Genomic DNA, 144,179 nt, shown 5'->3' with positions numbered 1-144,179 from the left:
CACCTGCAGAGTCCCTTTGGCTGGGTGGGGATCCTCCCAGGAGTGTTAAAACATTTTGTTTCAACTCACTAGGGGCCAGCGGCCACCTCCCTCAAGCCTTCTGGTTACCAGATAACCAAAGAATCTCCAGACACTGCCAAATGTCCTCTGGTAGTAGACACCCCCAGCTCGCTAAGAATCTTGTTTCCCACAAGCCACAGAGAAGCAAACACAGCTCTGCCAAGGCTTCTTCAGATCACAGTGGGTCTTGCTGGTTCATCCCGTGCCCTCTTACCACAGCCACCATAACTTTATATTAAGTAAAGGTTCATTGAGTTACAGAGACAAAGTTCGGAGCAGAGCCTGAAGGAACGACCATCCAGAGACTGCCCCACTTGGGGATGCATCCCATAAACAACCACCAAACCCAGACATTAGGCAGATGCCAACAAGAGCCTGGGGATAGGAGCCTAATAGAGCTGTCTCCTGTGAGGCTCTGCCAGTGCCTGACAAATACAAAAGTGGATGCTCACAGTCATCCATTGGATGGAGCACAAGGTCCCCAGTGAAGGAGCTAGAGAAAGTCTCCAAGGAGCTAAAGGGGTTGTCTGCCCCATAGGAGGAACATCAGTATTAACTAACCAATACCCCCAGAACTCCTTGGAACTATATCACCAATCAAAGAAAACACATGGTGGGACTCATGGCTCTAGCTGCATATGTAGCTGAGGATGGCCTAGTCAGTCATCAATGGGAGGAGAGGTCCTTGGTCCTTTGAAGGTTCTATGCCCCAGTATAGGGGAATGCCAGAACCAGGAATGGGAGTGGGTGGGTTGGGGAACAGGGGGAGGGGGGGGGATAGGGGATTTTCAGAGGGGAAACTAGGAAAGGGGATAACATTTGAAATGTAAATAAAGAAAATATCAAAAAGAAAGAAAGAAAGAGAGAGAGAGAGAGAGAGAGAGGAAGGAAGGAAGGAAGGAAGGAAGGAAGGAAGGAAGGAAGGAAGGAAGGAAGGAAGAAAGAAAGAAAGAAAGAAAGAAAGAAAGAAAGAAAGAAAGAAAGAGAGGAAGGAAGGGAGGAAGGGAGGGAAGGAGGGAGGGAGGGAGGGAGGGAGGGAGGGAGGGAGGAAGGAAGGAAGGAAGGAAGGAAGGAAGGAAGAAAGGAAGAAAGGAAGAAAGGAAGAAAGGAAGAAAGAGGTAAAGGTTCAGTCTTCGACAGCCAGCAGAGGGCACCTCTAATGCCCAACTGTTTCTATTTTCTCCTGACTCCCCTGGAGGTAATGATAAGATAAAGGCATGGCTAGCTGCTTGACTTCAAAGCCCTGAGAGTTACAGGAGGGAAGTGTGGGCCAGAAGACAAGCCTGGGCCTAAGGGAATCTCTGAGGAGTCAGAAGGTAGGAGATCTGGGGAATCGGCAAGGTCAGTGGCCAAAGATGTAGGCCACTGACATGGAAATTAGTTCTAGAAACTGAAAAGGACCCTACCTGGAAAGGCTGACAAGGCGTGCACTGTGACATTTAAAACTCCTCTTCCTTTCATGTGATGCAATTAACCCAAGGAAGCATTACAGGAGCATCCTAAACAAGATTTAGCCACCCTTACTCATAGTTGTAGGAGGCTGAGGCAGGAGGCCTGCAAATTGAAGGCCACCCTGGTCTACACAGGGAGGCAGTGGCTCAGGAAAAAAAAAAAAAGGCCAAAAACAAAAATCAAAAGACACACAAACAAACAAACAAACAAAACACAAAACAACAACAAAACCAACAATAACAACCAAGGCCTGGGGGTGAAGCCCAGAGGCAAACACTTGCTCTAGTGCATAAGACTCTTGGCTGCATCCATCCCTGGTACTGCCCCAAACAACACTCTGAAAAAGCTTTTACAGTCCTTGCTTTTGTTCTTGACCTTATGCAGGAGCCCCAAAACCCTGCCACCATATTTTAAATTATAATGGCCATAGTATATTATGGCTTAGCAGTTTTTGTATCTACAACTTCGCAATGGCTTCCTTTGAACATGCGCTTCTAAAAGTCCAAAGAACCTACTGAGTGTTATGATCTTTGAAGTATACCCATTTGCTAGTTTTAAAACATATTCAATTCAGTCGAAACATCCCTGAAAAGACAATAAAATCTAAGAGCAGGTCATTGAGGCTGACACCTACACTTTACAGATACAAAAAGTGAAGACACAGAGACAGTAAAAGCCTGACCTAAGAAGCTAGTAGAGTTGACTCTGGACTGGAATTACAAAGTTTCCACCAAATTTCTGGAACAAACACAGGCAGGTTGGTCCTACAGCCTTTTACAGCAATCTTAATCCCATATACTTTTATGCTAATTTGTTAATGTCATTTGCTTTCACAGATGGCAAACTTTGGTAAATTACAAACTTTGGATCCTTTGAGGCAAAATGAACCTGTGTTTAAATGTTAACTCTGCCTAACTCTGAAAGTGAAAACGATAATGATGATCTTTGATCTAACACATCATTTTCTGCAGACGTGACTGAGACTGATGTAATGTTTCAGAAAGTATCAGATTTTCTTTAATCACTTTTTTTTTGGTAAGAATGATACAAAATACAGTTTTTTCTTTGGTAAATATGGTACAGAATGCTTAGTAGTAAATTAGTTATGCCTACAAGACAAAAAAACAAACAAACAAAAACAAAAAAACCTGAAGATAGATAGCATGGTAATCCAAGACCTGGGGACTCAAAGATACAAATGGAATATTTGCATCTTTTATTTACTGAGAATATTTATTTGTTGAGAGAAACATCGAGTAATACTTTATTAAAAGATTATGAAATACTCTGTGAATCTTCTCTGAGAGAGCTAAGCTGAGAGAATGAAATAACAACCAGACTGGAATTCATTCAGAAAAGGAACTGAAGCATTCTGGGCGGTTCTTGTCAAGATGGCCAAGTGTTTCATAACGGGTGGAGTTACCAAATTTCACGAATTGCGAAGAAGCCGGTCAAGATGAATAGAATGGCTAACTCTAAGATCACGGGTAATCCTGAACAAACTCACGTGGTGTTTAGGGAAGTTAACTCCGAAAGCACCTGCACAGAAACAGAACCAAGTATCTCCTTGAAACTTGTTCTCAAGATCTTCATCTGTTTTGCTGTTGATATTTGTATGACTGTTTCTCAGAAACTTTTCAAACCCAGAACTCAGATATATACAGTAGCAAGGCAGTGTAAATTTCCAGACGCTTTAAGCCACTACCAGAATCCAGCAACAGTAACAGCCGATGAGCTCTATAACAGTGATTTACACCTCTAAGGTGATTGCTCTATAGGGCAGGACCATTCCTCCCTTCCTTTGCCTCTCCAGACTTCACTCCCTGTTTCTGCTCCTAACATCCCAACCTGACCTCACTTTTTCAGCTGTATTATGGGCCAGGCAGTAATGATAAGAGTAACAGTATATTTAAAGGGAAAGTGATATGCTACCATCAGTCTGATACACGGTAGCTCTAAAGACCATTTGTACCATTAACTTATGGAACTTTAGGGTCATCTGAACACACAGAGTGAAGAATAGTTTAAACCATCTGCAACATAGTATTCTGTCCTTTTGTTTCAGTTCTTGCACTATAAGCAGATGTTCTTTTTATTCTGACTACTGCTAGTCTCAATGAAAATGGCCCCCCATAGGCTCACAGGGAGTGGCACTACTAAGAGATGTGGCCTTGTTGGAGGAAGTGTGTCACTGAGGGTGGGCCTTGAGGTTTCAGATGCTCAAGCCAGGACCAGTGTCACTCTCTCTTCCTGCTGCCTGCCAATCTGGATTTTTATTTGTTTAATTTTATTTTCTGATTGCTGCCCCCCTTCCCTGTTACCTTCTCCCACAATCCTTCCCTCATCCTCCCCACCTATTCCACCAACAGTGTTGGGGTTGGTATATGCAGACGTGTTGGGTCCCCAGGTGGGGCAGTCCCCGGTTGGCCCTTCCTTCAGTCTCTGTTCCATTTTTTGTCCCTGTTCTTCCTTTGGACAGGAACATTTCTGGGTTATAAACTTTGAGATAGGTGAGTGGCCCTATCCCTCGACTGGGGACCATGCCTATCTACTGGATGTGGTCTCTACAGGTTCTATCTCCCCCTTCTCTGCACTTTTCAGCTAAAGTCATCCCCATTGGGTCCTGGGAGGCTCATGTTTCTGTAACCCCATTGGAAGAACAACATAGGCTGGCCTGACCACCCAGTGCTCTCAGAGACTAGACCACCAACCAAGAAGTATACCTGGAGAGATCCACGACTCCAGATACACATGTAGCAGAGGATGGCCTTGCCTGATAGCAATGGGAGGAGAAGCCTTTGGTCCTGGGGAGGTTTGATGCCCCGTGTAGGAGGATGCTGCAGTGGTGGGGTGGGAAAGTGTGGGTGGGTGGGGGAGCACCCTCATAAAGGCAAAGAGGAGTAGGGAGGGCAGATGTGGAATGGGGGGATTGGTGGATGGGTAACAGGGAAGTGGGATATCATTTGAGATGTAAACGAATGGAATGATTAATAAAAAAAGAAAAAGAAAGAAAGAAAGAGAGAGAGAGAGAAAGAAAGAGAAAAGAGAGAAAGAATACCCCGACCTTTACATAGAGAGGTGATAAATTTACCAGACGTTCTTTCACAGCTAGACTCTAAGGGTTTCTGGATTTGGATCTAACTACTTAGGTTCAAATCCTGATTCTGCTTCTCATAGTGAAGATATAAAAGAAAAATAAAAACAAAACTACCTGCCTCTTAGCAAGGCTCAATCAGCTAACATGGACACTTGTGTGGAAGGCTTGCAATAGATAGCAATAGATATTTTAGCATCTCCAAGAACTAGCTAGGAGAGTTGCATTTGCCACTCAGATAAATACAACAAAGGAGTGTGCCCTAAGAAAAATCAGTTAAAGAAGCCAAAGAAAGAGGTTGGGACAGTGAAGCCTGGATTTCTCTGTTCCAGGTAACTCTAGAAGAGAAAATGGGGGTCAGTAATGCAACAATGGGGTGAAATGATGAATGAATTGGAAGCTGCAGCAGAAACGAAGGGTGATCATAACATCATTGTTTAGGGGCCCCAAATCAAATAGCAGGCTTCAGGGAATAGGAGAGGGTACACTCACCTGTGACACAGCTCAGTGTTCATGGCTGCGCTTTGACCTTGCTCTCCAAAGGTCGTGTGTTACAAAGTTAATCCCCAGGGCAACGGTGTCAGGAAGTGGTACTTTTAAGAGGTGATAAAGCCAGGAGGCTATGTCTTTCTGAACAGATTAGTGTCCTTATCACAAAAGTAAGTTTGTCCTCTCTTTCTTTCCCTCCCTGCCCCTGTGGATTTTTCTACTCCCCCTACCCACCCCCCAACTCTTCCCTTCTCCTCTAGCCGTGATGTCCTCCCCCACCTATAACACAGAAGAAAGCCCTCACTAGGTATATCCCTCCATCTTAGACAGCTCAGCCTCCAGAACCACAGACGACACATTTCTGTTCATTATTAATTACCCAGGTAAAGCAGAAGGAGGAGGAAGATGTCAAACTCCAGTAGATAAGGAAAGGTCATTACACTGTGCTTAGAAACAGATAAATGATTTGACTTACAAAACTTGAGGGCTTTGAATTGTGTAGAGGATACTCCTTGTGCTTCTTGCCATGGGCGGCCAGACTGTGCTAGTATGTTATGCACTGTTTTGTAGATGGGCTGAGTGTAGCTAGCATGCAGCCTATGCTGTATTCGTATACAGCCCATGCCATACCCAAGTCTGAATTCAACAACTCCTGAAGTCACTATTCTGTTCTAAAGAGTACACTCCTTTTGTACATAATGCCCTAGGAATAGCTCTTTTTAAATATGTTTCTAAATGCTCTCTTTAATTTTCTATGCTGATCTTGTGGCTAGGTGATAAAGAGTTCATAGGCCAACTCTGATGAATTCTAAGTAAGGCTTGAAAGCCATTATATAGTGAAGACAAACTAAGTTCATTCCTGTTTATGATTAACTCTGTTTCTCAAGGGCTGGGCTATGTCCCACTGTGGCATTAATTACAAATGGTTCTGTACTGCCTGTTCCAGGAAATGGCAACCATGTCTTTGTTTCAAAAACTTGTTATGACCATCTTGCCACTCTATCTTTATTTCAACCGGTTACAACGACCTGCTGTTACGACCACCTGTTGTAATGGCTACCTTGTTGTGACCACCTTGTTATGCTTATGTTCTGCTTCCATAGCCCTGCCCATTGACCTGTTAAACCCTCCATTTGGAAACCCTCTAACCCTGAGCTATAAAAACCTTGACCATGGTGATTTGAGCCAGTGGTCTTTCTACTGGTGTTTTTAGGATTAACAATACTAGTCTGTAGACTAAACTACAAATAACTACATCTATGGAGAGCTTTAAGGCAAATAAGTATTTCAGGCAGAGGAAATAGAAAAATCATGACATTTGGAGTATGCTGAGCTATACTATGGCTAACTAAACATTTGTTTATGTTAGAAAGGTATAGCATACAACATGGGCTTTTATTTTTAACCAGCCACATTCTTCAAAGATTTGAAACGTTATGTATTTCAAAATGTAGATTTTATTCACTTGACTTATTTCTGTTTATACTTCCTTCACAAAATGTCTTCTATTTGATTTAAAACAACAACAAATGGCCAACAAGATGGTTCAGTGGCTTCCTTTCTGGGAAGCCTGACATCCTTAATTTGATCCCAATAGAAGAAATGTTAATGGAAATGTAAAAACAACTCTAAAGCAAACAGAAAGGAAAGTGAATGTTTCCACAGACCTTGTGAGTCTCAGAGCACAGGGAATTGTAGGAGTCAAAGGAGCCAGAGGACACCAGGAGAATGAGACCTTCGAAAGCAAGTAAGCAGGGTGCATAGGCGTTCACAGAAACTGGAGCAGCAAGCACAAGGCTGACACAGGTCTGCACCAGACCCTCTGTGTGTATATCTATCTTTTAGCTCAGTACTTTTGTGGGACTCCTGAGTGTGAGAATGAGTGGGTCGCTAACTCTTGTGCCCGCTCTTGGGACTTTATTCCTTCTGTAGTGTCCAACTTCATGATGATAGGTTTGGCTTCATCTTATATTTTATTTTGTCATGTTTGGTTATTATCTTTTAGGAGCCTGTTCTTTTTTTAGGTGAGAGACAAAAAGAGAGTAGATCCTGAGGAAATGGGAGGTGTGGAGGAAATTGGATGAAAAGAAGAAAGAAAAAGGAGGAAATGATGACACCTAGGTGTGGCGGAGGAGGTTTATTGTAGATATGAAAGTGAAAACATACAGAGGCAGAGACATCTGGGAGAGTCCAGAGTGAACATGACTGAGCCAGGCCATGTGAGGGTAGAAAGGAGAACCAGGAGACCAAGAAGCCAAAATGGAAAAAGGGTAAAAGTCCCTGGACTGAAAAAGATTAGGGTAGGAGACTGGGTATGCCAGCTATAGTCTGTAACAGGTAGAGATTAAGGGGTACCAAGAGAATCTGGTGGCCATGTCTGCTTTGATATGCTAAATAGGTACCTCAATTAGCCATTTGTCCCAGGTTTGAGATACACACACACACACACACACACACACACACACACACATTAGTTTCTCCAAAGAACTCTAGAATGCCTCAAAATTAAACTAAGCAGATATGTGGCACCTCACTTTTGTGTGAAGCCAATTTCTTGGACAGAAAACTGAGACACTCACAAAAACCAGCACTGTACAATCGTACAACCTAGGTGTTCTGATATCTGCAGCTAAAACTCCTAATATACAAGAGGGAATAGCTATCAGATTCTCTTCTCTGCCAGTGATTGTGACTTTTATCCAAACTTAGATATGAGAGAGACTTTCTGAAGGTAGCTCACCAAAGAATGAGACATTGTCCCAGCAAAGCTGTGGTTAGCACCTCTACAGGGAGAGTAGCCTTTCCATCAGACGAATTCACACTCTCAACCCAAAAGAGACACACTCGGAGACACAGTGAGTACAGGAAGACACACTCACCCAGTGAGTACAGGGAAGTCATTAGAGAACTGTAAATTATTAAAATCACAACGAAATGCCACTTTACATAGGAGCTGCAACAGTGGTATGTAAACATAAATATATCTTTACAAGAAATAAGTATTGTGACGATATGCAGAAACCAGCATTGTGCATTGTTGGGGCTATAAAATAAAGAATCACTGGAAATCGGCAAGGGCATTCCATACGAAGTTAAACTCAGAATTACTCAGACTGAGATTCGGTTTTCTAAAAAGACTAGAATTGTGATACATGGTACACCATGGGTTAACAGTGAGAATATTACAATCTGTGAAATAATCCAGACACAAAAAGATAGATATTATGCTGTTGAACTGATAGGAGGCACTCAATGAGGAGATATCTTTAGAAACACAGAATTATAACAAAAGGTGCCAGCAGCTGGAAGACACTAAAGTTCAACGGGTATGGCATCTGTTAGAAATGGATTTTGACGATAATCACACAACATGGTGACTGTGAATGTTATCAAGCCATTGCACACTTAAAATGGTAGCTTTTCTTTTTATTACCATGCTGAAACAAACAAGCAAGCAAGCAGATATTGGAGCACGAGTCTTGCAGCCATTGTCATGAGAAGAGGGCTTTCTGACAGAATAACGGGAAACACTTTAGTTACACATGTGAGTACCACAGAGAAACTATAAATTATAATGAATAGCCCCAGAGATTTGGTTATGTCAAAGAACAAAATGGACTGAAGTGCCAATGAGTACATGGAAATCAACTCATCATTGCCAAAATTAAAAGCTCACTATTGATCTGAAGAACAAAGTGAAGATGGCTGAAGAGTGAACCAGGGAGCTGGCAAACTAAGCAAAGGAGTTTCCCAGGGAGCAACACAAAAAACAAGATGTAGAGGTATAGTGGGAAAGATTCAAGATGTGGCAGAAACATCCACAAGCCAGGCTGTTGGTATAGTAGGGGTAGACTAGAGAACAGGGAGACATTATCAAGGGAATTTCCTGAGTGGAGACTCAATTCTTTACATTAGAAGAAGGACACACAGAGTGCCTCTTATGAGGGAAAATACAATCAAACCCAGGAAAGGGACCTGAATTCTAAGAAAAAGAGAAATCTGAAAGTCTCCAGCAAGGGACTGGGAAAAGAACGAAAACAAAGTTAACACCAGGATTTTCATCTCAGATTAATGACAGAGGACAATGAAATGTTTTGACAGTGCTAAGAAAAATTATTTTGAGCCCATAATTCTATATTTATCTAACCACCATTCAAGCCTATGGGCAAAATTAAACTATATTTAGATAACTAGGGCCTTCAAAAGCTTACAGTAAGAACTTAGACTGAAATAATTGCCTGCAGACAAAAAGAAAAGGAATCCAAGAATAATTTATAAGTGTTCTAGTTACTTCTAAGTCATTGTTGATAATGTACTTGTAAAGTCTAATGTAGGTGCCTCTTAAGAAAAAATGGGTTCCCTTCAGAGTGGAGCCTTCAGCCTCCGGCCATCCGACATGCCTCAGGGGAAGATAACTTAGGGACATCTCTTTCTTTGGATGGTTTTCATCTAATACCTAGATACCTGAGGACAGGAAGCTGAATGTTTTTATTTTAGTCACTGTCCTGTTGTTGTGAAGAGACACCATGACCAAGGAAACTCTTATGAAAGAAAGCATTTAAAAGGGGCTTGCTTACAGCTTCAAAGGGTGAGTCCATTACCATCATGGCAGCAGAAAGCAGTCAGGCACGGTGTTGGGACTGGTAGCTGAGAGCTTTACATCACAATCCCCAGGCAGTGGGCAGACAGACAGACAGACAGACAGACAGACAGACAGACAGACAGACACAGGGTCTGCTGTGAGCTTCTGAAACCTCAGAGCCTACTCCCAGTGACACACCTCCTCCAACAAGGCTGTACTTGCTAATCCTTCCCAAACAGTACATCAATGGGGAGGGACTAAGCACACACACAGGTGAGCCTGTGGGGGGTCACTTTCATTCAACCCACTACACTTCCAGTTTGCCAGGTTCTGCAGATGGAAATCATAGAGAATGACTAAAGAGGGGAATCTGAGGCAAAGGTCTGTAAATGGGAAGAGAGAGGCTGTTACCCATTTGCAAGCCTACTCCTAATGTGCTAAACATATCTAAGTGTTTCCTGCGGCTAGATGTGGAGCTATTTTTGGAACATAAGTATGTGAATATTTAAATGCTAAACACTGACTTCCGGTTACACGTAAATCGAAAACAACTAAGCAAAATACAAGAAAAAGTCATCATAGCAACAAAGGAGTATTTGTACATGCTTGTGTGTATATACAGACACATACTACACACACCCACACATACACACACACCTCAGCACTAGGGTTACAGGAGATATAGGCAAAGAATAGGCATTAGAGACCAGCCTGGGCTTTAAAAAAGTCTTAAGTCTCTCAATTGCTTTTGATTACTGTTTCTTTTTTCAGTAACAGCTTGCCCCACCCGTTATTCTTTGTTTTCTAATGTGTAATTCAGTGGTTTTTACTATATTCATAGTTATGCAATTTTACCACCATTTTAGAACATTCTCGTCCCCACCCCAAAATAAATCCTATACCACAAAACCATCCCTGTTCGCTTGGTGGCTCTGATGTGGATTGATGAGCATGCTGCCGGGTGACGCAGAACTACAAGTATGTGACTTTTCTGTGGCTGTCACTCCCTCTGCATTATGGATGGGGTCACTTCATAAAAACTTTAATCACCAATTGTTTGGTTACCCTAAATTCAGTTTGAATAGACAAGGCAGGCTACTCCCTCCTCTGTGTGTGTGTGTTTCTCTTTTTCCTGTCCTACTCTTTTCATTTGAGACACTATCTCATGTAGACCAAATCAGCCCCCAGTTCTCTATGTGGCCGAGAGGTTGGCCTTGATTCCCAACCTCTGCCTCTTCCTCCCATGCTGGTATGACTGGTGAGGATCTGTAATCCCACTCATTAAAGATAAATTGGGACGGCTGATGGTACAGCAGTTGAAGATGCCACAAAACAAGGGACCCACGTGTTAAGAGAGAATAGACACCTGCAAATTGTCCTCTGACCTCCACATATGCCTTGTTAGCATGTCTTCTAGGCTCCACCCCACAGTTACCTGGCAACAGCCAGGTATGCCTGACTCACTATAAAAGGGGCTGCTTGCCCTCTCCTCTCTCTGTTACTCCTCTCTTGCTCTTACTCTCTTGCTCTTGCTCTGTCCTCTTGTCCCTTCTCCCCCATCTCCCTCCACATGCTCATGACCAGCCTCCTCTCTCTCTCTCTCTCTCTCTCTCTCTCTCTCTCTCTCTCTCTCTCTCTCTCTCTCTCTCTCCACATGGGTTCTGGGAACCAACCTGGGTCTTCTGCAAGAACAAGTACTCTTAACCACTGAGCCATCTCTCTAGCCCATGAATGAGGTTTTGAATCAAGAGGATCCATGTCAATTGAGGTCTATGCAATGTGAGATGTGCACCCACTCTCATTCATCTGCAGGTGGATAGCCTGGTCTGAGCCCTGCTTGCTGAACAGGCTTTTTTCCACTGTTGGCTTGTGTAGGTGGCATTTACTTGGAAGGGAGGATTGTGGTGTTTTTTTTTTTCTTTTTTAATTATTACAGAAGTGTGTTTTTCTGAATTTATATAGCTTTCTTTATTCCAAAGTTGGAAAAGTAGTTTCTAATATTAACATAATTTTGTTTCACTCCTATAACTGTGATTGTTTCAAAAAAAAAGTCAACATTGTTTAAAATAATGGCTACTTAATACAATTTAATATTGCTTTGTGGGCTTTTGCTCTGAGGACATAGTACCACTGGGGATGTTAACTCAAGATACAAGATATAGCATTTTAAAATCACTTTAAAGTGATTTTCTTTGTGTATTTTTTGGCATCAACTGGGAATACAATTATGGTCATTTGTTTTCAATTTTAAAAGATTTGTATTTAATTTTTAAAATTAATTAAATTAGTCTTGTATGCGAAACATTTATATAGCTCTAAGCCCAAACCATGTAACAAAATAATTTGATTGATGTCTCCTATCATCCCTACCTGTTTCCCTCAAACTTTTCACACTGACATAGGCACTCAATTTTATTAGGCTTGATTTATATTTCCTCTTCTTTGAAAGTATTAAGAATACACATCTGTGCCACCATCCTGCCAAGTGAAGATGCAGAAGTGTATCATGCTTTGTGTCTTTGTTCCCCCTGGGTTTTTTGAAACAGAGTTTCTCTGTGTAGCCCTGGCTGTCCCAGAACTCACTCTGTAGACCAAGCTGTCCCTCGAACTCAGATTTTTACCTGCCTCTGTGCCCGAATGCATGGGCACGTGCATACAGGCTCCTGCAGAGGCCAGAAGGAGGAGGTCAGATTGGCTAGAGCTGGAGCTAAGGGCAATCGTGAGCCATCTAACAAGGGAAGTGAGAAGCAAGCTTGGGTCCTCTGCAAGAGCAGCAAGTGCTCTAACTGCTGAGCCATCTCTCCAAGCCCTCCAATGCTTCTACTTAAAATATGTCAACAATAACTCAATACAATGTACAGAGATCCTCCTCAGTGCTTTTTCAACTGTATGGTTAAGAAAGGTTTTACCAAAGTATTTGTTAGGGTTTTATTGCTGTGAAGAGACATCGTGACCAAAGCAACTCTTACAAAGGAAAACATTTCATTGGTTCTGTCTTACAGGTTCAGAGGTTTAGTCCATCATCATCATGGTGGGAAGCATGACAGCAGTCCAGGCAGACATGATGCTGGAGAAGGATCTAGGAGTTCTATATCTTGATCTGCAGGCAGCAGAGACTGTGTGCCACGATGGGTATAGCTTCATCATAGGAGACCTCAAAGCCTGCCAACACACTTCCTCCAACACACTTCCTCCTACAAGACCACACCTGCTGCAATAAGGCCACACCTCCAAATAGTGCCACTACCCATGGACCAAGCATCCAAACACAAGAGTCTATGGGGGCCATACTTACTCAAACTATCACAACTAAAATAAATATTCAGAGTGTGGAAATGTGTCAGCTAGAATCTTTTAAATGCTTGAATTTGCAATAAAAGCTGAATTATGGGACTCAGAGTTCTCAGAGCCTTATCCTTATCCACTCCTTACTGAATATCATCTGATGTGGCACTGTGCTCCATAGGCCATTTTCATCCAAGTATATTCTGTACATTGAACATATCCCGCTACTCTACCATCCTCCCCTTCTTTGCCCCTCCCATTAGTCCCTTAGAGAGTTCTATTTCTACTTTCATGTCTATAGGTATATGGAATTTTACATAGAGTGGTGGTTTGAATAAAAATGGCTCCCTATGAAAGTGGTACTATTAGTAGATGTAGCCTTGTTGGAGGAAGTACATCACTAGAGAGTAGGATTCGAGGTCCCAGAAGCTCAAGCTAAGCCTAGTGTGTCTCAGTCTCTTCCTGCTGCCTGCTGTAGAACTCTCACTCCTCCTCCAGCATCATGAGTGCCTGCATGCCACCATGCTTCCTGCTATGATAATAATGGACTAAATGTTTGAACTGTACACCAGCCCCGATTAAATGTTTTCCTTTGTGAGAGTTGCCTTGATCATGATGTCTTTGCCCAGAAATAAAACCCTAACTAAGACACATAGCCTTATAAATCTAGGATCTGCAATGAGAGAAAATGTGGTTATTGTCTTTCTGAGGCTGGCTTAGCACTTTTAATATGATTGTCGCCAGCTGCGTCCATTTCCCTACAGATATATTTATGGATGAAAAAATCCATAGTTTATTCATGCCATGTTTTCTTTATCCATCCTTCATCACTGAGCATCTAGATTGGTTCCAGAAGTTTGCTATCGTGATGAGAGTTGCAATCAACAGAGTGCTGGTGTCTCTGTGCGACGTGTGCTTGAAGTGCATAAGGCTTTGTCTTCTCTGAACACGCTATGTGTGATGGCACAGGGGTGTGACACCAGTTGCTGGGGGAGGGCCACATAAAGAGGGATCTCTGGAGCTCAGTGGCTGCCAGCCTAGCTAAATCTGTGAGTTCCAGGTTCACCAGGAGACTTTGTCTCAGAAAATGATGTGGAGAGTGACTGAAAAAGGCACATGATATCAACCTCCGGCATCTCTAACAGATGTACACATGAACACGTGCACAGAGAAAGATGGCTGTAATAAAAGACACAGATAATATGTATTGGCAGAGATTTAAAAAGCTAACACCTGAGAACATTACTGGTGGAAACATAAACAGGTCAACATTTTGGAAAACACTTTGGTATTTCCTCAAAACATTAAACAGAATTACCAGATGATAGCAATTCTACACTCGGGTGCTGTGATAGTTGATTTTATGTCTCAGGTTGGCTGGGTCTCAGTGCTAAGATATTTGCTTAAAAATTATCCTAAACCTTTCTGTAAAGGTATTTTGTGGGTAAAATTAATAGTGATCAGCTGAGGCCATTGTTCTGAGCAGGATCCAAGGGCTGAGTAATATGACTTCCTGAAAACACTCTCTCCTAGTCTTCCTTTCCCTTCTTCCTCCTTTTTCTTCTTCCCATTTTCTTCCTTTATCCTCTTCCTCTCTTTCCCACTATCTCTCGCTCAACTCAGCTTTTCTCTCAGTTAAAACACACGTGTTAAGGGAACATGGCTGTCCCCATCTTGTAAAACCACATCTTGTAAGTTTACTAATCAAAGTGGAAAATGGAAAATATCCCCTTTATGTAACTTTCCCAATAGTTACATATTAATCCAAGGAAGGAGTCTCATTGTCCCTAGTTAGACCTAGTACCTGTCTTAGGGTTTCATTGCTATAAAGAGGTAACATGACCAAGGTAACTCACATAAAGGAAAATGTTTAATTGGGGCTGGCTTACAGTCTCAGAGGTTCAGTCCATTCAGTTATGGTGGGAAGCATGGCAGCGACCAGGCAGACATGGTACTAGAGGAATGGAGAGTTCTAGATATTGATCTGAAGGTAGCAGGAGGAGGCTGATTCATCAAAGTCTACTTACACAGTGATGTACTTCCTCCAACAAGGCCACACCTCCTACTAGTGCCATACTCTATGGTCAAGCATTAAAAAAACATGAAACTATGGGGGCCAAACCTATTCGCAGTACCACAGTACACATCCCTGCGGTGAGCACATTGTTTACCTTGGTCTTTCTGAGACCACTGGGAAATGTAAGCTACCTCCCAAAAAGCATAAAAGTCCCAAGCTAGTAAAAATTACTGATGTCTACTATAACTAAAATATGATTTGCCAAAATGACTTCTAAGAAAAACTGACTATACCACCAACCATAAATTAAATTTTAAAAGTTATCTATTATCCACTACAAGAGGCACAGGTCAAAGGTAGGTCTGGTGGCACGTACCTTTAATCCCAGTCCTCAAGCGACAAGGCAGGCAGATTTCTAAGTTTAAGGGTAGCCTGTCAACAAAGTAAGTTCCAGGATAGTCAACAAGACACAAAGAAAGCCTGCCTTGAAAAACCAGAGAAAAGGAAAAAAAAAAATAGGGGAAAGAAGCCATTCATTGTTGTCTGGGGGTAGGGGGACACACCTTTAATCCCAGGACTCAGGAGGCAGTGAGTTTAAGGCCAGCCTGCTATACAAAGCAAGTTTCAGGATAGCCAAGGCTGTTATACAAAGAACCTGGTCAAAAAAACAAACAAACAAAAAAGGCACAGCTCTGAACTGTTTTACATAGCTAACAAAGAATAAGTCACTCCTGAGTTATTACATCATTCCATCTCCATAAAAAGAGGAAGTACAGAATTGAACAAAATGTATACCAGTCTCCTACCAATGCCAGAGAAGAGTTAGAGAGGGAGAAAATCGCAGGCAAATTTAATTTGTGATTATAGATGCAAAAGTTCTTACGGAGACACTAGAAAGTCAAGTCTAGTAAGATACAAAAGGCCTAAAACAGAACAAGGCAGCACAACCCAGTGAGGTTTACCCTAACACATTACGGATGCATTTTACTATACTTGGCAGATTGGGGGGGGGGGGATATTTAGTCTTGTCAACAGATTCCATCATATTTTTATTTTTTTATTTTATTCTCTGCGCATGAGTATTGATTGCACTGTGGGTGTTGGTGCTGTGAGGGTGTGATGCTTACCGAAGGCAGAACAAGTGCAAAGCTGACAACACCACAAAATTCAAGATTGGCCACATGGAAAGAAATAGATTCCTTACACAACTAGAATACCCAAGGTCATCAATTCTTAGGAGTCAAGATTGCCACATTAAATTTTTTTATGTAAAATTAGTATTTGAGATGGAGGTATAAAAGTCTTTGTTCAAACGATACCACTACAAACGTCATTTCCCACCTGCCATGTGTTTCCATCAGAACCCATGATATTCCTTTCTTTCTTTCTTTCTTTTTTTTGAGTTTTTCGAGACAGGGTTTCTCTGTATAGCTCTGGCTGTCCTGGAACTCACTCTGTAGACCAGGCTGGCCTCGAACTCAGAAATCTGCCTGCCTCTGCCTCCTGAGTGCTGGGATTAAAGGCGTGCACCACCACACCCAGCTCGATATTCCTTTCTTAAATTTTCTTTTCTAAGGTGAGATTCTCTGACGAGACTCATTTGCTCTCATAGCCTTTGTATCCAACTTATAGTGTGTGTGCATTGCCTTTCCTCTACAGTAGTGGTTCTCCATGTTCCCTACTCTGTGACCCTTTAACACAGTTCCTTACATGGTGGTGACCCAACCAGAAAATTATTTTTGTTGCTACTTCATAACTGTAATTTTGCTACCGGTATGCGTTATAATGCAAAGATCTGTGTTTTCTAGTGGTCTTGGGTGACCCCTGTGAAAGGGCCATTCAACTCTCAAAGGGGGCCGAACCCACTGGTTGAGAACTGCTGCTGTTCCACAAGCTAAGCAAGGACCTCTTTGTACTGCACCCTTGTGTTAGCTCGCGCTCATTAGGAACACAGTGATTGTTCATGTTGATGTGGCAAAGAGACTATAGAACAGGTAAGAAGGTTAAAAATGAAAGCATAGAGGAAAGGGCTGGTGAAGACAAGAATAAGACCCTCTCCTTTAGGTGGGTTAGCCTACTTATCTTAACACCTTGTGTTACAACGTAGTTGAAAAAGCAAAAACACTAGATAGAGCAGAGCATTAAGTACTGGTCAACTTCCAGGTCAACTTCCAGGGAGCCAGGAAAATGCCCCTCCCCCTTATAAAACAAGGACACTGTGGGACTGTTGCTGGTATTTTCCAGGATTTTGGTTTGTATCTTTCTTTTTCCTCACTGTATCGGTTAATTTTAACTGTCAATTTGAGTTGACCATCCAGACCCGGTTAGCCTGCGGGCATATGCAGGGAGGACTAGTTGTTCCTTTACTCGGGAAGACCATTTCCTTTCCCTGTTGTTACTTTGCGTGGGAAGACCATTACCTTTCCCTGCAAAGAGTCCTGAACCGTATGAGAGAGGAGAAAGCTAGCTTCGCAAGCGAAGGGACAATTGGTGTCTCTGTTTGCTCTTGACTGTGAATGTGATTCGGCTAGCTTCTCAGGTCCCTGTCTTGGTTTCCTCAAAATAACGGAGTGTACCTTGTCACTGTAAGCCACACAAACGCTTTCCTGCCCTGTGTGGCTCTGTATCAGGGTATCTTATCTCAGCAACAGAAACAAAACCAGAACACACATCTGCCAGCAATTTCCCAAGGAATCTCTTGCTCTTCCTTTGGTCAGGTCCGTATTGTGGCCTTCCTTTTCTTCTGTTTCCCTTCCCTATAACCGGTGGTTCTCCTGGAAGGTACCAGCCAGAAGCCAAAAGGACTGAGAAGGCCTTAGACTTCACAGAACGCATTCCTGTCCTCTGTGGTACAGGGATAAAACAGAACAGGGGTTAAATTGCACTCTAAGTGTTTGAGCCCCACAGACTCATAAGGATGATAGGGACTGTAGTACCTGCTCCCACAGAGGGTTGCTGGATGGATGGCCTTGCCTGGCTCACAACAGGCACTTGACAAATAACGCTCACCAGGAAGCTATGAGAAGCCTAGAAGAGGCTAGAAAAGTTCTCTTCCAGCGTCCCTTTCCAAACCCTTGTCCCTGACTTATAATCAGAGGGGAAAGAAGAGACAGGTACAGGTGAGCAAAGCGACACTATGATTTCAACCACCTTTACTTCGTTCTGTGGTCCTTGGGATTTAACTTAGGGCTTCATACATGCTAAGTCAGCATTGTGCCTCTGAGCTACATACCTGTGCTCTGCAATATAAGGCTTCGATCTAGCTTAGCTAGCATGTTAAAAGACAGTGTAGAGCTTCCTCACTCACCCATGTAATGCCAGCACTAGAACGCCTGGGACAGTTCAAGGGCAGGCTGAACTATATAGCAAGATCCTCTTAAAAAAAAAATCAAGGACTCAAGAACAGGATAGCTTTTACTGCAGATGCCCGATTTTATAATTTATTACAGAAAAGGTATCTAAGCAATAACAATGCATTTTGGAATGAGGGGGGAAAAAACAAGGAAAATACTCAGGGACAATAACTTCCCCAACGCTGGTCTTCTCAGATTACCTACCCTCTTCTCAAAGGAAGAGGAAGCCTGCTAGTGCCATCTCTCTCTGAGCCCCAGTGTCATTGTATTTCCAGGGTCCCAGAAGCCAACAGAACCTCTTGTTTCTCAGACAATGTACAAACACAACAAACTCCCCAAGCTCAGGGGAGTTCTTTGGAAGAGGGCGTAGGAAGAGCTTTACCTAACAAGATAAGTTTCCAGATATCTTCTATCTGTCCTGCACAAAATACAGAAACAAGAATGCCCAGATAGCCACCCTAGTGATAAGGGGTTGGAAGCTATTGGGAAACGTCTTCAGAGCCAGTAAAACCCTTTGCAGAGGAACTTCCATCAGCATTGTTCATCAAAGGGGGGGAAATATGATTTTACCACAAAAATTCTTCACTTTTTTTTTTGTTGTTGTTGTCGCTGCTCAGCCCTGATTGTATCTGGTTCCGATGTAAGTGAATCTCAGTTTAAGTCATAAAGAGAAAACATTCCAGTTATCAGTGGAGATGTTTCATCTGCCTTCCTGTTAGTGTGAGTCATGGCAGAAAATCCAATGCTTGTGAAAAGAAACCACAATCCACTAATGAACTGTCTAAACCTCCGTGCCCAGCACGATCAGCAACACGTTCTACTATAAACTCTTTTAGCTCCTGCTATGTACCCACACCGCGCCAGGTTTTATGGGTAATTAAAATTAAACACATAAATATGTAAGTACAGGATGTAATGGCTGGCCCTGAAGAGTGTTTACGTGTTATTTTCTTTATAAGGAAATCCGCATTCTTTTTATAAGGCCTCTGATGTTGAGACATTGGGTGGGGGCCGGGGGCGGGGGGGGGGAGCAATCCAAAATAGCTCAGCTTCTAATTTGTCTTTAGAACAGAGATAAATGACATTAGCATTACTATTCGAGTTTCATCAGCAGTAAGCTTCCCTCTTTGCTTGACCACAGGCAGTCTAGCCTCTCAGAGCCTCTCCTTCAAAGCTGTTTCCTGGAGCCTTCAAAAGGCCTATTAATACTCACAAAAGGAGCCAAAGACGTGAGACGCTGAATCCACTTGATCCAGCCTCAAAGGATGCAATGCTCAGAAGAGCCTTTCCACTCCCTGCCCTGCTTGACTAAGCACTAAAAGTACATCCAGGGACCGTGCCACTCTGACCATGATGAATACCCATCCAGCCATCCCATAATAACTTTGAAACACAAGAGCTGCGCTACCTGAACTCACTAATGGTCCAGGACCAAGCCTCCTGTTCTCGGGGCTCCTTGACCACCTGGCAAGCCAGGGCCTGACTGTATCATCAGACTAGCCTGAGCCTAGCCCTGACCCAGCTAAGACATCCTGGAACTATTACCACTAAGTGTTAAAGGATGGACAAATATTACTGTAGGCATGTGAGGGAAGGTATTCCTCCTCTCTCTCTCTCTCTCTCTCTCTCTCTCTCTCTCTCTCTCTCGATTTATTTTAGTTATATGAGTACACACCAGAAGAGGGCATCAGATCCCAGTACAGATGATTGTGAGCCACCATGTGGTTGCTGGGAATTGAACTCAGGACCTCTGGGAGAGCAGTCAGTGCTGCTAACCACTGAGGCATCTCTCCAGCCCAGAAAGAAGGCATCATCAGAGCAGATTAGTAATTAGCTTCCCAATTGAGGGTGAAATATATGATAAGAAGGCTCCTTAATGTGTCTTCACAAGAAAAAAAAATCCATATTATCTGCAAAAATTAATGTATTTTTATTTCTCTTTTTTCTTGTTGATGTTGTTGCTGCTGTTTTAAGACAGGGTTTCTCTGTTTAATAGAGCCCTGTCTGTCCTGGAACTAGCTTTGTAGATCAGGCTGGCCTTAAACTCACAGAGCCTCATCTGCCTCTGCCTCCCCAGCGCTGGGGCTAAAGGCGTGCACCACCATGCCTAGCCATGCCTAGCATAACTTGTCTTGTGTCAAAAAGCTTATAAAAGTTTATGTCAGATTATTCTGTGCCCAGGGCTGGAAGCAAGCAGCAAGAGCAACAGAGTGGAGATAATCTGCTTCAGGAACCGTAAGAGTCTCAGTGTAGCAATTTGGTCACAATTCAGTTCCCAAAGTAATGAGGTCCCCAAAAGGTAGAACATGAGATGTTGACATCTCCTGAGCAGTTTCCTGTGCTAAGCATTGTGCTGTGGAGTTTACATGCCTGTCTCACATGATGTAAACAGCCTTGAACATAGGTACTATCATGACTACCACCTTGGAGACAGGAAATCTGAAACCAAGGAAATGTGCCAAGACCTTTAACCAGCAAAAGGTACGTACCATTTAAGAATCCAGCCAGAGGCCAGACAGTGGTGGCGCACGCCTTTAATCCCTGCACTTGGGAGGCAGAGGCAGGCGGATTTCTGAGTTCGAGGCCAGCCTGGTCTACAGAGTGAGTTCCAGGACAGCCAGGGCTACCCAGAGAAACCTTGTCTTGAAAAACAAAAGAAAGAAAAGAAAGAAAAGAAAAAACAGAAAAAATCCAGCCCGAGGCTTAGGGCCTCCCTGAGGAAATCACTCTGGAGCTTGGAGCTTGAATTTTGCTAAGTTTGATAGCTCCTCTTCCTAAAGGGTCATTTACTCGTACCATCTTGTAAAAATAGGGAAGTGCAGCCTACTTCTCAGGACATGGGGAGGAGTGTCTGAAACAACTATTGCTGGACCCCAGAAGCAGGGCTGTGATTCTACAGAATCCACTTCTAGGACAGGCATAGGGTGAAGGACGTCATCGTTGTTACCAGCTGCAGTGACCATGTGATCTGGGGCATCAAAAGAATGAGACAGTACAGTGGATTCACTGGCCCCTGAAAAAGGAGATTTGTGTCTACTGGACTTACATAAAACATTTTTTTAACCTTTGTTTAAAATTACCCAAGTTGAGGACACAAGAGCGGTTCATTTTCTGTCTGTCTGTCTGTCTCTCATTCATTTGCATTATATTTGCCTCAGTAACCAAAACTGTGGATTTTTTTTTCTACATACTCGCCCTTATCAATCACGCCAAAGTCTCTCAGAACAAGCTTTACACTTTGATTCTGGGAGTTTGTCATCTGCCTTTTAATATTTCCCCAAAGTACTTTTGCTCAGCGCGATTCCATGAAGAAGTCAGTCTAAGAAGAAGTCAGTCTAAGCTATAATCTCATGACCATCTGTGGAGGTCCTAATTTCTCAGTATTCGGGCAAAACCCTCATGAAACACTTGGTTCACATGATCCTCTGGTGCTACTGTTTATTTGTCCCAGCGATCAAAACTGTGTTTCTTCTGCATACTTGCTCTTCTCTCACCACACCACAATCTCTTAGAATATGCTTTATTTACTCTTTGATCCTTGGAGATTGTCATCTGTTCTTTACCATTTCCCAAAAGTACTTTCCATGAAGAAGAAATCCATCCAAGATATAATCTCATGACCATCTCTGCAGGTCCTAATTTCTCAGGATTCAGGTAAAACCATCATGAAACACTTGGTTCACATGATCCTCTGGTGCTACTGTTTAGCAGTTAAACTTTTGGTTGCTCCAATAGGAAGTTTTCTTTAAAGAATAGAATGGAATCTTGTTTCTAAAGTCAACTGCCACATCTACCTCTTTGCTGATCCATCTCCTCATGTTGAGTTGAGGAAAAACGTTTTGTGGTTGTTGTTGTTGTTGTTGTTTTGGTTTGTTTATTTTTGAGGTGGTACCTGAGATGCCCTAAGTACAGGGCCTGAGGGAGTCATTGGGTAGGTTACCACTGGTTTTTCTCAATAGCATTACAGTGAAATAATAAAATAGCAACGCACTCAACAAGGATTCTTCCCTGATAGAAAAAAGATGCGGGCTCGAGGAGAAAATTTAAAGTCTGTTCTTCTAAAAGCAGCTGTTGGAAATCAAAAGCTCATGTCTAAATTTACCAGAATCCTTAGGAAGTTTGCCAGTCAGCCATATTCCCATAAGTAAATACTTGCATCAGATACATATTTCAGTTCAGTGGGTATAGTTTGCAAAGCTTTCAGATCTCTTAGTGATGAATAGCAAACATACAGAAAAATGAAAACTCGAACCAGGATCAAGACTCTACACAAATGACATGCACAGGAAACTGATCAGATCAGGACACGACAAAGCACCCAGAAAGCCTTTTCTCTCTCTAAATCCAAATGCTGCACACATGCCCCAACCCCTATGCTAAACATCACGGGTATTGACAGTCTAAACTGTGTTTTGTTTTCTTGAATTATGTATTAATAGAATTATACAGCCTGTACTTTTCTGCTTCCTCTTTCTTTGTTCAATACTGTGTGTGCGAAATCTATTTTGTCATTATTGATGGTTTGTGAACTCCTATTATGGTAGTAAGCACTTAGGTTATATACAGTTAGAGTTGTGGTTTCTTTCTGTTGAATCTGATACCACTGAACTAAAGTGATTTGAAAGTACCTGCCATATTGCCTTTCTGTCTGCTGCTCCCACATACAAAATCGTATCTTACACAGATAAGAGAACAGCAGCAATCTGTTGGATAGGTTAAATTTTCAAGCAATTTTTGCAGATGAAGAGCAGCCAGGCTATCACTGCATTCTTCATTACCTTGTGGTGATACAGAATGGTACCCCAATGGGAATGATTAAAAAAGGGGGGCAACATCAGCCCACCCAAAAAAGTTATCACTTTACAGAGACCACTCCCCCAAAATTTTAAGTTTATCCAGGGGAAGAAAATCTCTTAGGTCTCAGGCATAACTACAGACACACTCTGGCTTTTTTTAAACATGCATCTAGTGAGCTAATTGAGTTTGAATTGTATTTTGATGACTATAACAAGTTCCCAAACAAAACTGGGCCATCACCTTCAGAGCAACAACCTTCTAAGCACACTGTCTCAACATCTGCTCACAGGTTCCAGAGAGAACCTTCCTCTTTTCGCCTATGTGGAGGAAACAAATCTTCAGGGCTACATTCGTTCTGGTCCAAACTCACAAGTTCCAATACCCAGTGGTGGTAATAACAGCGGTTCTGATCCCCCGACTCTCCCTCCTGAGCAATTACAGGCACACACCAACACCCCCAGTTTTACTCCATGCTAGGAATTTGAGAATCAAACCTAGGGATTCCTTTAGGCTGTGAAGGCACTCTACTGCTTGAGCCACTTCCCCAGCCCAGAAGTGGAAGATTTTTTTTTTCCAAAAAAAAAAAAAAAAAAAAAAAAAAACCCTTATATTATGCCATCTTAATTCCAAGGCCAGTAACAATCAGATTCCAAATAAAAATGAACTTTTTTTTTAGAGGAATATATTATAGGCATGAACTAAATTGCCTACTGGTTTTATAAAATCACCGTGTACAAATGTCTAAAGAGTAAGATGGTAGATTGCTTGTAACTTCACTAACACTCTCTGGCACAGAATTGAAACCCAGTTGGAAATGCTCAGAGGATGGATCCCCTGGGCCCTGGAGTCTTTCTCAGGCTCCAGGACCAGAAACTAGTAGAGGTGGCATGTTGTCTGTCTAGTTTCCAGGAAAGTCCCAGTGGAGATGGTGAAATCCAGGATGCTTCACACACCCCAATAAGGAAATGGCCGCACATTCTGAATGCTTCGATTGAAAAGATGTTATTCTCCAAGGTAATGATTTTTTTTTCTCTCCATTTTTCCTTGGAGCCTGCCATTGGTGCTGGTAAGAGTGAATCTTTCTGAGATGGAACCCAATTTAAGGAAGTAAATACTGGAAACGCTCAAAGTTTACTTTTGTGGTCAGTAACCCCAACCACTTTCTTCCCATTAGGGAACCACTCATGACTTCTGGTTGCTCATGAATTACTGGGAAGCACCAAGTTTGGGGATTTCAGCCCTACCATCCCAATTTTCTCCACGATAAAATTGCACATTTATCATTGATTTCAGAAGTGAGCAGGGCTCTTTTTTCCCTTCACATCTTTGGTAGTGATAGCATGCCAGAATAAACACCGAGAATTACTGTGGAGACAAGATTTGTGGTGCGTCCAGTATTGCACAACTAAATGGGATATCACAAAACATTTCCCTGAAGGTTTAATCATGCATGTATGTTGGTTTCAGTCTGCATGTATGTGCAACTTCATGCAAGCTTTGAAGACTCACAAGACTGTCAGGTGATTGAGAGCTCTTGTCTGCTGTAAATCTTTTCTCTTAATGTTTTTTTGGTGTGGGTTGTGTGAGCCATGGTGAGTATGTGGAAGTCAGGGGACAACCTGAGAGATTTAGTTCTCTCCTTATGTCTCCTGAGGATGGAACTCAGGTCACTGGGCTCAGTAGCAATCACTTTTAACTGCTGAGGCTCTCCCAAATCTGCTACTGTCTATTCTAGATTGAATTCTCCTGTTTTCCAAGAGTGGGATCTACAGACTTTGATGTCCAGAGAATAAAACACACAAACACACACACACACACACATACACACACACACACACATCTGTATATGTACATGCATGCACACACACACACACATATATGCATACACACATATACATCTATACATACATACATATATACACATACATACACACACACACACACACACACACACTTATACACACACATACACACACACATGCACACACACACATACACACCAGGCTTCCACAGGGACAGGCTCATCAGTCACCACTGGTTTCCACTCCACATTCCATCCCTACTGGACTGTCTTCGGGATACCTTCATGCAGTTATCATCTATACTATCTATGACAGCAAGGCTTTCTTCTAGAATTTCTCATTAAGGCTTCTCCAAGGCTGTCCCTGGGATGGATCCTTTTTTCCTTCACTCTTCTAAACTATGTCTGTGACTGTTTATTTAGCTTCTTTTCTTCATCGTAAGATCTGCTTGCAAACTGTCTTAGTTGGTGCCCTAGCGCTGTGAAGAGACCATGACTACGGCAACTCTTATAAAGGAAAACATTTAACTAGGTTTACTTACAGATCGGAGGTTTAGTTCCTGCCAATGGACTAAACCTCATGAGGGAGCATGGCAATGTACAGGCAAACATGGTGCTGGAGAAGTAGCTGAGAGTTCTACATCCAGATCCACAGGTAGCAGGGGAAGAAAGAGAGAGCCACTGGGCCTGGCTTGGGCTTCTAAAACATCAAAGCCCACCCCAAGTGACACACTTCCTCTAAGAAGACCACACCTATCCCAACAAGGCCACGCCTCCTAATCCTTGTTGAGTAATGCCACTCCCTAATGACTAGGCATTCAAACTATGTATGAGTCCATAGGAATCTGTGTTTTCATCTTTCTAAGAAGCCTGTTGTGGCTGTAAAAGCTCAGCCGCTCATTGTGAATTTTCACTGAGGTTCATCTCCTTTACTAGCTGATCCTTCTTATGCCTCCTCAGCTCCCTGTTTACCAGGCAATAGGATAGTTTCAGCTTCATTGCGGTCTGATGGGACTGCCATCATATGTGTAGTCCATCGCTAGTGGAGATGGTGCCTGGTTGTACCTACACCTGTGCCCCTACTGCTGTAGAACATCACTATCACTCTACAATCTTCCCTGAGGCCAGGCTCTTCTCATCAATGTCACTCCATAACTCTAGTCATCTACTGTTATGTTTTTTCACTACAGATTGGTTTAGCTTAATCTAGATTTCCTGTGAAGTGCAATGGCAGTGCTTGCTCTCCTGTGCTGGGGCTCATTCTTGAGTCATTTATGTTGGTGCATGCCCGGTAGCCCATTCTTTTATATTGCTGAGTAGCATTTCAAGTGTGACTATTACTTCTCCAGTTTTCTGTTTGTGATACTTTTTGTGGTGATTTGAATGAAAATGGCACCCATAGGCCCATAGGGAATAGCACCTAGATGCTGTGGCCTTGTTGGAGTAGGCGTGGCCTTATTGGAGGAAGTGTGTCACTGGAGGTAGGTTTTGAGGTTTCAGAAACTCAAGCCAGGTCCATTTGGCTCATTCTCCCTTCTTGCTACCTGCCTATCAACACCATGTCAGCCGTACTTCTCACTATGAAGCAATGGACTGAGTCTTTGAAACTGTAAGCCAGCCCCTATTAAATGTTTTCCTTTATAATAATTGCTGTGCTTATGGTGTCTCTTCACAGCAATAGAACTAAGACACCATCTCTTCAGTACCTCCCATTTCTTTATTTGCTAGTAAGATCTCTAGTGAGTTTGTAATTTGGACACTGTTTTTTTCTGAATTTTCCATTTTGTTCTACTGCTCTCTTGACTCCCCTCCCCATGCTCTAAATAAACTCTATTCTATACTATACTGTCATGTGGCTTGTCTCTCAGGGTCCCACATGGGTCCATGAGGTACCCCTTCCTTTACACCTGACTACACCTCCATAGAACATATCCCTCCTCTCTTTATCTGCTAATTGTACCTTTTTTTTTTTACAATGAGTACATTTTCCTTTATCTTCATGACTATGAGAATGCTGATAAAATCTTTAAAATCTTTACCAACTCTATATGGATGAGTCATCAAACCGTTGTCAATTTCCATTTCCACTGATTTGTCTCTTGACCATAGAACCCCATTTTTCAATGTAGACATTTTGCCTGAACATTTGGATTATATGCTAGTCAGATGTGCTGAGACAAAATACCCAACATGAGCACATTAAAAAGAGGAATGGTTTCCTTGGGCTCAGTCTCAGAGGTTCCAATCCATTACAGCATAGAAGACATGGTAGCTGGGAAGCCAAGAGAAGGAGACGGCATCCTCTCTCCGTAACATAATTTCTGAGTCTCCAGACTAAAGGTCTGACCCTGACCACATTCAGGGTGGGTCTTCCCTCCTGGGAAGAAGGTTTCCAAGGCAACATAGTCAACCTACCAAATGCTCCTTGAGGGCAAACATGGCAAGGTGGAAAGCCATTCAGTAGACCCAGTGCAAGGAAAAGCACTGTGAACTTGATGAGGATTGTTATGGTGCCATAGGGAATTCATTCATATGGGAATGAAAGTCCAGTGGAGCAGCAAGAGAGAAGCCATTCCTGACACTGAGCACTGTGCTTGGGAACTGAGAACCCAGAAGAGGAGCTATGTCAAGCACTGGTGTGGCATTCATTGTAGTTCATCTCGTTAAATCCTCACTTAAACTGACTTCGGCTTCCCCTACTGAGTTGTGTTTATTAACTGTATTTAATATTTGTTGAGAGGCTGTGTGTCAGATACTGTCTCAAGAGCTGAGGCTATATCTGTGAAGAAAGCAAATAACTCTGCTCTCTAGGAACTTAAATTGCTGTGGAAACTAACAGACCATAAGAATTAATCCTAAGGGTCAAATTTTGATTATAAATAAGAGGCTGTAAAATTATATTGGATATTGGAGATGTAAGTGCTGTGGAAAAAGAAAAGAAAGCAAATGAGAATCTAAAAGGTAGGTAAAGAAGGAAATTGAAGTACAGTGTATCAAATTATACAAAAATACAAAATAATATACATTAGAATGACAAAAATAATAGACAACTTTAAACTTTCAAATGTGTAGGAAGAAGTAACACATTCTAAAAAAGCCAAGGATATTCTCACTACTCATTGTCTACTGTGGTCTTGGGTAAGGACCGCTTTAATCTTTTACATTTGATTTCTTTCTTCTAGCTGCAATAGCAGAAATCCCCTGGTCAGAGCTCCCTGTGATGTGTCTTAATAACACAGAGCTAAAGGGAATTTCAAATATCAAATGGAAATCCCCACACTGTCAGTTAGAAATTCCCTTCAATTGTCCTGCTTCTTGCTTTTTAAAGTATTGACCACAGTTTGGTTTAAGTGTCCCTAAAGGAAGACTGTTAAAGGCTCACACTTGTTTAGGGCAAGGAGTCTGGGAGAGGAAGGGGGCAAAGCCAGTAGAGATGGAACAAGTCTCAAATTCAGTGAGGAAGGGTTTGGTTTATTCCATAAGCTTGCCTCTGACGATGTTCCCTCTTTAATTAGGCAGGTAGGAACAGCTGTAAGGAAAAAAGCAATAAAGATATAGATAATTAGTTCTGGAGATGGAGGGGAGGAGAACAAATAATGAAGGAGGGCTGTTCATTTTGGTGAGGTGTTCCTGCCTCAAAAATACCTTCCTCATATTTTACCATTTTTCATTCTATCTTGTGTTAGTAAATTCTGGTTAAAAATTATCTCAGGCCAACCTGACGCAGAAAAAGATGGCGATATCTCTAAGTAGGTTAAAGAAGTATTAAATATCTATCTGCAGTCAAAGCCAACTCAGTCAGATAATTTTCTTCTTGGATTGAAACCATCTATAGCCAGCATTGACGCTGTGATTGGCGGACTAAGGAAGAGTAGGAGCCTGAAGTCAAGGTTGCCCCTGTGGAAAGTGGCACCAAGGAGAGTGGAACTCAGTCCGTGAAAAGACTTGTAGTCTACATCATCAATTTTCAGCTCAAGAAAGGAGGGGCCCAGAGAGCATAAGAGAAGTCTAAGTCAGTGGCTCTCAGCCTTCCTAATGTTGCAGCCCTCATGCGGTAGTGACTCACAGCCATAAAATTGTTTTCGTTGCCACTTCATAATTATAATTTGCTACCGTTGTGAATTGTAATGTAAATCTCTGTGTTCTCCCATGGTCCTAGGCTACCCCTGTGAAAAGGTCCTTTGACACCCCTCCCCCAAGGGGGTCATGTGACTCACAGGTGGAGAACCACTGGTCTATAGTGTCTTCACTGGAGAATTTTTATCAGACGCAATTGCATACGAAGATACTATATACAGTCATTAAATGGTGTTTACAGGGAAATAGAATGTTTTGTTTACTATATCACCAGAGCAGACAAAGGCCAGGAAGTATGGATAGACAAATATGGGAACGTAACGAGCCCACATGTTTTAAGAAAACACATTCTTAGATCCTTGAGATGCAAAAATGTGTTGCAAGACCAGCACAGTCTTAGATGCAGCATGTGTTTTCTTTCTTAGAAAAGACTATTAACAACTATTTTTCCCTTTTTGTTTCTGTAACAAATTGATTGTGGCTGACTTGGGAACCAGTCCTTTCTGTGTAGTTAGCCATTTCAGTCCTGCTTGACACACTGCACAGAAGGAAATCAAAAAAGCAACGATCAGAGTCTTTAAGTCAACAAAGTTAAATGTGTGAGTTTGAAAAGACTTAGAGAGATGGATGGATGCTATTCCTTCAGCTAATCTTTCCCACAGTTGTTCAGTTTCCAACAGAGGAGCCTCAGCTACTGCCACTCCAACCATCCAAGTTCTCACATATATGGAACTTGGCAAACAGAATGTTGGGCTACATTAAAATGGCATCTTAGATGCTATGACCAACACAAAACCTGTATTAGTTTTCCCCCACCCCCAATCCAAATAACAGAGTCCTTCAGTAGCTGGGTTACACTGAGAAACTCTCTCTCTCTCTCTTTTTTAATTCAGTCATTTTTTGTTAAGATTTATTTATTTATTTTATGTATGAGTACACTGTAGCTGTCTTCAGACATACCAGAGAAGGGCATCAGATCCCATTACAGATGGTTGTGAACCACCATGTGGTTGCTGGGAATTAAACTCAGGACCTCTGGAAGAGCAGCCAGTTCTCTTAACCACTGAGCCATCTCTCCAGCCCGAAAATCTCTTGATTAATGTGAATTTGCATTTTCCAGAATTTAGTAAAGCTATTTTAAAATACTTAGATGAAAGAAGCTGTTTTCAACTTCTGGTCCAAGGCCACAGCCATAGTGGTTGATGTAGCAATAAATACCAGCTAAGATCACAATTCCATCAATTAGCCACCATATAGACCTTTTGGTGCGTCTCTGTAGGTAATGTTTCATGCATGAAGTTGGAGACTCTTGCCAAGGCTCTTGGAAATGGACCAGAACCTAGGCAACTACCACTGCTCTTTTACAGATCATAAACACATTCCCTGAGAACCCACAGGCCACTCCAGGCAAGAGAAGCAGGTAGCCTAATGGGGTCTTCATTGCTTCCCTTTTACCTCCGAATCCAATCCTTCAGTCTCACCCCTATCTCTGTAGCAGGCCACCTGCTGTGTCACACACACACACACACACAAACACCCAACCCTGTCCTGTGTGTCCCCATGTCCAACAGATCTCCAAACTTCCTTCTTAGTTGATCTATTATCCCAGCCTCCAACGTTTTCTGAGAACCTGACAGGGAAGCAAGGAAGCCAGCAAAGCAGAAGTACAGTTTACCCAGAATGCCCAGCGGCCACACCACCAAAATGGCAGAGGAATTCCTGACCAAGCAACACACAGCCACCACACTCTCCTAAGAACCAGAGAGGGCAACAGAAAACAAGGAACAAAACACCTACCCAAAAAAGACAAGACCAGATATCAGCAGCTGGAATTACAATCTTACCAAACTCAAATACCTAGACAGCAGTCTAAAAATATCAGTCAATCAATAACAGCAAGGACAATATGTAATATGTCTTCACAAGAGCCCCAAAGCCCTGCCACAGCAGGCCCTGAGTATTTATTGCAGTGTAGCTGAAGTACAAGACAAAGACTGCAATGTAGCCTTCCTGAATATGATAAAAGTCCTTAAACGGGATGTGTTACTTAGGGTTACCATTGCTGTGATGAAACACCATGACCAAAACCAACAACGGGAGGAAGGGGTTTATTTTGCTCTTAGTTCCATATAACAGTTCTTCATGAAAAGCAGCGAGGACAGGAACTCATGCAGAGCAAGAAACTGAAGGCAGAAGCCATGAAGGGATGTTGCTTCCTGGCTTGCTCCCTATGGCTTGCTCAGCCTGCTGCCTTATAGCACCCAGGACTATTACCAACAATGGGCTGGGCTCTCCAATATTGACTACTAATTAAGAAAATGAAGATCTTATGAAGGCATTTTCTCATTTGAGGCTTCCTCCTTTTTGATGGCTCTAGCTTGTGTCAAATTGTCATAAAACTATGAAAACACAAACAGGAAATGAATAGACTAATTCAAGACCTGAAAGTAGAAAGATAATTAATAAAGAAGACACAAACTGTTGTGAATCAAAAAATGAAAAACTTCAGAACCAGAACAGGAGCTACAGAGTCAAGGCATACCTGCAAAATATAGGAGATGGAAGTAAGAACCTCAAGTGTTAAAGATATAATAGAAGAAATGAATATCTCAGTCAAAGAAAATGTTAAATGCTTTAAAATCCTGGCACAAAATATCTAGGAAATCTGGGATACAATAAAGGGACCAAATCTAAAAATAATAGGAATAGAAGAAGAAACACTGATCAACATCACAGAAAAGATTTCCAACAAAATCATTTAAAAAAATGTTCCTAACGTAAAGAAAGAGATGCCTATAAAGGTACAGTAAGTATACAGAATACCAAATAAACTGAACCAGAAAAGAAAGTCCCCTAGATGCATAATAATCAAAACACCAAATTTAGAGAACAAAGAAAGAATTTAATGCCTCAAGGGGAAAAGATAATGCCACATGTATTGACAGACTATTAGAATAACATATGACTTCTAAATAGAGACTCAAAAAGCTGGAAAGGGCTGGACAGATGTTCTACGGACTCCAAGAGAACACAGATGTCATCCCAGACTACTATACCCAGCAAAACTTCCTTTTCTTTTTCTTTTTTTTTCCTTTTCTTTTTCTTTTCTTTTCGTTCATTTGGTTTTTTTGTTTGGTTTTTTTGTTTGTTTGTTTGTTTTTGTTTTTGTTTTTTCTGGGACAGGGTTTCTCTGTGTAGCCCTAGCTGTCCTGTAACTCACTCTATAGACTAGGCTGGCCTTGAACTCAGAAATCCACCTGCCTCTACCTCCCAGGTGCTGGGATTAAAGACATGTGCCACCACTGCCCAGCACCAGCAAAACTTTTAATCACAATAGATGGAGAAAATGAGACAGTCTATGATAAAACTGTCATAGCCATAGTTTGCAAAAACCAGCTATTGATGCAATATGATGTCAATTAGATATACATTCCTGAGGGTTTTTTTTTTAAGTCAGTTGTAGCTTTGTCTTTTTCTTTTTCTTTCCATTACATCAAGTATATATTGCTCTGCAAGTTATGGTAATGATTTTAATTAATTAATTTAATTAAGGATTTGTTAATTTAAATATTTTAGAGGTTTACAGCATTAAAAAGGATAAGAATCACTGGGTCTTTCTTAAGCTTGTCTGAGCTCCAGCAAAGCTCCAGCAAACCCAAGAAGCAGAGAAGAGCTCTCTCAAGCAAGTTGCTTGCCATTTTCCCCAACTTGTTAACATTTTCCTGTCCTGACACTGGTTTCAGCTTAAACTAAATCATATAGGAAACTGTTATGTTCTATGAGGATATACCAGACAAAGGTCAGAAAAGTTCCTTGTCTCTTTATGGAGCATATTTATGGGTTAAAAATTTTTAGTTTGACACTAGAAAAGCTTCAATTCAAAACTAATTTTTAAGGTTCAAGCCTAACCAAGATTGATGGTCAGTAACCTTAAAGATGATCAGTCCTTTAGTATGCTCAGATATATATTTAACCTCATGCTAAGTATTGGTGCAGTTATTATAAGAAAAAAGCTTTATTTAGTGTCCTGTTTTATGTTTGAAAGGTACAGTTTGAAACAGATAACTAAGAACAGGCGAAGGTTGTTTAACTCAGATATGTTAGGTAGGTAGTACAGGTAGCCCTCAAACCAGTCAGAGAGCTGCTATATATGGCATTTAATATGCTTAAACTTACCATGACAGACAGACAGAAACTCCTGAATCCTAACAATGACCCCCACCCCCTGCAAGGTCTATAGGCACAAGGACAAAGGGTACCACCGGGATTGTGGTATGATAAATTATGTGTTTACAAAAAGATAAAGGTGGGGGGATATGTTCTATGGAGGTGTAGTCAGGTATGGGGGAGGGGTGCCTGTGCGGGCCCATGCTGAGACATCCCTTCCCCCTGAGGTACCAGCCACAAGAATAGAATAGTATAGAATAGAGTTTATTTAGGGCATGGGGAGGGTAGTAGAGGCAGAGAAAGGCAGAGAGAGAGTAAAGAGGTCAGCTATGAATGAGCAAGTGGAGTGGGGGGGAAGAGGATGAGGAGAGAGGGAGGAAGGAAATGAGGAGAGAGGAGCAAGAGAGCAAGAGATCGAGGAGGGGGCAAGCAGCCCCTTTTATAGTGAGTCAGACATACCTGACCGTTGGCAGGTAACTGTGGGGTGGAGCTTAGACACTGCTAACAGTCATCACTAGGCATAACTGCCCCAATGCCTTGCCTGAACTGTGGACAAACAGAAGACAACTAGGGAATTGATTGCCACACGTTGTTTTAGATGAGGTAAAGTCAGTCTCTCCCACATTCCTCCACAGGAAAAAAAACCTCTTCATCTTCTGGGCCCGATGGCCAAAGACTGCCTCTGCCCTTGGTGCCACAGAGACACAAGAGTTTGGAATAACTGTCTAGGTAATAAAATATGGAATAGTCTCTGCCATTTTAACTTATCCTTCTTCAAATCCCTGATCACATTGATGACTAAGCTAATTGTAGCTTGACAGCTAGAAAACAACAGGCAACTAGCTTCTTACCTCAAGGTAATCCACCACTGTGCTAGTTCTTTAGTCAACTCATTAGCTAGTTAAAACTACTAGGTTTCTTAATAGAAAGGGCAAACAAAACCTGGAAAAAAATCAACCCCATTCAAATTAAGATAAATAATATAGGGGATAATACAGGAAAACAAAGGATGTGTTTTGAATAGGACCACCTGTGGAAAGCAGTTATAACCCTTATGGGAATTGTCATTACAATTCAGAGACTCCTGTCCCCACTTAGATGAAGGACAAATAACACAATTAACACTTTGGTCTAAGAGTGCCAGAAAAAGGTCCTCATTGGCACAGCAAAGTCAGCCAGCCTCATATGCCAGACATGGGCATGGTTATCTCACTGACCATACCATAGTGCACTCTGGGTACTCTCACCCCTGCCTCCACCATTCCTGCCCTAGAACAAGCTCTGTTGGACTGACACTGCCAGCCAGATTCTAGATGGCGTCAATGCTATACTCAGCTTGTTTCCAATGTACAGGATACAGGGAAGACTTGGGGACTCTGTCTTTATGCATCAGGTAAAGACTCTGGAATTATGTTCACCATCCAGAGATATCAGGTCATCAATAACAGGGTCTTAGACATCAATGGTCCCAACACAGCGTTAAACCCTCTCCCTAAGACCTTGGGGTATACATACATATGTGTGTGTGAGTGTGTGAGTGTGTGTGTGTATAATCTATGTGAAATATAACATATATGTATATGAGCCCTCCTTGATTCTGGGGGATTGAAGGACAAGGCGTCTGCTTATATGCAGGCTCATGGAAGATCTCAGTCTTTGTACCTTCGACGCTGTAATGTAACAATTCACCTACAGATGTCAAGTGCAGGAGTTGAGTGCCTACAAAAGGCACTAGGCTTGCTTGTCAGGACTAACTCCCTGTATCAGTTCTTTTATCCTCGCTGAAACTTCTGACGTTTGCTTACTTGTGCATCTACTGCCTTGGGCAGGTAATACTACTCTTCTAGAGAGGGAGGCTGGGAACACAGGGGATTTCTATACTCACCCGGTTGGCCAGGGCAGCTGAATACCAGTGCCTCTCTGAGTAGGCATGGGAATAACAGAATCTGCCGGCATGGGAGCAGCAGCACTTCTTAAGGAAGAGCAACATTACACATGCAAAAACGGCTAGTCTAAAAGTTCTTAACTGGTTCCTCTGGCCTCAGAGAAAAATTAAGAGTCAATGATTTGACTCACTGGAACAACTCAAGAGGCAGGGGGGTTAGGGGATAAGGGGTGGGGTTTGGGGAGGGGGAGTATTGATGCCTGCTCCTTTTAACATAACTGAGGCCATTTTGTATTCAGTCTCCATTTTGCTCCTAAGGTGAAATTAATTCGCAGCTATTACTCTAGCTGACACTAAAGAATGTTACTAAGAAGCCAACAAGTTATGGCTGAGTCACTTGTCCCCTGTATCTCCATGTTCTGAAGCTCCTCAGTTCGTCACCTGTCCACCACCCTCCTCGCCTCACTCAGAGCCAATCAGCTTAAAGGTTGGCTGGTGATACTTGGTCCAGTCAGCCTAAGATGATGTACCACTTCACTGCTTGCCTTCGAACTTTTGCACCTGGCTTTTCATCTAAGAAGCCTGCCCTGCGGACAGACTGGTGCCACAGTTAGGTTTTTCCTTCTTGTGGTCCTGGACGTCCAGTACTATGCTGTGTGTTCAATCAACTATTCTTGCTTAACTGCGATTGATGTCTATATGGTTTGTGTGGCGATTCTCAGACCCCAACAGTAAACTCAATTGAGCAAGAGACCATCCTTTCTCAATACATTTCTCTAGAAGACATCATGGCCTCGATTTGCCTAGAATAACCATCATCAACCGCCAGGAACAACAGTAACTCCCTTTAAATTTAAGAGTACTTCTCCCCAAAATTAATCTCACTGTGCCTGGAGAATGGTCCCCAGATTCCTGTAGGCACAGCTTGTATATACCCATTGCAGTTCTAAGAACCATATTCTTAGCTGCTGGCAAGTCTAATCCTCAGCTCCCAAAGGATTGCTGCTGAGAGAGATCAAAGACTGGGTTGTTTCCTAGGTAAGTCCCCTGAGATGCTGATGGGTCCCCAGGGAGGGTCTCTGTGGTTATTTCCCAATGCCATAGACAGAGAGGCAAGGAATTATCCTTTTCAAATTTGGATATACATGGATTATCCTAATGAGTCCCATTATGACACCTGGGACACATCCCTGGTGAAGGATATGTAGTAGCCTGCTGGGGAGTCATAGAGTCATCTCTATAGTCTCTGGCTTCCCATACTGAAAACAAACCGCCTTAGCTAGTCTAAATGCTTGCCATAAATAAATGCTACAGCAAAAACATTATTGTTATGTTTCTGCATTTCCACATTTTGGGCTACTCTGATGTAATCATTAATCGTGTTCTTTTGTTGCTTAGGAGTCAGAATTCCCTGTACATTAGCATTTTAAAAGCCAACCCTTTGATTGACGTATGCATTGCTTGAGAGCAGACACCCTGTCTTGTTACTACCTTTGTGAGGTGACCAAGAGAGTCATCAAAAGTTTCTGAAAGGCTCTGCACTGTCCTAATAAAACCCAGGCTCAGACAGACGTTGCCACACACACTAAACAGCAAGCGAAACTTGTTCATAAGTTTGTCCAAATTAGTGTTGTAACGGCAACAACTTACTTTCATTTTCTGTATTTTGTTTCAAAGGGTTGCTCCAACATACAGATTCTGAGGAGGAAATGGAGTCGTCCTAGGTACAGACATCTTGTACTCGAATTTATTCTCTTGCATCCTTGGAACCAGGACAGCCTGTGGTAAATGCTCCTGAAATGGTTCCAGGGTCCTTTTTACCAGTGCCCATACTGAAAAACTCATAAATAGAAATTTAAATACCTTGGCTCTGTTTCTTTCTAAAGTGCCTCACCCATCCAGTTCCCATGCTTTTGGGAGCCATGGGCATGGCATATGACCCATTGTAACAGTTCTTGATAAGTTCCAGGACTAACCACAGCCCTTGCTTGTTTAAGCAGACAGCACAAAGGAGCCAAATAATGCTGTGAAGATGACTCTATTCCATTGTCACCCAACCTTGAAAATCCCCAGCAAGCCACAACCTGAAGAACTGAGTTGTCTCTCTTTGGGCGCCACTTGCCAGAGATTGCAGAACTCAGTCAGTGTGAATTTTCAACAGGGCAAACTGGAACCCAAAGGGAGTGTGAGAAGCTCTAAGGACCCAACATGTCTCCAGTACTGAGTTTTTATCAGACGCAACTGCATGTAAAGATATTGCTATACTATATTTAAAAGATACAATGTTTTGTTTACTAAATCATCAGGGAGAACAAAGGCCAGGAGGTATGGATAGGCAAATACATGGGAATATAACAAGCTCACACGTCTTAAGAAATAATACATTCCTGTACCCTTGAGGTGCAAAAGTCTGTTGATCATGTCTTAGTGTGCCAAAGGTCAGAACACTCTCAAGGGTAGCATGTGTTTCTTTCTCAGACAAGGCTGCTGCTGCTGAAGTGTGTGGGGTCTGTGGGGAGGCCCTCAGGTAATAATAGAGAAACACAAACATGGAAAGGACCAGAAAGGATGCTGACAGCACACTGTCTACTTCCATGGCTCTTGCAGCTTAGCCATCTTCCTCTTATTCTTCCTCACTCATTAACCCCGTTTGCTGTTGGATGATCCCCAGGAGACTGAAACTGGGGCCAGGCTCTATTATGTGTGAACTTAATCTTCAGAGTTAGACCAACAAGTCAAAAACTGTCTACCATGCCAGGCGGTAGTAGCACACACCTTTAATCCCAGCACTTGGGAGGCAGAGCCAGGCAGATCTCAGTGAGTTCAAGGCCATCCTGGTCTACAAAATAAATTCCAGGATATCCAGGGCTATAAAGAAAAATCCTGTGTCAGGAAAAACAAACAAACAACAACAACAAAACTGTCTATCATTATGATGGCCAAAACCAGTACAAATCTCCAAAGACTTCCTTACACAAGAAGTTTGTAGCTATAACCTGCTCATGAGCTGGGAGTTCCCCCTCAATATGCAGTTGGCAAATATTTACTGAGTACCTACTAGGTGCCCAAGAACCATTTTAATCCTCACAAAGGGGATTTGAACTCACAGAGATCTGCCTGCCTAAGCTTCCAGAGTGCTGGGATTAAAGGCATGTGCCACCACATCTGGCTCATCCTCACAAAGTTTAAGGATTGTATTTGCATCTTAAATATCACTCAGAAGCAAATACATGAGTTAGAAGGAAACCAAGTTGGAGCTAGCAGTCAGCTGCAAACAGAAACACAGGAAGGGACACAGTTGTCACTTGCTGAAAAATTCTGAGTAGAAGACGCTCAGCAAAACTGTAGCCTGTTACACCTGTCAACAGAAGAGTGCTGATTGGTGGGAAAATGGGCACTCTCTGCCTCTAGCTTTATAACATGAAAGTGGTACTTGCAGTATTCTATACCAGTGCCTGCCAATCATTGGTTGAGGCTAACCCTCTCAATGAGGATGGCTAGTAAAATTCCCTAATCAGAATGAAAGATCCTGACAGGATGTAAAAGGTCACAGAAGCCCTGAAATTGACAAAATAGATTTCATTGTTAGTAGAAGTAGCTTCACTGATTTAGAAAAATAGAGGTGCACAATGCTCTGGCCACTCCTTGAACGCCGTGTGTCTGCCAATGTTCTGACCGTTCCTTGAACCCAGGTGTGTGCCCACTGCTGCACCTCACTGCCAGGTGTTTGTGATATTGGTTGCTAAGATAGAGTCAGAAAATCTCCCCAGCAACCACAGCCGGGGCCAATTCGGAGTTGTTGCACCTTCATTAGACTCCTTTCTTGTTTCCCTCCCATACTCCCATACCCATTTCTTGAGAAATCATCATTTTAGAATAGACATTGTTTAGATCTGGAAATCCCCTACTTCCCCCTTCTCCTTTCCCCCTTGAGGACCTATAAAACCTGGGACCCCTTTCCTCTCGGGGTTGACTACTCTATCCCTGCATGGGATATGAGTTGTCCCCAGAGCTCTGGCTTTCCCCGAATAAAGCCTCATGTGGTTTGCATCAAGCTTGTTCTCTCAAGTTCTTGGGGGTCCGCTATTGTCCCTAGTACTCAGGTACTAGGAATTGGTGGGTACCCTGCACTTTGCTGGTGTAATTGATGTGTTTACAGAAAGATAAAGAGAAATAAGAATATGTTCTAGGGGGGTGTGGTGAGGTGTGGGACAAGGGGGGTGCCTCAGCGGGCCCATGCCAAGGCATCCCTTCCCCCTGAAAGACCAGTCACATGACAGTATAGTATAGAACAGAGTTTATTTAGGGCATGGGGAGTGCAGTTAAGAGGACAGCAGAGGCAGAGGAAGGCAAAGAGAGGAGAGAGTAGAGAAGTAGAGGCCGGCCATGATGACATAGAGAGAAGGGGAAGGGAATGGGAAGAGAGGGGGAACAAGGGGGAAAGAGGTAAGAGAGAGGCAAGAGAGCAAAAGAGAGAAGAGAGGGCAAGCAGCCCCTTTTATAGGGCCAGGCCTACCTGGCCATTGCCAGGTAACCGTGGGGAGGAGCATACCTGGCTGTTACCAGGTAACTGTGGGGGTGGAGTCCAGACAGAATACCAACAGAAATTAAGCAAGATACAGCTAAGATATATATCACACCTGTGATCTCTACTGACTTCAGTATTCCTCTGAAGAACAGGAAGACGACAGAAGGAAGGGCACCCTACTGTCTCCAGCCCGTCCATCAGACCTCTTTGGAAGCCATTTCTAACCATCTCCTTAAGTGTCCCATGTAGTTCCACTAAATATCCCACATGGCTCTGGTGATCTATATTCCTAGAAACACAACTGTATACAGCGCATTACACAACATCTAGCAGTCAACGAATGCTGGCTGGAAGGGCAGACACATAGTTTGTGGAACAAGCGAGAGGTATTGTTTTCCATTGTGTCTTTGTTTCACAGATATTTTTTCTCCTACTAGCACTTGTCCTTCTAGTTGGGGGGCTCTATTCTCTTTAAGGATGTCGAAATTCTAGGCTTACTGCCAACTCCTCAGTGTGTTGCTGATAGATAATTAGTTCAATTTGGCAAGTGTTTCCTGACCAATTTTGTATGTAAAACTCCCTGAGTGTTGTGGGGTCCACACAGATAACTACCTCAGACCTTTCCTTCAAAAAGCTTCTCTATGGACCCTTTCTAGTGTTGCTAGAATTTTCCTTATTCGTATTAAGCCCTCCTCTCTGACACAGCACTTAGTACCTAACCCTTCTGAGACACAAACTTCCAGACACGTAGATTGTTACATGAGTGGAGGCTCCAAATGAAACTCCCAGGAAGCCCTATGGTTGTACTCTTCTTTACTGGACCCTAGCTTGGTGGTGTAACTTGCTTTGCCAGCGGACACTGGTGATCTGGTACAAGCTAGCCAAGGCTGGATTACCCACCACACACTGTAGCTTTCTCTCATGGAGTGTTACACTAACATGAGAAGCTTATCTAGAATCTTTAAAAAAAAAATCATGAAAACATATCTCACTGTTTGTCTAAGATGCACCCAATGTTAGGTGCCCCTGCCTGCAGAACGTGGCTGTGTTCAATAGCTAGACCAAAAGAACAATCCATCTGGGGCTACAGAATCACACAGTGTAATTGTGCTGAGGTCAGTGTTTGATAGTCTTTTTGAACAGAAAAATGAAGACATGCAATTCCTTTAAGGATCTCTGTGGGTCTGTGATGGTTTGCATATGCTTAGGCCATGGAGTGACACCATTAGGAGGTGTGGCCCTGGTGGAGTAGTTGTGTCACTGTGGGCGTGGGCTTTAATACACTATTCCTAGCTGCCTGGAAGTAAGTATTCTGCTAGCAGCCTTCAGATGGAGATGTAGAACTCTCAGCTCCTCTTGCACCATGCCTACCTGGATGCTGCCATGTTTTTGCTTTGATAATGGACTGAATGTGTAAGCCAAGTAAATGTCGTCTTTATAAAGAGTTGTCTTGGTCATGGTGTCTGTTCACAGCAGTAAAACCCTAACTAAGACAGGGTCTGCTCTGAAAGTGGGAAGCACGTGGGCCCTTTAGTCCCCCTTCTGATATTAAAGACTTGTGGTTGTAGAGCAGAAGTGCTTTCTTCAAGTTCTTTTTGCTTGGAATTTTATTTGAATCTTTTCACTTTCCATCTTTTAGGGAAGTGTGTCATGACAATTCTTACAAAGGAAAACATTTAAGTGGGTCTGGCTTACAGTTTAGAGGTTTGGTCCACTGTCATCATCTAGGAAGTACAGTAGCATACAGGTAGATATGGTGCTGAAGAAGGAGCTGAGAGTTTTACATCTGGTTCTGTGGTCATCAGGAAGAGTCTGTGAGACACCAGGCCTGGTTTGCTAATGTGAGCCTCAAAGCCCTCCCCCAGTGACCCACTTTCTCCAACAAGGCCACACCTACTCCAACAAGGCCACACCCACTCCAACAAGGCCACACCTCCTAATGGGCCCATCCTGATGGCCTATTTCCAGGATAATTTGAATTTTTTTTTCTTTTCCATTTTTATTAGGTATTTAGCTCATTTACATTTCCAATGCTATACCAAAAGTCCCCCATACCCACCCACCCCCACTCCCCTACCCACCCACTCCCCCTTTTTGGCCCTGGCGTTCCCCTGTACTGGGGCATATAAAGTTTGCAAGTCCAATGGGCCTCTCTTTCCAGTGATGGCCGACTAGGCCATCTTTTGATACATATGCAGCTGGAGTCAAGAGCTCCGGGGTACTAGTTAGTTCATAATGTTGTTCTACCTATAGGGTTGCAGATTCCCTTTAGCTCCTTGGGTACTTTCTCTAGCTCCTCCTTTGGGAGCCCTGTGATCCATCCATTAGCTGACTGTGAGCATCCACTTCTGTGTTTGCTAGGCCCCGGCATAGTCTCACAAGAGACAGCTACATCTGGGTCCTTTCGATAAAATCTTGCTAGTGTATGCAATGGTGTCAGCGTTTGGATGCTGATTATGGGGTGGATCCCTGGATATGGCAGGCTCAACATGGTCCATCCTTTCATCTCAGCTCCAAACTTTGTCTCTGTAACTCCTTCCAAGGGTGTTTTGTTCCCACTTCTAAGGAGGGGCATAGTGTCCACACTTCAGTCTTCATTTTTCTTGAGTTTCATGTGTTTAGGAAATTGTATCTTATATCTTGGGTATCCTAGTTTTGGGCTAATATCCACTTATCAGTGAGTACATATTGTGTGAGTTCCTTTGTGAATGTGTTACCTCACTCAGGATGATGCCCTCCAGGCATTGAATTTTTAAATAGAAACTTAAAACCGTTTACACTTAGGATTATTATTGGAAGATATTTCTAAATTTTTCCTACCCCATCCTAGGAATTTGCTGGTTTACTGGGTTAGCAATGTTTCAATTTCTCATTTTTAAACCTACTTTTCTGCTAAAATTTATTCTTTCTCAAGCTCTAATGCTTAGAGATGTATTTATTCTCTCTGTTACCTAAAGGATCTTCTGCAACATTGGTTCATTGGTCATGGATTGCTTTAGCTTAAGCTTATCCTGGGAATTCTTTTTTCTTCCATTTTATTTTATTATTGTTGTTTAAGGAAGGGTTTTTATTCTATAGCCCTGGCTGGTCTGGAACTCACCATAGAAACTGACCCCAAACTCAAAGAGATCCATCAGCCTCTGCTTCCTGAGTGCTGGGATTTAAGCCCTTTGCTATTACACCTAGCTGCCCTTAAAGGACAGCTTTGCTGGATGAAGTTGTCCGTGTTGGAAGTATTTGCTCTAGGGCTTGGAGTACTTCAGGTCAGACCTGGTTCCTCTGGTCCCCAGTGTTTATCCTGAGAAGCCTGCTGTTGCTCTGATAGGCTTGCTTTTACATGTAAATTTGAATTTCTCACATCCCAATTTCCCTATTTGTTCTTCACCTACAGTAAGACATGGAGAGGTTCTTCCTGGTTATCCCTATTTACAAATAGGCCAGGTTACAAATGCCTCCAGAACTTGAATGCACACTCTTTCCTTTTATTTGGGAAATTTTCTACCTTAATTTAATCCAAACATTATATACCATTTGTTTATATCTTAGTCTCTTCTCCAACACTACATATTCATAGGGTTGGCTCTTAGGTTTTGTTCTAGAGGTCTGTCTTAGATGTTGTAGCTATGACTGCTTACTTTTATTCTTTTTTTTCTCTCTTAATTTTATTCTTAATTGCTATCTGAATATAGTAATTTCCTAACTTTGTTTTCAATCTGTGATATTCTTTCTCTAACCTGATCTATTGTTGGTGCTGCCCATTGAGTTTTTATTTTATTTGTTGGCCTTTTTATTTACATAATTTGCTTTTATTTTCTTTCTTTCTCTCTTTCTTTCTTTCTTCCTTTCTCTTTCTTTTTTCAATTAATTTTTGTCTGACTTTCTCATTGAAGCTGTTAGATTTCTTCCCCAAGTGGCTGAGTTATTCACCAAAATCTTGAACTGACTCTTTTTTTTTTTTAATAAAAAAAATTGTATTTACTTAGAAGCATTCAGAATGTCAACAAAACAGCCGCAATTTTTTTTGCAATTACAGAGTGGTATTCAGTTAACAGAACAACAATTATCTTCGTATAAGCTGCATCAGAGACAACTGAAGATGAAAAAAAGAAAACCCAAAAAGAAAACCAAAAGAAAAAAAAAAACAAAACAAAAAACCAAACTACTGTCCCCATATATAACTAATTTGTGCTGTGCACCAACAAGTACCTGCTTTAAATTTCCATGCCAATTTACAACCCCCAGACTGTACCAGGCAAGGTTAGTGGCTATTGAAAATACCACCAGGACAGGGCTATCTAAAGACACATTCTGTAGTGTGTTAACTATACAAAAAAAGACACTGTACAGTTTAAAAACAAATCTTACACAGCCTTACATTTCAATTTTTTTCTTTAAAAGGAGTGAGTTGTGTACAGGGGGGTTAAATGCTTTATAGACAAGAAAAAAAAACTGCGCTAGAACCAACTTATTCATCATCATCATCTTCTTCTTCATCTTCATCTTCCTCTTCTTCCTCCTCTTCCTCATCCTCTTCATCCTCCTCGTCATCTTCCTCCTCCTTCTTTTTCTTGCTCTTTTCAGCCTTGACCACCCCCTTTTTCGCTGCATCAGGTTTTCCTTTAGCTCTGTAGGCAGCAATATCCTTCTCATACTTCTCCTTCAGCTTGGCAGCTTTCTTCTCATAGGGCTGCTTGTCATCTGCTGCAGTGTTGTTCCACATCTCTCCTAGTTTCTTTGCAACATCACCAATGGATAAGCCAGGATGCTCGCCTTTGATTTTGGGGCGGTACTCAGAACAGAACAAGAAGAAGGCCGAAGGAGGCCTCTTGGGTGCATTGGGGTCCTTGAACTTCTTTTTGGTCTCCCCTTTGGTGGGGATGTAGGTTTTCATTTCTCTTTCATAACGAGCCTTGTCAGCCTTTGCCATATCTTCAAATTTCCCCTTTTCTTTAGCAGACATGGTCTTCCACCTCTCTGAGCACTTCTTGGAGAACTCTGAGAAGTTGACAGAAGCATCCGGGTGCTTCTTCTTGTGCTCCTCCCGGCAAGTTTGCACAAAGAATGCATATGAGGACATTTTGCCTCTCGGCTTCTTAGGATCTCCTTTGCCCATGTTTAGTTGATTTTCCTCCGCGAGGCACAGAGTCGCCCAGTGCCCGTCCGGCTCGCGCTTGCCCCGGCGCTGTCTCTATGGAGCTCAATGTACTGCAATGGCTGTGAGAGCGGGAGCCAGACGCCGAACTGACTCTTTATTATGTTTATTTTATTATTTGAATTCTCTTTGAGGTCACTGACTATTTTTAAAACCAGACTTTCAAATTATTTGTCATTTCTACCATGTTAATATCTTTGGATTCAGTTATAAAAAAGGAACTTTGGGAGGAGTCAGGCTTCCTGTTTCATATTTCTTAGGCTTCTGTGCTGCTATTTTCCTGTCTATTCTGACAGCTTAGGTTTCTTTATTTTATACGGAAGCCTTCTTAGGGAGCATTCTTCTCTTGTGGGAACACTCTCGGTATTGCTCAAAGAGTAGATGCAAACAACTGTAACACCACCACCAAGTCACCCAGGTTTAGAAATAGAATTAAAACACAGCCAATTATTCCACCAGTGGGAGGACAGTACCCAGAGTAATGTAAAGTAAATTATGACATGAAAAATTGACGAAGGTGAAAGTAATGAAAAAGCAATGGAGGGAAGGTGATGCGAGTCAAAGAGAGAAGCTGTGGTGTTAAGAGGAGTAAAGAAGGGCTGTGAAGAAGGAAACGGCAATTCATTTTTAAAATCAAAGTACAAAATAAAGAAGAGTATATAAATAAGGAAGAAGGAGGAGAAGGAGAGAGGAGGAGGAGGAGGAGGAGGAGGAGGAGAAGAAGAAGAAGATGAAAAAGAAGAAGAAGAAATACTAAACCTTATATTCGTTAAACTTTAGGGGCTAGAAGAATGGCTCAGTGGTTAAGACCCAGTGCTACTACTCCTTCAGAGGACCCAGGTTTGATTCCCAGCATCCACATGGTAGTTCATAACCACCTGTAATTCCAGTTCCAGGGCATCTGATGCCCCCTTCTGGCCTAGGTTGGTTCCTGCCTGCACATGGTACACATAAACGCATGAAGGCATACACATAATAAATAAATGGACAAATGAATACATACATACATACATGCATACATACATACATACATACATAGATAAATAAATAATTATTTTAAAGTTTTTTTAAGATGTGGAAAAGCATCTTTCAGGTCCTCTAATAAACATTCTAATCTACCTATTATGTAATCAGTCACGGCCAGAGTCTACTGGAGTTCCTCCCTATTCCCACTGGACAGACTAGTCCTATATATAGCTGAGAACTGGCTCTAGGTTATGTTGTTGGGGCTACACTCACTGGGGAACCATTTTCTTGCAAACAGAGAGCTACTGCTGACCTTAAGGAGCTTTAGAGCCTATAGGCCAGGAGAGTGTCCATTCACTGAGGAGTCCTCCCCACCTCCCTATATACATTCACCAGTGGCAAACATCCAAGCCAGAGGCTATCTCCTAAGTAGATCAGAACAGGAAAACGAATAGAGCACAGAGTACTGCAGTGGAAGGGAGAACCACAGGCACTCGGCCTGCAGCTCTCGTGTTTTTAGACCATGACCAGCAGCAAGGCTGCTTGCAGGAGGTATGAACCTCTCAAGTGGACTGATTCATTGGACCTGGGTTCCAAGCTCTCAAACCCATCCAGCAGGAAGCCATATTTGAAGAGGCCATGCTATCTGCTAGCCACAGACTCAGAATAGTCTTTGTAGCAGTCCAGAGGTTTTTAATCCTGACAGAAAGTGGGTCCACAAACCCATTTGCCATCTATAGCCTGAATCCTCTGCTGCCTGCATTTCTCAGTGGGCTTGCCTCTGACCTGCCCCACCTCCACACTGCCTCTTGGCTGTTTACCACACAGACACTGTGGCAGTATGCCACCAGGTGCCACCAGGCTTCTTGACTCACTACTGACCTTTGTTTTTCAGTCCCCAGAGTATCTAAGTCTCAAGAAGGTACTTGGTTAAAGCACTCTGAGATATCAGGAGTTGGCCTGCCACCAGGGCATTATTGCCACCCCAAATCCTCCCACTGGATTTAAGACCTGCACGAACTGTGAATTTCCTCTAGAGCTGGCTTGCAGCCTGTTGTCACCAGGGCTCACCTGGTATTGAGCCTTCAGCTTCCTTTCCCTAACAGGAGACTTGGGTTGGAGTTGAGGCCAGTTGGTCTTTTGTTCTCTTTCTCTCATCAAAATATAGCGTGTATTTGTCACCGGGTTTTTTTTTTTTTTCATTCCTTGAACCACACAGAGGAAGTTTCTAATCTGCCATCATACCCCGGAAGTTAGATTTCAGCCTTTGGACCATGTTGCAACTATTAAGACTGGACCCTTAAAAATAGACTTAACTGTATTTTGCATAGAAGGATGGTCATGAAGCTGGGGATGGTGGCATATGCCTGTCATTCCGATACTTAGGAGACAGAGGTAGGAAACCAGGAGTTGAAGGCCATCCTCAACTACATAGCAAGTTTAGAGGCCAGTCTAGGCTAAATAAGACCATGCCACACAAAACAAAACAGAAGTAAAGATCACAGGCCTTTTGGGAGCCAGGGATAGAATATTGTGAAATACCTTCCATACACTTATGTACTGGATACTGGGTCCCCAGCTGAGACTGTTTTAGAAGGTTCTAGGAAGTTAGGTGAGGCCTAGGTGGAAGAAGTGGGTCACTGGGAGGGCAGGAGGTACATCTGAAGGTTACACTGGAGATCTCTGAGGCAGGGACCTATCACCTCGTCACTGTCTGTTCACCGTGAGATGAAGGGCCTCCACAGGCACACTTCTGCCACTGTTGTGTCCCGTGCAAGCGCCCATGGCCTGAGTGTTGAAATTATGAACCCAAATCAGCGCTTCCTCACTGAAGCTGTCCTTTCAGGATTTTCAGAAACAGCTGTGCAGAGGAAACCTGATTTTTAAAATCACTTCAGTGTCAGTAGCTTTTGTCTTCCTCTCTTAGGATTTGTGAGATCTTAAAAACTGCTCCTCTCTTGAAGAGAAATAGCTCTCTTTCTCATTGTTTCCCTAATGATTCGATCCTTTTGATTTTCCAAGGACACATAGCACCAAGGACTTACCATGTGCAAAAGGCCATGGTAAACATGGGGAGAGTATGTAGTCTTGGCCCTTGCAGTTACTGCAACCCAGCTATTATAACACAAACTTTCATACTTAATAATATGAAGAGGAAAAACAGATGGATTATGAAAACACAATGCCTGCCCTGGTTTGGGGGACCGAGTACGCTTTCTTGAGCAATTTCATAGCTGAGAAAAATGTTGCAAAAGAAATAAGGATTGTCTTAGCTAGGGGTTCTATTGCTGTAATGAAACACCATGACTAATAAGCAACTTGGGGAGAGAAAGGGTTTATTCAGCTTACACTTCCAGATCACAGTCTGTCACTGGGGTAAGTCAGGGCAGGAACTCAAGAACCAGAAGCCTGACTTCCAGGTAGCCAGGAGGCCTGCCTCAATCCCCATCCCCACAGTGATAAGCTTTCTCCAACAGGCCACAGGTACTCCAGCAAGGCCACGCCCACTCCAACGAAGCCACACCTCCTAGTAGTGCCACTCCCTGGCCAACCACATTCAAACCTCCATACATGCCCTCAGGATTGTAATTTTATTTGGGTCAGAACAGCTATCTTTAGACCACCTTCCACGCCATTCCTACCCTCTCACCATTTGTTTTCATTTTGCTCTAAAGGAAACTGGAGGCCTGGGTGGAAACTCTGATAGAGTAGGCCACAGTCAACACCTGTGGAATGGAGTTCAGAGTTCAGTTTCCAAAGGACTCAGACATCTGAAGGAGAGGGCATGACACAATGACAACCGAATGCTTTGTCAGGGCCAGCAGCAAAGCAGGCTTCCCACATTTCCACTGAGTATCTGGGCAGTTCGTGACAGCCATGCTGAGAATGCAGGGATTGTCTCTTTCTATGATGGATTGTCACCCATCAACCTGGCCTGAGAGGGCCAGCCCAGAGCATGGGAGGGAGGAGAATGGGGGGCACACAGGAAGTATAGCACACATGCATACATGGTTTTGTTGTTGTTGTTGTTTTTGTCCTCTAGAGCGATGTACTCAAGACAAACCCCCAGCATGGCTGTCTGACCTTTTCAGCAAGCTAATAGAAGACAGAGAAAACTTGGTACACTCCCCACACAGGATAAAAGGCACCCACACTGAGGCCTGTGCTGGTCAGATGGAAATAGTCTCAACGAGCTGCAGGAGAGATCTGGAAGGTGAGATGGTAATGGTTTCCCTTTGTTAAGACCATATACAACCTCATTCACTAATTCCTCCAGCCTCCTGTCAAGAGCTCTGCTGACCTAGCCAGGGACAGGCCTCTCAGGGAGAGCAGCTGCTGATTGCACTTGAAAGCCTCCTCATTAGGTGAGTGTGCAGAGGGGAGGGAGGGGGAGCCACTTTCCTACAGAGACTAGCCTGGAGAGCACCTTAGAAAACCAAACAACCTCCTTGCTGATACCGGAAACTTGACATTTCATTGGTTTCCCAGCATTAAAGTGGGGTTTGATGTACTGCTCAAGTGAGGTCCGCACCAAGAAGAACATCAAACTGTGCTCACCTTTAGGAGACATGGTTTGATGTCTGAGATTGCCCAGGCAGTGACTAAGTTTATATAGTTTCTATTTCATTTTGTTTTTATCTTATTTTAACCTTATACTTGTGTTGTAATTATTCAGCTGCTGTGTTTATTTGTATCGCCTTGTCTTAGTTAGGGTTTCCGTTGTTGTGAAGAGACACCAGGACCAAGGCAACTCTTATAAGGGACAACATCTAATTGGGGCTGGCTTACAGTTTCAGAGGTTCAGTCCATTATCATCAAGGCGGGAAGCATGGCAGCATCCAGGCAGGTGCTGGGAGAGCTGAGAGTTCTGCATCTGTAGCCAGGAAAGACTGTCCCCGCAGGAGGCAGGGCTTATGCACTTAGAACCCTCAAAGCCCACCCCCACAGGGATGCACTACCTCCAACAAGGCCACACTTCCTAATAGCAGCACTTCCCATGGGCCAAGCATACTCAAACCACCACACTTGCTAAGTATAGGTCACAACTATTGTTGGTACCTTCTGTATGATAGCTTTTATACTTCTGACACCAAGCCCACATCTTTGCCTTCTCACTCACACTTCCCACCCCATCTCTCCTTTTCCCATTTCCTCCTCATTTCAGCACATAATCACTGCCACCCTTACCTCTGTATAGTTATACACTACATATCCCATTGGTACCCTGGTGCCACAGGTTCTGAACCAGTGTCTGGGACACAAGTCTAGCCCACAAATGTTTCTCCAATAAGTTAACACCTAGACCGGTGTCAAATCATTCAGTCTGTTATTTCAGTCAACCCCCCCCTAAATAGAACTGAAAAGAATGACTATGTGACCCAGTTATGCACGCACCCAAAGAATGATCGCTCAGTCCTACCACATTCATGTTTAGACCATGCTATTCACAATATCCAGAAGAGAGAACCAGCCTAGATGACCATCAATGAAAGGGTAAAGAAAAAGCGGCACATAAACCCAACAGAATTGTATTCAGCCTTAAAGAAAAACGAAAACACTGTTACAGGAAAATGGGTGGAGCTGGAAGTTACTATATTATGCAAACTAACCCAGACTTAGAAAGACACATACCTCTAGACATAGATCCCAGCTTCCACTTGTGTGTGTGTGTGTGTGTGTGTGTGTGTGTATGTGTAGGACAGATCATGATACTAGAAAGCAGACCAAGAGGGGAAGACTAGATGAGGTGCAGGGGCAGAGCATGTACCAAACAATAGTAGGTGATGGAATATATGTGACAAGGAAAAGCAGAAACAGGGGGCAAGGAGGGTGTGAGAAAGGGGGTTAGAAGAGTGGGAGAGGGTGGGAGAGGACAGGTAACAAAGGCATATATAATATCATGATGAAGCCCATTATTCGACATACTAATTAAAAAGAAGCAAGTAAAATGAAATCAAATGAAAATAATCTTGAAGCTAGAATGCCCTCAAGTCCACCTCACTGCCACAGACCCTGGGAGTTACAGAGATAAGTGCACCATTGTCCCTTTCTGGATTCTGTAATTCAACCTGGAAGCACCAGGAAGGCACAGGCGCTGCTCTGAGATGTGGGCTCAGGGCACTGGACCGAATCACCTGATCCATGCTGGTCCCCCATCAAATCTTATATTCTTACTGCATCATGCTTTAGATTGACTACACAGGATGCTGACAGACGAAGCCCACTTTTTTGCTTGAGCCTCTCTGAGCTGTTATTAGTCACTTACACACACACACACACACACACACACACACACACAAATAAACTACACCGATTAATTTCAAATCCTACTATAGTTTTCAAGGGTTTGGGTAAACTTGAAGAATGTCCTAATTTTGTTTCTGTTGCTGTGAAATACACCACAGTCAGAGCAATGAGCGGGAGAAAGGGGTTATTTTGAATATACGTCCACATCACAGTTTATTATTAAGAAAAGTCAGGGCAGAAACTCAATCAAGAGCAGGGGCAGGAACCACGAAGTGATGCTGCCTTTACAGTTTGCTCAACTTGCTTTGGATATTTATTTGTTTGTTTTTTGTTGTTGTTTTATTTGTTTTTGTTTTTTGTTGTTGTTTTGTTTTGTTTTTGAGACAGGGTCTCTCTATGCAGTCCTGGCTGTCCTAAAACTTGTTCTGTAGACTAGGCTGACCTTAAACTCACAGCCATCTGCCTGCCTTTGCCTCCTGAATGCTGAGATTAAAGGTGTGCATCACCAGGCCTGGCTACCTACTTTGTTGTATAATCTAGGTCCGCTTGCCCACACTGGGTTGAGCTCACCCACATCTATCATTAATCAAGAAAATGCCCTAAAGGACATGGCCCCAGGCAGATCTGATGGAGGCAATTCCTCACCTGAGGTTTCCTCTTTCCATCTGGTGCTAGTTTGTGACAACTGGACAAAACCAACCAGCACAGTGAATTACAGAGCTTTAGCTTTCTTTTCAAAACAGGAGAAATTAGGGTGCTGCCTTTCTACCCTTCCTCACAGTGTTCATCCTCTCATCTCTAAGTAGGTAAGTACCTAAAGAATATTCCTGCAAAAGGGCACCAAGGTATGCCCTGCAGTGACACCCGTGCCCTGGGTCAGTACTCCCAGATCTCAGTTCATCAAACCATGCCCCTGGTTCAGCATAGGCTGTGCAATCGGAGCTTTCCTACACTACAGTTTAGGAGCATGTTTGTGGGGATGACGTCTGTAAGGCAGGGACACGCACAACTGTCAAAGCAAACAAGAAGCACAGAGCTGCTCTGGGGAGAAAAGCGCTCCAAGGAAGATAGATACAATGTATCTAAATAGAGCTGGAGATAGATACAATGTACGGAAAGCAGTGCTGAAGAGGCAATCACGTCATAGTACTCCCTCTAACCTCTTTCAGGATGCGTCAGAGCATCTTTTAAAGTTCTCGAAATTCTTAGACGGGTTTCTACCAGATAGAATCCACTGCCCGATAAAGTATGTGATGCCATAAGAATAGTTCCATTGTGTTTTATTTGTGGGTTGTTATTTATTTGTTGGTTCGTTTATTTTTGAGACAGTCTTACTAGATGACCCAGGCTGGCCTTGAGTTTGCAATCTTCCTGCCTCAGACACTTAGTGCTGGGATGACAGTCATCAAACCCACCATGCTTGGCTGTGTAATGCTTTATCATGGAGATGTAACTAATCGCAATCATGGAGGATCTCAGCATTTGGGAGGGAAATTTCACAAAATACCCATGGAGTATCCTGTATTCCAGGGCATACAATCCTAGCAAATGGTCCACAGGGGACTGGGATGGCTGACGCTCTCCACTTGTTCCCGTCCTTCTTCTTCTGGCAAAGCTGCTTTAATAATATTGCAAAAAAAGGTTCCTGCTGCACCATTTCTTCCATCTGAGGGCATTTGTCACATGCTTTCTCTCTTTGAGGTAAAATGAGCAGGGCATTCAGTGCTTCAGTTGTCCTAGCCCGAGCTGGACAGGAGCTGTTTGAATCCTACATGCTCAACAGACAAAACTCAGGACTGAAAATAGCACCCACTTAGTCAGGAAAGCGCCCCAAGAGCGTACACAAATATCAACAGCGGCGAAAAGCACCCACGTGATCTCTCCATTTTAGAGAAAACAGAGCAGCCAGCCCAGCTCTTTTCTGGAGAGCCCATCCAGAGAACAGGCTAGCAGCATTCACGACAAGAGCTTGTTTTACACACAAGAGCATCTTTCCAGAAATCCACTCACAAGGCCCAAGCCCTCTTCCCATTCCCTGAAACCTGGTTCTCCCTCCTCCAAAGCCATAGCTTTGCTGGTCTTGATGTGGACGTGTCATCCTACTTACTTGGGATTCAAGAACAGCAGAGGCAGCTTAAGGAACTCCTGTCTCAAAAAAAAAAAAAAAAAAAAAAAAAAAAAAAAAAAGGTAAAAAGGGCTGGAGATGGGAGATGAGGCTCCATGATAGAGCCCTTGCCTGACACGCCCAGGTTCCTAGGTTTCAATCCCCAGTTAAAAACAGGCAGAGTTTTGTATCTCTGCAGCAGGTGCTAACATGGAGAACCCAGGTCAGATTTCTCTAAGACACAAGCATTTGAAGGCTCAGACTTGACCTAGTTCAACTGTAGATATTCAGGGGGCCTCCCATTTCTCTAGGGTCCTCTTCTCTACTTAGGGACTATTTCTCCCTAAGTTCTTCCGGCCCCATCTTGCCAAGGACTCAAAGTAGGTTCCAGAGCACATTGAACTATTAGGATGAGAGGATTTGTCTATGCAACTCTCAGAAAAACTGGGGTCCTTGTAATAATCACATAAGCTGAAAAAAGAAAGTCCCATCCTACCCACACATCTGAAGGTTTTAATTTCTGGAAGCCCACACAAGGGAATATGGCTTGGGGCCTGATGGGGTGGGCAGCCATTGATTTGAAACTGAGATATACAGATTCTCCATATTATAGGGAGGGTAGGAGTGAAACCTGGATTTTCCACCTCAAGTCCCGCACATTACTCAGCTTCTCAAAAATATTTCAGTCAAGAATGTGAGAGTTAAATGCATACCTGTAATCCTAGCACTAGGGAGTCTGAAGCATGAAGATCCTGAGTTTAAGGCCAGCCTGTGCTGCACAAGACCCTGTCTCAAAAACAAAGAATGTAAGACTATATTTTTCCTTAAAAAAAAATACTGCTATGCCAGGAACCCCTAAATTTCTACCTTCAGGAAAAAACCATGGTGTGACATTTTCTTCATTGTGGTTTCTATTGCTGTGATGAAACACCATGACCAAAAACAAGTTGAGGAGGAAAGGGTTTATTGTAGTCTATCTTTGGAGAAAACCGGGACAGGAACGCAAATAAAGTTTGAACCCAGAGGCAGGAGCTGATGCAGAGGCCATGGAGGGGTGCTACTTACTGGTTTGCTCCCCATGGCTTGTTTAGCCTGCTTTCTTATAGAACCCAGGATCATCAGCCCAGAGATAGCACCACCCACAATGGGCTGGGCCCTCCCCATCAATCACTAGTTAATAAAATGCCTGACAGCCCAATCTTATGGAGGCATTTTCTCCATTGAGTCTCCCTCCTCTCAGATGTCTCTAGTGTAACAAGTTGACATAAAACTAGCCAGCAGACATTAACACTGTTTTCTTCTCAGAATGGGGATGGGTTCCTGGGTCAAGGAGTTTGCAGTGCCATGTTACACAGAACATTCACTTACATGACGTGAGTCATCTCTTACATCACTTACAGAAACTGAATGTGACTCATTTCTGGGGTGGGGGCTGCAAAGTGTTCCAGGCCTCTGTCTACAATCCCTTTCCAGGGAAAGCCCAGCTATGTTTCCACATGACCCACACCCCCCAGGAAGTGCTACACTGTGTCTAGAGACCCAGGATCATCAGCCCAGAGATAGCGCCACCCACAATGGGCTGGGCCCTCCCCATCAATCACTAGTTAATTACGGTTAGAGACCGTAACTCAAGCCCAGCCCAGTGTTCTAGTCTAGAATGCTGCGGTCAGCAAGAGAGCAAACCAGCAGGTCAAGCCCCTAGGCTGCCATCACGGCATTGGCCTCCACGGAGCCTCTTTCCCAGGCAGCAGCTACCTCACAAGGTGCTCGTGCACTCTTTTTGTTTCTTTGAGAATGGGGCAAAACCATTTAATTTTTAATTGTTGGCTAGTGTTTTTCTATAAGCACGTTCCAAGAGTCATCTAAGAGGGAAGCTCAAGGGAGAAAATGTCTCCATAAGATAGGAGTAGAACATTTTAGTTAGTGATTGATGGGGGAGGACCCAGCTCATTGTGGGCGGTGCTATCCCTGGGCTGGTGATCCAGGATGCTCTAAGAAAGCCGGCTGAGCAAGCCTCCTTGGCCTCTGCAACAGCTCCTGCCTCCCAGTTCCTATGTCCTGCCTTTATTGAGGGACTGTGATGTGGGAACATGAGCAAAAGGAATCCTTTCCTCCTCAAGTTGCTTTCGGTCCTGGTGTTTCATTCCAGCAACAGCAACCCGGACTAAGACACTCGCTGAGGAAAACAGCTATGAGAGATGAAACTTAGGTTCTAAGTTTGCCTGTTTAACAGCCAACTATAATGTAAAACAGGACTTATATTGTAAGAGCAACACTTCTCCCGTTCAGTGCCCCACTTGATGTCTTCATTGCTTTTTTTTTTTTTTAACCGAAACCATTAACATTTTATACCCCCGGAAATCCGGAAATCTCCCTCTGCCACCCCTCCCATTCTTGAATCAGATTTCCTGAGGTTGAGGAAGGCAGAGCCACTGGGGGGCCACGGGCTGACGTCTGTATTCGGATGCTCTTTGTTCCAGCCAGGCCCGACCTTCTCCTCAGCTACAACTCCTATGCTGCCCCACATCTTGAACTGGTCGCAGTCACTTCTTCATGCTTGCTGCTCCTCTTTCCATCCAAGAATACCACTGGCTAAAATGTCCAACATTTAGGCTGGACATTAGCCTTCTGAATATAATCTTTTTTTTTATGGGTTATATATTGTTAAACTAGTTTTATTTTACTATAGTAAGTAACTCCTTACTATAGTACTGGAAGATTCTGGATGGGGGAAGGGAGGTTAGCAGGGGGTGTTGTGGGGTACCCTTCTGAGGGTGTTGAGGGGGTCTGAGCATGCAGTTTACAACTGCAGTCTTGCTTCTGTTTCCCCAGGATCCTTTGTCTTCTGTAAGAAACACTGGAGTCTTCCCTTGAGAGTCATCTCTTCCATTCTCATTGGTCCACACAAATTGGGTAACAATAACATAACCATCCAGAGAGGAGAACAGGACCCAGAGAGTCCTAAGAATGCTCTACTCAGCAATGAGAGATGCAATTCTAAGGGAATTAAAAACCAAACCAACCTCAGCTAGAGAACGGGAATAGAGACAATGTTCGACCCAGGAGCAGGGAGACAACAGTGGAAAAAGCAGAGCTGAGATGGGAGTGAACTCTGAAGATGTCTGCGTCCTGGGCTCAGCTACCCCGGAGCATGGGGAGGCCTGGGGAACTTCTCAGGTTGAATTTGCAAGTCTGAGTCAGTCTGATCTCTCATTTGCTGCTGCATTCTTTCCTACTTCAAAACCTGACCGTTCAAACTACTGTCCATACTCCTGTCAAGGTACTTCTGGGTTCAAGACCCCGAATCCCCTATTCTACTATCCATAAAAAAGGTGGCTCAACTTATCAGGCCTAGTTTCCCTTTGTAGTTAGGTTTTGTTTATATCCCAATGAGCAAACCAAGGCTCAAAAAGACTTTTAGCTCACTCAAATGTAGCGTCGTCAACCTGACTCTTGGAGTTGTATATTTTGTATTACATGATGTTCCCCATGGCACCAGACTAGTTATAGAGAAAAAAAATATTGACATACACGATCTCAAAATTGGCACAGCCATTTTCTCTCTTGGTGAGAATAGCGGCTCCTTACAGCTCCACCTGGCTGAGTGAATGTGGAGCTTTAGACCCAGCATTGCTGACGCAGTGAGGGCTCTCATCCCGCCCTCACTGGCTGGAACACAGAGAACCTCGCTGGGATGCCTGTAGGCCTCCTTTTTAACTCTGTCTTCTTGTTGTGGGGACAGTTTGACCTCAAGCTCCATGCAGGTGCCATAGCTTGTATCTGGTCTGTTAGCTGAGCACATCCAAGGACTAGATGTAAAGATATGGCCTGTGACTCATGTTGACATTAACCTGTTAGATGAAGGGCTACTTTGAATCGGCACCAAGAACTGAACAGCCAAAAACTATCTATCCCGATCTCAGGGTATTTAATAAATGCTCTTAATACTGGTATGCAGTGAGGTAGGTGCTTTGGAATTTCAAAAGAAACTAAAGGTCTGAAGGATGCAGAGCCAGCCCAGGAGTACTGACAAAGCTAGGATTTGGCCATAGGTCAAACCCTGAACCCTGTTGTTTTAACAAGACTCTACTGAAATTCAGGAACCAAAGGCTTCCTTAAAAAAAAAAAAGAAAAGAAAAAAAAAAGGGGGGGGGGCACACAGAATATTACAAGACATACCCAGTGCTTAATTCTGTGAGTTAAACAAGGTAAGACAATTGACTACGTGCTGAATACTAAGAAAAGGGTCGAGGGAGGCCTGGAAACAGGAAACCAGTGTTTGGGAGTCAGGGCCTCCCCCAGGAACTAGAACTGAGGAGGCTTGGAAAGAAAAGTGAAGGGTTCGGTTTAATTTCCTAGGCCTTCTGAGAGTTATCATACCACACATCAGAATCTCTAAGACGTCCCCCAGTTTTCCCTCTTAAGTTGCTTGGTGTCAAGAGATTTAATTTCCTGACAGTCGGTGCCCTTCCGGAGCCTGTGAACGCTCACTCGCTTTCAAGATTTCTAACAATTAAGCGTGCAAAAAAAGCACCGATCTTGCTTTCTGGATATTTAAGCGTTCCTGCTCTTTGCAGTTTGCAGCCTCCGATTTCCGGCAAACATTCTCGTAGCTTAAAAATCTTAGACACAATGCCTTTAATTGCGTCGTGGGTCTAAGACATCAGTGACCCACAGAGCTCATGACGGCGGGAAGCATGTGTCTGTGGAGTTCCAGGAACTAAACAGCTTGAAGTTGTTTGTCAGTTCCCTTCCCATAGCAAGACAGGCAGCCACTGCAAAGCTCAGCATGGGCCCTTCTCACATCCTTCCTTGAAGACCAGCAAGAGCAGTGGGAGACAGCCCTTGCTCCAAGACAGAGACCAGCAGCTACCCTGCTACTCTGTCCTAGCCTTGGTGATCCAGTCACATAAGCCAGAGAACAGAAAAATCAAATCAGCGTGTGCCATCACCAGCTTGAGTACCTTCCTTTTAAAAGGGCGTCTACCTTCATCAGTTTGAGTACATCAATTCCCCAAATCGTAGCCGAGAAAACCTAACAAGTCAGCCAATCATAATGGTTTTTGGATGCAAGGGTCTTTAAAGGGTTGGGGATTGTGGAGAGAAGAATAAAATATGTCCTGGGCTGTCTGTGAAACTCAGTGTCAGAAGTAACCCAGATGTTTTCGAACGAGTGTGATCGGAATCTCTCCTCGAGTTGGGTCAGACTTTCCTGACAGGTATGCGCCAGATATGACAAGGACCTCTTGTGGTCCTACACCCAGCACCCTGACAAAATGACTTCTGTTTGAGTAGAGGCATGGTGTGTTAGATCTGTTAGATGTCTCTGATAACCCACTCTTGTCAACTCACATCTCAGATGTGGCCAACAACAGTATGTGACGGCCTGAGCTGCCCACTCACATTCCCTGTTAGTCACTTGTGAAGGACAGCCTAGGGCAACGACCTGAATGTGGAGTTCTGCTTACGCGTCATTACTACTTGGATGGGAGTAATTACAGTGGAGACCTGGGTTGGGCATAGAGACCATAGAGCTGTATCCCCATCCCTCAGAACGGCTATAACCACACACTAAGTCTCCAACACAGAGGCATTTCCGAGTCTTCTCAAATCCTGACTAAGGTCCAGGAAATCCATTTATTCACCCACCCTGTTCCGTTCTCAGCCGGTTAAACCCATTCCTACTGCACACATTGACAAAGCTTCAAGTCAATTTCTCCCTACCTTCTGCACATAAGATGATCTGGAAGGAAAAGCATGCTTGTAAGTTTTGTGCCAACATGACCCCGGGCAGGCTCATCTGGGAAGAGGAAACTTCAACTGAAAAATAAATCCATCAGTCTGTGGGGCACTTTCTAGACAATGATTGCCATTGGACCCAGTTCACTGAGTAGTACCACCCCTGAATGGGGGGTTCTGAGTCCTGTAAGAAAGCAGGCTGAGCAAGCCAGTAAGCCACACATGGTCTGTTCTTCAGATTCTGCCTCCCAGTCCTTGCTCATATCCGGCGTCGACTTTCTTCCTTCATGATGCACTAAGATTGGACATGTTAAGTCAACACACACACACACACACACACACACAGACAGAGCCTTTTCTGCTCTAGCTGCTTTTGGCCATGGTGGTCTTATCACAGCAACAGAAACTAAACCAGAACAGGCCAAGACAGCAAGCCAAATTCCCAAATCAGATGTTTATACAGAACTCAAACGCAGAACTAAGCTCTTATTACATGAGCCCTGGTGAGTAGCAGAGTCAAGCACAGAACAGACAGCAAGCTGGCAGACGACCCCTGCCTAGCGGTAGTGCTTCTTTTGGGAAACTGCAAAGGGATCAAGAACAGGCTGTTTGAGCAAACACTGCGTTTGTGGAGATGCCTTCCTGTGATCGTCGGACTCAGGGAGCTGAAGAATCACAAGTCTGGCCTAGTTACTAACATCCTATCCAAGTGCGAAGAGGATAACTCATCCCTTCTGCTCAGTATAATCCCCCCCACTGCTCCCAAATGTTCCAACTCCAGGAGCAGCTGGGGCAGAGGCCTGGAACCTACCCGACACTTGTGTACCCTACAGACTGACACACGTGTCCCCTCTAATACTTGTGACACTCTGCTCAGGCTTCCACATGCTCCCCGATGCTGACCAACAGCACCATTTCCAAAACTTCCTCTATCAGAGAAAATCTGGCAGGTTCAAGACAATGTGGCCACTTAGGTCTGTTTGGGGAGCTCTGATTTCAACCAGCAGTGGCTTCAATTATGATAGGCAGAATTCTAAGATGACCAATCAAACACTAATTCAGATAGTACTATGACTGGCTAACCCTGATGACAGGAGGAGTACCTAAGTGGGAGTGCTATACCACAAGTTACTTCAAGTCCTATCAGGTACCCCAAGAGGAAGTCAGAGTCAGTTTACATGTAAAGGATTTGACACAGCCTTGACAGCTTGAAGAGGGAGAAGTCAAATGAAAAGGAGGCTGGCAGAGTCCACCAATCAAAGCTGTTGTTAGCCAGCAAAAAGATAGAACTCAGTCCTACACACCGAAACCTGCATTTTCATTTTCCCAGAGCCTGAGAGCTTGAGGGGCTAAGACCTTGAGAGCAACCTTATGAGAGGCCAGACAGAGATGCTAACCACACCTGCCACACTTCAGACCTACTGGCTCTGGAATGGTGAGTGAGCATCATTTTAAACCATCTATGTACAGACAGAACACTAACATGGAAAGCTCTGGGCTCAGGGCCGCATCCAGCATGTCCAGGTGTCCCTCAAGGTCAGATCTCTGGCTTCTGCATCCTCAGTCAGCAGCAAACAGCACTGCTCTCTCAGTGAAAAGGAAAAGGTTTGGAGGAAGACAGTGAGGCAAAGCCATCCTGACTTCCACCCAGACGCCCTCCAATAGGGAGAACAGTGGCTCCTGATCCTGTAGACCCATCACACGTAGAATCTACCGAGCACAGGGGAGTCCACCACGGTCCAGGATATCACCGCACGTTCTTGCTGGTCTCTGCCTAAGTCCCTTCTTAGAAGGCTATTTGCAGTAAGCAGTCTCGAGTGGTGACATAGTATCTCTAGTGGAACAAAGAACAGACTTGCTATGAGAAAGGACCTGTCTTCCTTGCCCATGATACAAATTTTACTGTATGTGCACCAACCTGAGCCCTTCCCTTCCACAGCAGGACTTGGCAGTAGAGACATCAGTTTAAATATGTTTATGCTGCCTGCCAGGCTACAAAGTTCTGTGTCTCTGTCCTGGGACTTTGATGTCTTCTATTAGCATCCATGAAATTGGAATATTAGCTTATATGTAGATAAAATCCCAGATTCTGTTACATCTTTAAATCAGATCTAATGTTTCTGAATTATAAACATCAAATGAAAAATAAATACTCTGATTTACACTACAGTGCAATTAGAAGAATAAAAACAAAATTTTATGCCATACCTGGGATACAGAAAACATTTAAGACATGTCTGCCCTCCCCATCCCAACCACCAGGCCCACACAAACACAAGTTACCATGTGAGGTATAGCATGTGCCCATGCAAGCAAATTATTCCTAAGACGAGAGAGGGAACCAGTGCCCCAACTTCTGGCACAACAGACTGGAGGTCTTCTACACACACTGTCACGTTGTCACATAAACCCTACACAGAGCCACAATCCAAAGATGAAGAAGAGCTGCTGGGATACTGTCTAGCAGCGTGGCCACTCACGGAGGGCCCCTCCTCCAGGTGAGTCTGGAAGCCCACAGCCTGGGCCTCCGAGGAATGTCATTGGAGAAGCAGCTGGAAGTCACGTGGGAGAGACAGCTTGTATTTGCAAATCAGTATTTTCAGTGGAAAAGAAAGTCTGTAATGTTAAGAGGCCGCCTGTCCTGGATGGACATGCCTGGACTTGGTCCCTGTGGTCCTTCGCATCTTTCTGCTTCATCCATGCACAGCAGAGCCTGACGTTGTACAGGATCACTTGAGGGTCTTGCTCAGGTTAGAGAAGCCAATACCAACGCAGGTCATTAGCACTTTGTCCCCGCCCTTCAGTTCTTCACCACATGGCTTGGTTTCAACTTTAAACATAACCTGGAAAAAGCTCTTCAGATGCCGCAAAAATTCTATCCTAAAAAGAAATAGTGAGAACGTTCATTTTAAAAGAAACTCTGTCCTCCTAAGACCCCAAATTTTAATTTCTGAGACTAAAAACATTGAAATTAAAACTGTCTAATCAAAAAGGCTTTAATATTTATAGCCTGTCAGCTTCCCAAGAGGCCTGGAGCAGCCTGTGGAGACACGCGCGCGCGCACACACACCTCAGCAAGGTAAGTTCGGCTGGAGACAGGCTAGAGGTTAGTGTAAGACACTCAGCCTTCCCGTCCCACATACTTATTACAGTCACAAATATGGAGGTAATTTTGAGTGGTGCATATTACATTTCTCCCCTTAGTCAGAGCACCATGGGGTAAAAAAAGATGAACAAAGACAATTTCTTATCCTGAACGCCAGCAACTGCCTTCTACTTACTCAACAGTATTTTCTGCGAGTCTCTATTAGAGTCAGGCTCTGTTACTGGTGCTAGGGACACTGTAGTCAAAGCAAAGATGAAACCAGGAACTTCCCCATGCAGATCTCCATCTGCTGCTACAGACTACAGAAGAAAGTTCAGGATTCTTAAGAACAGTTGTTAAATTTTCAATGAAGCCACAGAGAAGGAGGAGGGAAGCTGCAGTTGTGGTTTGGTGGTAGAGCCCGCCCTTGCCTAGCAGTAGGGGGAGACGTGTGCTTATGTGCTTCCGTGTGCATATTTAACAGGAGACAAGTGTTAACTGAGGTACCAGAGAAGAGCTCACAGCGAACGCTGTGAAGATTCATGAGGCTGTTTCTTCCCACTCCCTGCAACAGAAAGCATGGCATTCCCCTTCCTGAGACAGCGGTTCTTCAGGCACACTGTCAAGAAGCTTTAGGGGGTTCGAACCGCTGCCCTAGGACACTCAGTGTGACCCCAGTTAAGCCACAGGGCTCACCTGGAGCATTCACTAAACGCATAGGCTCCTAAGGGTTAGACGAAGTATCCCCATAGAAATGCCTAGAATCACAGAGCCTATGTAAACACACACTCTCCTCTTTCCTGAATTCTATGTTGTCGGGGCATAGGGGCCAGAAATCTTCCATCAGCAAGCATCCCCCGTGGCTCTTATGGAGCAAGCTGAAGGAACACTGCTAAGTGAATAACCTGGTGTTCATCTGCAATAAAGCATCACACAGACACCTGTGGCACACTGGTCCTGATCCGGCCAGCCTCCCCGCCCCAGCCACATAGTTCTAAGCCTAAAGTACACAGAGAGCACCTGAGGAACTTTCATCATACGGATTCTAGACGGGCACATCAGTGGAACAAAACTGGGAGTCAAGAAATAAACCCACAGACTTAAGGCCAAGTTAATAGCCTTATCAGGAATAAATCAGGCAAATGATATGGGAATGACCAATTATTCACAAGCAAAGAATGGAGGCTTTTGACTCCTTCCCAGCACACGGAATCAGCTCCAGCTCTTCCAAGGTCTTTGTAAACGCTGAAACTATAGGGTGAACGCCATTACGTTCGGACAACGAACAATTTAATGGTTGCCAAAACAGAAACACCAAAATCAGAGCAATGAGAGAACCAAGAACTCTACAGTAATTTAGGAAAACAACTAAAAAGACAGGCAGGAGATCCAAGTACAATGGAAAGAGGCTATCTCGTCTGCCATTAGGGAAATGAAAAGCAAGTCTGCAGGAAGAAACTACTTCATGCTCAACTGGTGGCACTAAGAAAGGCACAGTGACACGTGTGATGGGAAGCAGCGGGTAAGCTACTGCACACGCCATGACAGGAATGTAAAGTACGGCTGCCTAGAAAACAACCAGCCCTTCAAACTCAAGCACAGAGATGCGTGCTCCAGGGAGAATGCATGCCCCGGGACAGTGAAAGCACACAACCTGCAAAACCACCTACAAACACACACACACTCGCAGCGGTGCTGTTCATAAGCGCGAACCACCCAATAAGAGCACATAAGGAGAACACCCCAATGTCCACCGACTGACAAAAGAAAAGGCGTGTCCTATTCATGGGGTGTTATCAGCACTTGTATGTGCTCCAACAGGATAAGCGCTGTAAACTGTGCTAAATGAAAGAAGTGGTTGCTAAGGACCTATATCATTACATAGGGTTATGTTGTTTTCTAGACAACGGTCACAAGAGCTCTCTATTACTGCGACAGAGCTGGGACGACAGCGGGACAAATGGGCAGCGACCACAAATGGCACAGCGTTTCTTTCCGGGGTGATAAAAATGTGCTAAAGTTAGACTGTGGTTATTCAACTCTATGAGTATACTAAAGACTATTAAACTGAACACTGTAAATGGGTAAGCTGTATGGCCGGATAAATTATATTTCTACACATCTGTGAGTTTAAAAAATGTACTAATCCCAGGTCCCAACCCTAGTCAGTTACAGATGAAATTAAGGATGAAGCCTGCTGCGGTGAATGTGCCTCCTCTGTGCTTGATCCACTCACAGGAGGGAAATATACCAAGAGACTAGATCATAGCAGATCAACTCACCCTCTGTGTGAGCTGTAGGCATGTCACAAGACAGGGACCAACTGCTAAGCACCATAGCTCAGGTGAGATATACTTTGCTGACCCTCCATGTAAGACCATACGACTTCATCTTTACAACGCAAGCCCATTTAAAATTCTTCCATAGAGCCTTCCTAGCCACTAGCACTCATCCATCTGATCCTTCGCTGTCTTAATGGAGTTTCTACAGCGTTCTCTGCTTAGTGGCTACATAAGTGACTGCCAGCTACACAGTGCTGACCCTCTGGGTAAGTCACACAAGTATCTCAACAATGATGGCCTGCACACATGAAACTCTCTCCCTGCTATTGAGACACTAAGAACTGAAGCGTTGGGGGTAACTGAGAAAGGACTTCAGCGATCTTGGTAATTAGGGGAAGTCAGCTCTCCCCCTGCTGGCTTTCTGGTCTTACTGACCATGGGAATTCTTTCCCTCTTTTTTCCTTTTTTCTTCTCTCTCCATCTATCCATCTGTTTCCCCATCTTGTCTTAGGGAAAAGAAGACAAAGACACAAACCCCACAGATAAACAAGCCACACACACGTGTGAGCCAAGTTTCTAACTGGCAGCCTCGGAGAAGAAAACACCAGGACCTTCCTCCCCACTTCTCTGCAGGCTGAGGGGAGGACAGCTCGGTCTCCCTCACTGCTGCGTAGACTAACACAGGCCTGAGGCAAGCTTCCCTCTGGGCCTCATTCAGCTACTTCACTCTGAATCATTCAACTGGACTAAAAAAGCCAGATGCCCTCTCCTGCTGGCAGAACTCCTGGGAACTTGAGCTTGCTTGGTGTCTTGGAGGAGGGTGGAAGAGATGCAGACCGAGGGTGCAGGCCTGTTTATGTACAGCATTGAGGAACTTGTAGCTTTTGGAACAGTTAGGAAAAGCAAAGGTTGTTTGACTTTCTCCACAGTGTTTTGCCGGCCTCTCGGGCTGTCTGAGCAAGCCAGCAGAAGATGGGTCTGAGGGGCATTTCAGAATGCCCTTCTTCCACCTCCAGCCTCATTTTCCCTACCATCTTAAACCCAAACAGCTTCCTTAAGAAAGTGAAATTGGCTGGGCTGTGGTGGTGTACACCTTTAATCCCAGCACTCGGGAGGCAGCCCCAAGTAGATCTGAGTTCAAGGCCAGCCTGGTCTATAGAGGGAGTTCCAGGACAGCCAGAGCTACACAGAGAAACCCTGTCTTGAAAAAGAGAAAAGGGCTGGGTGGGTATCTGATCCAAAATCAAGGAGCAGCTTTTCTTATAACCCTCTTGGGGCAACTAGAGTTTAATGCAACTTCTGAGTAAATGATCTTAGTTTCTCACTTGACAACTGGATCTGCACTGTTTTGTCTGTCTACTTATCTATCTATCTATCTTTCCCTTTAGAACAAAGTGATTCACTGTTAACACGAACAAGACTTTGCTATGAAAGCCCCCACTCTATCTGACAAGGTTTCAGAGACTTCTGGAAGCTGAGATAATTGTCCCTGTGTGCTTCCAAAGGTTGGTTGTTCCCACTGTCACTGTCAACAAGCAAGGACCATCTGCCCACAGAATCTCCATGGCCAGGCCTGGACTGGCTCAGGCTCAGCCCCTCCAATGCCCTTGGAAGCACAAGAGGGAAGCAGTGATGGGTCAGCCTCTTTCTGGTGATACGAACAGAAAATCCTGCCTCCTGTTTCACCAACCCAGGTTTCTGTGTCACCTGGACACAGGGTTAGGGTTGCCAACAAGTTAGGTCTAAGGAGTTGTCCTAGAAGCCGAGAGACAAGATCTGAGAGCAAGGAAAAACCGCGTCACATGGTTCCCTGGTTCCCCGCAGTCATTACATGGCAGCTTTTGAGACCAGTGGTGTGTCTGATGCCAACACTTCAACTCTACTCCAAGAATGACGTTATTAAACTTGGTTCAAGGCAACAGGAAACAGAACTGGTTGACTGTGCCGCTGGCACACAGCCAACCACTCTCCATAAGCAATATCACTTTATGAAAAAAAGCACCATGGTCCAAGGTGTCCAGAAGCTGAAATGAGGACTTGTGAACGTTGTAGCATGATGTTCTGTATCAGCAAAGTCGTGAGAAGCCAGTGACAGTGATGGGTCACAGCTCTTAAGCTAAAAGCAGTCAGAGAAGCAATATCTCCAATGAACCTGTTCCATCCCCCCAGCCCCCGCTTTTGTGTGACCCTGGCAAGTGACATGTCTTATCAGTTAAGATGAGGCACACAACTGCACCTACATTTTCACTCACAGAGGGTTATGCTGGAAACCACAGGAGTTAAAAGATTTAAAATGAACGGAAAGTTCAACAAAAGGGGCATCAGCCTCATGCTGAAAACCCAGACAAATGTCCAGGACTCATGAACTCATGGATCTTGGAGAACCTACAACCAGCATAATCCCTAACTACACTCTAAATAGTTGCTCTTATACCACAGCTAAGTGTGGTCCTCACGCATCAAGGAAACTTCTCTTTGCAACAGATAGAGATCATCACAGAAAACTACAGCCAATCAAAATGCAGAGGTGTAGAGCCCAGCCCCAACAGATAAATATGCCTATAATTCCCATACCTAAGGCTCAAAGAACATTTTGGAAGGTGGTGGGGGTGGGATGATTTTTAAGTGAAAAAGAATCAGTGAGTTTGCTGTGAGATTGTGACTCGAATGTTGGAGGCTACATCCATATGTTTCACCAACATGACACCTAAACATGAGCTGGACAGGCATAGTGACAGACATGCTAAACTGGAAGCAGGTGGGAAGTCCACGAGGCCTGAACACTATACAAATAACCAGAGGCAGCTAAGGACTGCTAGGAAGAGCAGGGGAGACAGCTTCTTCCAGGGAAGGGCACATCAAATGGTTACCAATGGTCAACCCCTGAAAATATTCATACAAGCTGCATTGATGTATTACAGAACATGTATGTATGTATGTATGTATGTATGTATGTATGTATGTAAGTAACAACAATCATTAAAAAAAGAGAGCCTATGAATTTGAAAGAGAGCAAGGCAGGATATATGAAGAGTTTGGAATGAGGAAAGGGTAAGGGGAAATGATGCAATTCTATTATAATCTGAAAAAAAGATTATCTGGGGATTGAGGCTATCTAGCTCAGTAGTAGAGCACTCGGTTGGCTAAGCAACACATAAGGGCCTGGATTTGATTGCTAGCACCAAACAGAAAAAAAAAAAAACAAAACCAAAAATCAAACAATATTGTCCTGCTCACGGCAGATACAGTGCATGCCTGCTGTTAAACAAACACTACCTACACCGCTCTGCGGAAGTATAGGTGGGAGCGTACAGTTGTTAAGGAATGTGGCTGGAAGCTGGTCGTACATTTTACAAGCACTGCACACAGATGCACACCAGCCAGTGTGCAGCAGGCCTCGGGCCTGAGATCACTCTGTGGAAGTTCACCTTCTGGAGCTCAAAGAGACACGATGGGGGATGGGCTGGGATGAGGTGAGGGGCCACAAGGCAGGATGTGAGTTCCTCAGATATAGTGCCTTGAATGCTGCTAAGCACCTCACCATCCATGTCATCAACAAAGACTCACAAATGCTCAACTCAGCCTCCCCTGGTGGCACTGCAGCATCGACAGAGCGTAAGTACTGACAGGTTGGACACCAAGGCCTATGCACAGGCAGAAAGCGAAGCTTGGAACACTAATCTGTCAGGATTTCTGAGCATTCTAAGGGCCTGATGATAGATATATATTATATGTGTAATATATATATTGTGTATCTCGATACATAAAGATATTTGATACATCTCTCTATATACTAATATATATAATAATGTATGATATATTTTTTTATGTTACTTCAACTTGTAAATAAAATAATTCCTCACTACAATGTAAAATTAAGCTTCCAGGGTTAAAACTGTAAGCCAACAATACTCAAATTTAAAACAAAGAGAGGTTCTCTTCTTGTGTCTATGGCATCCAATATTATTTATTCAACTGAGAAAAATTGTCTGGTCTCAAAAAGGTCACACATATAGACTTATTTCCTCAACTAGTACAGAGGAGCCGAAGCAGCAACCTCCTATAGCAACAGGGAGAGAAAACTTCTTAATCCTGGCACTCCAGAAAAATGGTACCCGAGATGCCATTCACACAAAGCAAACTCATGCCAACTGCCAGAGGCATGCACATGCCTTCTTCACACCAAGAATATTCTTGCTTTCCTCAAGGAAAGTGAGGTCCAAAAATCTGTGTCTCTATGACGTGAATAGCACAAGAATATGCACATGATACTCCCCCTGCCCCATCCTGGTGCCTGTCCCATTCGCAGATAAGATGTCAATTGTACCTGTCAGGGCCTATGCTCACCCTCCATCTTCTGAGATACTGGAGCCTTCCACAAGATTAAGGGCAAAGGGGTCCCCATCACAGACTTTGCTGAACACAATTCCCATCTGTGCTTGCTTGGGGCAGGCGGGGTGTGTGTGGCAGAGGAGGTGGGGTACACTAAGCCCTGGGGCAAGGAGCATGTGTCCAAGCCTCAGACCCAAATCTCAAGGCACAGAATAGTCCCATCTGGACTACTTTTAAAGCTCCACTCGGAGCAGACTACAGTCTCCCAGGAGACGCGGTAATCTTAGGTTTCTGGATGAAGAAAGGAAACCAAAAGGATTATGTGGTGAAGGACAGTCGCATTCCAAAAGGCTACAGACATTAAAAGATTATTCAAGGCCCCAGAGTTGGAAGTGAAAGACTCTCTAAAACTAACTTAAAAAAAAAAAAAAGATAAAAACATATATTCCATGGTCACATGCTGTTCTGCCGAGGCCCAAACTCTGGGCCACACACATTTGGAGACAGTGGTTTTTACAGACTCCAGGAGAGCCATGGATCCTCTGCTGCCCCAGAGCAGAAGCTGGACACAGCACTGACCACAAAAAAGCCAACCTGGCCCAAGATGGTCACTCACCACCAGTTGCTTCCAGGAACTGATGGGATCCCGCACCTAGGGAGCTGTGCTTGCTGCCACCTCCCCCCAGAACGCTCCAGTGACAATCTGTTTGAGCAGTGTGGACTTCTGCAGGTGGCCTGCCATTAGGATTGCTCAAGTCTAGGTTTCCTGTCCTGTGAAACCCTTTACAGAGCTTATCAGGAGGTAACGTGTGGCTCTTGGGGTCCTTCCTGCTTATCAGTGTCCCCTGCTGCTAAGAGAGTATATTCCCTTTCATCTTCTGTTCCAAAAACCTCCCACTGCCAACTCTAAAAAGTAAAAGAATCCTTCAGGCGCCTCCCCTCAACGTGATGGCACCGCCATTCTTCAGCTATCACAGTACTGTACCTTTCAGAGCTACAGCATCGGTACCATGATAACCGAAAAAGGGCAGTTCAGTCTCAGATCTACCTGCCCCTCCCACTTACCACCCCTCGCTGACCAAACAGCTAGCTTAAGTCTGTGAGCGTGTAAGTGTGTATACATGAGTACACGCTCATACATGCACACCCCCACACTCCAACACTCACGCATACACGTGAGCCTGTTTCCAAACCTGCTCATTTATCCCTGACTAGAAACTCCTCTTGAGCTTGGCGCTCTGTAATTCAAGTTTCCAACTAGCTACTGTTCTTGGAGTGTGCATGTTTTTATATCCTAGATGTTAGTATCCAGCTGCCCAAACGCATCTCTGTAACTCCCAACTGGTCTAATAGCATCCCTAGGAATTTTGCCTCTCTTTGGCTCTTCTAGCCAGCTAATACGGAATGCTATTAGAAAATAACCATTGACCACAAATAAGAAAGGCAGCGGGTGAACGGGGTGTAAAGTGAATAAATAAAAGTTTTTAAAAGGAAAAAGGATGCCAGCAGGAAAATGAGGATGGAGAAGCTTCCAGCTCCATGTTTGTCTCCAGGATAGAAACAAATCACAAAGCAGAGCCACGAGAGCCACCCAGCGTGCCTGAGAGCTCAGAGAACATGGGGACAGCAGGTGTACTGGGAAGAAGGCAAGGCCCGAACCCACGTGTGAAGAAAACCATCAGGTTAATAGTGGCCACTGCTGGCTGGTTAGAGATCAGTACAAGCAGGGACAATGCTGTGGTCACAGGCTACACACGGCACATCCGGGTCACTCTGTACAAACAGAACACATGAGCGAGGACAAAGGGAAACAGCTTACGTGTAGGGTGAGAGTGGTCCCAGCAGGACTTTGGAAACGTCCTGCTGTCCAAGGGTCATGAGCAGCAGAACTAGACTTTGGTTGGTCGAGTCTACGCATCCACCCTGTAAACACAAACACGCTGATGATTAATCATAGTACAAACCAGAAAGGGTAACAAACACGCAGGGAGAGAGGAGGACACAAGCCCTCAGAACACCAGACCCTCAGACAGTGAACTGAAGGTCAAGCAGCGACAGACAGAACATGGCCTCCCGAGGAAGATTCATCTACAACCATCGAGACTAAACTAACAGCTAACCCGAGTAACAGCTGAAAGTCACGTTCCCAAGATCTACTGGGGAAAACAGTGAGCCCTCCCTTCCAAATTGGGGCATTTCCTTCGCTCTAGGAGAGGTACAGTTGCTCCCGAGCAGACGACCTATAAGGATCTGGTGAGGCTCCGAGCAGTGGGGCACACACAGAGAGTGAGTAGCTCTTACAGGTCTCCCTGCACTCAGCCCATCTTGCTCTGAAACAACTCCAGATGTTCCTAAGTGCGTCTTACCTCTTCCCATGCGACCTAACACCACAAAGTGCCACAGTCAGACTGCTTGTTCTTATTACAAAGACATTATCCCACCCCAAGTTTTCTTTCCTTCTTTTTTGTCTTCCAAGCATAAGCAAAACAGTTTTCTTCAAAATTTTCCTCCTGAAGCACAACTGTTTCGTTTGCTTCCTTTTTTCATTCTTTATTTCCAACCATGTCTTTAAAGAAGAGGCCTTTATTCCTCATTATTCTTTCTAGGGTAACAATGTCAACACATATACAACTTTACAGAGTACAAGTAGGATGTCATAAAGTTTTTACCCATCTTACATATCTGAAAACTTAAGTTTGTGAGCATGGCTCACTGCTGTCCAAGGCTAGACTCTGAGTATAACAGGCAGTCAGCTGAAGATGCTTACAGGGGACCTCCTTCCTTTTCAAAGGCACCCAGGGCAGGGAGTAAAGCGATCCGCAGCTGTAAACACCCTCAGGCTGTCACTCTTGATTTAGTAAGCCTTTATGAAAATCTATCCCTCTAAAGTTAGTAAACAACAAGAAACATTTTTTTCATTTTATTCATCAAACTTTAGGATAAAAGCTGCTTTTCCATACAAACAGGAAATCTGACCAACCAAACCAATTGTCTCACAGCTCTTGTTTATTTTTCCTACAGTCCTAAAAGTAAGCTGTTGTCCTCTCCTGCTCCCTGCACCGAGCCACTACTGCACCGTCCTCAGATGACTTGTACTAGGTACTGGAGGGACATTTTAATGCAGTAAATATGTCACGGTCCATGTACAGGACATGGTGGAGGGAGCGGGGGCTACAAGTGGTGGCACAGCTGAGGCCGGCTTTGGGAGCAGGCTCTTGAAGTGGCTGAGGGGCCTTGGAAAGAAGACAGGAGCAGTGGAGGGGTACGGCTCACAGGCACTGGGAAAGCGCCAGGCTCTATTCTATATTCTATAGAGGGTGAGGAGCCAGTGCAGGGCTCTGCAAATGGGCAGAAGGAGACTGAGTCCAGGTATGGAAGGAAATGAGAGGGAGGTTGAAGAGGATGTGCAAAGAATCTCCCGCTGAAGACAAGAGCGGCTCCCACTCGAGTGTGAGGTGAGGAGAGGTGGAAAGACAGCAGGACAGAACCCCTGGTACATGGTAACCCATGAGCAGAAACTGGTACACGGAAACCCCTGAGCAGAAGGAACTGGGTCAGAGACTCACTCTCTCTCTCTCTATATATATATATGAGGGTCTTATGCTTCCATGTCACACCACAGACCTACAGAGAATTAGTCAAAATAGCATGAAGTGTTTCAGCCTTTTAGTAATTAAGGACTAGACACTAACAGGAAGTTTTCTTAATGACTAAAACAAAGCAAACTTGCTTGAGGAACAATAATAGTTTTTAAAAGACCTCAATTAATCTAACACAGGTTTTCCTCCCGTGACTGGTGGGAAACCCAAATGCCAGCTGTGCCCATGGGCTCCTGCTGAACTCCTCTGGGTCATGGTGTCTGCCGTTCTCCCATGGTCTCCTAGAAAGGGACGTAAGTGTCCCCATAGTTGGAGAGAGGACACAGCAGCCCACAAGGTCAGGTGGAGACCTACACAAGCCAACGAGAATCTCAGAGGCAGACAGTTACCACTGTACCCTTCTACCTGACAACACAGAGATGGGAAATGTTATAAAACTCTATGAATTAAGTAACTGGTGAATCAATGGCTTTATCCTTCTACCCACAGACGTCTAACTACCACCTATCTCTCAAAACCAGCGCTAGATCTGTCATTAAAAATAAACTGATGTGGCACCAAAAACCCTGCACCAGACCTGGGCTACACAAGATTACTGACAGGCCGTGTCCTAAAGGAGGTCTCACTCCCTGGCTCCACTGCTCCTAGCAGCAAGCACAATGGCTACGCCTTGCTCTTCAGCTGTATCAGGAGGGGCTCCTATCTTTAATTAGGTAGAATGATGACGTTCATCACATGACTAGTGCGCAGGGTTCAAGGCCGGCTTGGATCAGCTTGGACAGGGGAGCAGACTACAATTGTAAGCAGTCTTCAACTGTGCAGGAACTGTATCCATAATGGGCTCGCTTAGGAACACACTTTCCTCTTGCCAGCATCTTCTCTTCCCTCACGATCTCCTCCTTCCTGTCAGACACCTCAGCCGTGGGAAAGTCAAGTGTGTGCTCACTTTTGTGCCTGCTGCACATGTGATCAACAGTTTGTAGCCATGAAGAAGTCAGGTCACCTGCCTGACCTGCATCCTACCCACACAACCACAGACACACGTAGTAACTGGCTAAAGTCTATCTTTAACAATGCCAAGTTCTCACACTTCCCAGAGCCTCCACCACGCTGTGACAGTCTGGCCTTCCCCAAACAGTCTTCAATGCCCTAGAATAAACGGCACAACTCTATCCACACACAAATCCAGATTTCTACCTTGATAAATCTGAAGGTGAGTCCCTATCTCCACAGAGCAGCAGCTGGGGCAGCTGAGAGGCTGTAGTCCTGGGACTAAAGAAATGGCTTGGAGTTAAGCCCACTTGCTGCTCACGAAGAGCACTCAGATTCACCACAGCACTCACAGACTGGCTCGTAGCCACGTACTGCAGGGGATCTGACAACCTCTTCTGGCCTTCCCAGGCACCAAGTATGTATGTGGTGCACATATATTCATGCAGGCAAACACACAGAAAAATCAAAACAGATGGGGAGAGGTGTGTGTGTGTGTGTGTGTGTGTGTGTGTGTGTATGTGTGTGTGTGAGAGAGAGAGAGTGAGAGAGAGGGAGGGAGGGAGGGACAGAGACAGACAGAGGCAGATGAAAGAGGGGTGGTGGTAGAAGTGGGGGACACTCCTTTTGGTCAGGCCAGTGCGCCAGCCATCATCTTAGCCTTCCCTGGTTGCTTTATTTTGAACCCTCACTCCCTCCTCTCCTCCGTCCCCATGAAAAGCTATATCTTCTGTGTCCCAGTAGAGCAGACTTGTTCATGGACTAGTTCAATGAACCCATTCAACTAGTTAATTCTAAACTGCTTGATACTCGAACACAGGCGAGCTCTTTAGCTCAAGTGCCCAGAAAGGAGTACAGAAGGAAAGACATCCGATCGTCTTTTCCTGACTGTTCCTTTCTCTGCGCCTGCAGAGCCAGGGGACATACCCTGTAGATCTCTTCAAGTAGCAGCTTTGCACAGTTCCTGCCGAGGTCCTCGGGAAGCACTGCTGCTCCCTGGCCCTGGGGATTGGAGGCCAGTTCCGCACTCAGGAAGGTACCGTTGGTAGTCTCTGCAACCAGCGACAGCCCAAAGCCTGGAGACCTAGAGATGCAAGGGCGGACACCCAGTAAGCAAAGGCACACACGGGGCACACAGCGAAGACAGATGTGTTCTTCATTAGAGGAGTAGACTCCGAGGAACACTAAGAAGAACCAAGGCGAGAGGAAGTTTGCATGCCCTTGCTTCCTCCCTCTCTGCACTTTACAAAGACTCTCACAGTACCTAACAATCACAGAATATGATGTCAACAGGCTTCCAGGTATCCGAGCATGCAAATAACATCAACGTTAGCTCAGTCTTGTCTTCATTTACAAATGAGCACATGCTGGGAGAAGAGGCTGAACACGCTCAGCCCACTCAGCTGAAATGTGGCAAAGTACATTTGAAATGCAGGCCTTACACATTCCAGAGTCTACGGAAGCTCTCCAGTTCCCATTCAACCCTAAACTACAGCCAGGTCAGAACTTACTACAACCTTGGAGACGGTGTGACTACAACTCTGAGAAATACCATGTTTCCCTTAATGAAAAGTATAAAGCCAGAAAGGGGGAAGGAGCCCCAAGGTTGTACTTTTGTCTGGAGACAGCACTGAACTCAGAGCCCACTTCCATGAGAACCATCAGTGGGCTAGCACTGTGGTCTCTACCACCCAACAGCTAGAACCTAACAGTCTGGTCCAGGACCACAGAGGACTCAGGGATCCAACAGGCAAGCAGCTGTAGGAAGCTATCACAGCCAGGAACCAGAAGTATGCAGCGTAGACACCTGAGTTTCCATCCTCACAAAACACAGCAACAACAATTTAACCAGAAAAACAAGACAAAACAAACAACAGTTCATAAACAAGGGGGGAAAAGCACTTCTCCACAAATTTGCCAGATCTGATGCCTCAAATGTACCTTGTCCAGTGCAAAGTAAATATATCACTAGAGAAGCTTTGCCAACGGAATGCTCCATACACAATTGCAACACAGACCTGCCGCCTCCAACGCTGTTCAACACTGCTCATCAAATGTCTTCCATATCTAGAACACTGGCCAAAGTAGTTCCATAGAAACTCTATGTAGAGTCACATTCACTTTTATTTTTAGAGATTGTTTCACTAGGCAGCCCTAGCTGGCCTCATGCTCGATCCTTGTCTTTGAATCCAAAGAGGGCGGGCGGGGGGGGGGGTAGCTGTGCACCATCAGATCTGGCTCAGAGATGCTCTGCAAGCACGTGATGGACTCATCACGTGGAAGGATCCTACTGCCCAGTTTTAAACTTCTTTAAAGCAAGGATCCAGCGCCCCTGACTCACGTTTCACAACCTAACATCACCAACCCTTAGACAGTTAGAAAATTTAACATAGAGATGCCTCTGACTCGGGAGAAACCGTGTGTCTAGCATGGTGGCAGGAGGAGCATGACAACCCTGAGCCCCGCAGCGGGAGTTTGCCAAGTGTTGCCGCCATAGCTTTCCAACCTATGCAGGACTGCTTGATTAGTATTTCTTCTTGAAAGTAATGGCTGTCAAAATGGGCCACACTGAGCCGATGTGCGTGCTGGTCTAAGTGCTAAGGTAGGCCACCAGGCATGAACATGGCATTTCAGCAACTCTTACTCGTGTGGAACCATCACTGGTTCTGATAGGGAAGTAACCCAGGCATGACTTCACAATGATTCATAACCTGTAACCTGGGATTTAAAAACTAAACACAAATGTGAGAAATACATCGGTTTTATACATAATTTTTAACATGGAGCTTGGTACTGATCTGTATTTACAGCTGCTACTGAGAATCTGACTCTGTACCAGGGCAGCTGGTTCGAACAGTACTATAAACGGCTACTCTATAGCTGGTGGCAGGCAGCCTGGCCTTTGGGCCTGCACTATTCCTCTCTCCCCATTCTGGAAAAGCAAGGGATCTGAGAACAGACTATCCGGGAACACTCAGCAGCCTCCGCTGCTACCCACCCTTTCCCAGCCCTCGGCAATCCCCTCCAGAAAAGAGTGGGCCCACTAATCCAGGCCTACAGCTGAGGAAGAAGGCAGAAAGAAAAGGCCAGCATTAGGAGTTGCTGTTTCTGTAGCATGTACAGACTTGCTACATACAGATAGTGTACATAGACACCTTTTAAACGTAATATTTACAATTATCCTAGGGTACATCATTAGCTCAGTGTGTAAATAAAGAATGTTCTGGTGTTTGAATAAAAGGCATGGGAACGTTGATGACCTTCCCGTCCCCAGAGGGAAGGGCCAACTCTGTATAAACATCCTTTCTAGCCCTGACCTCTGACACCATCACTTTCCACTGGAGTCTGTGAAGGCCAAACTTCTCGCTTACACTCAACCTCCCAGTCCTCTCCTGGACTCTTTGCTCAAATCAGGAGAGACTGAAAGAGCTGTGAGGACCAGCTGTGCTGCCCTTAGAGAAGAGGCGATCTCCTAACCCAAGCGGATAACTGCAGGATGCAGTGGTTTTAGTTGAGGGAGATAAAGCTGGAAGGCAGTGAGATGAGAAAGGAGCGTCGCCATAGTCTCGCCGAGCTCAGCTGCTGAAGGCTGCTCTGGAAGGCACTTACTTCCCAGAACTGACGCCTTTCATGTGATCCGTGTAGATGTAGATGTCAGGTATGAACTTGTTGAGGATGCTCCTTGCGGAATCCACGATCCGGTTTGCCATCTGAGGTGATACACGAACTGAGTACCTGTGGCCCAGGGTTAAGGACGTTATAATGCTGGGATGCCACGACAGTGGAAAGCCAGACAGAAAGCCAGCAAGTCTGTGCCACGCTGGCACTTACAATTCCCATCTCACATTATTTAACTCAAGAGTTCTGTAATTAAATTTTTCATTATTATAAAAAACCAAAAACCAACAACAACAACAACAACAAAAAAAAGCCTTTCAAACAGTCATGGTGAAAAGGAATCTAGATTCCTAGAACAAAAGGTATAAAGTCAGGTCCCACAGCCCAGCCGTGACTTCCCAACCAGGCTTCTCTGTAACTGTCCTCTCCACACAGTGTGAAGATGCCTAAGCTCGTCACAGCCACAATTGGGCTCCCAGTGACAACTGTGACAACTTTGCTATTCTTTGCACAGTCCGACTACTCTAAGGAGCCTCTCTTTGACCTAAGGCCAGGCCAGATACCACAGTGGCTGACCCTGAGCCAATCCCAGCACCTCCCCCCGCCCAGAGACTTGGAAGCAGAAAACGTTGCTGAAAGATCAAAGTGACTGCTGTTTTAAAGACCACAGGTTTCCCAAACTATTACTTAAGAATCAGTTGGTGCATCTGTGAGGGCAGAGGGGCTCTACTTGATACTCTCTGGTGGAAACTACTACCTAGTACTCTACAAGGGACTCCGTTAGAGAAGGAAGAAATTGGCAAAAGGGGTTGGTGGAACCCATAACCCTGAACTAACTTTGTAACAGAGCCTGACTCTCCTGACCCCACGTTCAAACAGCAGTGTATGCTGGAGAACTGGAGGGATACACGCAGGACTAAGCAATGGAGAAAGAGCATAAGGTAAGTCCACGTGGACGCCGACGTAATGTGAGCTGCCCATTCCCACGGGGCTGTACAGTAATTACCATCAACAACACACGATTTTCATTAGAACTAAGAAACAAAAGGCTGTGCATGGAGCCTGACCTGTCAGCCAGCTCTTCTCCTTGACTGGACCTGAACCCAGCAAAAGAGCAAACATCCTGGATCCTGCAGTAAAGGCTCTCCAGTCTGCTCAGTGAGTCCATACCCAACCTGGAACCGCTGCCTATGCTGCCTACCTCCACCCAGTCAGTCTTCAACCTCAACTGCCTCCCGGTATGCCTCGGTCCACAGATGCCTCCCACCTGAAGCTCTCCATGCTGCACCTGACCTGAACTCACCACGTCTCCCCTCAGACACATGGTGTCCTTGCTCCATAAGGCCACGGGATTTACTGTTTCATCCCTCACAACTCCAAAGCACTTTTGTACCAAGAATCACATGACAAATATTTGACTTGACTCAGAGGACAAATCCAAAATGGCGAAAGAGCAAAAGGGATTTTTTTTTTCCAATACACAAAGAACCCGGTTTCATCACCACCCCTTCTGTCCAGAACGTACTTTGAACACCGTTGAGACAAAACAGCCCTAGGTCTTACAGCCTTTGGACTGAGTGGGTGCTATCTTTCTGGGGCCTGATCCTACCCACTGTCCCTAGGACAGCTCAGGAGGCGCCACCACCCCAAGACAATCCCACCACACTCAGGATTCCCAAAGTTCTTTCACACACACCTCACCTTACTTTATGCTCCCAGAAACCCTGTGCCTGGGCCCTAAGTCCTGGCTCGGAGCTTATTGCCGAGTAAGCCTTTGGGATGCAGAGCTGAGACACTTGCTCAAAGCTCAACACACCTGACTAGGAAAGAACAGCTTCCTTTCACCTCTCCTGAGATAGGGAAAGCGGGGGGCACCAGGGGGTTGAGTTGTGTGTATGTGTGTGTAGTATACACGGTGTGTAAAAGAACAGACCTAAAGACTCAAACTCTCAATTAGCCTCTTTACTGAGAGACTGTTCTACAAACCCTAGCCCATCCGAGCGAGCCTTCTGTCAGTCCTCCAGCCTCTGCACTCAATCCTTCCACACGGAACCATGAGCTCTGGATCAGAACCATGAACTAAGTCTGTGCTCCCTCTCTCTCCTCAGAGGGGATGGCAGTCAGTAAGTGAGGCCAACTCTCTAGTCACAGCTGCTGGCTCGGACCCCCACCACTTCCATCCCAGGACCTGTCTGCTTGGCCACTGATCTGCAAGCAGGGGTAACAGTACTGGGGTGGGGGTGGAGGTGGGGTGTCAGTTAAAACCACAGTGTTCCCAACTCCAAAACAAGGATGAGCTCAGCCCGGCCAGAACCAGCCCTACAGGTGAAACCCACAGAATTAACTACCGGGTCTCCAAAGTCAGCTTTTATTCTCGGATCCTAGAACTGGCAAAGGCGGGACGAAAGCCCGCATTCCTTTGAGGGGCTTATTAAGTAACAGTCCCACTGACTGATGCTGGAATGCTTAGTCTTCAGATTGGGTGCTGTGAGTGCTTCCATGGGCAGGCCCGTGCCAGTTTGGATGTTTTGTCACCGCTTCAGTCAAGAGGGAAGATGTGACACTTCACAAGTGTTTCCTGCCTCAGACTCCACAGGGGGAAGGTTCCAAGCACATTAGCAGTGAAATCCAGGGAGACGATACCTGTCCTACCCAGATCTCTTACCGCTTTTACTACACAGACTACCAACAGCATTCCCTACATTCAACCCCGCAGCCCCTCCCTCCCAGCACTCACACCTGTCTACGTCTGACCTTCAATCTAAGGCTTCCAATCTCTGCACCTCCAGTCTTCCTTCCCCAGAATGGTGAGTCCCACTGCCTTACTAAGTGAGGCACATTCTGGCTTCATCCTGACTCTCCAGCTTTCCGCAGCTCTCCACCGTTATACTGCACTGCCTACCCACTCTGCCAGGTGCTTCCATCCCTGGAGGACACAGGCCTTCTCTCCTGCTTGCTACCATGGAAAAATTCCAACTTCTTCTGAGCCCTTGACCTCATGACCCCAGGACTTTTATTGTCTTCAGTCACGATGCAACGCTGTGCCGGCACACAGCTGCCATTCCTGCCATGCCTTTCCCCAACCCTGCCCCTCTCTTTACCTCCGATTCATCTCAACTTTCAAACCCATCCCAACCCTTTCTACTCACCCCACAAAGTTCTACGTTGAATCAACCTTACCGCTTGCCTGTAACTGTGAACATATGCTGAGTAACAGGAGATACCATCTACCACTGGCCTACCTACACCTTCTAGTGCTCACACTGCACATGTACTCAGCTAACTTCATTACAGCCCATTCAGTGGACCAACAGGCCTGGTGACAAGAGTCAACCAGCACATCAGAGAGCAGCAGTGCGCAGTGGACCCAGTAAGTCCCACCACTGAGATCTCAATGATCTCGCCACTTTGCTTCAGACTCCTGTTCTCCCAAATTCTTTTTCTAACGTATAGAAATGCTCAAATCATGAACGACCTCTCTTGTTTGTGTTTCTGTAACAGTGCTCATGTGTGTGCTCATACCCGTGGAGTCCAAGAGGATAGCCTGAGGAACACCAGCCACCCCACTCTCATCCACAAAGCACTACTGGGAACTGGCCAGACTCTCATTAAACCTGAGCCCCTCAGCTAGAATTGGTGGGCAGGGTAACAGTCCCAGTTATCCTGTTTCCCTATAACAAGCCCCAGTTATCCTGCTTCCCTGTAAGGGGTGGTTCTGAGGGGAAGGTCCTGTTCCCCAGTTGGTTCTTGATCCATCAGTAAAGAAAGCCATGAGCCAATTGTTGGGCGGAAGGGACATGCGGGACTTCTGGATCCCAGAAGGCAGGAAGAAAGACACAAGAGAGAGAACAAAGTTAGCTATGCCTTGGGAAGAGGAGAACTGGGCAACCATGTAAGATCTCAAGGTGGAGTGGCCACATAGGCTGTTCCTTCAGGTGGGTGGTCAGAGGAGTTTAGCAGCTGAAGATTAGGGCAGGAGGAAAGAAAGATAAGAAACTGATAAGGGCACACTTTTCCAGGTGGGAGACAGCAACACCCAGCAATAGTGTCCAAAGGCAAGACGAAATTGAACAACTTCTGTGCCCTCTGGCTGAGGATTCAAGGGAAGCTGGGAGGGGGCTGGTAGCTTGGTCATTTCCTGGAGCAAAGACGGGTAGAGCATAAAACTACGTGCTATATTTCTCCAGTATAAGAATTACATACACAGCTGGGCGGTGGTGGCGTACACCTTTAATCCCAGCACTTGGGAGGCAGAGGCAGGCAGATTTCTGAGTTCAAGGCCAGCCTGGTCTACAAAGTGAATTCCAGGACAGCCAGGGCTATACAGAGAAACCCTGTCTCGAAAAAACAAAACAAAACAAAAAACCAACAAACAAACAAACAAAAAAGAATTACATACATGCCACTACAACACTTGACTTTTTAATGTGGGTTCTGGAGAACCAAACTCAGGCCTTCATGTTTGCAAAGGAAGAGTTTTGTAGACTAAGCCATCTGTCTAGCCACAGCCTGTCTTCAAAGGTGTATTCTGGACTGGAGAGATGGCTCAGTGGTTAAGAGCATTGGCTGCTCTTCTAGAGGACCCGGGTTCAATCTCCAGCATCCATGTGATAGCTCACAACTGTCTATAACTTCAGTTCCAGAGGATCTGACAACATCATACAGATATACATACAGGAAAGCACCAATGCACATGAAATGAAGACAAAACAAGAAAAGAAAAAGAGTGCACTCTGCACTCTTTCCCTGTTGAGCCATCACCTCATCTTTCTCCTCTACCTGTGGAGAAAAGAACAACCCTAACACAGCTACTTCCCTGTCCTTCACCCCACAGTCCAGAACTGGTTGCATGTTCTGTCGCCATTGCTTCTCAAAGAGCTCCTTCTGGGCTTCTGCTTTCCCTACCTTCAGTCCTCAGCAGGAGCTGGCCTGGGTGTCCAGGAGGTGCTGGCTTCTTTACGTCCCTCCTCACTCACAGTTCTGATGGCTGCCCAGGGCGCCAGTCTCCTCGCTCTGCATTCCTCATGGCTGCTGACTTCACAGCGTTCACTTCTAGCCCTCATCTTGCCTCCCGAGCTGCAGATCCTCAACTCTAAAGTCCTCTCCAGACTTATTTCAGTGGAGCCATCAAATCCAGCAATGTAATACTGAACTCACAACCACCCCATTCCACCCTACGCTGGCCTTTTGTAGCTACTATCAGCACATATCCTTACCAACAAGCCTCGGTGAAAAGCATTAAAACCAGTGACTCTCAACCCTCTGCAGCAGCTCCTGCCTGACCTCTCACTACCCCACTCCCTGCCTCTCTTCGGGTACAATAACTATGTTACCATGGTGACACTAGGTGAGTTTCTTCTATAACCATACTTTCCAAAATATCACAAAAGTTCTTACATGACCACCCAAGCTGTCCTGATATGCAAATTTGCTCTTCAGATGAAAACCAGTGACATTTAAATAAAGGCCAATTGCTCAATATGGCCTTCATTTCTTCACTGGCTCCTGTTCAATTCCTACCCCATCGTGTTCATCAATTGTCACCGACTACTTGAGTCTTAACGACCCACATAGCTAGCCGTGCCCCAAAACTGTGGTGTGTAGCTTCGTCTGCAAACACCCACTTTTCTCACTGAAGCACCCCCCTTTCTTGCCCTGCTTCACAAACTTCTATCCTTTAAGGCTCATTCAAATGTCCCTGCTTTTCTGCAGATTAAAAAAAAAAAAAAGGCAGAGGTTAAAAGCTAGGCACCAAATTATTGACAAGGTTTAAATCCCATTCGTACCTATCAGCTATGAGACATTAACAAACAGAGCTTTTATATCCCAGTTTCCTTATCTGCACAATAGGATGTGAGTTAACTTGAAGCGTTCAGAAGCTTAACTGAGATGCATAAAGTGAACTTCCCCTGAAGGACACAGGAGAAACACTTCACGGTAGATCACAGTTACATTCCAGTCGCCAAAGAATCCTCCAGACAACTGGCCACCCCCACCCCTGTCCCAGCTGCCCCAGCCCTCCCCCTCCATCATTTACATGTCACACCGGAGCTAAGGTTTACAGAATTATTGCCTTCCCCAGACACTGTAGTATTAAGTGAAGAAAAACGAGTTCAGCACTGACACTTTCGTGAGATTGTTGCTGACAGTGTAAACAGTGAGAAGGCGTAGCACTGTCATCTTCACGAGGCAAGAAGAGAAGAAGGACTTTAATGCAAAGGATACGCCATTCCTCTGATCCGCTTGATTTTTCCTGGGTCTGTGAGCTGGACAGGCTTCAGGACCTTCCTCACGGGGCAGGAGAAAAGCACTTCGCCCCCTCCTCCAGGGGGCATTCCCCGACGCAAGATCTGCACAAAGTGGTAAGGAGGGCATGGGAGAAAGCAGACATGGAAAACATGGGTTCCCCTGACACCTAGCCCAGGAAGGCTAAATCATTCCTATGGGGCTTTGAAGGCACTGTGGCGTCTCAGGAGCTCCTGGACACAAATTACACCAGGATGATTCAGACAAGCGCGGCAAAGGGCCAGACTCCATGTGGCTCTATTCCTTGTCTAACCAACAGCTGTGGTGAGGTGTGAGGGACTCAGTTCGTGTTTATAACAGACCTACCGGAGAAGAACAACTCGACTGTGGGAACTGTTAAAGGTCTCTCTCAGTTCAAGGTTTGAAGCACTGGTTAATAAGCCTCATCATATATCGCATGCTTCTTCCAATCAGCTAAATAAAAATGTCTTGGATACATACAGCCAGCAGTTCACACATTCTCACCTTTAGCTCAAATGATTCTCCATCGATCCCAAACTGTTTCAGTAGAGGGAGCGCTGTCGCTTTAAGAACATCAACCTGTAAGTTAGTTCAAGGAATTTTCAATTAAACTTTGAACATGTAGCTAAAAGTCCAAGTGGTAAACAAAACTCAAGAAACTGCTGGACTCACACAGAAAACACACTGGGACCTCTGCTCATTCTCACAGGTATCACGCCCATAACATTACTCTATTAATTTATTAATAGACATTATTATAATGTTATTTTATTAAGCCTTTTCCAATATACATAACAAATATATTCTTTAACACTTAAAGAGTTGGTACCTCTCCAGGTCAGAGCAAGCCAATGAACCCTCAATGTTTACCTAAGAATCCTGGTACAGGTGCTGATTCTACATGGGGAGTTGGGAGGAGCCTTAGAGGGAACAATGCCCTCAACATGCACAAAGCATTGAACCCCCCAATGGTAATCACAGTAGCACTGAAGGTTCATCTCTTCTGTATCTAGAGCTCCCAGAAGACCCTGGGGAGGCCACCCTGGGACAGGAAGCAAGAGTAGTGGCATCATGAGCAGAAGAGACCCAGTCTTTTGTCCCAAGTTCGGCCTCTGATGAGCTACGTGGCTCCAGTGGGGGAGTGGGGTGGGGAGAGTCACAGAATCTGTTTCCTTCCCTAAGACAGGCTTCAAGCCCCGCTGTCTCCATGATGCCACAAGTCCAACAGGCTGATTCAACTCAATGATCCTCCAAAAAGGCTCCAAGGGCAGAAGATGGGCGGTCAGAAGTAGAAATGATACACAAGGTCTAGGAACTAACTCATTCAGAGTGGACAGGGTGTGGCGGGGGCAGCATTTGGCAAAACTATTAAAGATTAGCTAATTTAACTAAATATTAAAGGTAAATACATTCGAAAGGAGAAGTTCTGAGAAATGTGTCGTTGGGTAATTTTGTCCTGTGGGGAACTACACAGTGTCCTTATACAAACCTCGATGATAGTCTACCCCAGGGTTTCCCTAAAGCCCAGAGAGTAGTAACTCTTCCTAAGTGCTCTATCTTGACAGCCTTCTCATGTTCAAGTTTGTCACTGTAATGCCGTTGGAAGATAGGGCCTTTCAGAGGTGACTTAGTAACGCAAACGCAGTCTTCGTGAATAGGTTATGGACAGTCTCAGGAAAGCAGCTTAGTTATTTCTGAAACTAGCTTCTGAGAGAAGGTTAGGTCTGGCTTGATTTCTCTGCCTTGCCAGGCCATTGCCCTTCACCATGCTACAGTGTACACCATTTCTTGAATTTCCCAGCTTCCAGAAGAGAAAAACGTTGTAATTTATCAACTACCTAGTCTCGGGTACTTTGTTATAGCAAGGCTCCTCAGACTACGACACACGCTCCTCAGCTGCACACGGCACGGGCCAGCTTCTACCTTCCAGCCTCCAGCTACCATCCCGAGAGAAGGAAGGCTTTGAGGGCGGGAAGAATCAGTTCGCCTAGTTCATGAACCCCACTCCTATGCAGAGAGCAGAACTATGGAGAGCAGAGGAAAGCAGATGCCCGACTTGAGACCCCACGGGCCGAGGTTGCTCCTCTTTACCCAAGACCAGCCACCTCTGTTGTAACCCAGGCTAATCAGGTCAAACCACGGCATCTTAGTGGTAGGTGGCAAAAGTAAATAGTCTCTAACTACGAAAGCATAGTCTACATAAAAGCCCCATTCCCAGGGAACTGATCAACTCTCTCTTACTAACACATGAAGTGTTTTTAAAAACTTGTTTACAATAGTGTTTATGACCACTAGCGGTTATAGAATGGGCATGAAACAGAGCACAGTGCTAAAACCCCAAACCTGTGTTTACCATTATGAGACAGTTATCTACCTACAATCTAAAAGTGCAGATGCCTCCGCTCCTACATAAAGTAAAGGAGCCATTTTCTATAATCTTGAGACAATGTGGGGGAGGGGAGCAAGAAGCTCAAATTTAACATTTTAAACAGGTTGCATAGCTTTCTTTCACCCACAGCTAAAAGCTGCAGAGCTTGAGCCTTCTTCAAAAAGTCCATGTAGCTACGTTTCCCAGCACGGAGGAATAAGTTCTTGACGACCCAAGAACTCATTAACCATATGGAACCACTGGTAAGCAGGAGCAGTCGCCATAACTGCTCCTTCCCAGTCAGAAAGCTTGCAGCACCTTGCAGTTACCCTCAGAAAGTGCTGTGGCTTGTGTCTATAGAGAAGACAGGGGGCCCCTTCAGTGAGGGCGTCATGGCCTCGAAGCCTCTTCCAGTCAATAAAGTATCCAAACGTGAGAACTCCTTCCCTCCCCACAGGATGCTAACATGGACATGACAGCCATGGTGAACAAAATGAGAACTCGCGTTGGGTATTAAACCATTCTCCTCCTATTTACAGAAAGGTGACCTGTTTAGTGAGACGCCTACTGTTCCCCACAGCTACCAACACTCAGAGATTCCTTCGTGCCCTCACGCCTACTGTGTCTGAAACCTCTTAGGTGAAAACTCCTTGAATTAATGGCCGAGGCAAGACTATACTGTGCCAATACCCAGAGATTATCATTTCCTGCCTAAAACTTTGCTCTGCTGCCTTCTAGCCTTGGTGCTAATGCAGGCTTCTAGAGGCTCCACCTGACTGCAGCCAGCAGAGCCAGATATCATGTCGAGCATGATGGGGCAGCAAGCATTATTCTGAAGGTCTGTAGACACAACAGAGAACGGCGCTTTGATGGGTGTTACCCATCATCTCTAAGTTGATGATCACGGGACTTGATTCATCTGTGTGTCTTGGATGAACTAACCTCTAAGCTTCAAGGTAAACAGAAAAAGAAACACGTGAAAACAGAACTGCTGTGCTCATAAGAAGCTTCCTTCTAAGAACTCGAGCTGTAACAACAGACAAAAGAAACGTCACACTACCGTCTGACCTCATTACTCACCGAAGGGTCAACCTGGTCATTGGTCACTCCTCGCAGAACGATTTTTAATGGGTGTTTCATAAACGGAGCCAGGCAAAGCAGAGCTTCCAGGTAATAGCCAATGCCACGGAGGACACTGCAGTCGTGCTCCACAGACCCGCCATACAGGAGGCCAGGCTGGTAGTATAAGGTTGTTCCTTAAACGAAGAGGAAAACAAACAAAACAACAACAAATGATGGAGCAGTAACACAACGAAGTGTGGAGACAACAACGAATGTAGTGTGTTCCAAGGGGAACTTGGCCAAGGCATCCATCCAAGGAGCACAAAATGCTATTCCTGTGAGTCCATACTTCATCTCAAAAGCTGACTCACTGACACCAAGCCTCTGGAAAATAATAAACTGTGGGTACAATTTAATACCTGCAATATGTAAACTCTTCTCTAAGCTAGCTTAGCTGCTAGTCACAGTAGAACACAGAGGTACCAAACAGACACCACTCTTCCGACACACTCAGACTGCAGGTGACAGGCCTGTGGACCACTGTCTCAGCATACCAGCAGCCTGTACATTCCCTTCAAATGGGGTCTCTCACACACCCCACTTACCAAACACAAAGATCACATGACACAGGCTCTTGTGATATCCAATACCATCAGTGGTAGCTATTTTAATTTGATACTAGTTAGTGAAATATCTCAACTGATTTTATGTTAGTGAACACTCATCAGTATTCTATTTCAGTTTTTCACATATTCGTATAATTCAAACAAAAAATTCTCACTACACTTACATACGTAAGGGAACCAACTAGAATATCCTAGATGGTTTCAGAGTAAATGGACAAACAAGAGTTTCTACTGCTCAGTCTTGTGGTCTCTGGATACTTACCAGAAATAAAACCACTAGAGGAAGGAAATTCACTCAGTCATACATGTGAAAAACGTCTCTTGGAAATTTCATAAAAGAAGTAGGTTTTACTATATTAAATACCAAATCCAAACAGCTCCAGCCAGGTTCACACTCTGACCAAAGTTACTAACATCCCTCAGCAAGAGAACAGGGATCGTTCTTCTAAACTGTATTAAGTCACAACAACAAACTTGTTTGAAAACAAACTTGTTGAAAAGGGGTGTGTCATTCTGCTTACATCTACAGATTAATGCGACAAAGCGACCTGATCATTATGGGGGGGTGGGGGGGTGGGAGGACAAGGAATGTCGTATACAAGGGGCATGTGATGGGTAAGCACCCCTGTCAGCTTATCACAGTTACCAAAACCCATGAGACTGGAAGACACCAGGGCCGTGCCTGTGGTGAAGTCCAGAGAGGATTAGCTTCAGGAGACCCACTCTGAGGGAGCAGCGCATCCCTGGACCTGCTCTGGACCTGCTCTCCACTGAGTGTGGCTGAATGCTGACAGAGACCAGCATATCATAACGGTCCAGTGCCACCTATTGTTGCGGGCCGTCCAGCTGCTCGCAAGGAACAGCTGAGGGTGGGGAGGTTACAACCTATAAATCCTAATGTGCATTCTTTTTTTCCTGTCTCTCTCTTTTTTCTCTCTCTGTCTTTCCTCTCTCTCTCTCTCTCTCTCTCTCTCTCTCTCTCTCTCTCTCTCTCCCCCTCTCTTTCCAAGACAGGGTTTCTCTGTGTAGTCCTGGCTGTCCTGGAACTCTGTAGATGTAGACCAGGCTGGCCTCGAACTCAGAAATCTGCCTGCCTCTGCCTCCCAAGTGCTGGGATTAAAGGCGTGCGCCACCACCGCCCGGCCCCAAATTTGCCTTCTTTTATAAGAGAGTCAACATACAGGAAAGGCTAAAGAATCCTTTCTGGGCTACACAGAGAAACCCTGTCTCGGGGGAAAAAATATCCTTTCTGGAATGCGGGTATATAGTTCATAGAGTCATCAAAGCATGTCTGTCCTACTGCCTATTCAGTATAGGGAATATTTAAATAAATGACTACCCATGTACACAATAAAACACTAAACCGTGAGCCACAAAACATAGAGCTCGGCCCAGGGCAGCAGGAAGCAACCAGCAACAGACCATCAAAAGCCCAGTTCCATGGGGCTGGGCCATGGCTCAAGGAAGGGTCTAGAAGAGGAAGGGGCCAAAGGGACTGTCACATTTCTTGAATATATTTGTATAAACTTGAAACAAAATTTTTTTTTAAAGTAGATTTTAGTACCTACAACAATGTAGTACATCTGGGAGTTTGCTGTAAGAATTCAACACAACTGCACAGGTAAATGGACTTCAGAGAGTTTATGTATATGTTAAGTATGTCAGAGTGGGGTGCTCGTGTGTGTGTGTGTGTGTGTGTTTATGTGTGTGTATGGTATGCCAATGTTTGTACATATATGATCATACCATAAACACACTGGTCCTTCCATTTGAAACTAATATATTAATGAACCTTTTATTACAACCTCCACTTAGCACAACCTTGGTTAATTTCAAAAGATCTTCCCTGAACATTCATGAAGATGGCTTATATAAACGTAAAGTAGTAAAGTGATTAAAAAAAAAATACAATACAGTCTTTATACCACTCAAATGAGAAGCAGAGGAATGTCCGAGTAGTAACGTAGATGCTTTCAGGAACAGAGAAGAGCAGCTTACCTGTTTGGTTGATTTCAATTCGAGAACCATTGGTTATTTTATCCAATAGCCTTATAAAGCTTGCTTCAAAATCTGTGAAGGGGAAAAAAGACAAAATCTTCCATAAGGCACTATTTCTAAAAACGTACTGAGAAGACGTTTACCTGTGGTGTCACCGCTGGGGTTCCGTCTGGAACTGGCTGACAGCTCAATCACAGGCTAAGGGCTCTGGGAAAGCATTGGTGAGAACTGCTCAATCACAGGCTAAGGGCTCTGGGAAAGCATTGGTGAGAACAGCTCAATCACAGGCTAAGGGCTCTGGGAAAGCATTGGTGAGAACAGCTCAATCACAGGCTAAGGGCTCTGGGAAAGCATTGGTGAGAACAGGTTCAACTCACACCCAACAACAGAAAATAGATGTACACAGCGCTCTATCAACCACAGGACGCTAACCTCACCCACATAGAGCCTGTCAAAAAGCTTGCCATGGCAGCGTACAACTTGAACCCCTGCACTTGAGAGACTAAACAGGTAAATCTCTGATTTTCACAGCGAGCCCCCAAATAGCCAAGTACAGTGAGACCCTGTCACAAAACAAACAAGCAATTCTAAACAACTGTGGTGGTTTGAATATGCTTGGCCCAGGGAGTGGCACTACTAGGAGGTGTGGCCTTGTTAGAAGAAGTGTGTCACTGTGGGGATGGGCTTTGCAATCTTTCTCCTAGCAGCCTGAAGACCCAGTATTCCACCTGCCTTCAAAACAAGACATAGAACTCTCAGCTCCTTCAGAACCATGCCTGCTTGGATGCTGCCAGGCTCCTGCCTGGATGAAAATGGACTGAACCTCTGAACCTGTAAGCCAGTCCCAATTAAATGCTGTCCTTATAAGAGTTGCTTTGGTCATGGTGTCTGTTCTCAGCAGTAAAACCGTAAGATAACCTAATTACAGACCTCAAGGGCATGTTAATTTGGATGACACCTGTCCTTCATACTCCATACTCTCAGCATTTGGACACCTAAGGCCCAGTTTGGTGAGGTTTAGGGGGTGTGGCTTTCTTGAAGGAAATATGTCACTAGAGAAGGGCTTTACAGGCTTAAAGACTTGCACCCTTTCTAGTTCATTCTCTCTGTTTCCAGTTTGGTTCAAAATGTGAGCTCTTAGCTTCTGTTCCAGCCGCTGTATCTGTTGCATGCTGCCATGCCTCCTCATGAAGATAGACTGCCTAGACAGACAGATCCCACCCCTGTAATACACTAGCACCCCATAAGTCACATAAACTGACCCCAAAGGGTGAGCCAATCACCTGAGCAGCTCCCATCTACCCTCTCATTACTTAATGTGGCCCCACAACTCCTCTCATAGCAGATTCTGCAATCTGTTCAAAGAGCATTGGGCTAAAAGTCAGAAAGATGCCATTAAAGCTTACCGTAGTTACAAAAACAGTGACTACAGCTTACAGTTATTACCGGAGGCTTCCTCTCAGCCACGAATTGTCATTTAATCTTTATAATCATAAGGCGATGGCACCATTCCCACTGCACAGAACAAAGGCTGAAACTGAAGACTGCCAACTTGCCTAACCTGCTCAAATGACAGCAACTGCGGAGCCAGGATTTGAGCCTGCCTGTCCTCCAAGGTCCATGTCCTTAACCATACCATGACAGTTTGCCTCTCCTCCACTCACCACCTCAGAACCAAGCCCTTACTGTAGGAAATCCCAACTTATCTACAGAGCGAAGGCTTCTGCAAGCAGTTGGCCGGGCCCCAAATCAACACATCTTTTTAATAAGAACAGAGTAGACTACAGTCAACCAGTGATTTAATTTTCCAGTTTTGGGTTTCTTTGTTTTGTGTCCTGGACTCTGCTCTGTAGACCAGGCTGACCTTGAACTCAAACTCAGGAGATACTTCTGCCTCTGCCTCCCAAGTGCTAGGATTAAAGGACTGTGTCGCCGCACCAGCTTAACTTTCCAGTTTTAATTGTACCAGTTAGGCCTGTGAGACCTCAGAAGAAAAAGGCACCAAGACTGATGGGCTAAGTCTGACCCTTGGTCCCCACAGGGTGGGAGGGAAGGAAGACTGACAAGTAGCCTTCTGACCTTTGCATGAACATACACAAAATAGATACATAAAATGTTGTTTTAAATTACTACCAGCCAATGACAATTTGAATTTTTTAAATGAAAAGTTCTAGAAATAAACAATTTTCTTCTGTTCTGAGAGAATATGAGTCTTAACTTTATCCAGCATATTGAAGTCACACATTCTCCCTGCCCTCCGGTAACTTAGGTCATCTCAGCCATCATCAGGATGCACAGCATTCTGTTCAAGGCTTCTCCATCTTACCTAATGATGACTCGAAAGCACAAGGCAGTGCTGCTAGCTAGCAATGTGGTTATGCTTAGAAGCATATGCATACTATACGTCGTACGTATTTCTGTATATGGGAAAAAATGTTTACCAATCTTAGCCCTGGGGAGATTGGGGCAAGAGGATCAAGGGTTCAAGTTCAGTGTAGAATACACAGCAAACACCAGGCCATCCTGAACTACATAGTGAGACCATGACGAAGATAAAACAAAGCATTTGCACAACTGGAGCTCCATTCTATGTGCAGTTCAGGCATGAGCTGGGAAGGGGGAGGGGGTGGTGAGGGGTGGGAGATGTGGTGCGGGGTGGGGGTGTGCTGGGGGCTGTCTTGAACAAATGCCTCAAGGAGAAGTCCCATAGGCCTGATAGATTAAGAAAAGGAAGGAAGAGAAGGAAGAGCTCAAGGGAGAGAGAGAGAGAGAAGGAGGGAGGGAAGGAGGGGGGAGGGAGAGGAGAGAGGGAGGGACTTTAAAGTCATTTGTTTTGCAATCCTTGGGTGCTCTCAATCTTGACCTCAGTCAGAAGTCATGGCTGCTTGGCAGGAACATGAGTAGGAAGAGAACGGAACCTCAAAAGCCCTCCAGGCAGGATCATCCTGGGTCACGGCAGGCTGGCTGGCTCAGGAAGCCGGTCTCAGAGGAGTTCCAGAGTGCTCCCAGCAGCGAAGGCACAGCTCCATCACCTGGTGTGTAAAGGACCATCGAGTGTCCTGCCGACAGAGCCAACCCCCCACCCTCAGCCAAGACACACACCAGCCTTGCCCGTTCACCCGCCACACCTGAGCTTCCCGTCAGGATCACTCCGTGGGGACGCAAGTTTCAGAGGGCTGAAGATTTCAGAACCAAGCACAGTGTGCTGTACTGTCTGGGAATGCACAGGGTAACTCAGGGCAAGATGGAGCTGCCACCAGACACAGCAGACAGCTGTGGAAAGTTAGACATGCACAGATGTGGGCAAGGTCTACTTCTTGCCCTGGATGAGGTCATACAGGTTCACGGTACAATCTTTTCAACACCGCTTTATGTCTTAAAGTATTGTACTACAATCCTCTGAGGTTTGTATTCCAAGTACCCTAGAATCATCTTAAAGGCCCAGATTTATGCTTTAAAACAAGGGTCATCGGCACTCCGGTCTGAGGCAGGAGGACCAGGACTTTAAAGCCAATTTGGGCTACACAGACAACCCTTGTCTCAAAAAATAAAATAAATAAAAAATAAAAAGGAGCTAATTTGCAGACCCTGTTTGCTTTTTTTGAGACAGGGTCTCACTATATATTTATGTATGTATTTTAAATATTTATTTACATATCATAAATAGATTTAATATTTATTTAGAAATATCTATGATATATTTATATATGTAATGTATTATATATCATAATATCTATAATATTGTATATATGCCATGGAATTCACTATGAAGACCAGGCTGGCCTCAAACTCAAATCCACTTGAAAAGAGCAAATTTCAATGAACTATACTCAACAGCTCCAATTTAACGTTATTCTAACTCAAATGTCTACAAATAGCCATTGGACTAGCATAGCCACAGCAGTGTGCTCAACTAGCATGTGTCACCTTTAAGGCACAATAGGAAAACCTGTAGAAGTACTATGATGTGGATGACTGTAAAAAAAAAAAAAAAGTATGTGTGTGTGTGAGAGAGAGACAGAGACAGAGACACACAGAGAGACAGACAGACAGACAGACAGAGAGCAGTTACGATAAAAACGGATCCTGGAAAAAGACAAAAGTTAGTAACACTGGTTGTTTCAGAGTTGAGCCTAGAAACCAGACTCTAAATTCCTTTCTTCTTTCTATACTTTGAAGCAAAATGGAGTCAGCTGTCCCTTAACAAACCATATGCACATATATGTTTTTAAGTGCACAGAAAGTCACATAAAATGCAATTACTTTTTCACACGATTTAAAAGTTAAAAAATGATTTCATATCATTCTTTAATTCACATCATTGACAAAACATCAAATTTTGTGATACCCTCCAGTCATTAAGAATGTTTTAAAGCCTGAGTTGCAGGGTATGACTGTAATCTCAGAACTCAAGAGGCTGAGGCAGGAGGAAATGACTTCCAAGCCAGCATGGGCTACAGAGTAAAACCATGCCAGTAAAACTGGAAAAGAAAAGAAAAAAAAGAACAGTTGAAAGGAATTATTCCATGGCACAAAGGAACATTCATACTGTATTAAGAGAAGGGTTAAAAGGAACATATTCAATGTGGTTTCAAGTTCTATAGAAAATAACCGGAAAGCAAGACAATAAAGGGTTAAGTAAGCTAGTGTTGTCCTTTTCCCCACTAAGTCCTAAAGACAGAAATGACAAACACACTCCGGGTTCTCAGTTAGGAGATGTCCAGTCACTAAGAAAAAAAATACATTCTTTATATGAGATTATGTAACACTTTATAAGTTCTTGACCTGCATAACTTAAGGAGACAGGGCATTTTTCCTCGATTATGAACACAGGAAAAGCTACAGGCTGTAATAAAGTATCTTAAACAAAACCCCATGTCATGACAGTCCATGGAAGGCCTAGGAGAGCAGAAGTTACCACCCTCAGGTCTTAGACGGAGAAAAAGCAGGATGAGGATGGACTGGGTGCTTATGGAAAAGTCTGGAAGACGGCTTCCTGGGAAATGGAAATGTTCTATGGTCTGGGAATTAAGTGTGCAATCTATACCAATTATTTTAAATCCTGAATCATAAGAACAGCTTCCCTAAAGTATTACTTTTATAACATAAATGTGAAAACTGCAACTTTTGCTTATATGTGCAAGTGTTCTGTGTAATTGGGTTTTCTTATATGAAGCTGTGAAAGAGATATAAAAGCAACAAACACCACTGATGCCAGGGATCCAAACTCCCGTTCTCACGCTTGGCTGCGAGCGCTTCACCTGTTAACCTCCGGGGTTAAGAGCTTTTGTAACAACACACTAGCCTCTATTACTACATTTATAATTCAGAAAGCACACAAGTCACAAAACAAAAGACACAAAAAGATTCACCCCAAAGAGTAAGAAGAGTAGTGGTGTAGCCCTTGGAAAGTTCAACATTCAGAAAAAGACACAGTTATTGGTAAATTTCATATTCCTAAGTACAGAAAAGAAGACAAGAAGAGGGCTCCTGCAAGTCAACGTTGAACATCAATGTTCAGAATAACCTCAAGAGCCAGGCGTGGTGGCTCACGCCTTTAATCCCAGCACTCGGGAGGCAGAGGCAGGCGGATTTCTGAATTCCAAGGCCAGCCTGGTCTACAAAGTGAGTTCCAGGACAGCCAGGGCTACACAGAGAAACCCTGTCTCAAAAAACCAAAAACAAAACAAAACAAAACAAAAAACAAACAAACAAACAAAATAACCTCAAGTATAAACTAATATAACTTAGCAGAACAGATCAAAACCCCCCAAATAACGTCTCAGAAAACAGATACACATATCATCGTCATGCATTCTTCAACTAACCAATCCAAATCAGACTGAGTGAATCTCTCTCTTTTCTAATAACAAACAAAAAACAAACAAAAAAAAAATCACTGAAGATGAAACATATGAATTTCTATCTATGTCACAGGCTAGATAGAGAGATGGCTCAGCAGTTAAGAGCACTGAATGTCCTCCCAGAGGACACAGGTTCACCGCAAGATCTGATACCCTAATAGACATATATGCAGGCAAATAACATAAACATAAATTAAAATTAATTAAAAAAAGAATAACTATGCGACTACTAACTGCAGCACTAAACACATAAATAAGGGGGGAAGTCACATAGTCTATTAGTGAAAAAGCGCCCGATAAAATTCAGATCTGTACATTCTGGGTTGGTTTTTTTGTTTGTTTGTTTGGTTTTGGTTTTTTGAGACAGGGTTTCTCTGTATAGCCCTGGCTGTCCTGGAACTCACTCTGTAGACCAGGCTGGCCTTGAACTCAGAAATCCGCCTGCCCCTGCCTCCCATGTGCTGGGATTAAAGGCGCGTGCCACCACACCCAGCTGTACATTCTGTTTTGAAAGGTATGGTGCATTTACTAAATTTAACAAAGGGTTTGTTTTTAAAATAGAAGCCTTAGTCCAAGAATGAAGAAATCTCCCTTAGTCATTAAAACACCCAGGCGGTACTGAACTCCAAATACAATAGGTTTTTTTTTTCTATATACAGGATGTAAATTCAGTAAGAGACCAACAATAACTCCTCATAAAACAGAATGATTTTAAGAAAATACTGAAAGTTGCGGGAATGTGCTGTCTTCGCCTTTCTCACAGAGCAGTGCTCACCTGGTGTGAGGTAAGGCGAGCACTGCACTGTGGAGGTCCTGAGTACCGTGACACCTTTGTTACTGGACTAGGGGGCCCAAGTCAAATCCAGTCACCCATCCTTAATAAGCCACTTAAAAGAGCCAAATTAAAAGTGGAAAGTGGAAAAGAGAGCTCTATTCACATGGCTACACTGGGAAGTGGTAAAGGATTCAGCAAACCCAAGTCTTCAGGATTCCAAGTGAGATGGACTTTAGAGAGGGCCCAGGCTCCACACATCCAGGCACTCTTGGGCAGGGTGTGCCCAACTAGCGCTGACCTATCATTGTCGAGGCTCTAACCAACAGAAAGTCTCTATGCAACAAAAGCAGGATAGACAGTTCTTCTAAGTGACCACAAATTTATACTAAATAGACTTAAAAATTCAACAAATTTAAAAGAGTTAAAAATCAGTGATGCCCTCATACCATAATAAAAGTTAAAATCAGCACCACAAAGAAAACAAGAAATAATCTAAACATACTAGTGAATATCCAATCCATGGGGGAACGAGTAAGCCCCAAAGGGAAGATTTTACATCACACCAAGCTGAGAGAAATCCAGAACAACATATCAAAATGTGTGGGATACAGACAGCACTACTAAAGCACTACTGAACGGGGCAGGCTGGTGCGCCACCGCGGGCTTTTATTAGAAAAGATACATCGCCATCTAAACCCCGCAGGAATCTAGAAAAAGAAAAGCAAAATAAACCTAAAACCAGACAATGAAATTATAATAAAGAAATAAATAGAAATTAAATGAACAAATAAGAGAAACTCATTGAAACAAAGACCTATTGATCTGTTCCCCCTCTCTGTGATCATGGCGTGGGGGAGGGGGGAGGGGGAGGGCAAAGAACAGAACCTCAAATATTCTGGGCTCTACCTGTGAGCTACATCCAAAAATCACAAGAATAAATACAGTCATATTTAAAAATGGGCAACGCCATGAAGACACTTTACAGAAAACATTAGATATATGGTGCCGTATGCAAATTAATGCAATGACAAATGGCTGCACAGTAAATGTGGTCCAGGATGATTAAAATGAAAAGCATTTCAAATGCTGGCGGGGACCGAGAGACACTGTAGTACTTGTACATTGCTGGTGAAACATAAAGTGGTATGTACCCACACGGAAAGAGTTGGCACCATCTCAAAGAACCAAAGAGGCAACTATCCTACAACCCAGCATTTACAACGAGAATAGGGAGACTGAGGTCCTCACAGAAACCAGCCTGTGAGCTCAGTGGTTAAGAGCACTGGCTGCTCTTCCAGAGGACCCGAGTTCCATTCCCGGAAGCCACATAAAGACCCCAAACCATTTGTAACTCCAGTTCCGGAAGGTCTGATGTGTCTCCTGACCTCTGAGGGACCAGGGACACAAGTGATAGTCATACATGCAGACAAAACACTCATACTTGTTAGAACAAAACAAAAGAGTCGACCAACTGTGCAGAATAGTTCAAAATTAGAAGTGAGCCAGATGTTCTTCAAATAAAAAAAGAACAAGAAAGTGGTATTTTCATATTCAGGAATTTTTTTAAAAGGATCAAACTTGCTTTAAGAAAGAACTTACAATAATGTTCACTCTACAACCTATAAATTATATATGCTGCCAAGGATAACTATGAATGTAGCCCAACAAACTCCTAAACTCACTTAAAATACCATGGTTTTTGGCTAAGGTATGAACAACATTGTTGTATCAAAAGCTAGCCACCGTGAGGGGTCCTTGCCAAATGACTGCGGACGTTCTACACACAGTATTTTCACTCATCTACATTTCTGACCAACGAAACTGGAAACAGACAGATGGGGAGTAATGAGGACAATGGGTGTGAGCACAGAGGGCCCTGTGAGCCACTCCCCCTCTTCCCTTTGATTTGTTAGTTTCCTGGAGGCAGGGTGTGCACAGCATGGAGGCAGGTAAGAAGAGGGGTTGGAGCCAGGAGGATAAATGTCACAAGGAGGGATAGGGGCCATCGTTTAAGGCAGGAAAATACTCTTTGTAAGAAACTGACGGAGTCGTCATGTCTTCAAAGCAAGGCAGAAAGTCTTCTCGATGGGCTTCACGGCCACTCTAGTCCCGAGAGAATGGTGCCAGTCCACTGCTGACGCTGAGTGGCCTTCCTCATACAGATTACATAAGTGCGCAGGGCCAGGGAGGCCGAGATCTGATTGGGTGGTCACAGAGTCCAGCTCTGGATCTCTACTGGGGGTGTGAGGCCAGCCTGATCTACAAAGTGAGTTCCGGACAGCCAGGGCTACACAGAGACACCCTGTAGGACAGGAGGGTAGGGAGAGGGGACAGAGATACCTGGGACTTTATAATACCAACATAGCATACCCAACGTCTGTAAGAGAAAAATGAGCCCTTCGGGCCGGAGCCCTCCTGAATAAACCCCATCACCTCCATCACTCAGCTACCCTGGCTGTTTTACTTTCAGTAAAATGGCAGGAACAACGGAACATTACTTTCTCTGGCATGAAGAATAGAATGAGGCAGTATAATTGGTTGTTGTGTTGTTCAAGAGTGAAATATAAATTGCACGGGACTGCATTTCTGTTGCTTTTGTTTTGTTTAGTGTTTTGACATGAGTTAAGACCACTTTGCCCAGCTGACACAGAATTCGCTATGTAACCCAGGCTGGCGTTGAGCTAACTTCCTGCCTCCACTTTGGGTGCTGGGGTTACGGCAGGTGTGTGTAGAGACATACCAGGTGTCTCTACAGAGTTAACTGGAACTACTCCAGGATCGTCTGTCTTTGGTATCCAATGTCTTCCCACTATTTAAACCTCTCTGCACAGGAAGAAGGAAGTTTTATTTAACAGATTCATTTCTTTGCCTGAAGTCCCAGGGCTTGGGCATGAATTGAGTCTTCATCCACTTCTGAAACCAAGGAGGGTCTTCCTCTGCAGCCCAGACTGGCTTCTAAGTCAGCCTTCTCTACGGTAGCGGAACCTATACTACCATGTCTAGCTCCTTGTGCTGTTTTAGTAATACCTGCTGCTATCCTTAAGAATCTGGAGTATAAAGGAAAGCTTTGCCCACCCTTTGCAGGGGCGCTGCAGAAGAGCTGGCCCCAGTGGTTTGAGCATGGGAGAGCTGGTGGGACGACCAGATCCAGGACTTTGAGTTGGCCCACCCTAACATCTACCCCATCTATGAGCTGCTGGAGCACATGAAAGACTGGGTCCTGCAGATCCAAACCTACAGGACCTCCATGACTCAGGGCAACAGCAAGATATCCCAGAGGAGTCTTGGTGAGGGTCCAGTATTAATGGTGTAGCAGATGCCAGAGGCTTTGAACCAGACCAAAGACTCAATGTAATGAGTATTTGCAAGTAAAGCTATTTGGGCAGAAGGCTGTACTGTGGGACAGACACACTGCAGCTTCCAATGCCATTACAAGGAACAAATACATGATGGAGAGGCAGGAAACACAGCGGAGCGAATTGATAACGTACACAGCAGAACTGGAGACGGGGAAAGCTGCCTGCTACAGAAGGCTGCGCTGAGATGATAGAGGGGCTCAGTGGGGTCAATAAGATGTTGTTGTTGTTTGCCTTTTGCAGGGGCATGGAGGCGAGGTGACAAGGGTAGAGGGCAGATATGGAAGGACTGGGAAATGAGGGTGAGTGGGGCAAATGATGTGAAATTCCCGAAGAATCAATAAAAAAAATTATGTGAAAAAAAAAAGCTTTAGTTATTAAAGTCTACTAGAACAGAGTTGTTTAGTACCAGTACTGACACTAAATAGACTTATTGCTAATATACAAAATAAAATTCTTGACAGTGGGGTCCATAGGGTATTAACAGTTTCTTGGGCTCTCCTTACTTGACAACTCCCCCCAGTGGCATCTAAAAAAAAAGTCTCTAAATACTGTCAACATACCAGGGGATGAAACTACCAATAATATGCAAATATGTAGAAATCAGCACTTAAAAGGGAAACTTCAAAGGACAACATAATTTAAATATTTAAAAGTTCCCAATGACAGCAGGGAAAAACTTGGGACACCAGACAGCACAACTTTACCCAGTGCTGGGTAGAATCTTAATAAACCAGCTTGTGTTTTGTCCTTCTGCTCATTACATCTACGGATTGAGTTTAGTCCTCATAGAAATCCCATAAGGCAGGCACTGGTACTCCATGGCCCTACTTTACCAACAGAAAAACCCGAGGCTCAGAAATGAGTTTTGTTTTGACATTTCTTTTATGTGTAAGGGTGGGTGTGTATATACAACTGGATGCATGCATAGATCAGAGGACAGCCTGAGGGAGCACTGTGGGGTGCTCTTGTACACAGACACGTACACAAAGTGTTAAAGGGAGTGGGCGGAGCTTAAGAGAATGCATTCACCTGTAATGACCCTCAGCCACCATTCCCAGTGTCACAACAGAAGGACATCCAGAATGCCTTTCCTACATCTGCCAGGCTATTTTCTGCTCTGGGTCCACTGGGTCCCTCTACCACATTAGACTCTCCTCACTTCACCATGCTATTCCACTCAAGTTCTTCCTGTTTAGAGGACAAGTTCCCGGAGTGCAAATGCAACCAACGTCTACCTAGACTCCCCTCCTCAAAGCCTTGCACAATATGAGGCTCAATAAACTTCTGAATGGCCCTGAGGCAGCCTCCTCCACACGCACTCCCTTCGGGAGGTTTAAGGAAGCGCCTTTGGGGGAATGGGAATTGCACTCCAGCTGGACTGTACGGGGTATTCTCTGAATCTGTTCCACATTCCATTACCTGAGTCAGGAAGAGGCAGGCAGAGATGGAACATGCTACTGAGGACTGAACTATGAACCCAAATCCACATTCATGTGTTTCTGTATATGTGCATATTTTGCATACTTAACTTATGTATGTATTTTCGGGCACGTTAAGTCTACCAATTAAAAGTTGAGATGTGAATCGAGGTCCCTCTGAAAGTAACCGAACAGTGGACCCTAAAACCTCAAGTGTCAGTCTCTGTGACATTAGTACCTTGAGAAGGTGTGTTAGTTGGGTTTTGCTGTTAACTTGACACAAACCAGAGTCAGCTGAGGAGAGGAAATTCCAATTCAGAAAACACACACATTACATTGGCCTATGTATGGGCAAGCCCATGGAATGATGTCCCCCTGGGCAGGTAGATCTGCAGAATATAAGAAAGCAAAAAGGGCAAGACCATAAGCAGCAGCTTCCTACCCTGATTTCCCTTCCTGAGCAACTACAACTATAAATTGAAATAAACCCTTCCCTCCCCAGATGGACTAGGGTCAGACTGTTTTTCCACACCAACAGAACCCTAAGACATGGAGCAAAGCAAACTATGTTCTACAGTGGCACCCCATAGAATCCCAGCTAGTACTGCCTCCCCAGGTACCGGAATCCCTAGCTTTTCAGAAAAATGCCAAGGGCAAGATCCTGCTTTTGAAAGAAAAAGGAACCCACATGTGAGTTCCTAGAAACATTGAAATACTGTATTAGAAGGCACCTATCAAGTCAACTCTGAATTCTATCTTATGGGTAACATATTTGTGAAAGAAAGCCCAAGTCTCCATGCTAAAGCACTTGCAATCTTAATTAATTAATTAATTAATTAATTAATTAACTAATTAATTAATTAATTAAAGTAAAACCTTGTGCCCAGTGGTCACAGTAGAAGCAAGGTCTCTAGGCTAATCTGGGGTTGGAAACACAACACAGCAGCCCAAGCAATAACCTCTCCCAAGGACCAGATTTAAAACTGGGGGTGCAGAGGGAGTGGGGGTAAGAGATTTGAGAGAATGGAGTACAACCAATTTAGTCATCATCTCTCCTCAAACTCTGAGGTTTTTGACTGTTTGCTTTCAGGTTTTGTTTCTGTTAAACGGTCTTGTTTTTTTTTTTTCCCAAAACAAGGTCTGACTATGCAGCTCTGGCTAGGTTAGAACTCACAAGTGAGCCAGCCGGTGGTGGCGCACGCCTTTAATCCCAGCACTCGGGAGGCAGAGGCAGGCGGATTTCTGAGTTCGAGGCCAGCCTGGTCTACAAAGTGAGTTCCAGGACAGCCAGGGCTACACAGAGAAACCCTGTCTCGAAAAAGAAAAAAACAAAAAACAAAAAAACAAAACCAAAAAAAAAAAAAAAAGAACTCACAAGTGTAGACCAGGCTGACCTCTAACTCAGAGACACACTGTGTGGCCCAAGCTGGCCTTGAACTTGGGATCCTCCTGCCTCAGCCTACAGAGTGCTAGGATTACAAGGCTGTGTCACCAAGCCCAGTGCTCTCTCCAACAGGGAAGACAGACTTTACTCACTCCCTTAACAAGCCTTCTGTTTTTTTTTTCTTTCCTAACCTATTTCCATCACCATGCACAAAACGTTTACAGTGGTAGCAATGAAATTATTAAAAAAAAATTCAGACATGATGAAATAATCTAGCCCTCTAGTAAGAAAAGAAAAAAAAAAAAAAAAACCTCGCAAAAATAAACATACCAGCCTGACCCAGGAGGTCTCCTGAACGAACTACAACCCCCCCCCCCCTTTCAGGCTACTGATAGTTTTTTTTTTTTTTCTCTTTTTGGTTTTAATTGGTTCAATTGTCTTTATCAGAAGGGATCTTGGAGACACTTTTGAACACGCACCTAAATTCTAGGGGAACAGCTGCAAACCAAAGCCATTTAACAAGACGCGGGTTCAAATGATGGGTTCAACCTATCTATCTACCTTTGTGAGACAGATAAATCAATAAGACCTTTGAAGCCTGCAGTTTAATGTTTGGCCTTCCTTTTCCTTAAGCCAAGACAACTACGTCTACGACGTAAAAACTATCTTGGTTGAGCGCTCAGGAGCAGACCTGTAATCCCAGCACTCGGGAGGTGGGGAGGTAGAAGGAACAGGACTTGAAGGGCATCCTCAGTTACATACATAGTTTGAAGGCAACCTGAGCAACATGAGACTCCGGTTCAAGAAAAACAAAACAAAACCCTATTACAAAGCTTCGCTACTGCGCACATCGGTGACTAATAGAAACAAGCGCATCGTTTAAAAATAAAATTTTATAATACACTTCCGAAGAGATAGGGCGGGGGTGTGGTGGGGGGGGGAGGAGATAAATAATGGCGACAAAAACTGGTGTCCAAGCGGGGCAGCGGTTTCAGAGACCTGCTTTGGATGAGATTGGGAAACCAATCTGTGGTACTTTTCTCTCTAATGTCTCACTCAATCACTAGATGTTGGTCCAATAAACTGTTTGTTTTTCTCCAGGGAGGTTTATGGCGAAAGCAAGAGACTCAAGAGAGGGAAGCGAGTGGGCGATGCCTACGATTCGTAGCAACAAGCTAGCCAGGAAAACGTGCAGCTGTTTACTACCCGTGCCCAGGAGCCACAGGGCATCCTTCCACGCGTGGCGCAGCTCGCGGACAGATCTGTCGCCCGACCACCATCCCTCCCACGCGCCCAGTGGCCACTCCGGGCTACGACCCCGGGTCCTCCCTCCTCGCGCCCCCTCCCAAGTCACCTCGGAGGCCCGGGTTGTCGTCCCTGGCGCGAATCCTGCGGATCTTGACCGGTCGCCCGCTCAGGGTGGACAGGACCAGCCGCTGGCGCAAGAAGTTACACCCCGCGTAGCTGAGTGAGTGCGCCTGGGTCGCCATGTGCGCGCCGTCCGCAGAGGCCCGGGACCCGGGACCCGGGAGCGCGACCAGGACCAAGGCAGCCCCCGACGCGTCCACGTGGTTTAGAACAGGAAGACAGAGCGACTAGACACCGGGTCAGAGGGGAGCGGGGCGGAGCCAGCGGCCGCCCGCCCGCCTCCTCCCCTGGCTGGGGCGGCCCGGCCTCCGAGGCACACTACCATTGGCCCACGAGGGATCTGGGTGTTGCCCTCTCTGCGTCGCCATTGGTCTGCGCTGTAGCTGGGCGGTGCTCATGCCGCGTTGCCATTGGCCGGTAGTGAAAGAGGGCGGTGCCCGGGCCCCAGCAACAGCGCGCGGCTGGAGGGACCCAGTTAGTGCTGCGGGGAAACCCCGGCGCCCAGACGCCTTGGGGGTCTGTCTGTCTGTCTGTGCCGGACTTTCACGGCCTATGCGATAAAGGAGGCAATGGCTCCGCCTGGGTGCCCACAGCTGGTGGTACTTAGCAACGTACCTACGGCAGCCCCGGGCAAGGATGCTAGCTAGCCTCTCCCGCGTTTTCCTGCCACCGAAGAGAACAGGATTGACACGCTTACCCTGTTGTAGGCGCCTTGTCTGGGTCTGAGCCGAAATCCTCTGAGGTGCAGCCTGCAATCTTTCACTCCCGGGAAATTGCCAAGCTGTCAGAGGCTGCCTGAACTAGGACCCCGAGCCTTTAGACAAGAGACCGCTGCTTATTTTGTAATGAGGGGCCTCTCTTTGTCCCTTTCTCAGCTGCCCCTTCGTTCATATTCTTTGAGTTTGGTGTCAAGACATATCTGTAACCTCGCATGACTCAAAATGGACAGTTGCAATAACTTCAAGACATACATGCTCATGCATGCACGGGGGATGGGTGGGTGGAGATCTTGCTTTTCCATCTGTCCTGTCATCCAAGCTTGCACTACAAAACCTTTCTAAATATTGTACTGTTTCACGCCTCCATTAAAAAAACAATCAAATGACTACCAACTTAGGAACGCAGTGGTCTTAGTGTTAGGTTTACAGCCAGCCATTCACGGGCTGTAACCCCAGACCTTAAGTCCCAGAAAGCACAGTGAAGGATGGAGTAGAAGCTGGAGAAAGAAAAAAAAGGGGGCCATCCTAAGCGAGTGAGAGTCCCAAGGAAACCCCGAGGAGCATCAGTGGCCATCAGAGAAGAGTCTACGGATCAGCCCTGAAATCCACTGAGGCAGCTAACCCACTTACCACAACGCCATTCTGTTAAGACTGCCTTTACACAGCTAAGCGGCATCTGACAGGCAGCGTTCTTTGGAAAAGCTCCAGGACCCATAGGCTCTCCTCTAAACGTTGTTGTGAAGAATACTAAAGCACCAGGGGTACTTTCACATCAGGAATGGATTTTTCATTTTCTTTTTTAATGCTATCTCGTTTAATTACTCAATAGTCTTTAGAAAAAAGATATTATTCAATAAAGAATGCTCACATCCGTTCAGAGCTCACTGCTTTCAATGGAGACCTTCTGAGTTTTATTCCATCAGCGTCTCACCTCTGCTTCTAGATTTTCAAACCCACCTGGAATTGCAGGCCAATAGTACTGAGGTATCAATTCTCCTAGTCTTCAGGCAATGACTGTCCTGGGCTGACATGGAAATACCCAGGCTCTCTTTGCACATCCAGGAGGTAACTCTGGGGTGTCCTTTCAGCTCCAGTTTCTGGCTGTGGCATCCTCTTGGTTAAGCACCATCTCCTGGCTTCTTTCCCTGTATCCCTTCCCAGCTTCTCTCTGATACGTGCTAGAAATAACTCTCAAATAAATTATGTCCACTCTCATTTTTTGCCTCCGCGTCTTCTGGGCAATTGAGAATAAGTCCTGACTTATAAAATCTGAGAACTGAGATGTAGAAGGGGGAGGGGGAGCTTGTTGTAAGCAACACAGTAAATGGCAGAATCACAATGACAGCTCCATTTACTAAGCTATTCTTTTAGACTTCTAAACCTTCTGGGGGATGCGGGGGTAGGGGAGAAGCGTCTTCAGCATAGTTGGAATGCAGCAAAAGCCACATAGAAGAGAGCTAACTGGCCCAGTAGCCAGAATCAAGTGCCAGACAGGGTATCGAGTAAGCCAGCAGACAGTTTCACTCATCACCCCTAGACTCCCTGACTGGTCTTTGGTAGCACCTTCACTAATGCCATCTGAGGTAAAGATGAGCTGTTTCACCAAGTCCTGTCCACATTGCATAGCCACAAATTAGTGCCAGCTACGGGGTTGGGTGATTTGTTACACAATAATAAGTAACTGAAAGTCATTCAGTGTGGTACAGACATTGCTGTTTTAGTTTAGATAGCTACGACTGCACATCCCTGAGCAGTAACGAATTAGCAACCCACAACAAATGTTTGCATGATATTACAGAGTGAGTGCCAGCAGGTACCACACTGAGAGTCTTGTCTATGGGACCTTATTTTGTCTTCACACCAAGATAGCTCACAAGTTGGACTGTAAGTGAATAGAAGCTTACAGCACAGCTCTGTAGAATGCCGCCTATGTTTATATTCTGTACAATTTATTAATTTGTTCCTAGGACCTTCTGCCTAACTAAATGGTAAATGAAATGTGTCTCACTCCGTGATTGCTTCTGTAACACTTCTCTACTTATAAGGACCAAAATCTACTTGACTAAGCCATAGGACATTGGGAGAAATAAATTTTTCCTACTACACAGACAAAGCTTCTTAAAAACCACACCTCCTGCCATTTCTCATCCTTCCTCCTTAGTCTTCAGGGATCCCAGGGCTCGTTTTATCCGACTCAGTCTGGAACTATTGTGCTCCAGTTTAACCATGAGTTTCTATGTCCTCAAGTGCTTACAATGACTACTCAAAACTATGTTTGGGCAGATTCTGTATAGACTTTCATCACTTCTGTGTAAATGACCTTCTACTCAATGAGGGTGTGTCTTAGTTAGGGTTTCTATTCCTGCACAAACATCATGACCAAGAAGCAGTTAGGGAGGAAAGGGTTTATTCGGCTTACACTTCCATGTTGCTGTTCATCATCAAAGGAAGTCAGGACTGGAACTCAAGCAGGTCAGGAAGCAGGAGCTGATGCAGAGGCCATGGAGGGATGTTACTTACTGGCATGCTTCCCCTGGCTTGCTCAGCTTGCTTTCTTATAGAACCCAAGACTACCATCCCAGAGATGGCCCCACCCACAAGAGGACCTCCCCTCTTGATCACTAATTGAGAAAATGCCTTACAGCTGGATCTCATGGAGGCATTTCCCCAACTGAAACTCCTTTCTCTGTGATAACTCCAGCCTGTGTCAAGTTGACACAAAACTAGCCAGTACACCCACCATTAAGAGACTTAAATTTTTTTTTTTTTTTTTTTGGTTTTTTCGAGACAGGGTTTCTCTGTATAGTCCTGGCTGTCCTGGAACTCACTCTGTAGACCAGGCTGGCCTCGAACTCAGAAATCCACCTGCCTCTGCCTCCCAAGTGCTTCAGTTGGGGAAGTGACTCCATGAGATCCAGCTGTGGGGTATTTTCTCAATTAGTGATCAAGGGGAAAAGGCCCCTTGTGCGTGGGACCATCTCTGGGCTGGTAGTCTTGGTTCTATAAGAGAGCAGGCTGAGCAAGCCAGGGGAGGCAAGCCAGTAAAGAACATCCCTCCATGGCCTCTGCATCAGCTTCTGCTTCCTGATCTGCTTGAGTTCCAGTCCTGACTTCCTTTGGTGATGAACAGCAAAGTGGAAGTGTAAGCTGAATAAACCCTTTCCTCCCCAACTTGCTTCTTGATCATGATGTTTGTGCAGGAATAGAAACCCTGACTAAGACAGTGGGCTTCACTAAAAAACTTCCTTCAAGAGGGAAAAATATCAGGTCACAGTCACAATCAAAAGCAAAAATCAATCTCCAACCATCCAATGTCTGGGATCCAACTCACGATCTTCTGGGCTCCTCCAAGGGCTTGGGTCACTTCTCCAGCCATGCCCTTTGTAGCATACATGTTGTCTTCTATGCTCCAGCTGCCTGTAGTCCACTGCTGCTGATGTTCTTGGTGGTCATCTCATGGTACTGGCATCTCCAAACTGCTGCTGTCTTCCACTGTAACTTGGCTTCAACAATAGCCTCTCATAGGCTCTCTTCATGGTGCCAAGCCTCAACTCCTTTGCATGATCCCTTTAGTCCTGGGCCATCAAATGCAACTGAGGCTACACCTTCACCAATGGCCTTCCATGGCCTCTCACAGTGCCGAGCCTCAACTGCTCTGCATGACCCCTTCATGCCTTCAAAACCAATACCATCTGGGTGACTCTTACACATTACCAAGTCCCACTGCAACACAAGGTACAACCTTGGCTATCTCTGGAACACAGCCTCTGTGCTCTCAGAAAACACTTCCCAGAAGATTTCACCTCAATGATGCTGGTCTCTTCTTAATCACCGCTAATTTCTTAGCTCCAGCTAACCAGCATCAATAGTCCCAGTAATGCAAAGTTTTTGCTTTGGTAGTTCTGGTATCTTGTTCATCACAGCTGATTCTTCAGCCTCAGCTAACCAGAACCACAGAATCTTCACAAACAAAATAGCAATGGCCCTGAAAAGAGTCTTTAATCTTCCCTCTGAAATTTCACAAGCCAGGCCTTCATCTTCTGCACAGTTCTCAACATTATTTTCCAAACTCCTACACAACATCCCACAGAGTTCTTCACACTGAATAGATCTTCAAGCCCAAAGTTCCAAAGTCCTTCCACAGTCCTCCCCAAAACATGGTCAGGTTGTCACAGGAATACCCCACTATGCTGGTACCAATTTCTGTCTTAGTTAGAGTTTCTATTCTTGCACAAACATCATGACCAAGAAGCAGTTAGGGAGGAAAGGGTTTATTCAACTTACACTTCCACTTTGCTGTTCATCACCAAGGAAGTCAGGACTGGAACTCAAGCAGGTCAGGAAGCAGGAGCTGACGCAGAGGCCATGGAGGGATGTTTCTTACTGACTTGCTTCCCCTGGCTTGCTCAGCCTGCTCTCTTATAGAACCAAGACTACCAGCCCAGAGATGGTTCCACCCACAAGGAGCCTTTCGCCCTTGATCACTAATTGAGAAAATGCCTTACAGATGTATCTCGTGGAGCCATTTCCCTAACTGAAGCTCCTTTCTCTGTGATAACTCCAGCCTGTGTCAACTTGACACAAAACTAGCCAGTACAGGGTGGGTCCAGAGTGTGTAAGAAAACACTTTGCATCCAATGAAGACAGGTCCAGAAGTTTCTTATAAGACAGGTTTCCATGACAATAAGAAGAGAAATATTTTACTGTATTCTCAAAACTTAGTGAGTTAATAAAAATATGACTCGCATAGAATTATTAAACAGTGTGTGTGTAACATGCATGTGGAAGTCAGAGGACAGTATTGTAGAGCTAGTTCTCACCTTCACCTTCTATGGGTCCCAGGAATTAAGCTCAAGTTGCCAGACTTCCTGCCCAGCACCTTTTATTGCTGAGCCATCTTCCCAGCTCTCCCTTCAAGGGAATTTGATGTATGCTGATGTTTAAGAGTCACTGACTCAGCTGGGCGTGGTGGCGCATGCCTTTAATCCCAGCACTTGGGAGGGAGAGGCAGGCGGATTTCTGAGTTCGAGGCCAGCCTGGTCTACAAAGTGAGTGCCAGGACAGCCAAGGCTACACAGAGAAACCCTGTCTCGAAAAAAAAAAAAGAGTCACTGACTTGGAAGCCTTAGCTTTTACTGATCTATCTTTCCTTTGTACCTCTTGATTGCACTGTTTAATATATGCCTGAAAAGTTTATTTTAAAAACAAAAAAACAACAACAACAAAAAAAAAACAGGCTGTCTCATATCCAAAGTTTCTTCAGTATGTCTGGTCAGGACCTGAGAATTTATATTTCTAATAATTTCCCAGGACATATTGATGTTTCTGAACTATGGACTATACTTGGAGAAGTGCTAAAAGAAAAAGAAAAAAAAAAGGACCTATCAGTTGTCTTAAAATTTTCTAACCTACACATAACTGAGCTTGTGAGTCAAGAAAAAAAAAGGGAAGAACAGATGTTTGAGGAAACAGTGGGCAACAGCTTCCAATTTTGATTAAATACGTAAATCAAAGATCAACCAATTCAAAGTAGAATGTCCTCAGAGTCATGCATCAAGATGCAACACCATCCAACTATGATAAAGTTTATGAAAAGAACCTTATAAGTGGCAAAAGAGAGGAAACTTATGGCTTACAAGAGACCTTCACTGAAACAAACAACTGCTGTCTCATGACGCACCATCAAGACCAAACACAAACTAGAAAATTTCCAAAGTGATAAGAGGGAAAATCTGTAAATAAAATTTATATTAAGATACACTGACTGCTCTTACAGAGGACCCAGGTTTGATTCCCAGCACCCGCACAGTGACTCATAACCATCTGTGTGTTCCAGGGAATCTGACACCCTCTACTGACTTCAGGGAGCACCAGGCATGCATGTGACGCATAGACACACATGCAGACAAAAGACCCATACACAAAATGAAACTAAATTGAAGAAAATTATATCCTACAAAATTACTACAAATCAAAGTAGCCAAGAAAGCTTGTCACCAGGAGAGCCACACTACCTGAAATCAAAGTTCTTCAGGCTGAAGTGAGAGAATAATAGTAGATGACACCCCAAACCAGATGACAGAGGGGCATACGTAATGACAATGGCATTAGTGCATTTTTGCTTGCCATTTCGGGTTTTTTTTTTTCTAATAGTATTTAAAAGACAACAGAAGAAAACGGTAGTTACGACTCTCTGTTGATATGCATACAGTGAATAAAGCTGTGGTTTATAATAATATCAGCAGAGAGAAGTGGAAGAAAATGGTAGACGTAAAGTTGTCTATATGCAAATGGTTGTCAACTTGACTACAGCCACAATTAACTAAAACTCCAAAGCAAGAGTGCACAACTGTTAAGGGGTTTCTGCTTAATCTGAAGTGGGTTGATTTCCTTATAAAATGGATCTTTAAAGTAGAAAGACACTTCTTGAATCCACATCTTTAATCGGTATATAATCTGGACCACACCTTCTCCTGGAAGCCTAATAGAAGGGCATGAAAGACGGAAGCTTTTGGTCTTTGCCTGCTTGCTCTAACCTGCTAGAAAGTCTGTCCCTTCACCAGCATTAGAGTCTACTTCCTCACCATCCCAGTGATGCTGAAGACCAGTTGTGACATCCAGCCTCATGAACTGAGAGACTACTGGATCCTTGGACTTTCCATTCATAGCCTGCCATTGTTGGGTTAGCTGTACCATAGCCTGTAAACCATAAACAAAACAAAGCAAAACAAAATACCTTTATGTAGAGAGAAAGATTTCATATCTAAGTTCGGTTACTCTCTAGAGCTCTGACTAATATAGTATACTCCTGAAATTAGGTTATAATTAATTTGAAGTAGATTGTTATTATATGTTCATGTTGATTTCAAGTGCAACCACTAAGAAAATAACTCAAAATTGTATAGTAAATGCCAAAAGAATTAAAATAGGAGGGCTGGAGAGATGGCTCAGTGGTTAAGAGCACTGACTGCTCTTCCAGAGATCCTGAGTTCAATTCCCAGCAACCACATGGTGGCTCACAACCATCAGTAATGGGATCTGATGCCCTCTTTTGGTGTGTGTCTGAAGATAGCTCAGTGTACTTAAATAAAAATAAAATAAATCGCCAGGCGGTGGTGGTGCATGCCTTTAATCCCAGCACTTGGGAGGCAGAGGCAGGCGGATTTCTGAGTTTGAGGCCAGCCTGGTCTACGGAGTGAGTTCCAGGACAGCCAGGGCTACACAGAGAAACCCTGTCTTGAAAAGCCAAAAAAATAATAAAAAATAAAATAATAATAATAATAAATAAATCTTAAAAAAGAATTAAAATGATAGAATGTATATCAATGTAAACCAATTAGATATTAATTTAAGGATTGAAGGGGAAGCTAAGAGATATACAGATAACATAACAAAAGGAAACATGTGGCTTTCTGTCAAGTAATTGTGCTAAACAAAAATGTATTGATGAAGACGGCTCAGTGGATAAAGCTCTTGTGGTGTAAGGGTAATGATCTGAGCTCCAATCCCCAGAGCACACATTAAGCTGGACACGATAGCATGTGTCTGTTTTCCAGAACTCCTGCAGTGGAGACAGGCAATTCCCCAGAAGCTCATGAGTGCAGGATGGCAAGCAACAAAAAGATCCTGTCTCAAGCAAGGTAGAAGGCAAAGACTGATTGATACCCATGGTTGACCTTTGACCTTCATACACATGTGGCATACACATGCCTACACTTACACAAATTCATAGAACTCTCTACTTAAACATAGAGACTTACAGAATAAGACATGTTATCTACCCAGACCTAGGACTCCATGATTAGATTAGACATGTAAAGATAAAAGATCAATACTTCAAAAAGACGTAACAATTAGAATATGTATGTGTCAACAGACCACAGAGCTCCCAAATTCATGAAACGAAAGGATACAGAATTAGAAAAACAAAGAGACAGTTGGATCCAGAAATTTCTATTCTCTCTAACAAATAAGAAAATGGAAGTTGATTTAGTAACTCTTACCTATATTTCCAACATTCAGGAGGCTGAGACAAGAGGATCACCATGAGTTCAAGGTCAGCTTGGGCTACATAGTGAATTTGAGGCTGGTCTTGGCCACATGGACTCTATGTCAAAGAAATGATGAATACACTAAACCAAGCAGAACCAACAGATGCATGTAAATGTAGAATGTTTCACACAACTGTGATAGAGTAGGGCTGGTGGAATAGTTTAGTGATAGAGCACTGTACATGGCCTGGTTTTTATCCTATGGGGAAAATGCATTTACAGCACATATATAATATGTATGTATGTATGTATGTATGTATGTATGTATGTATGTATGTATATCCCTCTTAATACTTGGAATATTCTTCAAGATAAACCTTCTGTGGAGCAATAACCATTGCTCAATAATGTAAAAAATAAAAAGTCTCTCTCTCTCACACACACACACAAAGTATCTTTTCTAATGATGACTGTGGTGGTTTGAATGGAGATGGCCCTCATAGTCTAATTGGGAGTGGCACTATTAGTAGGTGTGGCCTTGTTGGAGGAGGTGTGTCACCAGGAGTATGCTTTAAGGTTCCAAATGCTCAAGCCATGCCCACTGTCAGTCTTCCTGCAGATGCAGATGTAGAACTCTCAGCTACCTCTCCAGCATCATGTCTACCTGTGCACTGCCATGTTTCCTGCCATGATGATCATGGACTAATTATCTGAACCCAATTAAATGTGGTGGTCATGATGTGTCCTCAACCATAACAATACTTTACTCAGTAATAAACTGAAATTAGAAATCAAAAGCGGAAGAAAATTTGAAAAAACTCACCAACCATACACTTTTAAATAACTAATCAGTCAGAAAAAAAAAATTATGATGGGAATTAGAAAATACTTTGAAATAGATGTGGACTAAAACAACCTAATAAGCCCTGCACTACGTATGGTTCACACCTGTCATTAAGCACTGAGGAGGCTGAAGACAGCCTAGGCTATATAATGCCACCACCTCTCACATTAAATAAACACTACTGTGTATGAGAGAGAACAGAAGTACTCAGAGGAAAGTTGACACTCAGAAATGCCTACATCTAGTAAATGACCTACTATGTAACATTAAGAAACCATGGGCTGGAGAGATGACTCAGTGATTAAGAGCACTGACTGCTCTTCCAAAGGTCCTGAGTTCAATTCCCAGCAACCACATGGTGGCTCACAACCATCTGTAATGGGATCTGATGCCCTCTTCTGGTGTGTCTGTAGACAGTGACAGTGTACTCACATATAGAAAATTAACAAATAATTTTTTAAAAGAAGAAGAAGAAGAAGAAGAAGAAGAAGAAGAAGAAGAAGAAGAAGAAGAAGAAGAAGAAGAAGAAGAAGAAGAAGAAGAAGAAGGAGGCGGCAAGAAAGAAACCATAAGCACTGGCAGGGATACAAAGTAGTTGGAACTCAGACATCCTTGAAGGGACGACAAAATAGTGTGGCTAATGTAGAAATTAGCCTGGTATTTCTTTAAGAAGTTAAACACAGCCAAATGAGGTGGTGCCTGCCTTTAATCCCAGGACTTGGGGGCAGAGAGAAGTGGATCTCTGTGAATTCAGAGTGAACCTGGTCTATGTAGCAAGCTCCAAGACACCTAGAGCTATATAACAGACTTCATCAAAAGCACAAAACCAAACAACAAAACAGCAGAATACAGTGACATATGCTTATCATTCAGCACTTAGGAGCCTGAGGCAGAAGGATCATGAGTTGAGTTGAAGGCTAACCTGAGATGCAGTGTGAGACACTGTCAAAGGCTGGCTTTCAGCTCAGTGGAAGAGCAACTTTGAGGGATGTGCAAGACCCTGGTTCAATCTCAAACACCACACACACACACACACACACACACACACAGAGAGAGAGAGACACACACGTCATTTGTCAAAACCAGAATGTAGAAGCAACTCAAATGTCCATCACTTAGTGATCAGACAGGGGGTGTCCAGTATAATGATAAAGAAATGAGGTCTTGCCACATCCGCAGCGTTGATGAATCTAGAAAACCTTAGGCAAGAGGTGGGTGGGGAAGCAAGATAGAACAGGCCACAAGATTTATGATTCCACTTATAGGAAGCAGACAGAACAGAACAAACACATGGAAAGAAAATACAGCAGTAGTAGTTCCCAGAGGATAAACATTGAGAGAGATGGGAGGTGTGAAGTTGGTTCTGGGGTGTCAGAATTATTCCGGAATTAAGAAAACCATAAATGTTATGCAACACTGGGAATGCACATTTTTAAACCACTCAACTGTGCACTTCGAAATCATAAAAATTGGGAAATGTTATGTTATGTGGCTTTTATCTCGATAATGTGCGTAACTGGTGGGTTAGACATTAATAAAACCACGAAAAGAACAGTCTAATAGGAGAAACATGACAAATGCTACATTTGCTAGCTAAGTCAGTGAGCCCTGGAACTTTTCGTTGCTTTGGTGAGTGTTTGTTTCATCTCCAGACGTTGCTACACTTGGCATTGCTCACAGACATCGTGGGTTCTGCTAGTCTTTATGTGGCATTGAGTCACATTTATTAGGGCATGTCTATTATGACAAGGATGAGAAGAAAAAGAACAGCTCCTCCTGTAAGAGGCCTGGCCCAGCCCTACGAAGATGGTGCTCACTATTCTCTGTACCCAGAAAACCCTACAAAATCAGGCAAATAAAGAAGTCCAAATATCGGTGTTCACTTTAAGACCACCCATAAAACTGCTGAAGCCTTCAAGTGTATGTATATCTGAAAAGCCACCGAGTATCTGAAAGGGTTTGTTTTTTTCCTGAGACAAGACAGGCAGGCCTCATTCACCTGCCTCTGCAGTACAAGTGTTTGCCTGCACATGTGTGTGCACCATGTGTGTGCCTGGTGCCTTCAGAGGTCAGAAGAGGGCAATGGGATCTCATGTGGGTGCTGGGAACAGAACTCTGGAGGGGCAGTCAATGCCCTTCACTGCTGAGCCAGCTTCGCAGCTCTGAAAGATGTCATTTTAAAGAAGCAATGGTAGAGTTGGTAGGTATGTGTAGCGGCTCTTCCTGGTTGTCACCTTGTCTGTATCTGGAATGAACTACAATCCAGAATTGGAAGGCTCACCAGTGATCCTAATCTGGAGGCTGGGAGATAGAAGTTTCTGATCTGGATCTTGGTAAGGAGATCTTGAAGCATAGTGGCTACGAATTCCAGAAGATTAAGACAGGGAGATCTCCAGTTTAAGGTCATCTGGGATTAAAGGTGTGGTGGCACACACCTTTAATCTGGGCAACACCTTCTGCCTTATGGAGACCTACATAAGGACACTGGAAGAAGGAAGACTCTCTCTCTATCCTTCACCTGCTTGTCTTGTGGGACTGAGCAACTGCTAGATCCTTGGACTTCCATTCACAGCTGCTGCTGACCATTGTTGGGAGTTGGACTGCAGACTATAAATCATCAACAAATTCCTTTACTATATAGAGACTATCTATAAGTTCTGTGACGCTAGAGAACCCTGACTAATACAGTACGGCAGGATTTTCCCTGCCCAATTAATTTAAATATTAGTTCATCTGGAGGCCTGTGATCAGACAGGGAAAAGGAAGGCAGAGCTAAGAGCTGCAGAGAGAGGGAGATGGAAGAGACAAGTAGACGGAGGGAGAAAGATGGAGCAAGAGGAAGATGATTCAGATTCCATGTGGCTTTAAATAGCCTCAGGTAGCTATGAATATCATAAAGGGTAGAATAATTGGGATAACTTGTCTAATCTAGGTGGGCAGCTTGTATCATTGTCTATTGGCTCTGAAATTATGGTGTGGGAATCTTGTGAATTGAGAATTTATTGATATAGAAATCTGACTGGTTAATTATAAACTTCTAGAGTTTTGTTTTACTGGGTTACTGGAATGTGGGACTGCCGACCGTAGTGGGTACATGGTTGAGAAGAGACAAGTGGCCCTCAGGCAAGCGAACCAGAGCTGGGATGTGCTGCATGGGGCTAAGCCGTGGAGGCAGAGGGGTTGGTGGAGCAGAGAGTAGCTGGGTATATATAGCAAGGGAACTTGGCGAGTTGGGTGGAGAAGTCTAGGGAGCTCCAAGCCAGAGAGTCTGTTGAGATAAGAACATCCTCCTGGAGTCATGTGGCTGGCTGGTGCCTGGAGTAGCGCAGGAACTTGCCATTCTTTTTAATATTTCCTGCAACAGGTAGGTTGGGCTGGACATAGGATTAGTGACCCAAAAAGAGTGCTGAATTTTGCTGCACATGCTTTAAAATGCAGAGAGTCATGCTGAGCTTAAGAGTTTAGATGATAATTCTATCACTTAAGATGCATTACTGAATTTACAGAGCTCATGGCTGGATTAACCCCGGGGCATCAGCCACATTACAATGATCCTCACTGAATACAAACAAAGTGTTCCAAAGCCACAAGAGGAGGGTGCACAGAAGGAAAATTGCTATATATCCTTCAGATCAGGAGGATCTAATCCATTCCAGGGGAATGAGGGAGGGATCCGCTACTGAACTTTTCCACGAGCATAGCTGGAGAGATGGTTCGGGGGGGGTTAAGAGGTCTTGCAGAGGATCTGTGTTTGATTGACAGAATCCAAATGGAACGGCATACAACTGCCTGTAACTCCAGCTCTAGGAGAGCCAGCGCTCTCTTCCAGTCTCCATGGGCACCCACACATGTGTGGCATACACTTGCACATACACATAAATTTGAAAGACAAAAAAAATTGTCACAGTTATACTTTTATACAGAGCCATTTTTTCTTTTTCTGAAACATCTCCTTATTAGATCGCAAATCAGAAGTACAACACAATTTAACTATTCATGAATTGGTTTGATAAGGGATTAAAACATATCCAGAGTATGACTATTAAGTATTCATACGACCAAAGTCATTCATTGCATCTTACCCTAACAGATAACATTATTTCTTGATTGAACATAGTCCAAATCTTCTAGGTGTGGTGGCTCACACTTGTAATCCCAGATTTGGGAAGGCTGAGATAGGAGAATTGCTGTGAGTTCAAAGCTAGGCCAGTCTATGAGAAGAGGGATATGATATAGGACACTCAAGAAGCAGAGGCAGGTGGGTCTGTATGTTTGAGGCCAGCCTGGTCTACATAGAGAGTTCCAAACCAGCAGAATACATTGTAAGACCCTATCTTGAAAAGAAGAGAAAGGAAGAGAAAAAAAAAGAGAAGGAAAGGGGAGGGGAGGGGAGGGAAGAAACAAGAGAAAAAAGAAAAGAAGATAAAAGAAAGAAAGAAGATAAAAAAGAAAGAAGAGAAGAAAAAGGAATGACTAAAGAACCCAGGCTGTCCAGCTACCACATCATTTCCTGAAGTCCTGGTTCCCTGGGCAGACACCCCTGCAGTGCCCACACATGGACCTTCTCCACTCTCTTGGTTCCTACCCCCAAATATCACCAATCCTCCTCTGCTCCTCACCGCCATATTCCAGCCCCCAACTCAGGGAAAAACACTCTGCTGAACCAGAGGCCACAGCAGCCACCAGACCTCCAGATAGGCTGCCCACCCACAGTCTTCATCCACTCTCTTGATGTCTGAGCCCAACACTATCCCCAATCCCTCCTCCCTCTTCATGGCCACACACTAGCCTCCAACTTTCACAGAGACTCCCTGCTAGATCAGAGGCCATATAGGCTGCCAGAACTCCAACTCCCAATTTGGGCAGAGAACTCCTGCTCAGCAAGAGACCATGCCTGCCATCAGCTGAAGTTCAGCCCCCAACTTAGGTGGAGACCCCATACTCAACCATAGGCCACACAGGCCATAGTATCAATGAGGAGATAAGAATGGATCGATTTGCATATAAGAAAACTTTCTTATGTTTCTGCTGTCCCTAGGAAACTTTCTCCTCCCCAAGTTGACTACATATTCTGCTATGTTCTGTGTTCTTGGAAATCAATCATGATAGAAGTCAGTAGAACTGCTGGAATACGACTTCTAATCTGAGTAGGGGTCAAGGAAAATTTAAGTTCTCAAGACCTCCCTGGGAACTGACATTCTACTTGGCAGAAAGAGATTTACTTGTACTTGGGTGACTGACATCCTGGTTAACAAGTTAAAACATGAATGTTAGACAAGTCCCATCCTGGTTAACAAGTTAAGACATGAATGTTAAATAAGGCAAGTCCCCTGCCACACTTAAATAGCCCAACCAATGGGAACAGGATAAGTGTACAACACAGACGTGATCCAAAGGAAATACCCCTATCCATAAGTCCTGATGTGTTGCGGCCGACCAGCCTTTCTTGTATGCAGAGAAGTAAAAAGAAATCTTGAACAGGTATCGATGCAAACATGTATATATTTTAGTTTTCTAAATTTTGTATAATGGGTTATATCTATTTGCCAAATATGATTAGGCATAAGGCCTCTAGGGTTGACTCCTAGATGTGGCACTGGAGATAATGTAATACATTTAGGACATTGTTTTACAATCATTCTCGCTTGCTCCTTAGTGATCTTATGTCGGAGCCTTAGGGTATGGCTAGAGAGTGAAACCTTTTATGATCACGTTGGGCCAAAGCAACAGGATTCGAAACTAAGGCTTCTCCTATTAGAGCTCTGTCAATGCGATCATTACCCTCGGCCAGGAAGACCAGAGTGAGACCAGACCGTATGTGGCCAATATAAAAAAACGGATTTTTTTCGGGCAAGAATGATGTTTTGTAATTCTGAAAATAAAGATCCTGACGGCGTATTGAAGTTAAACGTACCACAGGTTTCCAATAAGGGTACTGACTGAGCAACATATAAACTGTCAGTAAAGATATTAAAAGCCTCACGTACAGACTGAAATACCTTTAGTAACTGCTGTTAATTTGGCTAGCTGAGCCGAGAGACCAGGAGTCTCTATGATAACCTGTTGATTATTAATAAGATATCTAGCTCACCCTTTAGAGGAGCCATTAGTAAAAATCAATAGAGCATTATTTAAAGTCTGTAAAGAAGTCATCTTAGGAAATATCATATCATGTACATTTAAAAACTTTATCAACCTATCTTGGGGGTAGTGGCTGTCTATAGTTTTGTTAAACCCTATTTATGTAAGCAACCAATTTGTACTATGCTGTTTTAGCCAAGTGTCTTGACTTACGCTGTAAGGCTGAACAATGATATCCGGCTCTTTTCCGAAATAAGTCAATGTCTGTCTTCTTCTAGTGATAATCATCTGAGCCACTGCTTTGTGATATGGCAAGATATTACGTTTGGGAGAAATCTTCGAATGTACCCACATTATAGGAAATTTTTGTCATAGTAGTCCCGTAGGCACATGAGTCGTATTAAAAATTAACAGGTGCAGCAGCAAGGAGTAATCTATATAAGTGACAAACTGCTCTTCAATAGCATTTTCCACTAGCTGTAAGGCCAGCAATCTTTCTAAGGTTAGGGATCTAGGGGAAGTGGGATTAGAACTCCCTTTAAGAATATCAAATAAGGGTTTTAACTCCCCTGTAGTAAGCTTTAAATAAGGGCAAAGCCAATTAATATCACCTAACAATTTTTGAAAATTATTTAAGGTCTTTAAGTTATCTCTACGAATAACAATCTTTTGGGGAAAAACAGCTTGATCAGTGAGTCTAAAACCCAAATAATTATGAGGATCCTGAGTTTGTATCTTTTTGGAAGCAATTTGCAATCCCTTATCAGCTAGGGCTTTTTTAAAGCCTTTATAACACAAAAGCAAATCTTGGGGGTCCTTTCTCGCCATCAAGACATCATCTGTGAAATGAATGATGTAAATATTTGGCCATTGTTGTCTAACAGGCTGAATTGCTTTCGCCACAAACCTTTGACATAAGGTGGGACTATTAGCCATCCCCTGTGGGAGAACTGTCCATTGATATCTTTTTATGGGTTCTTTGAAATTTATAGAAGGAACACTAAAAGCAAATCTTTTACAATCCTCTGGATGCAAAGGGATGGTAAAGAAACAATCTTTCAAATCTATATTAATCTTATAATATCCCTTAGGAATGGCTACTGGGGAGGGGAGCCCCGGTTGTAAAGTTTCCATAAGTACCATGGTTTCATTAACCTTTCTTAAATTTTGTCTCCATTTTCCCGATTTCTTTCTGATAATGAAAATGGGTGTATTCCAGGGAGAATGAGACTCCACCAAATGTCCTGCTTCTAACTGCTTCTGTACTAGCAAAGAAGTGGCCTTTATTTTTTCTTTAGGTAAAGACCACTGATCTACCTACACCGGAATATCATTATGCCATTGAATTTTTTTGGCGTGGGATGCAGGTAAGATAGTGGCCACTACTGAAAATACTTTAAACCTCTTATGTTAGAGTGGGGTTTAAGATTCTTAAAAGTCTTAATTTTCTGTCCCTTCTTTATTAGTCCACGACCAGGCAGGGGTCCCTGCCTGAATGTCTGCTCAGTCACCATCTCTTTAGAACTGCACAGAATAACCCCCATCTGTGACAACAGATCTCTTTTCCACAGGGTTACAGGCAAATTTGACATAACATACGGCTGAATCTTTTTTGATTTCTCATTTTCATCTCTCGAGGTTAGCAATTTGGAACTACGTTTTGGGTTACTGGCATACCCAATTCCTTGAAGGTGGGTCAAGGAATCAGTCAAGGGCCAGTTTGAGGGCCAGTCTTGCCCTCTTATAATCGTTACATCGGCCCCGGTATCTATTAATCTTTTAAAGCTTTTTCCGTCAAGCATCAATTTAAGGTTAGGTCTCTGATTAGTGATAGATTTCACCCAATTTACGCCAGAGGAGTCAAAGTTATTTTGTCCTTCCTCATTTTCAAAGAATTTATACAGTGACTGGCGTAAAGGGATCAAAGTAAGTTGAGCAATTTTCTGATTTGTGGGTATAGTTATAACACCACGAGGGCAAGTGGTTATGATTTTAATTTCTCTCTCATAATCATTATTTATAACACCTGGATAAATCTGCAGGCCTTTTATAATAGAATTGCTTCGTCCTAAGAGAAAGCCACAGGTTTCTACAGGTAATGGTCTAAAGACTCTGGTAGGCAGAGTTTGGACTCCCACTTCTGGGGTTAATACTGCGTGGACAGTGGAATAGAGGTCCAGTCTTGTATTTCCTGGGTTTGACCTGACAAGTTTAAGAACTGATCTTGTTGGCTGGGCAGCAGATTTATAGCCCCATAAGCTGTCTTCTTTGAGTAACTCGGGGCCTGGGGCTGACCCCTTTCTTCGTTTCCCAGCACCGGGCGGCTCAAAACCCCTGGTTTATGTTTACATTCTTTTGCCCAGTGGTGGCCCTTCCCACACCGGGGACATATTCCTGGGGCACGGTCTGTTTGTCTAACCTCGGCACCCTTGTTCTTAGGACAATTACTTTTAAAATGATCCAAACTTTCACATTTAAAGCATGCATTATTCCCTCGTTTCCTCGAGAACATTGCTTGTGCGTGGGTTTCCTGCGAGATCTCATAGGAAGGCCTGATGTCTGCGCAAAGACGGACATATCCCGCCAAATCTGTCTGTCCCTTATGCGGTTGAATCGCAGCTCGGCACATTGCGTTAGCATTTTTATAAGCCAATTGCATAACGAAAGGACTTCCCGTGTCCGAGCTTCCAAGGATTTTACTAGCTGAAATCAATAGCCTGTCTACAAAGTCCTGATATGGTTCATCAGAACTCTGCCGAATGCTAGCTAAACTTCCACCAATATTTCCTTTGACTGACAACCGTCCCCAAGCACGGCGTGTGACTGTCAATTGCACGTACACTGTAACGGGAAAATCAATCTGATTTGTTTGTCCCTCATATGGACCCTCTCCTAAAAGCATGTTGCTATCCCAGTCTGAATTACTAGCCTGAGCGTTAGAAACAGCAGTTTTCTTACTGGCGTCTCACCATTTAGAATCCCAAAGCAAAAAATCTCTTCCTGGCAGGGTAGCCTTAGAAAGAGTCTTCTAATCTAAGGGGGTTAAGTGTGACTCTACAACTGTGTCCAGTAATGCTTGAGTGAATGGGGCTGAAGGGCCATATTGCACAACAGCCGCCTTTAACTCTTTTATCAACTTGAAATCTAAGGTCTGGTAACGTCTGGCCCTAGTATCTTGCTGATCAACTACCTCGACCATAGGAAAGGCTAGCGTATTAGACATATTTTGTCCTTTCCCACGAGCCTGACTCACAGCTCTTTCTAGTGGCACCTGGTGAACTATAAAAGAGTTACTCTTCTCCGCTTCTGACATCTTTTTTAGTTCCCGAAGCTCATTAGTCAGCCTCTGAAGCTTAATTTCAAATTCTAACTTGCTTAGTCGTGTGTCCCTATGAGTAGCACCTCTCGAAGTGGGGACTATAGGTGGAGCGGTAGATTCACAAGAGAACCAATTCTCATTAAAATAATGGGCAGCTCCTCTGTCTGAGTGATTTTTGTTAAAAACCAATTTATCATCTGAGATTCCACATTTATCAATTTTTGAGTTAAGAAGATCTTTTTTTGAGGAGGCCCTCTCTGATAGACACTCCTCCTGAGATACCACAAGCTCCGCCTGGGGATAATTTAGCCCTGGAGAAGTGGCATCTTTTATAGCATCATTTACGAGCGCCCAGAGTCCTAAGGTAAAATTATCTGCCTGAACGATTTTTAAGGCCTCACCAACTTTCTCCCAGGTTCCACAATCTACTGTTTCTTCTTCTTTGAACCATGGGCAACAGCTATCTATCTTACCTAAAATTTTTTTTACTAATTGTACTTTAAGCCTTACTCCTCTGGCCTGAAACAACTCTTGAAAACTAAGGGCAACCGCCTGATCCATAACTTTAAATCCTTCTTTCTTCTGCCTGAAGCAGCTTCCTAAAAAGCTGTGGACGACCACCTGATTCCCGTTTCTAGTTCCGATTAGCACGCTGCTGACCTAAGCAGAACCAGCGTTAGGTTAGCACTGATTTAAGCTTAGCTTGTATCCTACCGCACCCTCAGCAACACCTTACAAAAATGAAATTTTAAGCTAGCGCTAGCATGTGTACCTGTTCCTTGTTCTGGTGCCCGATACGAAGATCCTTTGCCTTTCCCGTGGAGCTCCACACCAACAGCGTTTTCTCAGTGCCCTTCTGCCATTCTTCAGGTCCCTGTTCAGGCGCCAAATTGTTGCGGCCGACCAGCAGCTTGCAACGAATGGTTCAACTGAGATGGCAACTCAGGCTGCAAGAGAGGAACTAGACGGGCGGAAGAAAGAAGGGAGCCAAGTCAAAGTCACTCTGATCAAAGCTCAATTTTACTGTTGCGACACTCGGTTATGAAGGAAGGGGGAGGGGACCCGATTCCCGCCAAATAATCTTGGAATCCAGTAGCAGGGTGAGCACGTGTGTGGCTCCAAACAGCAAAGCGGCATGGTCCAGCAGTGGGCATGGCAAAACGAATAAACAAAAAGCTCCACCCCTGAACAAGCAAGTTTCAGGCTGGGGGAGGAGAAACTACACTGATGAATGGAATAACTTGGCACAAATATTTGTAGCTCTCAGGCTTGAAAAGCCTTCTAGGACCTTAACTTGAGTCATAGTTCAGCTCCTGAGTCTGAATTGTGTCCCTTATTGATCAGTCTTGAGGTGTGGCATCCAATAAACCATCCCTATATGACTGAGATGGATGTCTGAGTGGTTTGTGCAGCAATTCCCAAACCCCAACAGTGGTTGTTTTTGGAAAAATGTGTAAGTTGTAGTTATGAGGTAATCTTTTTTCTTACAAAGAGAATTTTTGTCTTAGGTGGTGTAAAAAGACTAAGAGAAAGAACCAAGTTGTTGGAACTTGTTGGGCTTGCTTCATCCTCCAAGTGTGTGTGAGTGTGTGGCCACTTTACATTAATCTCTGACCCCACATTCCCTCCTTGGATCACTGAACATACTGCTGGAACTGGCCTCTGACATAGACCTATATCCCTTAAGGAAAGAGAAGCAGTCGTTAAAAGTTCCTCAACTTCAAAAAAGCCCAGGACCAGATGGACTTAGAGCAGAAATTTACCAGACTTTTGAAGAAGAGCTAATGCCAATACTTCTTAAATTATTCCACAAAATAGATAAAAAAATAAACTTTGCCAAATTTATTTTATGAGGCTATAATCACCCTGATACCCAAACCACATAATGATTCAACAAAGAAAGAGAATTGCAGACCAATTTTCCTTATTAACATAGATGCAAAAATACTTGATAAAATATTTATAAACAGAATCTAAGAACACATCAAAAAGAGCACCTATCATAATCAAGTAGGCTTCATCGCAGAGATACAAGGATGGTTCAACATATGAAAATTGGTCAATGTAATCCACATATTTTTTTTTAAGTTAAAGGAAAAAAAACCATGATAATCTCATTAGATGCCCAAAAAACCTTTGATAAAATTCAACACCCCTTCATGATAAAAATCTTAAGTGAGATTAGGACTACAAGACCCATACCTAAACATAGGAAAAGCAATATACAGCAAGCCAATAGCCAACATCAAGCTAAATGAAGAGAAACTCAAAGCAATTCCACTAAAATCAGGAACAAAACATGGCTGTCCATTCTCTCCATTCAATATAGTACTTGAAGTTCTAACCAGAGCAATAAGACAGTTGAAAAAGATCAAGGGTATACAAATTAGAAAGGAAGAAGTCAAAGTATTATTACTTGTAGATATGATTTGCAGATGACATAAGCAACTCTAAAATTCCAGCAGGAAACTCCTACAGCTGATACACATGTTCAGTGATGTGGCTGGGTACAAGACCAATAAAAATAAATAAATACATACATACATACATACATACATACATACATAAGTAGCCCTTCTATAGACAAACGGCAATGGAGTTGACTAAAACAGATATCAGGGAAACAATACCACTCACAAAAGCCACAAATAATATAAAAACATCTTAGGGCAACCCTAACCAAACAAGTGAAAGACGAATATGGCAAAAACTTCAAGTCATTGAAGAAAGAAATTGAAGAAGATATCAAAAGATGGGAAGACCTCTCATATTCATGGATCGGTAAAATTAACATAGTAAAAAGGGCCATCCTGTCAAAAGCAATCTACAGATTCAAGAGAATCCTCATCAAAATTCCAATACAATTCTTTACAGACCTTGAAGGGACAATACTCAATTTTATATGGAAAAAGAAAAAAAACTCATGATAGCTAAAACAACTTTGAACAATAAGAGAACTTTCTGAGGTATCCGCATCCCTGATGTTAATCTGTAGTACAGAGCAACAGTAATAAAAACAGCAGTAATAAAAGGCACAAAAACAGATAGGTTGATCAACTGAATTGAATCGAAGACCCAGACACCTATTGAGATCTGATTTTTTTATTATAATGAAGTGAGAAATACACACTGGAAAAAAGAAAGCATCTTCAACAAATGGTGTTGGTCTAACTGGACAGCTGCATGTAGAATTATCCTTACTTACCACCCTGAACAAAACTCAAGTCCAAGTGGATTAAAGACTCCTGAACCTGAAAGGAGAGGAAGTGGGGAGTAGCCTTGAATGCCTCCTCTGCTAACAAGAGACAACTTCCTAAACAGAACACTGATAGTGCAAGGCCCTAAGATTAACAATTAATAAATGGGACCTCATGAAACTGAAAAGCTCCTGTAAGGCAAAGTGTACTGTAATAGGACAAAACTGACAGCCTACAGAATGGGAAAAGATTTTCACCAACCCCATATCCAACAGAGGACTACTATCCAAAATATATTTAAAACGAACTATAGAAAGTAGACATTAAAAAACTAAATAATCCAATTTAAAAATGGGGTACAGACTAAACAGAGAATTCTCATAGAGAAGTCTCAAATGGTTGAGAATACTTAAAGAAATTTATTGACTGGGATAAAAAAATACACAAACACACACACACACACACGACAGCTCATGCTGATGAGTATATAGAGCAAGGGGAACAAACACTCTTCCATTGCTGATGGGAATGCAAACTTGTATAACCACTATGGAAATCAATACGGTGTTTCCTCAGAAAATTGGGACTCAGTCTACCTCATGACCCACTATTGGGTGTACTCCATCCTACCACAAGGACACTTGCTCAACTGTGTTTATAGTGGCTTTATTCATAATGTCCAGGAATGAGAAACCACCTAGATGCCCCTCAACTGAAGAATAGATAAAGAAAATGTGGTACATTTACACAATGGAGAAGTACTCAGTGGTTAGAAAAATGGATGGAACTAGAAAAAAAATCATCTTGAGAGAGTTGACAGCTCCAGAAAGACAAACATGATATGTACTCATAAATGGATATTAGTTGTTACATAAAGGATAATCACACTACAATCCACAGACCAGAGAGGCTAAGTATCAAGGAAGGCTCGGGGAAGGGGGAGGCGGGGACAGGTATGCATGGAACTCCCTCAAAGGGGCAATAGAATAGATTTTGTAGGCCGGCTGAGAGCAGAGGGGAGTGGGAACAGGAGGAAGAAGGGATAGACAAAGGGAGAGAATATGGGGAGAGATGACCAGAATAGAGGAGCATTTAGAGGGCAATGTGGAAACTGAATTCAGTGGACACTTCCTGAAATATATGAGGGTTTTCTTAGCAAGGACTTCTGGTAATGGAGGATACGGAGACTGAACTGGCCCTCTTCTGTAACAAGGCAAGGTTTCCAGTGGTAGGACTGGAACACCAACCTAGCCACAAAACCCTTGACCTATATATAACCTATCCTGCCTGCAGGATGTGCTGGGGCAATGGAGGCTCAGAGCTTGTGGGAGTTGCCAACCAATGACTGATCTAACCTGAGGCCCACACTAGGAGAGGGAGACAGTACCTGGAGAGCCAGGAACCGGAAGCTGAACCGGAAGCAGAGACCTAGGGTAGAACCAAACACTACTGATAAAAAAAAAGTTAGTAAAATGATTCCTGCTATTCTTCTATGCTCATTGATCAGCGCCTAGCCCAATCCTCATCAGAGAGACTTCCTCCAGCAGCTGATGGGACTGGATGCAGAGACCCACAGCCAGACATAAGGCAGAGCTCAGGGATCCCACAGGAGAGTGAGAGGAAGGATTGTGGGAGCCAGAGGGTTTGAGGTGAACCAGGAGAACACAGGCCACAGAATCAACACAACAGGGCCCATAGAGGCTCACAGAGACTGAAGCAACACTCATGGAGCCTGCGCGGGTCGGCGCTAAGTCTTCTGCATACAAGCTATGATTGTCTAGCTTGGAGGTTTAGTGGGACACCTAACTGTGGGAGTGGGCTGTCTCTGACTCTTTCGCCAACTTGCTTTTGGTCATAGTGATTTGTTTTGTTTTGTTTTGTTTTAAAGACTTATTTACTTTATTTATACAAGTACACTGTCGCTGTCTTCAGACACACCAGAAGAGGGCATCTGATCCCATTACTGATGGTTTTGAGCCACCATATGGTTGCTGGGAATTGATCTCAGGACCTCTGTAAGAGCAGTCAGTGCTCTTAACTGCTGAGCCATCTCTCTAGCCCCAGGTCATAGTTTCTTTGTTTGTTTGTTTTCTCACAGAGATGGTAATCCGAACTAGAACAATAATAATTCAAGACAGCACCCCCCATGTTATATGTTTTATACATTTTAAGAAAAAAGTATTTACAGTTCTCTGGGAACAGGGATTGGTTGTTTCTGCAGCAAAGGTGCTCTATCCTCTCTTCTTCCTGTACTTGTATGAGCCGAGTAGGCAGTTGGCCATGGGTCTTTTCTGTGCATCTTTATTACTGAATGCAGGCTAGAGAGGCATCCCTGTGTCTGAACACAGCTGCACGGGACAGGGCAAAACCTCAAAGAGTTTGTAAAAACGGGCAAGCTTCTACTCATAACCTAAAATAAATCAAAATTTATTTTTTAAAAAAAAAAATCCATGACACATGGATTCTTGTTAGTTTCCGCCTCTGAAAATTGTCTTTTCCTAGCCATAAATATCGAGTTAAGACTACCTTCCCTAGGGATTACAATTTCTGTCCACTAACTGAAATAATGTTGAAATTACTTGAGAGAACAAAGAACAAATTGTTCCAAAGCCCAATGAAATGTTTCAAAAGTTCTATTCATCAGGGTTTAAATTTTTTTTATGTGTATGAATGCATGCTTGCATCTCGGTATGAACAGCATATGCATACTTGGTAATCAAGATCAGAAAAGGGTGTTGGACCCCCTGGAACTGGAGTTACAGGGAGTTAGTTGTAGGCCACCATGTGAACTCTGGGAATCAAACCTGGGTCCTCTGGAAGAGCATCAAGCGCTGTTCCTACGGTGCCAGCTCTCCAGACTCACAACTAATCTTGCTTGTCAGCTTGCTACACCTGGAATCAATCTTATCAGTCCGAAAATTGCTGAAGGAAGACCTCAGACACAGATAATATGTAAGGACAAAGAGTGTTTATTCTGCAGAAAGAACCAGCATGTAGGGGGTCAATCTTTTTTTCTTTTTGTTTTTTGTTTTGAAATGGTAACCCCAGACAAAGGCAGACCTTTTTATAGGGAACCAGGGGAACTCTATAGAAGGATTGGGTAATGTAAAATTTCATTGGTGGATGCTGGGGGGGGTGGGGGGGGAGGCGGTCACAGGTGGTCAGTGGTTTGCATTCCTATGTCCTGTACGTTTAACCGTAGGATGAGAGAGGGCTTCAAAGCACAGATGGCCCATCCTGAGATTTTTGTGATTATCCTCAGGCTGTTCTTTGCGAAGGGGTTTTATGATCTTGTTCTGAATTTGATGATCTGTCCCTAGAGCTTCTTTCTAAATCAGGCTTGCTCCTTAAATGGAGACAAATGGCGCTTATATTGTCCTTTCACAACTAAAACCCAAGCAGCTGGGCACATCTGTGAGAGATTCTTCTTGATTAAAGCATTTGACAGAGAAAGGCTCACCCTAAATCTGGGGTGGCAAGATTCATCCTAAATCTATGCCACGCCTTCTGGCGGCAACCCACATAAAGGGACATGGAAGAAGGGAGCTTTTGCTTTTTGTCTGCCTGCCCCCGCCTCCCTGGCAACGTCGGGGAGTTGGTCCTGTGTACTGTATATCCAGATGTGTACTGTATATCCAGATGCTGACTTTTGTGCCTAGACATCTGGCTACAGTATGGACGATGGCATAGCCAAGTATCTCTGGTCTCAGTGTGAAAGATCCTGGCAGAATGTAAAAGGACACAGAAGCCCTGAAATTGGCAAGATAGACGTCAGTGTTAGCAGAACTAGCTTCACTGATTTAGAAAAATAGAGGTGCACAATGCTCTGGCCACTCCTTGAACCTGTGTGTCTGCCAATGTTCTAACCAGGTGTGTGCCCATTGCTGCACCTTCATTAGACTCTTTCCTTGTACCCCTCCCATACCCATTTCTTGAGAATAGACATTGTTTAGATCTGGAAATCCCCTAATCTCCCCCTTCTCCTTTCCCCCCTGAGGGCCTATAAAAACTGGGAACTCTTTCTCCTCGAGGACGACTCCTCTACCCCTGCGTGGGATATGAGTCGTCCCCAGAGCTCTGGCTTTCCCCGAATAAAGTCTCATGTGGTTTGCAACAAGCTCGGTCTGTCGTGAGTTCTTGGGTGTCCGCTATTGTCCTGAGGCCTGAGCGAGGGGCTCCTCTCGGAGTCTTTCAAGTGTTATGTAAAAATTGTTTTCCATCATGTCTGATTGGTTAGTAAGGAGCTGATCAACCTATGACTGGGCAGGAGAGCACACTAGAAGTGGGACATTGATTGGATCCCAGTGAGAGGGTCCCAGGTAGGGAGAGAGAGGAGCAGAGAGAAGAAAGGTGTAAGAGAGACCACATGGAGACACCAGGAGGATTTGCGATGAGGTCTCCTTGAGAGAGCAGCTATGAACACAGAGCAGGCCGGAGCGAGACTCCGATGACAAGCAACAGGGCATTTAGCTGGGTGTTAACAGATTAGAGGGTTAGAATAACTCAGAACCTCCCGGGCGTAGTGCCAGCAGCTTGTTAATAAAAACAGCAGGTCTCTGTGCCTTTTATTTGAGAGCTATGGGGGATAAAGTGGGCATAGAAACACTCTGCAGAGATCTGGGAGCAAAGGGGAGCAGAGAAACCTCCCAGATACTCCTCCAGGCAAATCCATCTATCTTGCGGCTGAGGCATTCCTTTGTTGGTATTAGAACCTATTTCTTTGGGATTCCAACATATACTAAAGGCCAGCTGAAAAATTCAGCCTTGTGAAGCCTTTCTGTCAAGTAACAGCCATATCTGGACCCCCTGGAACTGGCCTATAGGTCACGATGGCTCTATAGATCACTATAGCCCATAGGTCTGTCTAACAAATCCCTTTTACTATATATTGATTCACCCTATTAGTTCTAGTCCTCTAGAGATCCCTGACTAAGACAGTGACCATGCATTATTTTAACTTCTAAAATATGAGCAGAAGTTACCTGTGTCACTTGCAGACTGAAAGACTTTCCTTCCGCTGCGGTGAGCAGTGTTTTTCTGGTTAGAAGTTGCTCCGTTAGCTTGGATCCTGGAGTAAAACCCACCCTAGTGCAGCAAACAATTTACCATGGACATAGAAGCAGAGTAAGAGATGAATCCTGGCTGTTTCAAGATGCAGAGATGTGGGAGTTGTAACCCAGCACTGCCTAGCTCAATGGTTCTTAACCAGTGGGTTGAGATCCATTTGGGGGTCGAATGGCCCTTTCACAAGGGTCTCCTGAGACCATCAGAAAACACAGGTATTTGCATCACAAATCATAACAGTTAGAAAAAAATATAATAGTGAGGTAGCAAGGAAAATAATTTTATGGTGGTGGTGGTGGGGCCATCATAACAGGAGGAACTGTTTTAAACAGGCACCACATTAGGAAGGTTGAGAGCCATAGGCTTAGCCTAACAGAATCCTTAATGCAGCTCTAGATTGTGGAGACCTGACACCTCAGTGTAGTTGAAGACACTAGAAGACTGCTAACTGTGAAGAAATCCAGAGGCAGGGGCCAGGTCACAACTCTGTAATTGAAAGAACAACATGAGACTTGGAATCCCAGCATAGAGTGGCTGAGACATGAGGATCAAGAGTTCAAGGCCAGCTGGGACCACATAATAAGAACTTGTTTAAAAATAAAAGGAAGGAAGGAAGGAAGGAAGGAAGGAAGGAAGGAAGGAAGGAAGGAAGTGCTTCATCCCCTGTAGCTTGGGGTCTGGATCCCTGGCTAGGAGTGGCAAAGGAATGAAGAAACGACATACACACAAGTAGTGAAGCTGGGATCAGGTGGGGTTCTTTAAGGCTACCCCTACAGCCAACCTTTGGGCTACAGAATGTCAAGTAAGAAAGCCCAGCATCCTATTGGGGCTACCAGCTAAGGGGAAGCCAACGGAGTCTGCCACAGAGTAGGACTTCTGCCATCCTTCAGACCCCATCTCCAAACAATAAGACACCGGTTTGAGAGCTCCTGGGTGCAGCTGGATATTGGCTGCCTCTGGATACCAGCGTTTAGGGAAGTAACAAGAGTCTAGACACCAGCACAAAGCAGGGCGTTGAGCCCCGAACTGGGACTCAGACGAAACAAAAGGCATTTGAGGCTTTAAAAACAGCTCCGACTTCCACTCCATCCCTAGAATTTCTAGATTCCTTAAAACCTTTGTATGTGCTTGTCCATGAAACAGAAGACAAAAGTGGCTTTAAGCCAAACTTTGGGGGCATGGAAACACCACCTTGTGACAAATCTGTCTAAGGGGTTGGACCCTGTAGCTACAGGATGCCCCATCTGTCTGAAATATGATGGCTATTGATAGTTTAATGAAGAAAAGGAAGCGAGTTAACTCTGGGTCAAGATCATATATACACAGCACCCCAAAGCATGGTTGAGGTCCTCCCCTCTGAGGAACACCTATCTATCTAATGTCTGTGTGACCCAGTACCAGAATCTACTCCTGGCCCACTCCCTGTCATAAATTCAGCTACCCTCTTGCCTGATGACACAGTTGTTCATCCATGACTGTCAGGAGATACCAGGTACCTGGAAACTTCAATAGCTACTTTAGTGGAAACTATTTGAGCCCAAGCCGGGTACCTCAGCCCAGAGGGCAGAACTGACTGACCTGACCCAGACTCTCAGTGAGGAAAATGAAAGTCCACCCGACTATACACAGGCCATCAGACTACTGGGCATGTCCATGGTATTATCTATAGAGAAAGTGGGCTTCTCACTGTTGGGAAAAAGATATTAAAAAATCTTGGCTCACCAGGTGGTAGCATCACATGCCTTTAAATTTAGCACTTGGGAGGCAGAGGGAAGCAGATCTCTGTGAGTTCAAAGCCAGCCTGGTCTACAAAGTGAGTTCCAGAACAGCCAGGGCTGTTACACAGAGAAATCCTGTCTCAAAACAAAACAAAACAAAACCAACCAAACACCACCACCACCACCACCACCAACAACAACAACAACAACAACAACAAAACCCAGAAAAATCTTGTTTGGCCCTCCTAAAGGCCATCTGGCTTCCCCTATAAATTGCTGTCCTCTACTGCTGGGCTTCTGACCTGGCCACACAAGGAACAGCCCTAAGACCATTTGGGCAGGTTGATAATATACCATGTCCTGGTACTGCCTGAGACTCTATGGTAAAGAAAAAAATGGATAGCTCAAACCCACAGGTTAATGGAGGACACCAGAGGGAAAGACCACTCTCCCAGAAACAACAGGCAAAACTGTTGGTAACTGACCTTCACCGGGCTATTCATCTGGGGTCCAAAAAACTTTCTGTGTTGCTCAGACCAAGGTATGTTATACCTAGACTGGACAGTCTAGTGTCTCAGCCAGATGCCAGGTTTGTGCTCAAGAGAATCAAAAATAAAAAGCCCTTTACCAGATAGGGGTCCAAATGAGAGGTCAACACCCCAGTGAACTCTGGGAAAACTGACTTCATCAAGATCCAGCCTGCTCTAGAAGACACATAAACCCCTATCACAATCTCATTTTTCTTCCTACTTTCCACCAATAAACCAAAGTTTTCCTAGATTGTCTCTTATTATGGACTTCTGAAACCATTTCAATGTGTATGAAAAGACTGAAAAACCTTAAAACCAACAGACAGAAACTCACCAATGCTCGTAGTTTTTATAGATACCTTTTCTAGATGGCTAGAAGTATCCCCACCAAGACTGAAACTGCTCAAATTGTAGCTAAAAAGTTCTTCCAGGATTTGTTCCCTTGATTTGGCCTCCCCCTAGCAATGGGGTCTGACAATGGCCTGGCTTTCCTAACCAAAACCTCTCAACTAATAGCTAAAGCTTTTAGACACAGATTAAATGCTTTGTTGTACATGTAGACCTCAGAGTTCTGGCCAGGCAAAAAGAATAAACAGAACATAAAAAGAAACCCTAACAAAACTCCCACTAGAGTCCAGCAAAGGATAGACAGGCTACCTTCCTATGCTTTGCTTCAGTCGACTGCATCCCATATAGTGAGGGATTTACCCTCCTCTGAGAATATATTTGGAAGACACTCCCCACTGCTTCCCAGGCTAAGAAACCATCAGTTGGCAGAATTCTTTAGCCATTCCTTTTTCAAGTCACTACAGGCCCACCAGTCCCCCATACAGGCTATTCAATTACTATCTGAGAGACCCAGCCAACCTCCAATTCCACCAGCAGTTTCCACTTGTTCAAGTCCGATGATACGTCTGGATCAAGTGAGTAGCCGAGAGGGTGTGAAGTTAACCTGGAGAGGACCCTGCACGACGATTCTCTTCACTCCTACGACAGTGAAGACGGCTGCCACTATACCATTGGTCTGCCACACCCAGGTCAAGAAAGAAGAAGCCACGGGCAATTGCTGCCAAGTGGACAAACGGACTGTCTCTGGACTATGGGCTCATTGAAATTAAGGTTTAATGGAGCCCCAGGCCCTTCCACTCCCTGCCCGTCTCCCTCCTCCTGAGTCTTGTGGTTTGCACCATGGATATGAATGCAAGGTCATGGTCCAAGACTCATTGTCCTCAGGCCTGGACTGGAACCTGAGAAAGGTAGGTACAATGAAGGGTTTAGCTAGTGTGACCTTGATTTGCTGATGTCTACTCTAGTGTCTGGATGTATACAGAATGGAAAAGATTACGGGAATTTATATTTTGAGATAGTAATACAAAGTTTACAATGCTATGTATGCCCTTCAACTGGGGCCCCTGCTTGCCAGAAACAAGGGAGTTTTCACTGCAAAAATTGGGATTGTAAAACTGAAGCTTCCTGAAAATTTCATTTAAAGATCCTGGCCTTTAGCAAATGAGAAAAAAACTAATGAATCAGACTTTATGCCACAGGAAGGGACCCTGGGAATCGAGTTAATCATTCCTATCCAGAAACCAGCTAGAATTGCTGGTTATGCTTAGACACTCACTCAGTCCCTCTACTATGTAGGAATAGAGACTGACCAGATGGTCAGCCCATTGACAAACAAAACTAACAGAGGCTGGGGGCAGCCCAAGTTAGTGTTAAGGGACTTACAAGGGGCTAAAACTTGTCTAATACCCAAAACTTTTAACATAGGCATTTCCCCTTATTCTGATACCTGGTAGTCTGCCTTATGGGTTAATTTATATGTATAACAACAATATTACTTGGCCTCTGAGGCTACTTGGTAAGTGTGTACTAGTGGTTTGACTAAATGTGACTCTTCTGATGTTTTCCAAACTAAACAGGTTGAACAGGACCTAGAGGTATTAAAAGTCTCCATTTCTGAATTAAAACAACAGTTAAATTCCCTCGCAGAAATGGTCCTATAAAACTGGAGAGGCTTAGACTTTCATGAGGTTAAAAAACAAAAAACAAAAAACAAAAAACCCTAGGTATGACTTTTCGAGAAACCTGTTGTTTTCATGCTAATTGACCAAGGGCAATTGAGAAAATCTTGCCATGGTTGGAGAAATAATTGATACCAGCCTCTGTCCTCTCAGTCCCCTGGCTAACTGCTCTGCTATCAGCAATGGCTGGGCCCTTAATTCTCACTCTAGTCAGATTAATAACAGGTTCCCACATCTAAAATCGGATAAGCTTGTGGTTTAACTCATTCTCTAAGACCAGTGGGGAATGTAACAGGGCCCCAGACGTTACTATGCCCCCAGACTTTGGCACAACTGACTCCATGATGGAACTGCCATTCGGGCCATAAAACTCAGCCCATAGACAGCCCCACCTGTCAAAATAAAAACACAGACCTGATCCATAAAAGTCCCTCAAAATCCAGGTCAAAGCTGTGAGAAAGCCTCTAACTGCGCTAACCTTGTTTTCTGGCTTCTGCAGTTCTGCTTCTGGCTGCTCTTGTTAATTTGAAGTATACCGAGCCAGAATATGATTTTTTGTGTGCTTAAAATCCACCCTGAACATCCAGTTTAGTCTCTAGCCAGCTAATAGAGACTTTCTTTCTTTCTTTTTTTGTTACTTTTATTTCTTTTTTTATTACATATTATTTGTTTACATTACAGCAGCTGGAGCTTCTCTGGCTGCTCGCCCTGCTGTGGGGATAAGATCCAGGGTTACCTCACTGCCCTTGTGCTGCAGATAGGATGGTTGTGCCTAGGCTGTTGACAGGGCAGCTAAGGGCAGAGTGCTGTGCAGCAGCCTGGATTTCACACAGGTCCTGCCCCCAGACACACGGCCCAACTGCACACACTGACTCTGAACAAGATTGTCTGAGATGAGTGATCCGTTTTCTGGATTAAGTCTCCTTGAAAGACGTCCGTGGTCCATGCCACCTCCAGAGGCCGTGTCGATTCTTCCTGCCGCAGCAGGCCTTGTTGATGTTCATGGTCCATGCTGCTGCGGGAGACCAGGTAGATGTCTGTGATCCAAGCTGCCCCCCCCCCCCAAAACCATGCAGAAGTCCCATGATCCATGTAGCCACGGGCTGCTATGGGCGACGAAGCTCCTCTGCAGTGGTATCAATGACTGAAGATTCGTAACCAAGAATGAGAGACATTGAAGGCTTCTGTGACAACCTCGCCTCCTACTAGACCACCGCCCTCTCAAAAAAAAAAAAAAAAAGAAAAAAGAAAGAAAGAAACAGTCTAGACCGGAAGCTATTGAAGAGAATCCTTAAAGACTGCGATAAAGATGCCAAAGTGTAACAGCTCCAGGATTAGGGGTGGGGTAGGACTCAGTTTTCTTTAAAGGGCTGGCCACTGGGAGCTTGATAATGCTCCAGTGAGAATATAGGCAACACAAATTGGAAAGAAAAAAAAAAAAAAAAAAACGGAGGAAGGGATAGTAGAAATTTTAACATGATAATACTTCTTAAATAGCATACCTATTAATGGTCATACCTAATTTTAAAATGTATAATTCAGAACTCCTTTGGCTATGTCCTTATATTTTGTTTAACAGGGTTTAAGATTTTTAGAACTTTAGGGCTCTCCTTTCTGGCTGACTTGTGGGACTCATTTCAACTTGTTGACCTTTGAACAAAGGCATTAGAACGGAGGTGCATGACCATCCAGTGCCCACACTCCACAGGGAACATCTGAGTCACCTCAAACTCCAAGTGTCTGAAAATGGAGCCCATCTTCCCTTCAATGTGAGGTTCCTCCTCAATGCACCGTCTTTATCAAGAGAAGACACAACATTTTTTCTGGTCTACCAAACTTAATCATGTTCAAGAAGATGGAAGTTCAGGGGCGGAATGAAATGGTGACTGGGGGCTGAGTGCACCTTAAGATGAATGAGGCCCTACATTCAACCTCCAGCAACAGGCACAAAATATGAAAAATATGAAAAAGACAGGAAATTCTGTGGAGTTTTCTTTGAAATGCTCTCTATGCAATCCCAGCTTGACTTCTAGAATTTTATGTCAACTGGAGAATGGTCAATAAAGGGAGATCAAGGGCTAGAGAGATGGCTCAGTGGTTAAGAGCACTGACTGCTTTTCCAGAGGTCCTGAGTTCAATTCCCAGCAACCACATGGTGGCTCAATCCATCTGTAATGGGATCTGATGCCCTCTTCTGGTGTGTCTGAAGACAGTGATAGTGTACTCAATACATTAAATAAATAATTTTTTTTAAAGGGAGACCAAAATCATGTTTTTCAGCCTCCTCATCTTTTTCTCTGATATGTGTCAGGTCCTCTTTGTTTGATGACTCAAATTAAAGTTCCTTAGCCTGATATGTATATTTAAAAAAAAATCTATTCACTGTTGGACATGGTGGCACACGTTTAATCCCAGCACTACTCGGGGCAGTGGTGAGAGAATCTCTGTGAGTTTCAGGATATAGAGCTCCAGGATGTCCCTGAGCTACATAAAGAGATCCTGTCTCAAAAATCCAAATGAAAACAAAACAGAAAGCCCACACCTGTTAACTTACCTCTTCTTGTAAGCCAGAGAGATTGAAGGGTGAACAACCAAGAATCGCTGTCCCACCGGGGCAGTCAGAGAACAAGGTGAAGAAGAATCACAATAAGATACATATGTAACAAGTGCCGGAAGGTCTTGAGCCAGAGCACTGCGGTAGGAATCCGAGGGACTGCCTACTTTGACTGCTGGGTGAGGTGCAGTGTGGAAAAGGCAGAGAGACAGCTTGGCCGGCAGCAGAAAAAGGCTGTCCAAACGCTCTAGGCAGCAGCTTAAACTACATGGAAGGGGGAAGAAGGTCATAGTGAAGAGAGAGCTGGGAGGCAGACCTGATTGGGCTGGCTGATGAACCGAATGGCCAGTGGGAGGAGCTGAACTGAAGATCACGCCCAGTCTTCTGACCACGCCCAGTGTTCTAGTAAACAATTTGAGCAAAAGGCAGTGCCAGTTACTGAGATAAGGAAGACAGAAGAGGAGCCGGGAACAGAAACCAAGGGCTTCATTGTTGTACCTTATAAGGAAGGGGCTGTCTCTGAATCTCAACAGTGCAAAGAGCTGTGAGGAGGGAGGCTCCCTGCGAGCCTTCTTTCCCTTAGGTCGTGGTCTCCCTGAGTTTCATCCGATTGCATCTGAGGCCTGCAGCTAAGACCACTGGCTTGGCTGTAACTGCCTATTTAACGGAGCACCAATACCTTTGAAAAGGGCCTTGATTTATGTATGACTGTGTTCTTTGTTCTGCTAACAAACAAACTATGCAGCTCCTAAGTGGGACTTGGATTTGGTATAACCTGAGTCTTTATTCCCAGGTCCTGGTCACTTCAGCACAAACTAGATCTACCGCCATTGAGGCAAGAGTTCTGTTTTTGTGTCAATTCTACGAAAATTCGAGAAAATCACAGCCAGGCACCGGTGTGATACAGCTCTGCTTCGTTCTGGTCCCATCTACTGTTCCTATCATATGTCACAGCACAGAAACCAGTTCAGGATCACACACTGCCTGGGGTTGTCATTTGTCCTTTAGTCTCCTTCAATCTGGAAAAGTCCTTAACTTTTTTTTTTCCTGGTCTTTCCTGACGTTGATCATTTTGAGACCACAGTTTGGAATTTTATCATGATTAGACTCTTGTGCTATATCTTTCTGTGAACCACTAAAGAAGCAAGCATGCTCTCAAAGGTCGGACCACTGAGCTTTGTACTTCAATGACATCATTAAGGTGACATCCACCAGACTTCTTGATTGTAAATCACTTTTTCTTTTGTAGTAAATGAACTTAGATACTATAAATCAAAACGTCTCTCTATTTCCTTATATGGCTTCATATAAATGTTGATTGTGAAGTACAAAGTCACTTCCGTTGATGTTCAGATTAACCCAGCTTTGGCCAGCAGGAAGAGTTGAGGCTAGTTTAAGCTAGTTTAAGCATCCCTCTCTCCGCACGGTCTTACTTTCTGGCACAAGATTTTCCAGGCTCATTTTTATTTTATTTTACTTACGGTACTGGTGATTTATTTATTTTTCTTTATTTTTACAATGCTGAGCTTGAACCAAGGGCTTCATGCGTGCTTGAAGATCTCCCACCCTGAACCATATCTCTGGCTCTTGTCTTATTTATTTATTTTAAGATTTATTTATTTAACATGAAAGAGTGTTCTTTCTGCATACACACCTGCATGCCGGAAGAGGGCATCAGATAGCATTACAAATGGTCCTGAGCTGGGAATTGGTTGCTGGGAATTGAACTCAGGACCTCTGGAAGGGCAATCAGTGCTCTTAACCTCTGAGCCACCTCTCCAGCCCCTGTTTTACTTTTCACTTTGAGACAAGGTCTCCTACTACAGTCCTGGAAGACCTTGTACTTGCAATCCTGCCTGAGCGCCCTGAAGAACCCAGCTACTTTTCTTAGTCTTACAGTCAGCCACTCGTTTAACCTAAGGGGTCTTGGTCCTTTTAAGGATTCTGTTTAGAAACCAGAACACAGCTGATCTCCCTCCCTTCCAGTGCAGAAAACTGGGGCTATGTGGACATGACCATGTAAGGACTCGGGCATTCCTCTAGATTTATTCCACACACACACAGTGGACTTGATGCTTCTGAGCTCAACCCCATGCAGCTTTCCCTAGAGTTTTCCCTAGAGTTGCATGTTAGCTCTTCAGGAATGGGAAGCTCTGCCCCCCATTAACTCAAACACATCTGTATGCAGTCTTCATGCCACTTGGGCTCCTATGCTCATACCAGACACCTCCAAACAGGACACCCCCCTACGAGTCAGTTTGGGTCACACTGGCTTCTGGTTGCCTGTTTTGCTTGGCTCCTATCTAACTGTATACCAGGTTATTCAAGGAAGAAAATGAGAAATTGTATCCGTTCTTTTGTTATTTTATAGTATTTGTTTTAAAAAAATTATCATACAAGGTATTAGTCATCACAGTATTTGTTTGTTTGTTTATTTTTGGGACAAGGTTTCTTTGTGTTGTCTTGGCTGTCCTGGAATTCACTCTGTAGACCAGGATGGCCTTGAACTCACAGAGATCCACTTGCCTCTGCTTCCCAAGGGCTGGGATTAAAGGCATGCACCACCACCACCGAGCCCTTAAAGCATTTAATTTAATAGATTCTCCTTTCCCTCCCCTCCCCTCCCCTCCCCTCCCCTCCCCTCCCCTCCCCTCCCTTCTCCCTCTCCCTCTCCTCCCCTTTCCACCCCTCCCCTCCCTGCTCTCCTCTCTTCTTTCCCAGGAACTCTATGCTATGGTGTGACCTAAACTGTGTGATTCCCTTGAATTACGCCCTCTTGTGCAAGGAGTCTGTGCTGTAGACTCCTTGCTTCCTCCTTCGAGTCCCAATTCTCTCTGCTTTGGGCTTGGAGCCTTGGGAAGACAGCAAGCACCTCAGGATGGTTCCTCCTTCAGGGCCCCTGGCTGAAGGTCTGCTGGCAGAAGAAACCAGTTCAGCCGGGGCCATGGTCTTGCCTGATAGTTGGCTGTTGGTTCAGGCCAGCCCTATCAGTCACTTGCACGCCGATGCCCTTTGGGGGAAGGGGAAGAGGCGTTGGCTACGGAGCCCCAGCCTTTAACTGTGGGCTGACTTCCCACGTCTCAAAAGACTGCCAAGACAGCCCTTCAGACAGCTTTGTGAGGGAAATGGTTTTAAAAGGTTAGTCCAATTAAACACCCATAAAGGAAACAGTAGATGACTAACAGAAATTACAGGCTAGCTACACTCTTACTGAAATGGCAGACTCATTTGTGTCTTTGAGTAATTTCATAACACACAGTGCTTGCTCATAGAGAATGAAAACTAGGACCATTAGGAGTGTCCATCCAGTCCTTTCATTACCTCCCAGGCCTTGTCAGGTTGCGTTCCCTGGCTTCTCTCATTCAAAGCACGCCATCAGAAACCAAATTACTCATACAAGTGAGAGTTACAGACAAAGTAAATACGTAAAAATATAATCCAATTGAGCTGCCTTTGAGGCTTGAATTTCCAGCAAAACATTTCCTGGGACGGCATTTACGTCGACTCAGCGCCACCTGCCGGTAGGTGGAATCTTAGCAACTGAATGTTCATTGGCCAGGCACGGCCACGTGGGTAGAGTGGGGGCGGGGCAGCTCATTCCGCCTATTCATTCTGAAAGCAGTCAGGTGTGTTGGTGAAGTGCCAGGCGCTGTGTCCTCAGTGAAAGGAATATCATCACTGCCCTGTCTAGTGCCGTACTTCTTAAAACTAGGCACAAGCCGGAATCATCCTGAGATGAAGTTCAGACTTTTAGACTCTCCTCTAAAAAGATTGTAGTTAATGGACTAGAATAGGTCCTGAGAACCTGTATTTTTAAACAGAATGGCTGACTCAGCAGTTCTCAACCTGTGGGTTGCGACCCCTTTGGGGATATTTCACAGGGGTTGCCTAAAATCGTCAGAAAACACAGATATTTACATTGCCATTCATAATAGTAGCAAAATTACAGCTATAAAGTAGCACAAAAAATATATATATATGGTCGTAGATCACCACAGCATGAAGAACTATATTAAAGGGTCACAACATTAGGAAGGGTAAAGACGACTCATCTAGGTGATTCTGAGGAACAGGAAATCCATGAGGAAAAAGTAAATATAGAGAAAAGCCGAAAAATCTGTAAAGGCAATGGGGCCTGGGACTCCCCTACTTCTGCAGGTAGCACGAGGAGCCACAGCCAGAGCAGTTGTAGGCAACTGAAGGCTTAGGTTTGATTACTAGTGTAAGATGGGGGTGTGAGTATGATATGAATGTTGTTGCCCTGCTTTTAACTATGGCTGCAGGTGAGCCCTGGGCTCCCATTCATGTCCTGGATTGACTTGGTTTTGAATATAAGAAACAGGTATAGGTCCTATAGGTCCCCTTCTCAGCATCCTTCTATCCCGTGGGTCCTGGGGGTTGAACCCAGGTCATCACTGCTGTCAGCAAGCGTCTTCATGCACCGAGCCGGACCCCTGGCCTTCTAAGTCCTTTTGTTTTGTATTGGTTTTGCTTTGCTGGGAATGAACATGGCTTTCCTGCTGAGCCCCAGACTAGCCCGTTCTTTATATGACATCACACCATGCCCACAGCTGATCTGATCCAGCCCCTGGAATTCCTTTTATATCTGTGTAACTTTCTCCACAGATATATGTCTGTGGGTGCTATTTGGAGTCAAAAACAGACTTTTTCTGGATGTCCACTCTTTGTCCCTAAGGGGCATGGAGAAACTTCTCACTCTGTTCTTCTGCTGTTGATACAAAACACAGTTCTTGCCTCAAATGGGATAGTTTATTCTGGAGCCAAATGTGGGTGACCACAGCCCAGGAACACAGATCCAAGCAGACCAGAAAGATAGATCCCACTGCAAAGGGCCACATGAGATGTATTAATTATGGAACAAAGTCATAAGTCAAGACAGTTACCAAATACACTGGTGGAGACAACAGTTAGGCAGGCTACAGCAAAGCAGGGAACCTTTGTTATAGGTCCCAGATGTGATCTGCTAACATCCTAACTTCTGGGTTGGTGGAAACTGGTGGTCTGTTAAGAATACATCCTGGGTCAGACACAGGGATGGGCAGTGCATGGCTTTCAAAGATATTTTGCTCGGGTCTGTAACAGTCTTTGTGTATGTGAGGATGTGTAGATGGGTGTGCTTGTGTGTGTGTGTGTTTATGTGTGTGTGTGTGTGTGTGTGTGTGTGTGTGTGTGTGTAAGGATGCCCTTATAAGTGCACAAAGGCCAGGCCAGCCGGGAGAGGTCAGGGGACAGGTGACTTCCTCATTTGCTCTCTGCCTTATTCCCTTAAGATAAAGGAACCTGAACCTGGAACTCTGGTTTTCACTAGGCTGGCTGGACAGCAGGCCCCAGGATCAACCAGTCTCCACGCCTCATTCCCCCTTCCTCAGTGCTGGGGTTGCAGGTGCCAGTGGCCATACCTGCTCTTTCAGTGGGTGCTAGGGATCTGAACTCAGGTCCTCTGGTTGTATATCTGCTGTTCTCCCACCCCCAGTCAGGCTCAGAGACATCTCCCCAGTGCCTGGTCCTCAACAGTTTCTCTCTCCAAGATCATTAGTTCTTCTTCAGTTTCAGTATATATGGTATACACAGGTATACAGGGATGTTTCTTACCTGTTTTCATAGGTCATAAATAGATCACTGTCCTAGTTAGGATTTTACTGCTGTGAACAGACACCATGACCAAGGCAACTCTTAAATAAGGACAACATTTAATTGGGGCTGGCCTACAGGTTCAGAGGTTCAGTCCATTGTCATCAAGGTGGGAGCAGGGCAGCCTCCAGGCAGGCATGGTGCAGGAGGAGCTGAGAGTTCTACATCTTCATCTGAAGGCTGCTAGCAGAATACCGGATTCCAGGAAGCTACGATGAGGGTCTTAAACCTTTGCCCACAGTGATACACCTATTCCAACAAGGCTACACTGTCTAATAGTGCCATGCCCTGGGCCAAGCATACGCAAACTGTCACAGTTACTCAGAGCCATCTACGATGAATAGATTTGGGGGTTCTCCCCCCACCCCCTCCCCAATTCTCCCATTGTCTCAAGCATTGTTCATTGAATTCTTTTGTTTTAAAGATGCTTTTGTTGTTGTTGTTTTATTTTGTTTTTTGTTTTTTCCAAGATTCTTTTCTTTCAGAAACAGGCTACATACATACTCTCTATGTAGCCCAGGCTAGCCTTGAGCTCTCAGTCTTCTTGCTTCAGTCACCCGAGTGCTAGTTACAAACCTGTACCAGCGTGCTGAGATCGCTAGAATATCTTTGAGAAGAGAGTCTTAGAAATGGGATTTCTGTATTAACAGATAGGTATCTATGAAATCGTACTTAAATATTGTCAAATCTCCCTCTCTGTGTATTGTACCATTTTTCATTTCCCTTAATAAAATATGAGCACGTGCTCTCCACTGCATTCTCTTCACACGGCGTCCTTCACTTCAGGTCTGTGCTAACCTGACGTAATTCACTGTGAGCGGCGGCAGGTCCACACTCCTGCTTTCTGTAGCCTGGGCAGTAGTGTTCAGAGGCCTCTCTCCTCCCAGGTAAAACTGCAGAAAACGATCTCAGAATGAGTCTATTCAAAACAGAGCCGTAGTTTATTAAACGAGGCTCCCCTCCCTTATCCCCCTCCCCCCATCATCCTAGAGAGAAAACCTAAGGCTTCACACAGGCTAGGCATGCGTTTCACCACTGAGCTACATCGCCAGCCCTAGAAGAGATTTTTAAATATAGATTAAAACAGGTGTGTGTGGGGGGTAACAGAAAGTTCAGAGAAAGAAACAGACACACCCAAGAATGTGGGAGTCTCCTTCTGAAAGAAGTCATTGTCTTTATACCAGCTATATATGTGTAGGAGTTTGGTGATTAAAAAAAGTTAATGCGTAGGGGTGGGGATGGGAGTGGGGAGAGGGGTGGGGGTAGTGGTGGAGGTAGGGGTGGGGGTGCTG

General features: G+C 44.2%; 1 protein-coding gene, 1 long non-coding RNA gene, 1 other non-coding gene and 1 pseudogene across 5 annotated transcripts; all 4 read right to left on the bottom strand.

Annotated features, from left to right (window-relative positions):
* On the bottom strand, positions 43,556-44,818 carry Gm5518 (predicted gene 5518; annotated as a pseudogene).
* On the bottom strand, positions 60,967-103,443 carry Rcl1 (RNA terminal phosphate cyclase-like 1). 3 transcript variants are annotated; one of them, NM_021525.2, is made up of 9 exons: positions 103,178-103,443; positions 89,024-89,095; positions 86,418-86,593; positions 83,474-83,548; positions 82,928-83,052; positions 76,694-76,819; positions 74,012-74,168; positions 70,315-70,418; positions 60,975-61,676 (listed from the first exon to the last, which is right to left on the bottom strand). In NM_021525.2, exons 1-9 carry the CDS (start codon positions 103,311-103,313, stop codon positions 61,526-61,528), a joined length of 1,122 nt encoding a protein of 373 aa, NP_067500.1. In that variant the 5' UTR covers positions 103,314-103,443; the 3' UTR covers positions 60,975-61,525. The 3 variants fall into 3 exon arrangements, with proteins under 3 accessions (XP_006527309.1, XP_017173757.1, NP_067500.1); XM_006527246.4 differs by lacking the exons at positions 82,928-83,052; positions 83,474-83,548; positions 86,418-86,593; positions 89,024-89,095; positions 103,178-103,443 and adding an exon at positions 77,996-78,522 and having other exon boundaries at positions 60,967-61,676; XM_017318268.1 differs by lacking the exons at positions 82,928-83,052; positions 83,474-83,548; positions 86,418-86,593; positions 89,024-89,095; positions 103,178-103,443 and adding an exon at positions 77,770-77,981 and having other exon boundaries at positions 60,967-61,676.
* Positions 69,443-69,539, bottom strand: Mir101b (microRNA 101b). The gene has a single exon (NR_029778.1). It is a non-coding gene; the product is annotated as a microRNA 101b (primary transcript).
* Positions 103,444-135,314: 31,871 nt separating the features above from the next.
* On the bottom strand, positions 135,315-137,517 carry Gm9895 (predicted gene 9895). The gene is made up of 2 exons (NR_045687.1): positions 137,236-137,517; positions 135,315-135,696 (listed from the first exon to the last, which is right to left on the bottom strand). It is a non-coding gene; the product is annotated as a predicted gene 9895 (long non-coding RNA).
* Positions 137,518-144,179: the final 6,662 nt, after the last annotated feature.

Source organism: Mus musculus, chromosome 19, assembly GCF_000001635.26.
Source record: "Mus musculus strain C57BL/6J chromosome 19, GRCm38.p6 C57BL/6J".
NCBI classification, from domain to species: domain Eukaryota; kingdom Metazoa; phylum Chordata; class Mammalia; order Rodentia; family Muridae; genus Mus; species Mus musculus.
This window is presented reverse-complemented; position numbering and strand designations above follow the sequence as displayed.

What these genes read in the sequence shown, in the direction of transcription:
- Rcl1 (NM_021525.2), bottom strand. Translation starts at nt 103,313, where the DNA reads ATGGCGACCCAGGCGCACTCACTCAGCTACGCGGGGTGTAACTTCTTG. An exon ending in AATTGAAATCAACCAAACAG is followed by an intron (nt 86,594 to 89,023) that starts GTAAGCTGCTCT and finishes TCTTCGTTTAAG; the next exon opens with GAACAACCTTATACTACCAG. An exon ending in AAGCGGATCAGAGGAATGGC is followed by an intron (nt 76,820 to 82,927) that starts GTATCCTTTGCA and finishes CCTGGGCCACAG; the next exon opens with GTACTCAGTTCGTGTATCAC.